This window comes from Muscardinus avellanarius (genome assembly GCF_963383645.1).
Source record: "Muscardinus avellanarius genome assembly, chromosome: 4".
NCBI classification, from domain to species: domain Eukaryota; kingdom Metazoa; phylum Chordata; class Mammalia; order Rodentia; family Gliridae; genus Muscardinus; species Muscardinus avellanarius.
The window spans coordinates 36,729,728-36,873,906 of NC_137789.1; the positions used below are offsets into that span (position 1 = coordinate 36,729,728).

The window sequence follows — 144,179 nt, forward strand, 5'->3', positions numbered from 1 at the left end:
AGAGGTACTAAGTATTTTAGGGGCTTGCCTGCCCACAGCTTACTCTCAAGGCATTCCACTCCTAGTCCAGGCTCTGCCACTGGCCAAGGGCAGACACCTGAAAGCTGTCAATCAGGGACTCTGCAGTGACTGCTGTAAGGACCCTACCCCCAAATGGACGATCACTGCCAAGGAGTTCTTGCCTTGGGAACCAGAGTCGTGAGGAGTCAGGCCAGGGCAGTGGTTCCGGGACAAGGGAGATCTTTCAGAAGAGCAGAAGCCAGCGAAGGGAGCACAGAGCAGACTACAAGAGCCTCACTTCCTCCTTCGTCCAAGGCCCAGCTCAAGCCCTGGATATCTGCTTCAGCTGTACTGGGAAACCTGTCTTGAGGTTTCTGTGATACTCTGTCCTACAAATTTCACTGAACTGCCTTGAAGATATTTTTCCTTGCAACAAAATTATCCCCAGTCTATAACAAAATTAGTTGTGTTTAAATACAATGTATTGTTGGGCATGATAGTGCACAACTATTAGTTCCAGTACTGGGTTCAGGGAGAGCCTCAGCTACTTAGTGAGGCCTTCTACAACTTCATGAGACCCTGTTTCAAAATAAAGAATAAAAAACAGGGCTGGGGGTATAGCTCGAAGATAAAACGCCCATGGGTTTCAACCTCAGTAACACACACACACACAAATCCCAGTAGCCCCCAACACTAACAATATATTAACTCAGCCAACATTTACATTTTTAATTTTCATGTTCAGTCATGATAAAGAGATATTTTATATAGTAGGGGCTGGAGAGAATCATATAATCATTTAGTGTTATTTTTAATGCTGACCCCAAACTGATTTTCTCCTTTGGTTGGGTGAATTATAAAGATTAAAAAAAAGAAGTCTTCCTTTTTTGCTAGCCTCCTTTGCATGTGTGTGCAAGTGCATGGGTGCACACCTGCTGGAAGCCCGCTTCCTGCTGCTGTCTGATCTTTGAGGGCCCAGCCACCAGGGTCTGCAGTGTGACCTGCTGGGGCTCATTCCCACCTTCACTGGACACCTGCCCTTTTTTCTGTCTGTGCCTAAAACCCCTGGATAAATATCTTGTGCTTTCTAGTCCATTAATTTTTACTATCTAATGCAAAACCCATTCCATAACTCCCTTATCTGGGGAAAAAAAAAACAGACCAAACCTGACATATTATTTGATTTTGGGTGGGAAGTTCCAATATAGTATTACCAGAACAGGTTCTCTCATTAGCAGTGATATAGCTGAATAAGAGATCTCAAATTTGTTTTGAAAATAGCCAGACTGCATTTCTACTTACCCCTGCAGTACGTCAGAACCGGCGGACATTTGATAAGCACTCTTCACCTCTGGAGGGCATCCTCCTTCCCCAGCAGGAAGGTTTTTAATGTGCGCCGCTATAGTATCCTGCTAAGACATTATACTACTCTGGAATTACTTGTTTTCATGTTTATCTCCTTTGAGACACAATTCCTTTCAGATTTTCATAAATTGAATACAGAGATTAACTATGGATTATAATAAGGCATTCCTTTTGGGGTTCTTATGGGGATTAAAGGTAAATTAATTTCCATTAAGTACATGTATTTTGCAGTGTTGTGAGTATTCAATAAACATTCGTTGCTACTGTTACCAGTACTAAGAAAACCTGGGTCCTTATACCCAGGTTTGTCTAGTATCTCTGTTGGTGGTGTATATTCGGATATGGAATGCAGAAAATGTATTCAGGGGTTGGAGCAAAACAATGAGTCCATTTCCACATACTGGCTTCATGCTGAGGAAGAGGAGACACTAAGCTGATACTGTCCTTCATTCAAAATAACACACAAACTAGGACTGTATAATACATGTTAACTAAGTAAAAGAATGCTCACTCAGTATAACACTTAACTCAAAAAATTGACTGACTTAATCCTAGCTATTCAATAATTTATTTATTTTTTTTTGGTGCGGGTCTGGGGTTGGAACCCAGGGACATTCAACCTCCGAGCTACACCCCCTGCCTTATTTTTTATACTTTAGTTTGAAACAGGGTCTCACTGAGTTGCAGAGGGTCTCACTAAATAGCTGAGGCTGTCCGCGAACTGCAATACTCCGGTCTCAGCCTCCTGAATGCTGGGATTACAAGCGTGCGCCAACACGCCCGGCTGCTATTCAGTAATTTTAAAGAAAGGGATCAAAGCAATGTTTTTAATGCATGCATGTATAGCACTATTAGGATGTTATAATAGCTCCAAACTGAAAAACACAGATCATGTTCCAAACTCCCCATCATCAAATAAACAAGTACTTATTTCGAACTTTCTCATATAGAGCTTTGAGGTCCAGTATGAATCATCAACATCTACTTGGGTTGCAACCAATTTTGGATTCACTGTTCCAACACTCAAAGCTAACCATGAATATTCTCTAAAGACATCGTGTCTTGATTTCCTGATTCACCTTTCTGGACCATGACACAGTCATTATTCAGGGTTTTCCCTTACTTTTTCTCTAAAAATAAGAAAAATAGGGATTATAAAACAATAGGTTGAAGAACAATCTGCTTCCTCTGTTTCCATCAAAGAAAAGGGTCACAGCAGTGACCAAGTGGCAAGTCTTATCAAGACATTTGATAGACTTTCCTCCTTGACAGGCTACTATAAATCTTTTCTACTGACTTACGTTTCTCTATCTCCTTAAGTCACCCTTTTATACTGTCACCATTTTTATTTCCCTACTCAGGCTCTACCCTAAAATCCCTACTTGTTAAAATGTCAGGTACATTTTATTCAAAAATATTTTGAACTAGTAGTTATATTTCAAAATGGTCAAATCGTGCTCCCATCTCTAGATTAGTAAAATGCTCAAATTATAGGAAATTAATCATGACTTTAACCAATCAGCTTCTGTTGTGTGCAAGGCAGAGACATCACCATGGAAACCACAGGCTGTGGCATAGGCAGTGCCAGTGACTCAGCAGGTGGACTTCTCATCATGGCAGTGATACCTGGTGTCCTGACAAGACGCCAGGCAAACGTCACAACACAGCTGGTTCAATTTTCAGGTGGTACATACACGGACAGCTTGCTGGGTTAAGGCTGATTTTAGATCAGCCAAAACATCAATAGGAAAAACAGAAAGAGGAAGATCAAAGTCGAGTGGTGAGAAAAAGGAAAAACCACATTCATGTTTACTATTAAACTAAAGCCAGTACTTTTATTTACAGAGTTCCTGAATCAAAAGTATCAAATAATTACACATCAGGATCGGTAGGAACACCAAATATTATTTCACAACTGCCACCACGTGTTTCTTCTTCTCTGATACAATTGGCACAGATCCAGGTTTGCTGTGTTTAAGACGATTCAATTCCCTAGAGATAAACAAAGAACAAATATATATATATATGTAAGTTTATGAGAAATCATCTCAAAAACATCATAAAGCACTCTTTCATTAGAAAAGCTACTGAACAAAAATTCACAATGAGAATAGATAAGAGGTACAGATATTAACTAGAAATCAGATACATATTTGTTTCTTCCCCTACTATCTGTGTCTTTTACTAAGTTTAAAACCTGCCACAGTTACTGAAAGGTACAAAAATGATTTGATTTCATCTCAACTTCTACTCAAAGACAGCAAAGTAACATTCATTTGTATAGTCTAATTTTGTGTATGTGTGTGGTGGGGGATACTCAGGGCTGAACTCGGGAATTTGAGCTACACTTCAGCACTTTAAAAAAATTTTTTTTATTTTGAAACAGGGTCTCACTAGGTTGATGAGTCTCACTACTTGCTTGAGGCTGTCCTCAAAAATGCAATTCTCCTGCCTTGGCCTCCCAAGTATTTGGGATTACAAGTGTGTGCCACAACATCTGGCTAGCCTAATTTAAAAAAAAAAAAAAAAAAAAGCTCTTAGAATTTGTGATACTTTACATTAATTCAGGTATTCCAAAGAGAATATTCTACAGGAGAAATGGCACTGGTTGGGGAAAATTCTACTTTAGATCCAAAATGTTAGACTTCAAATCCTATGATTAAATGTGTCAGAATTATTTTTACTTGAGAAACAAGCACTATGTGTAAGTTCTTTGAATTTTCACTTGGAAAATACAAAGTACTGAGGGCCATGGTGGCACACGCCTATAATCCCAGTACTTGGTACTTGGATGAGACAGAGGATCACAGGTTCAAGACCAGCCTCGGCAAACTTGAGGGACTCTCACAGCATAGAATAAGACAGGGCTGGGGTTGCAGTCAGAGGCAGAATGCTCCTGAATTTAATCTCTAGTACTACAAAAAGAGAAAAAAGAAAAAAACAAGGAAAATATACAGTATCTCATCTTACAATATCTCATAATTACATCTACCTTAGAAATAATTTTTAAACATCTCTATTTACAATAGTTTTTAAATATGAGAAGTACATTAATTTTGATAATTTGATTTCATTATATAACTTTAAACCTATTCATTTTTTTTTTTAGTACTGAGGACTCAACCTAAGAGACACTACCTCTGGGCTACAGCCCATCCCTAGCCCTTTTTATTATTTTGAATAATAAAATAAGGATTTTATTAAATTCTTAGGTCTCTCTAACTTGCTGAGGGTTGGCCTCGAACCTGCAATTCTCCTATTCCAGCCTCCCAAGTACTGGGATTACAGGCGTGTGCCACTGTGCCCAGCGTAAACCTACTCTCAAAAAAAGGTAATGGAACTTCTCACATTCTTACATGATCATTATTTCCCTTTTTATTGGGAAAGGAGAAAAAAAAAAAAAAAAAGACATCTTCTCCAGAGAATCTTTGAGGGCATCTCTACAGTTCCAAAGCCTCTTAACCACTCCCTGGGAAGGCAGTTTTTGTTAGATTTGGTGAAATGAGACAGTGAAGTCAGAAAAGGGTAATGGAATGGAGGCAAACATCCCAGCACGTACTTTCGTCGACGAGCTTCCTTCATGATGCGCTGCTCCTGAATCTGGCTGTAGATAGACTTCGGTAGATGTCGATGACGAGATATACGTTTTATGTGAGGATAATATTGAAATTTCTCCTTCAATTTCTGGTTATAATCCTTGGCTGCTTTTTCTCGTGATGTAAGCTTAAAACAAATGCATTTTGGTATTTTTAATAAATAGTGGCTCCTCGCTTTTGTTTCTGTATAAAAAAGTTAGAAGGTACCTTTCTCTCCCCCAAAACTAAACATTTCTGACATGCAACCCAAATTACCAATGTACTAGTGCCCTTTATGAAGTTATGTCTACTCTGCAAACACATTTCCTGAGGCAGCATGCCCACAACGTGGAAAGATGCCAACAGATACAACAGCAGCGCTGAAGAAGGGCTGTGTGCACACTGAGGACCTCCTCTAGGTCAATAAAAGGCACCCACACCAACCAGCCTGCTATTTATTTATATATGTGTAAAGATACGCAAACAGAAAAGAAGTATTTGATTATAGATCTTATTTAACAAATGTTAAGATAGTACAAATTAGGACATTTAATAACGAATAAAACCTAGGCACAGTACAATACTTACTAATCATTAAACTTGCTTTCTAAATTTACTTTTTATTTAAGTTTTTCAGTAGCTTGGATATTAGAAAACCTTACAGAGAGTTGCAGCCTTTGAACTGCTCAATTGCCCTTCTGCTAACAGAAGACAGAGGATTTTCCTAAATTCTAAGCTTTTAATCCCTACATCTTCTCTCTCTACCTCAAAGAAGACACAAAGAAACCCAGAAGATTCAAATACTACCAAACATCTGATTTAACAAAAGAACTCTAAGGGTGCTCGGACATGAAAAAAATATCACTACAGCCATATTTTTTTTGTTTTTTATAGAGGTATCAATTGAATCAAAATAGCTAAAGCATTTCAAATCTCGCAACAATATGATATCCAAAAAAATCAGAACTTAATTTTGACACAGAAAAAAATGGGGTCTCTTACCACACCCAATTTTTCAGAAGCATTAGCTTTCCACAGACGAATGTTCATTTCATCAGATCCGCACATAATATACTTGCTGTCAGAAGTCCACTTCACACAGATAACATGCTGCATTCGTTTTGTGTGATAGACTTCCCTACAAAAGAGGAAGTAGGTTAAAACTCTCAGAATGTTTGTACAAGTTTTCTTTCACCCATGGAATATCAAGTATTGAAAGATTACTTTTGAGTTCTAAAGGAGTTTAAGAAGAAACTTCATAAGTTATTTTCAGGTATTTTATTTTTGATTTTTGCAGAACTGGGGATGGAACTCAGGAGCATTCTCCCTCTGAGCTATGCCCCAAGCCCTACGTTTTTATTTTTTATTTTGAAACAGGGTCTCATTAAATTGCAGAGGGCTTCACTAAGTAGCTATGGATAGCAGTGGTCTGCAATCATCCCAGCTTAGCTTCCCAAGTACTGGGATTACAAGCATGCGCCACCATGCCCAGCTTTTGTATTTTTATTAAACCCAACTAATACAGTTCCTGTTAAGTGCTATGGACTTTTTAAAAAATACTCCCCCAGAGCCGGGCATGGTGGTGCATGCTTGTAATCCCAGTACTTGGGAGGCTAAGATAGGAGGATCGCCCAGGGTTGAAGCCAGCCTCAGCTACTTAGTGAGGCTCCCAGCAACTTAGTGAGACCCTGTTTCCAAATGAAATATAAAATTGGTCTGGGAGGATAGCCTGGAGGTAGAAAGCCCCTGGGCTCCACCCCCAGTACCACAAAAAGCAAAACAAACAAAAAAATATTCTCCTAAGAGAATTTATAATCCAGTAAAAGAAATAAATATAAACAAACTAAGCAAAACCAGCTATATAGAAAACTTTACAAAACAGAAGGCATAAATTATGATTTTAAAGCAAGAGTAACTTCATAACAATAAGAAATGGTCTGCTCTTTAATACTCCCCCAACCACACCCCCAATTTAGTTTAGGTCAACAACTACATTTTTTTCTTCCAAATGGAGAATAAAATACGTCATTCAAAGAACACACCCTGATATACTGAACCTGATGTCTGATTTTTGCTTTTGGCATACTGTTTAAAAGCTTATTTGAAGTGAGAGTTGATTTACATGTGTGAAAAAAAGCTACAGAAGTGTCTTCTAAGTTGAGGTAAGAATCATTTAATAAATGAAGATGTGAAATATACCTATTTGGAAAGGCTGTGAAACATGCTAAGTGGATTCACAGAAGATACTATATTGAGAAGTGTTAGAGCATTAAAAACAAGTAAAAGGTCAGAAAAAAGAAGATAAGACTTCTGAAGAAATAAATTTTCCCAATCTGGACTAAATGATTCAAAATTCAGATTACACATGAGAAAAAAAACAAAAAACATGTTCAATAAATTATGCACAGTAAAAGCAAAGCCATAGAACACAACCCAATAAAATAAAACTTATATAAATTAAAATATTTCTAAAGTATATTCACAAAATTAGTCTATAACATATTGTTTCTAAGAGATATGTTTTAAGCACTTAGATGAATTGTAAGAAATTTATTTTCAAAAAGGGGAGAAAATAAGAAAATAGCCAGCTGGGCGTGGTGGTGCACGCTTGTAATCCCCGTGCTTGGGAGGTGGAGATAGGAGGATTGCTCAGGTTCGAAGCCAGCCATGCTGGCTTAAGAGACCCTGTTTCCAAATTTAAAAAAACAGTATAAAATAGGTCTGGGAGTGTAGCCCGGAGGTAGAAGGGCTGCCAAGAACCCCAGTACCACCACCTAAAAAAAAAAAAAAAGAAAGAAAATAGCCCCATTATATCATATACACATAACCATAACCAGCCACCCCTCATAAAAGACAGGTAATGATAAGGAAGGAAAGGGAAAGAAAAGGCACAAACACACACAGGTGGCTTGTTGGTAATCACATACCTGCTTCGACTCTTGGCCACAGGAAAGATTCGAATAGATTTATCAAAACTGGCGGACACAAACTCTTTCCCCGTGGGGGAATAATCCACGTCAAGCACTGCAGACACGTGATCCATATGGACCATCAAAGGAGTGTCCAGTGAACGCATATCGAAAGTATATAAGCTGTAAAATATTTTTGAATATTTGATGCACATTTCTAAAAATCCTCCATATGCAGTTGTAAAAGACACTAGTGAAAACATTACCGATTAAGCAGGGTGTGGTGGTGCACACTTGTAGTCCCAGCATTTGGGAGGCTGAGACGGGAGGATCACAGTTAAAGGACAGCCTCAGCTACTTAGTGAGGCCCTTTGCAATTCAATGAAACCCTGTTTTGAAATAAAGAATAAAAAATAGGGCTGGGGGTATAGCTTGGAGGTAGAATGACCCTGAGTTCCATCTCCAGTACTGCCAAAAATAAAAGAAAAAAGACTGATTACCGAAATAACGCACATCTAAATAAATAACTCAGTTCTGTACAAAAGCAGGTGTTGAATAGGAAAAAAAAATTAACTTTGGGAGGGGTAATGGAGATTGATTCTGGAACATTCTACCTCTGAGCTAATGCTAGAACTGTTTTAATTTTGAAATGGCCTTGCTAAGGTGTTGAAGGTCTCACTACGTTGCTGACGGTGGGCTTGAACCTGCAATCCTTTTGTTTCAGCCTCCCAAGTGCCACCATACCTGGCTCCAACTATTTTTATTATTCCTTAAGATTATACTTATACACAAAAATACACTTCTCTCTTTAAAAATATAGAAAATATGGAAATTTCAAGAAAAACAATACTAAGAATACAACATTATCATTAATTCTGTCACCCAAAGAAAGTCAGTTTGTACAGTAAAGTGTGTGTGTGTGTTACTGGGGAGTGAACCCAGAGGCATTCTACCTGAGTTACAACCCCAGCTTCGGCAAAATATAATACTTTAAAAATAACATGTAAGCTGGGCGTGTTGGTGCACTCTTGTAATCCCAGCATTTGGGAGGCTGAGACAGAAGGATTGCAGTTCGAGGATGGCCTCAGCTACTTAGTGAGGCCCTTTGCAAGTCAGTGAGACCCTGTTTCAAAATAAAGAATAAAAAATAGGGCTGGCAGTGTAGCTTGGAGGTAGAATGGCCCTAGATTCCATCCCCAGTACTACATAAATAAATAAATATTTAAAAGAACATGTAAATTGGACATTGTGGTACATGTCTATAATCCTAGTACTTGGGAAGCTGAGACCGGAGGATCGTAGGTTCAAAGTCAGCCTCAGCTACGTAGTGAGGCTCTCAGCAACTTAGTGAGACCCTGTTTCGAAATAAAATATAAAAATAGGTCTGGGAGTATAGCTCAGAGGTAGAGAGCCTCTGGGTTATACCTCCAGTACCATCACCCCCCCCCCCTAAAAAAAAAGAAGAATCACAAGTTTAAGGACAGTCTCAGATACTTCATGAGATTCTCAGCAACCTAGTGAGACCCTGTTTGGAAACAGAAAAATAGAAAGGGCTGGGCTGTAGCTCAGAGGTAGAATGCTCCTAAGTTTAATGCCCAGTACTTAGTGAAACAGAGTGATTAGTAAAACATATGCAGTTGTGAGCAATTTCTGATAGAATATTTTTTTGTGTGTGGTACTAGGGATGGAACCCATAGGCATTCTACCTCCAAGCCACACCCCCAGTCCTATTTTTTATTCCTTATTTTGAAACAGGGTTTCACTAAATTGTAGAAGGCCTCACTAAGTAGCTGAGGCTGGCTATGAACCTCATATCCTCCTGTCTCAGCCTCCCAAGTACTGAGATTAAAAGCATGCACCATACCAGGCTTATAATACTTTTTTTTTGGTGGTGGTACTGGGGTTCCTGGAAACCCTTCTATCTCCGGGCTATGCTCCCAGACCTATTTTTTTTTTTTTATTTAGAAACAGGGTCTCTTAAGCCAGCACAGCTGGCTTCAAACCTGCACGATCCTGTCTCCACCTCCCAAGCGCAGGGATTACAAGCATGTGCCACACACCTGGCGCTTATAATACATTTTTAAAAAGAAAAAAAAAAACTTACTTGTAGTCTTCATTTGCTGCAGTAAAAATAAAAGCCTCCATAGGGTTCCAACAGATTGTATTTGTTCTCATATCTAAGATAACCTGAGAAAGAAAAAGCATATTATCTTATTAACATGAAATCAATTATTTTAAAATGAGTGTTAACTACTTCATTCCTTCTTTTTCACAGATTTAAGCAAATATTTAGTAAACACCTGTTATGCACCTAGAACTCAGCTCAAAGTAATGGGAAAAGAAATTAATCAATAACTGTTTTCTGAATACATGGGCAGAGCTGTAAATATGAAAAATAGAAACATGGCCAATACCTGGTGCCTGAACTTCAAATAACTTACAGTTTAGTCAGAAAAATGAACACAGATAAGGAAAGTTAAGGTACAAATAAATAAGAAAAAAAAAAAAACTGAATTATGGGCAAAATTAATGGTGAGCTTAAGGTTAGAAGTATAAAAGAAATATTTTAAAAGTATGATTTGAACTGATCTATGATGATAACAAATTTATTCTAGTGTTCCTCAACAAAATACTATTGATATTTTGGGAAGGTAAACTTTTGTTGTACACGACTGTCCACTGTACCTTCCCAATAACTGCTCCTGTCATATTTCCAAAACTATACCTTATGGGAAAGTATAACCACTGATTGAAACCTACTATAACTGGAAAAGACAGAAAAAATACCAATAGGGGCTGGGATGTGTACATAGCTCAGCGGTAGAGTGCTTGCCTCGCATGCTTGAAGCTCTGGGTTTAATCCCAACACTGGGGTGGGGAGGGAGGAAGACTATGGGTAGTCTAGTAGATAGAACACTACACCGCTAACAACAAATCAAGAACGCATGGAGCCTGAAATATTATTAGTGTTAAACAATGGGATGCAATACCTGTCACTAATAACTTTCAATGCAATAAATACTAACTAGATGCCTAAAATTTATTGGCATCTTGGAAGACAGAAATTTAAGACTGTACAAAGCAACAAGAAGCTGAGAGAATGCCACTATCATCACTCTGGGGCTGGAGAACATCTCTAAGAAAATAAAACAGCTTGAAAACATTTGCTACTTATTTCCAGTCATCTGGCTTGCAGAAGAATGCTCAAAGCAAAGAAAAAACTGATACTCACCTTTTTCAGAGGAGTAGCTTGTCTCATATCATACAGTACTATATTCCTGTCAGAAGCACAACTTCCCAAGATAAATGTCTAAAAAACAATTAGAATTAGAACTGCCAGTTAAAAGTCAGGCTTGGCAGCAGACCATGTCTATTCAGTACCCAAAGAATTTAACACCCTTAATCTTTGTATTAAAACTCCAAGTTTTAACATTACAGCACATTTTATGATGGTACAATAAATCATAATCTCAGCAACCTAGGTTGAATATATTCACTGCTAAATCCCCGTGCGTGTATTTTGGATGCCAGTGGTGGCACTGTATAGATAATATTGTTTTCTAATTTATAAAAAATATTCTTTACTTATCTGTTCTTCAATTTAGACTTACTGTTTCTCACTAGAAATAATGTGTGTGTGTGTGGGGGGGGGGGAGATACACTGAGGATGGAACCCAGGGGCACTCCACCTCTGAGTTATACCCCTAGCCCTATTTTGTTTTTATTTTATTTTTGGTGGTACTGGGGTTCCTGGAAGCCCTGCTACTTCCGGGGTACACTCCCAGACCTATTTTATATTTTCATTTGGAAACAGGGCCTTTTAAACCAGCAAGGCTGGCTTGGAACCGTGATCCTCCTGTCTCCCCATCTCCACCCTCCCAAGCTTGGGGATTACAAACCCTGCCACTATTTTGTTTTTATTTTGAAACAAGGTTGCTAAATTCATGAGAGTCTCACTACCTGCTGAGGCTATTCTTAAATCTGAGATCCTCCTATCTCAGTCTCCCAAGTACTAGGATTACAAGCATGTACCACCATGCCCTGCTTATAAATAATATTTCAACAAGTATTTTCATGCAGTTAAAATTTTTTTGAATTCTCTGGAAAAATTTCAGAAGTGACATTATTGCATCAAAAAGTATTAACAATTTTAAGGCTTTTGGTATTTAGGACTTAGAGCTGTGCCAAAATATACTGTAAAGTGTAAATATGCTAATTTTACTGCAACTGGGTGATATTGGTGGCCCATGCCTGTAATCTCAGTACTTGGGAGCCTGAGACAGTAAGGTCTCAAGTTCAAGGTCATCCTTGGCAACTTAGTGAGATTCTATTTCTAATTAAAAATAAAAATAGGGCTGGGGCATAGAGTTCAAAGGTTCAATCCACAGTACCACAAACACACACACAGACACAGACAGACAGACAGACAGACAGACAGACACACACACAGAGTTTAATATTTATATATTATAATTTCTTCCCTTTTTTGTGGTATTGAACCTAGGGGCTTTCTACCTCTTAGTTTGACCCCAAGTCCTATTTTATTTTTTCCTTTTGAAACAGTGTCTGTCTCAAAAGTTGCACAGAGTCTTGCTAAGCTTCTGAGGGCCTTGAACCTGTGATCCTCCTGTCTCAGCCTTTCAAGTAATGGGACTACAGGCATATGCCACCATGCCCATTTCTATTTATTTATTTATTTATTTATTTAGGTATTGGGGATAGAACTCAGGGACTATCTATCCTTGAGGCATACCCCCAACCCTTTCTAATTTCTATTTTGAGACAGAATCTCACTAAATTACCAAAGCTGGCCTTGTGATCTTCCTGCTTCAGTTTCCTAAGTAGCTGGAATTACAGGTGTACACTACTGTACCTGGCTCTATACAGCAGTATTTTCTTTCCTTTTTGTTTTTGGTGGTACTGGAGATGGAACCCTTCTACCTCCGGGCTACACTCCCAGACCTATTTTTTATTTTTATTTTTATTTTATTATATATATATATATACACACACACACACACACACACACTATATATATATATATATATATATATATATATATATATATTTTTTTTTTTTTTTTTTTTTGGTGGTACTGGGGTTCCTGGAAGCTCTTCTACCTCCTGGCTACACTCCCAGGCCTATTTTATATTTTTATTTAAAAACAGGTCTTTTAAGCCAGCAAGGCTGGTTTCGAACCTGCATGATCCTCCTGTCTCAGCCTCCCAAATGCTGGGGATTACAATACAGCAGTATTTTCTAAATACATAAATCTGCTTTTTCAGAAGTTAAATATTTCCTCATATTTGTTAAATTTCTACATAAATTAGGCCTGTCCTTTATCTAATCAGTTTTAAGATGCTTCAAATATTTAGCTTATTACTAAGTCAGTTTCAAATGTGTAAGACACTTGAGGTAGAAACACTTGGTGTCAAGTGGAAATAAGCCTCTACCATCTAGTGGAGCCCTTTGTGGCACCATTCCTCCTTACTCATGGCTCCCGACACCACAACTCCTAGCTTCTGCCCATTACTACTTCCTATTGCAAGTATCTCAGGAACAAGAACAGTTGTTCAGCAAATAGGTGTACAGCCTGCAACTGTGTGACTAGTTCAAACAGAACACCATAAAGCTATCGTTAGAACCACTCTCTCTTTCCTGTCCTTTCCAAAGCTTCTCATGTCAACAGCTGCCACTCTAGGATCTCCCCTAACGATTCCCCCCAATCTTTCTTGGCTTGTCATTATGTCACCTCAGGGTATAACCAGGTTCCATTCCTAGAACAAAGACTGATCTGAGCAAAGTAAAATATTCTACCTAGAATGACAGTTTTACTGTAGATGTGACAATGCTCAAAATAAACTTAGGGCTTTACCACAATTCTAGGTTTCAATATTTTAACAGAAAATTAATTATTCATGATGAGAAGAGACAAACATACTTCATTTGCTCAGAGCAACATGCCCTTCCATTAGGTTTAATATAGGATAAGTGACATGCAAACCATCTGCTTTTACCAGAGTTCAGAAGGTTAGTAACAAACAAAAACACAGCTGAACAAACAAAGCTGTTATATAGGCGAGTTTGAAGAACATGATTCCTAGGTCATTTCTAATAATGGTGACACAGACAGATGTTCACCAAAAGAGAGAATAAAAAAAATTTGTTTCTTTAAAAAGTAAAAATCACGATCTGTGTTTGTTTATTTTATTTTAATTTTTGTGGTAGTAGGGATTGAACCCAGGGCCTCTTCTATACCCCCAGCCTATTTTATTTTTTTATTTGGAAACAGGGTCTTGCTAAGTTGCTGAGGCTGGTGGCAAACCTGCAGACCTCCTGGCTTAGCCTCCCAAGTACTAGAATTATAAGTGTGCATGACCATACCCAGCTATTGATCTTTATAGTAATAAGATCACCATCCTGAATTTAGGTAGTACTGTTTAAAAATGTTCACATGCATTGTTATAATTTATACCCAACAAATGTATGCAATACTCTAGAAAATAAAAATAATCTCATTTAAAATAAAGAAAAAATAGAAGAACCGTGACTTGGATAAGGTCAATGCAAAAGCACAATGGCAGGAAACAGTTCTGACTCAGCTTCACAAGTAGGATAAAACATTCTTACAAATTGCTTGTGTTTGTAGCTCTGCACTGCAAGGTCAGCTTGACCCACAAGACCACGCTTCACTTCTATAACCAAGGGGTATATGGGAAAGGAAGACAAAGGACAGAGTGAGATACTACAAAAACTCGAGGCAGGGAACAGCAAACATGTTCTGTAAAAGGTCATAGAGTAAACACGTGGTTTCTATGGCAGTTACTCAATTCTGTCGTCATAGTGAAAAAGCAGTTCTAGAGAGTATGTAAGCATGAGGGCCTACCTGTGTTCTAGCAAAACTGCGTAATAATAGCAATGGGCCACATATGGCTCACGCATTACTTTGCCAGCTCCTCCTCTAGACTTGTATCCTCTCCCAGAAATGTGTATGTAGGCATGGGCTGATGATAAGAAGGGTATCCCCTGCTTGCTTGCCTTCTTGGTAGTACCTCAAGGCCAAGATCACATGAACAATTTTTATCCTCTTCTACTCTGACTTAACTTCTCTTCCCTCCTTGTACCAGTTTGGCTGAGTATAAAACTTGCATATCAGGATTTCCTTTTACAAAATCTGTAAGTAGCCTCCCGATGGCTTCTAAAAATCAGCTTATACTTGCAGTAATTTTATTTTCTTTCTGAAGGAAAAAGCATCTTTACTGAGTCTCCTGGACAATGAGTTTACCTACTGTTCCATATTCAGAAAAAGCTCAGGGAAAGGTATGGAGTCTAAAGGCTAGCTTAGGCTTCAGGCCATCCTCCATTCCCAAGTTTACACCTGAATACATAACATGTAATGGCCAATTTCCCAACTTTTCTTTTAGGCTGGGATGGAACTAGGAATCACAATTAAGACTTCTGAGCAAAGAAAAATATAAGCAATTATCATACAATCCAGTAACAATCATGCATGTTACTATGAAGCACTGATACCCTATGATTTATAAATACAGAAAACAATACTCATGCTCTCTATTCTGACCAAGAAGGTTAAGAGAAAAAGAACACTTTCCCTAGAGTATAATCTAGAGAACATGAATACTGAAGATATAAGCAAAACTAAAGTTAAATGGTCTAGTATTTGCTTGGATTCCATCCCCATGAGCACATATACATATCCCTCCTCTAATGATCCTTAACATTGCTATCTTAGACTAAACTTTAGGCAAACATGTTAAGATTTGATATCGCCAAGATACAATCTAGAAAACTGACCAAATGCCCTCCAAATGTTAAATTACAGAAAATTCTTTTTATCATACATTCAGTTTCCTAAACAGCTCAAATTAGTAAATAATAAGGAAATAATAAGAATATATTTTTAAAAAGAACATTACCTCGATTGGGTTAAATTTAACACTATTTATACTGTCAAATCCCCAAGTCATAGAACAAATAGGATTGGTTCTTTCTTCATCCCAAATGTCTACTTGTTGTCCACATGTGGCAAAAACAGGATCTTTCCAATGATGATCAATTCCAGTATACACTGTCTTTAAAAGGAGAGAAGTCAATAAAGATGGGTCTCTTTGCTACTAGGTCAAATCAGCTGATTAAAAATTTAAATATATTTATCTACACACTCTTTTTTGGGGGGAGGTACTGAAGACTGAGCCCAAGGGTGCTCTGCATCTGAGCTACACCTTCAGCCCTTCAGTACTGTGTGTGTGTGTGTGTGTGTGTGTGTGTGTGTGTGTGTGTGTGTGTGTGTAACCCAGGGGCTTTTCTACCTCCGGGCTATACTCCCAGACCTATTTTATATGGAAACGGGGTCTCACTAAGTAGCTGAGGCAGGCTTCGAACCCGTGCATCTTCCTCTCAGCCTCCCAAGTGCATGGATTACAAGGGAGCACCACCATGCCCAGCTTAGCCCTTCTGTATTTCTAAACAAGGTCTAAGTTACAAAAGGCTGGCCTTGAACCTTTGATCCTGTCTCAGTCTCCCAAGTACTGGCATACTTTTTTTTTTTTTTAAAGGAAATTCCTGTTCACAAATAAACTTCTCAGAAGCTCCTCCTTGGAAAGAAGATACTTTCCAAGGGGGGAAGCATCATAAAGAGCTAAGACAGGGCAGGGGGCGAGGGGGGGGGCACGCTTGTCATCCCTGCACTTGGGAGGCTGAGATAGGAGGACTGCACAGGTTCAAAGCCAGCCTCAGCAACTTAGTGAGACCCTGTTTCCAAATAAAATATAAAATAGGTCTGGGAGTATAGCCTGGAGGTAGAAAGCCTCTGGGTTCCACCCAGTACCACCAAAAAAAAAAAAAAAAAGAGCTAAGACGGTTTACAAAATAAAACTAATTTTGTTTTAGAAACTACTTTTATTATATATAAAGTTTCCTAAACAGAGTTCAAATTATTAAACAAAGAAATAATAAAAATGTATTAGGTAAAATTAATTTACCACCTAAGAATCATTTCTATCTCATATTGATACTCTATCCCATGTTCCTTTAAGAACACTTGTAAATCCTTGACACCTGAATCAGAACCTAAATACATACTAACTCGAATACTGATATAAAGTGATTTAAAAAAACATTATATAGCCAGGCGTGGTGGCACACTTGCCTTGGCCCTTGAGAGATGGAGACAGGAGGATTGAGCAGGTTCGAAGCCAGCCACGCTGGCTTAGGAGACCCTGTCTCCAAGTTGAAAAAAAGTATAAAAATAGGTCTGGAAGCCTGGAGGTAGAAAGGTTTCTAGGAACCCCAGTACAACCAAACAAACAAACATTATATATACACAGTCTAAAGATTAAATCAAATTTTAGAATTTTATTTGCTTATATAAAAGTGTATGCTTTATAAAACATGGGTACACCAAATGCTCTGAATTATACTGAAGCTATAACTAACTAAACCATATAATCTCAGATGTGAAACAACTGGGAAGAAGTGTGAACACAATTTTAATAAGAAGCATCCTATCACTATAATCCTTCACTTCCTAAACGATTCTTTGAAGTACAAAGTTCTGAGCGTTGTGTAAGATCAATGAAGATATAAACGTGAGAGCGGAGGCATTGGTTCTCCTAATATCTACCCTGTTCATAGATCCCCAACTTATGGGCTTACTGCCTTCTTTCTGGAGTCAGGGGGCCTTAGCATCCTCCTGGATGCTTCTACTGCCTTCTTGTTTGTATTTAATACCTCTCAACTGCATCTGAGGTATCAATCAGTTACTTTGGAAATCTATGTAAGAAGATTTTCTTCCAGGGCCTTCCTATAAGAAGTACTTCACTGCATCCTCTAGCTAAAAACAGAAATCAACTACTACAATAAACGACAAAGAACTATTCAAACTTGTTGGTTGCAAAAGACCTTACTGCATTAAATGTTGCTTCAAATAGATCAATTATTATAGAACAAAGCCTCTAATTTTTTAAATCTTTTTTCCTATTTGGAAATTATAACTGACATGATCTATAGAAGGATTGTAATAGGCACAGTACAAGCCAGTTTCTCTTTGTACCTTTCCCAGTATTGTATGCAGTGGCTCTTCCTCTTCTCCGTAGCCTGGGCCATCCATTTTCCACTGCTTCACAGTTTTGTCATCACCCACCTAGATATATTTATTTTATTATGATAAAATAAAGCAACAACAGTCACAAATTAGAAGTTGTCAACATATATATCAAATTATGAGTATTTTATTTAAAAAACAATATATTTTTCCATTACCATATTTGATGCATTTATACCCCATATCCCACCTTGTTATGAAAATGACAAATACAAAAAGTATCTAAAATTAAAAATAAAATAGTATGAATAGTGCAAAAGGAAAGAAAAAAATAGAAGGAAAGTGAGGCTATAAATATAGCAAAATCTGTAGTGACAAGGATGGCATTTCAAAGTAGGTAGAAAACTGAATTACAACGAAGTAGTTTGGAATATAGCATTAATCATTTTAAACATTTAAGCCAATCTGACGCCTTATATGATAATAAAGTTCCATATGGTTTCAAATGAAGTAAAAGAAATAAAAGAGAGGAAAATGCTACACACAAGGCATTTTAATAGTCTTGTAGTAAATAAAGCTTTATTTTTTCAGCATGACACAGGACTCTAGAAACTATTAATAGTTTTCAAACTGTGAATTGCAGATCCCTGAAGGACCATGAAAACTTTTCGGAGGGTCCACCAGGTCAAAAGTATTTTATAATGTTAGTAAAGACATACTTTGTCTCTTCACTGTGCTGATAGTGGCAAAGCAATGATAAGAACAACTCAGAGGCCAAATAAGGTGAAGCAACAAACTACAGTAATTTACCCTTGGGTATCTGGCAGACATGTATAAAATGAGGTAAAGCAAGAATGCAAAATAGAACGTATTATGTAGCATGGCCTGTGGTTAAAAACAAAATAATCATATGTGGTACTGCACTACATATACAAATGCGTTGCGTGTCACTTATCCTAAATGTTTGGGTTAAGTATTTCAGATTTGTAATATTTACATATACATAATGATATACCTTGGGGATGGGACCCAAGTCCAAATAGAAAATTCATTTATGCTTCATATACACTAAGGTTACTAAATCCAACCACTACTTTCTGCTGTTTTTCAAGTCCTCAGGGTAGCAGATTATAGCAAAATAAGAATACTCAATGCCACCAAGCTATACACTTCAAAATAGCTAAAATGGCAAAGTTTATGTTATGTATATCTTATCCCCCCACATCCTGCAATGATCTCTTACTACCTGACAGAGGAAGTATAAATTATTAATCTTAGCAGTGAAAATCCTTCAGAGTAAGTCAAATTACCTTTGTAACCTTATCTCCCTTAATCCCACTTCTCAGTGTTCAGTACATTAGTTCAATGATGTAAAGTATTCATGAGATTAAAAACTATTGGGAAGATCACAACTATTACAACTATTGGCTAGATGACATTAAAGCCAGGACTTTTCAAAGTTTAATAAGCTATTTATCCTGTGAAACTACAAAAGGACCTTAGAACAAATAAATGAACTAAAAATATTTTATCCAACTGGATCATTCTTATACATGTTGAAAAGATTTAATGAAATCAATAGTAGTATACTTACAGTAAAAAAAGAAGTCCCACAAAAGCGAGTACATATTCCTCGTACAAAACCTTCATGTGCTTGTATTGTACGGATACATTTTCGTTTAGTCAAGTTCCAAATTCTAACCTATGATGAAATTTATGGGAAACTTCAGTGAATTATAAATGTAAATTGTTCAGGCATAAGAGTATTGCACTTGGAGAAAAAGAAATTCGCCACTGAAAAGGCAATGAATCACTCTAGCAGGCAACTAAAACAAAAATCCTTTGGATTAAATGAAGTTCTGAGTCATTAATAACATCCTCATTGAAAAAGCTCACTTAAATACTTTATCATAAACAGAATTATTTTATTTGCATTAAGGTAAATACTTAAGATTAAATAAAAAACTACTAAATTATTACTTGAAATAGAATTTAGTCTTAAGAATTTAGCTGAAATCAATGTAAAGCCTTCAGTAACTAAAAACTAAAGAAAAAATATCTGTAATATAAAATGTCACTGTTTAAAATAGCAAGGTTTAGGATGACACTTACCTCTCCATCACATGCCCCTGAAAGGACAGTAGCCAGGCTCTCTGGGTGCTTTGCTAGGCAATTGACTCCATCTCGGTGTCCATCCAGGGAAGCAAGGAATGGTTTTGCAAATACACGTTCCAGTTTGGTAGCATTCAAAGCTCTTACATATTCTCGTGGGACTTCAAAAGGATGTAAGGTAGGATCATAGTTTCTTGGAACTGCAATAAAAATAATCCTTCTCAATAAATTAGTTCATATTTAATATTTCCTGTGGAAATCCTCAGCTAATCCTTCAATCTGTTTTCCAATAAACCTTTAATTAAGGCCATTGTTTTATGCCTAGCATTATGAAGAATACAAAAGTAGAAGATTTGTTGTCCACAAACCTTTCTCAAACTACCAGAAAACCACCAGTTGCAAATATACATAAACGGATACACACACCGCCTTTCCTTCTATTTGTTCTAGGACACTCTTTGACTGGTTGCACACTCTCATGGACTGGGCTTCTGACAAGTTATTTTTTTGTACTCATTCCTGGCACAGTGCCCAGCGCAAAGCAAGTGCATGATGAATGTCTGATCTCCTCAACTCAAGTTGCCTGCGAAGCAGAGAACACTATTCATTTCTGGGCGAGTAGCACACAGCCTATATTCTTTCCACAGGGCGCAGAGACAAAGAGGGCACAATAGAAGGCTGTTCAGGATAGGCACAGGCGGAGAACATCCTCTTTTCCCCACACAAGCAATCTCCTGAGCAGAAAAGAAACACTTCCTTTCTTATTGCTTTTCTTTGGATTATATCTTTATGGTTTGAATCTCTCTCCTGTCTCTTTTTCTGGTCTTCCTTTTCTTTTTTCATCTCTCCCTTGTTTCTCCTTTAAATATTCAATCTTAATTTTTTCTTCATTCCTCTTGCCCATTTTTGCTTTTTCATCTTTCACTGAACCTTTTTTCTCATTTTCCACATGACCTTTTTTGTGGTACTGGGGATTGAACCCAGGGGGCATTCTACCTCTAATTTTGAAACAGGGTCTCAATGAGTTGTAGAGGGTCTCATGAAGTTGGTAAGGCTGGTCTCAAACCTGTGATTCTCCTGCTTCAGCTCCCAACACTAGGATTAAAAAAGTACAACACCACAGCCAGCTTCCATTTGCCACCCTTTTATTTTTCTTCTGTTTCTTTCCCTCTTGATGTATTTTAGTATCTTTTGTTAATTCTTATTAATCAGTAATTTTTTAATTCATTATTTTGTCCCCTTTTTCTCTATTGTTATTTGTGAGGTGGTAATAGTTGTTTTTAACTGTCCATAACTGTATTTGTCTCCCTGCTTTGTTTTAATGTAGCAGGTGTTATTGCTATTGTGTGATTTTTTTGTGTGTGCATGTGTGTATGTATGTATGTATGTATGTATGTATGTATGTGTGTGAGTGTGAGAGAGAGAGAGAGAGAGAGAGAGAGAGAGAGAGAGAGAGAGAGAGATAGAGATAGAGAGATAGATGTGCTAGGGATCAAGCCCACTGCTCCAAGCATGCTGAGCCTTAAGCACATTCATGGGGTGTTTTGCTATTAGTTATACCTCCAACTCAGCTGTGAGAATCTACACCTCAATCCATTCATAACTTAGCCCCCCTTGAACTTTGGAGAATATTTCAATTTAAAGGATAAAGTAGGAGTTTGGAGGGGTGGTGTATACTTTAATATCAGTACTTGGTAGAATGAGACAAGAGGATCGCAGGTTTGCAGCCAGCCTCAGCTACTTACTAAGGCCCTCTGCAACTTAGTGAGACCCTGTTTCAATATAAAAAATAAAAAAATAGGGCTGGGCATGTAGCTTGGAGGTAGACTGTCTCTGGGTTCAATCCCTAGTATGACAAAAAACAAACAAACAAACAAAAACCCATGAAACATGGTAGATAAAATCTCCTAGCCTAGCCGATGACCCAGCCTTAAGTCCCATTCCTGGTCAGCAAAAGCAGAGAGAAGTGACACAACTGCTGAGGACATCATTCCGATGAGTGAAGCACAGGTAGCTTCCATACTGCCCATCACTGACAAGTCTGGAGTGTAACTGCAGGACGTGCACCCATATACGGAGCTCTCTACAGCACACTTCTAGAGGGTGCCCACTCATGTGAGACCTACAAAGAAAGTGGGTCACTCAGCTCCAATTCAGGACGCACTGTGTCAAAACCAATTAGAGCCAAAGAAGCCACAGGGACTCTTAAGAACCCCATTTGGAACAAAACTCAACAATCCACATAAACCAGTTTCCATAAACACATCATCACTAAGAAGGCCCTCACAACATGAAAGTGGAAGAAAGTTCCATCTATCCCAGCAGATGTATAAATCCTAACACAGAAACATAAATGTGAAAAAACAAGGCAATATGACTCCTCCAAAAGTAAAAAACTCTTTAGAAAAGGATTCCAAATACATCAAAGCGAACAAAATGGCAGGCAAAGCATTCAAAAGACTGTTAAAACTGCTTAGCAGATTCAAAGATACAAATAAACAGATGAATGAATTAAAGAAAACAAAGTAGAATATTAAAGAATAATTTAGAAGCCGCCCATGCTTGTAATCCCAGGATTTGGGAGGCTGAAACAGGACGATTGCAGATTCATGGCCAGCTTCAACTACTTAGTGAGGCCCTCTGCAACCTATAAGACCTCGTTTCAAAATAAATAATAAAAAAAATAGGGGTGGGAGTGTAGCTTGGAAGTAGAATGCACCTGGGTTCAATCCCCCATTTAGAAAAAGAGGCAAACAAGGCCGGGTGTGGTGGCGCACGCTTGTAATCCCCGCGCTTGGGAGGCAGAGACAGGAAGATCACGCTGGCTTAGGAGACCCTGTTTCCAAATAAAAATGTAAAAATAGGTCTGGGAGTGTAGTCCAGAGGTAGAAGGGCTTCCAGGAACCCCAGTACCACCAAAATTAAAAAAAAAAAAAAAAAAAAAACCAGTTTAAGTAGATTAACCTAGATTATGTAAACTGGGTATGGTGCTGCACACCTATAATCCCAGTATCTGGGAGGCTGAGACAGGAGGATCACAAGTTCAAGGCAAACCTCCAGAACTCAGTGAGGCCCTTAGCAACTCAGCAAACCCTGTTTTCAAAAAAATAAAAATAAAAATAAAAGCTGGGTGTGGTGGTGCACACTTGTAATCCCCGCGCTTGGGAAGCTGAGACAGGAGGACTGCACAGGTTCAAAGCCAGCCTCAGCTACTTAGTGAGGCTCTCTGCAACTTAGTGAGACCCTGTTTCCAAATAAAATATAAAATAGGTCTGGGAGTATAGCCCAGAGGTAAAAAGCCCCTGGGTTCCAACCCCAGTACCACCAAAATAAATAAATAAATAAATAAATAAATAAATAAATAAATAAAATAGGGTTATTGCCTAGAGGTAGAAGGACCCTGAGTGCCACCCTCAGTAACACAAAACAAACTATATTAAGTAGGAAAAAGTAGAATTTGAAGAAAAGGCGAATGAATAATCACACTCAGACAGAATTAAAGAAAAAAATAAGAAACTATAATCAGAACATACAAGTTCTCTAGGACAGCATTAAAGACCACACTTAAGACTGATAGGTTTAGAGGAGGGAGTAGAGAACAAGCTAAAGGCATAGAAAACTTATTCAGTGAAAACAGTTAAAGAAAGCTGGGCATGGTGGTGCTCGCTTGTAATCCCAGTACTGGGAGGCTGGGACAGGAGGATGGCAAGTTTACCGCCAGCCTCGGCTACTTAGTGAGGCCCTCTGCAACTTAGTGAAACTCTATTTCCAGATAAAAAATAATAGGACTGGGGGGTGTAGCTTGGAGGTAGAATGTCTCTGAGTTCAATTCTCATTTCTACGAAAGAAAAAAAGAAAGAAAGAAAAGAAAAGAAAGAAAGGAAAGAAAGAAAACAATCTAAGAGAAAAATTCCCAAATCTTGAGAATGACATGACTACCCAGGCACTAGAGGAATAGAAGAAGGCATGGAAATACACATGATCAGAAAAAACTTCTCTGTGACACACAGCTAAAATGCTAAAAGTACAGAACAGAGAAAGAATATTAAAATCTTCAAAAGAGAAGTACCAAGTCTCCTATAAAGGCAAATCCCTCAGAATAACAGCAGACTTCTCAGAAGAAATTACAAAAGCCAAGAGGGAATGAAATGATGTATTTTAAAGCCTAAAAGAAAATAACTGGCTGGACATGGTGGTACACACTTGTAATCCCAGCATTCAGGAGACTGAGACAGGAAGATCGTGGTTGAGGACAGCCTCAGCTACTTAGTGAGGCCCTCTGCAATTCAGTGAGACCTTGTTTCAAAATAAAGAATAAAAAAATAGGGATGAGGGTGTAGCTTGGAGCTAGAATGCTCCTGGGTTCCATCCCTGTACTAGGAAGAAAGGAAGAAAGAAAGAAAACTGCCAATCTACATGACTATGCCCAACAAAGTTATGTTTCAGAATTGAACAAAAAATAAAGATTTTCCACAGTAAAGATAAAATTAAAAAATTTGTGACCACTAAACCAGCTTTACACTAAATACTCAAAGGAACCGTACACCCAGATAAGGAAATAAGGTAAACATAAGACAAGAACATAAGAAAAAAATAAATCACTCCAGAAGAATAGATAACCAAATGAGAAGTAGAAAAGAATCCAATGTGGTTACTGCAATAAACTATCTGAATTCTAAGATGATGAATAAGAATAAAGAAAAAGCACAAATTATTAAAAAAAAAAACACATGACAGGAACTAGTATCTTTCAATAAGAACTACAAATGAAACCTGATTTCTCCAACTAAAAGATGCACTAGAGTAGCTAATTGGATTAAAAACAAGACACAATTGTTGTCTGTAAGAAAGTCCATTTCATTAGCAAAGATATACATAGAGAGAGATTATATGTAGATAGAGAATGATATTCCAATAAAGTGGCAGCTTAAAAAAAAATCAGGAATCGCTATAGTCATATCCAGAAAAACAGACTTCAAGCCAAAATTGGTCAGAAGAGACCAGGAAGGTCACTACATTATTGTTAAGGGGTACAACCCATCAGGAAGATATAACAGTTCTAAATATATTTGCACCAAAAGTCAGAGCACGACTTTATAAAATGAACACTAAAACAATAGTAGTCAATGACTTCAATATCCCACTCTGACCAGTAGAAAATCAAGGCAAACTTAACATATCTACAGAATATTCCATTGAAAAGCTGAACACACTTTTCCTCCCCAGATGGTACACAGACTCTTCTCCAAAAGAAAACACATTTTAGGTCATAGAGCAAATCTTAACAAATACAAAGAAAAAAATAATTCTTGCATCTTGCCAGAACATAATGGAATAAAATGAGAAATCAACAGCAAGAGAAACTACAGAAATCTTACAAAAACATGGACACTGAACAATAATACACTTCTGAACAAACAGCAGGTCATGAAAACACTGGAGGGGATAAAAATCTATCAGATGAAAATGGGAACACAATCTTAAAAAAATCTAAAAAACCAACAAACTCTTAGCCACACTAACCAAAGAGAAGACCCAAATAAGTAAAATTTGGGTAGCAAAATTTGAAAAATCGGTAGCTGGACATAGTGGCATATGTTTGTAATCCTAGAGAGGGAGGATGGCAGGTTCGAGGACAGCCTCAGCAAGCACTGAGACTCATCAACCAAGTAAGATGCTGTTTCAAACTAAAATAAAATAGGACTGGGAGCATATCTAGGAGGTAGAATAACCCTGGGTTTAATCTCCCAGAGCCAGAGAGAGAGCAAGAGCGAGAGCGAGAAAAAGAGAGAGCGCAAGTGAGAGGAAGGTAGGTTATTACAAAAGATATTACTAAAACAACAGGATCATTACATTTTTTTTTTTTTTTGATGTACTAGGGATTGAACCCAGGGACATTCTACCTCCGAGTACACCCCTAGCCCTTTTTTTAAAAATTCTTTATTTGAAACAGGGTCTCACTAAGTTGCAGAAGGCCTTATTAAGCAGCTGCAAATGGCTGTGAACTTGTGATCCTCCTGTCTCAGCCTCCCAAGTACTTGGATTACAAGCGTGCGTCACAACGTCCAGCTTATATTTTTAAAAAATTATATGTTAATAAATAAAAAAATTTAGAAGAAATGGATAAACTTCTTGACTCAAATAATCTACCAAAATTGAGCCAAGAAGATATAAAAATTCTAAATAGGTCGAAAATTAGCAATAAGAATAAAGCAGTAATAAAACGTTTCCCAACAACAACGCCCCAAGGATAGATGGATTCACTGCTGAAGTTTACCAGACTTTTAGAGAATAGTCCCTCAAACTATTACATAAAAGAGAAAAGGAAGGAACTCTTTCAAACTTTATAAAGCCAGTATTTTCCTGCTACAAAACATGATAGGGCAATAACATCAACAACAACAAACTACAGACCAATCTCCTTAATTTGAAAATAAACACAAAAATCCTTGATAAAGTACTTAAAGCTGGGTGTGGTGGGGCATAATTTATAATCCCAGTACCTGAGAGGCTAAAACAGAAGGATAGCAGATTTGAAGGCAGCCTCAGCAACTATTGAGGTCCTCTGCAATTTAGTGAGTCTGTTTAAAAAATAAAGAATAAAACAGAGCTGAGGGTGTATCTCAGGGGTGGAATGCCCCTGGGTTCCATCCCCAGTACTGCCAAAAAAACAAAAAACAAAAAACCACCAGTGGCTTCTACCCCTGGGATACACCTTCAGTCTTTTTAATTTTGAAATGCGGTCTGTTTATATTAACGCATTGGTCTGGAATTTGCAATCCTCCTGTCTCGGCCTCCAAAGTACCAGGATTACAAGTATGTGCAACTGTGCCAGGCTGAAAAGACGGAACCCAGAGGCACTTTAACTCCAAGCTATACCTTCAGGCCTGTTTGTTTATTTATCTTTTATTTTAAAACAGAATCTTGCTAGGTTGCTGAGAATCTCGTTAAATTGCTGAGGCTGGTCTTGAACCTACAACCCTCCTCCTGCCTCAGCCTCCCAAATATTGGGATTACAGGCATGCACCCACATTCGGTAAAAATAGACTTTTTAATAAATAGTAACGGGACAACTGTACATCCGCCCATAAAAATTTTAAAGTAGATCTTTATCTCTCACCCTATACAAAAATCAACTCAAAATGGATCAAAGACCTTGACTTACGAACTGAAACTTTGAAACTATTAGAGTAAAACACAGAGAAACCCTTCAAGATATTGGTGTAGACGACAATTTCCTGAACGGAACTCCAACTGCTCAGAAATGAATAGCAAGAATTGACTAATGAGATTACACAGAATTAGAAAGCAAAGGAAACAATTCAAAAAGTTAAAAGAGAGCCTGCAGAATGGGAGACAATGTTTTGCCAGCTATTTATCAGACAGAGGACTAATATCCAGAATATATGAAGAATTTTAAAAGTTAGCTGACTGGTGGCGCACGCCTGTAATCCCACAATTTGGGAGGCTGCGACAGGAACATCGCAGCCTTAGCAACTTCTAGAGACTCTCGGCAAAACCTAGTTTGCCTAGTTTTTCAAAACTTTAAAAAAATAGTAAAATAAAGTAAAGCTGGCTGGGGATGTAGGTCGGAGGTAGAATGCCTCTGGGATCTCAACCCTAAATCAATTAATCTCTCACACACACATGCACGCACACACTCGCACACACGTTAACAACAAAAGAAAACCCAATCCATAAGTTGACAAACGAGCTCCCTATTTCCGCAACAGCCCCAAGTGCACCGAGTTTGCCTTGCCCAAAGAGCACCTGGAAAGCACCAAGTCGGAGCGCCAGCCTTGAACGCAATAACAAGGCCTCCCTTGCTGTCAACTCGTCTCACCTCTCTGTAAGTCCAGTTTGGTTTCCCGGACATAGTTGTCCGGGTTCCGACTCAACATCTTCACCTTCATCTTGGCGGTGCTCCCCGGCGGGCTCCACGCGCCTCCTTACCCTGCACTCGGCTCGCCGCGCACTCCACTTCCGGCTCCCCGGGCACTTCCGGTCACGTGTCCCCCGCGTGGCGCCCGCCGCGCTCCGTAGCGGGGCCGGCCCAAAGGGGCCGGGGGTGGTTCTTTGGCGGTCTCTCTGGTACACGTCCTTTGGCTCCAGCCAGCCGCGGCAGTGGGCGAGGCCGGGCGGGCCCTGGGCTGGGCGAGAGGCTGGCCTCTTGCGCGCTCTCCCGTCCTCCACGCCCCTCTTTGGGTTCAGGGTCCGCCCGCGCCCCGGGCCGCCGAGTTTTGTGTCCGGCCCGGAAGTGGGCTCGCGGCCCGCGGCTCCCGCTCCCGGGCAGCGGCCATCGCCACGGTGGCGGCCACCGCATCTCGTCCCGTGTCCGCGGCCCTGGGCGCCGTGGTGCCGACGGGCCCCGAGCCTATGACCGGCCAGGGCCAGCCGGCGTCCGCGTCCTCGTCGGCGTGGAGCGCGGTGTTCCGCCACGTCCGCTACGAGAACCTGGTCGCGGGTGTGAGCGGCGGGGTCCTGTCCAACCTCGCGCTGCACCCGCTGGACCTCGTGAAGATCCGCTTCGCCGGTAAGAGCCCGCCCGGACCCCGGCCGCCCGCCCGCCGTGCGGGGGCCAGACGCCCCGGAGGCCGGGGACCCCGCTTCTCCCCCATACCCGAGCGCGTGTTGAAGATGCTGTCCACCCCGCCTCGACTGTAACTAGATTTGACCAAGGGGGTCGCTGTCACTGTGTTCCCGGCTCCCCCGGACGAAGGGATGGGGAGTGGGAGTGAAGGCTGAGAGAGGGGGGAAAAAAGATCGTCGACACATTTTAGTACGTGGCCCTCGAGTACTCTTGCTTGGAGGTACTTTGAAATCTTAGGGCAGCCACACGTGTTTGGAAGTGTAAGTGAAAGGAAAGTCAAGCGCGTGGGGGTAGAGCTCCGTCCTCCGTGGTTGGTAAGGAGTAGGTCTGGAATAGAATTCTCTTGAGGGTTTCTTTGTTTTTTGGCGTTTTGCAGGCTGGTGCAATGTCTTGTGAAGGAAAAAGTAGCTAGAATCCAGTTACTATTTTGTTCAAGTGAAATAAGTACATTGTAATGAACAGAGCGCTTTAGGAGTTTAGCTCAACATGGTTTCTTCCAAGATGATCTTTGGTAACTTCATTTGGAAACAGTTTTCTGGCATTTCAGTTATTGGTACAAGTTAAATTCTGCCCTGAGAATTAAATCTTGCAGATGTAGTTTATCTTAGACTAATTCTAGGGTATTTTGAGGGAAGGGTTGTTACTGGGGATGGAACCCAGGTGCATTGTACCTCTGGGTTACGCTCTCACCTCCTTTCTTCATTATTATCATTACTACTACTAATAATAGTATTAGTAATAGTATTACTAATACTATTACTATTATTATTATATTTTATTTTAAACAGGGCCTCACCAAGTTGCTGAGGCTTTCCCTGAACCTGGGATTCTCCTGTCTCAGCTTCCCAAGTATTGGGATTACAGGTGTGCACCTCCATGCTTGGCTTAATTCTAGATATCTATTCAATTTGCCTTTTAGATGATTTCATTTTTGCAGACTACTGTCTGGGTTACAGAAGTATCTTATATAACAAAGTCCTTGCCCTAAGTGAACTTATCTGATTGTAGGCTTGAGACTTATAGAAAAGATAAGTCTAGACAACATTAAATTGAAGGCAAAGTAAAATAACAAGAGTACAGTAGACTCTCAAATTATAGCTTGCTAGCTGGGCATGGTGGTGCACACTTGTAATCCCACAGGAGGATCGCAGGTTCGAGGCCAGCCTTAGCTACTTAGGCCCTTTTCAACTTAGATTCTGTTTCAAAATAAAGAATAAAAATAGGGCTGAAGGTGTAGTTCAAAGGTAGAGTGCGCCTAGGATCAATCCCCAGTACCACACACACACAAAAAATTATAGATTGCTGATGGCCATATGTAACTAAAGATTCCATGGAAGATTGGATCTTGAGATTCTCCATGGGAGAATTAAAACTGTGACAGAGAAGGCAAAAAAGCTGTTCTATAAAGGAAAATCAGTGAGAATTATGGAGCGTTAGCCTTAGAAAGGACACCACAAAGAAGTTGTGGTGTCTCCACATCATGGAGTTTATGATTTATGTTCATACAATGATTATTCTTGACAAGTAGCCTTCATTGAACATAGCACTTACCAGGAGCTTGCATTTACTAAGAGATTTCGATGCACTCACCATCCTGTGAGTTTATTATCCCCTTTATACAGATGAGAATACCAGAAATTGGCCTACTTATCCAAGTCACAAGATTGTAAAGTGAGTCTGGGGTTTGAACCAGGCAGTCTAACTCTAGAATTCTCTGGCACTTTACTTAGCATCCCACATCTGAATCCTTGACATATGATGGCGTGAACACAACTGCAGGTGTAGGTATGTATATCTTGGTGTCTCCTAGAATTCTTCAGAAAGTTCCAAGAGTAAATTGAAACTACCAGGTGTCCAGAGTCATAGAAAGCTTGAAGATCATTTCATATGAGAAAATTAAAGGAACTAGTTTAGTTCGGAGGGGAGAAGACCTTAAGATGATTAAAGAACTTCTGTGTGGGAAAGGGAGTTGTCTCATTTTGGGTTAATCCTGAAGTCAGACATGGGTTGAGGGGAAATTACAGGGAAGCAGATTTTGGCCTGCTTTGTCTAGGAGCAGGAAAGGGAGCAATGGAGATGATCATGGAGGGATTGATTGGTTGGCTGGTGAGCTGAAGAGTGCTGTGAAGCAGACTGTGCCTGAGGGAAGGGGATTGGTGTCTGAAAAGATAGTGATCTTGAGAAGTGGGGAGAGTATTGGGAAGTTGGTAGAGCTTAGGTTACAGGGAAAGGGACTGAGGGCGGGTGGAAGGCCCCAACTGGAGATATAGGAGTCAAAACAGGACTTTGTAGTAATAAAGCCCACAGTATGGCGGAGAAAAAGAGGAGAATTTAGGAAGATGACTACCAGAAATAAAGAGTCTAGTCATCATCATCAATGCCGAATGACTGCTGTGGTTTCTGTGCCTTTCTTATAATTAAATCCACTTAATGGAATTAATTTCTATAATGGATTAGTTCTAATGTATGTGCTATTAAACCAAACCCAGAACATTTTTTTTAAATCGGTGCATTGTAGTCGTACATCATAATGGGATAAAAAATTTGTGTAGACATGCACGCACACATCGCCCAGTTAGCCCCCACCCAGTCCCCACCCCCTTCCCTCCCCTTCCCTCCTTCCCATGCTTGGTGTAATGGTTGACATCGTTATGTAAACCTAGAACTTTTCAGTAAGTTCCAAGTGTAAATTGAAACTAAAAAGTGTCCAGAGTCAGAAAGATTGAAAATCATTTCCTATGGGAAAGTTGAAGGAACTAGTTAAATTCAGAGGAGGAAAACCTTAAGATGATTAGAGGACTTCTATGTGGGAAAGGGAGTTGCCTCGTTTGGGTTGATCCTAAGTCAGATATGGATTGAGGGGAAATTACAGGGAAGCAGAGTTTGGCCTGGCCCCACCGTCATTGGGGTCTGAAATGAAATTTGTGCTGACTGAAAATGGTTCAGACAGGTTGGGTGACAGAGATCGCAAGGTAGTCGTGTGTTGGGTGGAAAGGTCGGATTAGGTGATCGTTAAGGCCTATTCTAAATTTGCAATGTAATTTTAAATCTTCAAGAATAAAGAGAGCCCCAACAAAGAATGTGTAAAATAGTGATTTCCTAAAATAACCCCAAAGCCTAATAACCTATAACTTAAAGATAGGTACATTTTTGTGAAGAATGTAGAAAGGAGACTATGACTAAATCTGTAACATTAACCAAGGAACTAGAATGTAGAGCCCAGTAGCAAGACTAGCACACAGTAGAGTTTTGTATGTGGTATATGAGACCCAGGGACACAAACAGATACTTAACTGAGTGCTTGCAGTATTCCAGACAAGAATCTCAGGGCATAAATATTTGGGTTTTTTGCAGTGCTACAGATAGAATGCAGGGCTCTGTGCATAATGGGCAAGTACTCTATGTCTGGACTACATCCCCAGCCCCGTTGTATATGTATTAATACATTTTATCTTTTGTAATTTTCAGAATTAGCTTCTCCTATTTTCCCCATTTTCTGGACAAGAGTAATCAAGCACAGAGTAATCACATGGCTTATTCAGAGTCACATAATAATTGTTAGAATTGGGGTTCAAACCTAGGAAGTCTGATTTCATAGCATTTGATATTAGTCTGAAGCCATGGGTGAGTAGTTTAGATAAGTGGAGAGTTAAATGCTAGCAGTGAAAGTGAAGAAGCTTCCAGGTTGATCTCTTCTGCCCTGTAAGCGCAGTCGCCAGGACTGGACATTAGTAATGAGATCAGAAGCCCAGGGACAGCAGGGAAGCCCCTTAGTGGCTGACAGTGGAAGCCTTCCTAGAGAAAGTAACACTTAAAGAATAGGCAGAGGGAAAGGAGGCTGGGGGGAGTTAGTGGCAGAGAAGGAAAGGCAGGAGAGTGTGGTGTGAGTCAAGTGAAAAGGGAGTGTTTTAGAAGGTAAACATTGTCCGCTGCCCCTAAGGGGCTCCTAGGGCAGAGGGGACTCCTTAACTAGCCCACGGGAGGAGTGGGTGAAGGCCAGAACAGTGCCATGTGGAGAAAGTCAGATTGTTGTCTCCTCTTTTGTAGGTGCTAACCCTTAGGGAGGCACTGGGATCAAAGAGGGGACACTCAGCTGGGCGTGGTGGCGCACACTTGTAATCCCCGTGCTTGGGAGGTGGAGACAGGAGGATCCTGCAGGTTCAAAGCCAGCCGCGCTGGTTTAAGAAACCCTGTTTCCAAATAAAAATATAAAAAATAGGTGTCTGGGAGTGTAACCCGGAGGTAGAAGGGTTTCCATGAACCCCAATACCACCAAAAAAAAGAAGGGATACTCAAAAGAGACTTAAACCTGATTAAATTCTGATGGGAAAGAACTGAAAGCAAGGGCAGATTGAAGGTAGAGGCCAAGAGATGATAGTGAGGTTTCTAAGTGGGGGCTCAGGGGAACAGGATCTAGAGCAACTGCCTCAGATGGTTTTATTCCCTTTCAGTATTGGAGCTCACACGCAGACCTAGTGCATGGGAAACAAGAGATCCACTGAGCTATTTTTCCAGCCCAACATCTCAAACATTTTGACCAAAGCCTGTAGTAGGAAATAGATTTTGCAGGTGCTCCCCCACTGCTAAAATATAAATTTCAATAAACAATACTTGTCCTTGCTGTTTGTAATGTAACTTGCATTTGTTTTCTATTACAGTCTTATTTTTAATTTAAAGAATGATACTATTGCTGTACTTAATTGAGAGAATTTCCAGGAAAACAATTTACCCCATCCTCCACATTTTCTTTCCTTCTATTCCTCAGGTATTTTTAATGTAATTGAGGCTCCTTGGCTAGTTTATTTTTAATAGTATTTTTGAACATATGAATTCTTAATATATAATTTATAACAAAAATAAAACTTAAGTGTTAAAACCTATTTACCCAAGAGGCTTTGGATGACTTAACAGCTAATTGAACACTTCCTAAAATATTACTTTGGTGCTTTGTTTACTTTCAACAAATACTTGGGTGGATTCACTAATGCATTTTAAAATATTAAATAACCTAGGAAGTAGTTTTTCTGCCTAATAAGAGTATTCTTCTGAATAGATCTCCTTTATATGTCTGGTGAATGATATCTAAATTTATATGTGTTTCTGAGCTAGAACTTTGTTCTGACCTCACTTTGTATATCTTTTAATACAGTAAGTGATGGATTGGAACTGAGACCGAAATACAAAGGAATTTTACACTGCTTGACTACTATTTGGAAAGTTGATGGACTACGGGGACTTTATCAAGGAGTCACTCCAAATGTGTGGGGTGCAGGCTTATCTTGGGGACTCTACTTTTTCTTGTGAGTAGATCTGGAAAATTTCACAGTATTAAATAAAAAGGAATTCAATTTTTGGTGATTTTTATATATCAGTTGATGAAAGATGAATCAGTTCTGAATTGGAAGTGTCAGGGAACAAAATGTCTTATTACTTTCCTCCTCTTTCACCTGTTATTATCAGAGGCATTTGGTCTGAAGGAAAGTTTGTAATAGGAAAAAGGTGAAAGTGATGAAATGGAAAAATACTTTTATGGAAGCCGTTTCTATGACTTCAGTAAAGTGAAATATTTAGCTGATTATTTTTGAAACTAGAGCACTCGCTGATTAAAAAAGAGCTTTTTATTTTAAAGCTGCTTGAAAAACAGCTAATTTTAGAAAATTCACAATAAAACTGTAGTTCCTTTTTCAAGCTTCTGAACTATTTAGCCTTTCAATACTCTTGAGCATTTCACCAGCCAAAGTAGACTAGAAAGTTAAATAACCCAATTTGCTGTTTATTAGTAATTTTGTAGTGTTGTAGAGACTGGAAGAACCTGACACTCTTCTAAAATGAATCATATGTTTCATTTCTCATTCGTATTCATTTTTGATAATGGAAGATCACTTAAGTAATTATTTTGCCTATTAGAAAAGATTAGTTCCAGAGTAGAAATTTTCATAAATACTAGGTATGCTTATATAGTAACTTATTTATCCTTAGCCAGACTTCCAAAATATTTGAGATGGCTTACAGAAAGTGAATTGATTTATAATGAAATTTGAAAAGCAGAAGACAGATTAGAATCCTCAGAAGATCCCTATTGGGAACAGAAAGCAAAAGCCAGTGTGTTGCTGAAAGGGTTGAAGCATATTGTTTCATATGCTTTTTGGGGGGCAGAGGGTGAGAGACAGACAGACAGACAGACAGACAGAGACACTGGGGATTGAAACCAGGGCCATTCTACCTCTGAGCTATATTCCCAGCTCTATTTTATTTTTATTTTGAAACAGGGTCTCCCTATGTTGATGAGAGTCTTGACTCTTTGCTGAGGCTGTCCTGGAACCTGTGATCCTCCTATCTGAGCCTCCCAAGTACTGAGATTATGAGCATGCGCTACCACGCACAGCTGAGAAATTCTTATAAACATTTGTTTCATATTAGGATGGTATTGGTAAAGTTTGAAAAGATTAATTCAAGTAAAGTTTTCAATAAAATAGGTCTGATTTGACTCCCTTGCTCAGAAATGTTTAATGGCTGTTTCCTGTGAAATAAAACCCAAATCTCCTCCTGCTATCCAGTTGTGGCTTGATTTTTCCTGTCTTGCTGTTCACCTCTATCTGTCCCTCTCAATGTCCAACACAGCCTTCTTATGATCTTGTAGTTTCTGAAACTCTTATGATACTGTGTTATATTTTATTATGAAATTTGTGTTCCTCTTAGGGCCTTGTTAATTTGCTAGGAAAGATCTATTATATGTTTATCAGAGAGCCAGCGATAGTACCTGAGCATAGGTGCTCCGCTCATAGGCGCCCCTTCTTCACTTTCTTGCCTTTTCTTCCCATTCTCTATTATCACCACTACGTCTTTCCATCTTCCCATTTTTCCCCTCCTTTTGTACTAATTGCTGAGTGTGTAATTAAAATATTTTATGTATGTATTGGGAGCCAGGTACTTTTTTGGGGGAGAGTCTCGTTTTGTGGTTGTGTTATGCATTGCCTTTTGCTTTGGGGATAGTTAATACATACATACACACATTTATCTATCTATTTATTTATTTTTATTATTATTATTATTTTTTTGGTGGTACTGGGGTTCCTGGAAGCCCTTCTACCTCCGGGCTACACTCCCAGACCTATTTTTACATTTTCATTTTGGAAACAGGGTCTCCTAAACCAGCACGCGCGGCTGGCTTCGAACCTGCGCGATCCTCCTGTCTCCGCCTCCCAAGCGCGGGAGTTACAAGCGTGCGCCACCACGCCCGGCTATCTATCTATTTATTTATTTTGTGTTGCTGCAGATTGAACCCGAGACAGTCTGTATCTGAACTGTACCCTCACCCCTATTTTTTTTCTTTTTGTTTTGAAACAGGGTCTAAGTTGCTAAGAGCCTAGCTATATTGCTGAGGCTGGCCTCAAACTTGCCATTCTCCTGTCTTGGCCTCTCAAGTAGGTGTGTACCACCAAGCCTGGCAAGTTATATATTGCTTAAAGCAGACTTTATTAACTGGGTACAGTGGCGTGCACTTATAATCTCAGTACTTGGAAGGCTGAGACAGGAGTATCATAAATTCAAGGCCAGTATGCAGTAACTTAGTGAGACCTTGTTTCAAAATAAAAGGGACTAGGGTGCAACTCAGAGATAGAACCTCACCTGTATTCCATCTCTAATACCACACACACACACAAATCTAGACTATATTGTTTTATGACATCTGTTCTAATTAAACTCACTTTTAATTCTTTTAGTTACAATGCTATCAAATCATATAAAACTGAAGGACGAACTGAACAGTTAGAGGCAACAGAATACCTTGTCTCGGCTGCTGAAGCTGGTAAGGCACTGTGTAAAATATAAAATGTCATCTTCCAAACTTGTTTTTATTTTGAGTTTTTTACTTTTTTCTTTAAACACCAGAGGTTAAGTATGCTTTTCTAACTGTATTAGTTATCTCATGAAATTTTCAGAAAGCAGATTGTTACTATTGTGGATAGATTTCAAAAATTATACTTAGTTCAAAGGATGGGAATTTTAGAAAAGTTGTGAATCCTATTCTATTAAGATGATTGATAGTGTTTCTTTAAATAATTAAAATTTTTATATTCTTCAATTTAGTAGCCTTATTTTACTGCCTTATGTATATATAGTGTCCAGGGAGAACAACAAAATAGACCCATAAATCTTTATAAAACCTACTTTGAAGCACACTTATAATCCCAGCATTTGGGAGGCCGAGACAGGAGGATTGAGGTTCTTAGACAGCCTCAGCTACTTAGACCCTTTGCAACTCAATGAGACCCTGTTTCAAAGTAAAGAATAAAAAATAGGGCGGTGTGGTGTGGGTGTGGCTCAGAAGTAGAATGCCTGTAGGTTCCATCCCCAGTACCGCACACGCACACACAAAAAAACTAAACCTACTTTGTTTTTGTGTGGTATTGGGGGATGGAACCTAGTACCCTTTTACCTCTGGGCTACACCCCCAGGCCCTATTTTATTTTTTATTTGAAAACCGGGCCTTACCAAGTTGCTGAGAGCCTCACTAAGTTGCTGAGGCTGGCTTCAAACCTGCGATCCTTCTGTATCAACCTCTCAGTTACTGGCATTACAGGCATGCACCACCACACTCAGGTTACTAAATGTTTCTTATTTATTTTTTTGCAGGCCTGGGGATGGAACCCAGGGGCGTTCAACCTCCTAGCTACACCCCCAGGCCTATTTTTTATTCTTTATTTTAAAATCAAGTCTCACTGAGTTGCAAAGGACCTCACTAAGTAACCAAGGCTGTCTGCAAACCACAGTCCTTCTCCAGAGTCAGCCTCCCAAATGCTGGGATTACAAGTGTGCACCGCCACGGCCGGCTCACTAATTATTTTTTAAAGCAAGAACTATTTTACTTATTTTTTAATACCTAGCCACTATTAAAGGCCTGAATTGTAATAAGACTCAATATTGTTGAATAATGAACTCCTCAGGAAATTCAGCAAATGAGAAACGTTTTTTTCAAAGTTGTCATTTTCTGGTAAAGAATGTAAAATGTGACGTATTACATTGGATTGTTAATTTGAGGGAGAGTAGCTACTTTGAATGGATTTGAGGAGGATTGTGATAAAGTGGGGGTGGGCATGTGTGCACATGCACAGATGATTGATGGGTTGGATTCCTGGTCCTCTTGCCCCATTGTAAATACTCTGGTTTAGATTGTCTCTGCTCCTAAGAGCTCTGTCTCCTTCCCATCTGTTTTCTGAATCGGGCCACACTGTTTAGAAGTTGGGGCATCTTTGCTATCCCCAGACCTCTAAGAGAAAGTGTTCTACATTTCCATCTCTCTTTTAACTTTCTCTCACTAACCACACAAGGAACTTTTTATGACCATCAAAACTCTGTCTACCTCTTGGCCCTAAACAGACTATATCTCATTGTTTCAGATACAGCCCTGTGCAACCTTATTCTTATATAGTGAATTATTTTTAATTTGGATTAAGTGAGAAAGCACCTGTTTGCTGAGTAATCTTTTTTAAATCTGATTTCAGGAGCCATGACCCTCTGCATTACAAACCCATTATGGGTAACAAAAACTCGCCTTATGTTACAGTATGATGGTGTTAACTCTTCACAGCGAAAATATAATGGAATGTTTGACACACTTGTGAAAATATATAAGTATGAAGGTATACGTGGATTATATAAGGTAATCATTATCAATATATTTTGAAAACTGAAGATTATAATTTATAATGCCTATATTGTTTCACTTCTGAATGAATTATTTTCAGTCCTTAAAAGAAGACAAAATTAGGCAAGACAAAATTTAATGAAAACTGAAATGTAAGCTAAGTATGGTGGCACACGCTTCTAATCCCAGTACTTGGGAGGATGAGACAGGAGGATTGTAGGTTCAAAGCAGCCTTAGCAATTTGGCAAGACCCTATTTCTAAATAAATAAACAGGACTGGAGTATAGTTTAGAGGTAGAATTCCCTGGGTTCAATCCTTAGCACCACCAAACAAACAAACAAACAAACAAAATAACCCTGAAATGTAGTTTATAGTACTTTAAGCTGTTTATTCTCATACAGTCATGACACTGGTAGGTATGAGAGCTGTTTAAAACTTTGTCACATCTTACTAAGTCACACAGAAAAATTCTCTTGGTTACTTGGGATGACATAGTAAAGAGAAGTGATTGGAGAGTCTAATGGGATCTTATTTTACTGAGCCTTACATGAATTAAAAAATAGCAACAAAAAAAAGCTGCCCCTTTCCTATTGTGATATATTTGAAATTTTTTGCTAGTGGCAGTAATATCTGTTTTCTGATTTTATAACTCCTCTTCTCTTCCCACATTTCCAGCTTTTCTAACTTCAGCTCACCTCTTGCTTAGCCCTATAACAGTGTGTGCATATGTGTGTGTGGCATTGAATTCAGGGCCTCACACGTGCTTGGCAAGCACTGTACCACTGAGCTACAATCCCCATCCCTTTTTTAAAACTTTTATTTTGAGACAGGGTCTCACTTAATTGTCCAGACTGGCCTTGAATTTGTAATACTCCTGCCTTGGCCTTCTGAGTAGTTGGACCACCATCCTAGCCCCATTTAAAAAATAATTTTTTAAGGCCAGTCATAGTTTAAAATTAAAATTAGATAAGGCCAGGGAATTACATGCTTGTAATTCCAGTACTTGGGAGGTTGAGACAGGAGCAAATAGTGAGACTCTCATTAGCCTAGTGAGATCCTGTTTCAAAATAAAAACAAACAACTCAGTGGAGCCAGGGCTGTAGCTCAGAGGTAGAATGCCCCTGCGTTCAATCCCTAGTGTCAAAACAAATTAAAGCCAGGCGTGGTGCCGCATGTTTGTAATCCCTACACTTGGGAGGCACGGAGATCGTGCAGGTTCGAAGCCAGCCGTGCTGGCTTAAGAGACCCTGTTTTCAAATAAAAATATAAAGTGGGTCTGGGAGTGTAGCCCGGAGGTAGAAGGGCTTCCAGGAACCCCAGTCAGTACCACCAAAAAAAAAAAAAAAAAAAAAAATTAGATAAATAGAATTTTATTTTGTTTTTCAAGAATTGCATAATAGCTTTTAGAATCAATAACATTATGAGGTTGGTGTTAGAGGTTACTGACCTGTGGACAAAAATTTGTGAAATATATTCTTCAATTCTATGTGTTCTTTCATCACTTTTTGCTTTATTCTTATACTCCTTTGATTTATAAAGTGCTGTACTAATAGGAGTGAGAATATATCTTTATTTGAAGATCACTTAGTTTTGCTCTTTTGTAATTGTTCCCTTTAGGGATTTGTTCCTGGGCTGCTTGGAACATCACATGGTGCCCTTCAGTTTATGGCATATGAATTGCTGAAGGTGAAGTACAACAGGCATATCAATAGGTTACCAGAAGCCCAGTTGGTAAGATGATTCTTCTAAAATTGATAACATTTACTTTTATGGAGGAAGTGAATGCTCCATTCAATAGGTAGAAATTTTGTCATGCATACTTCCATGGTACTGCTGGGTTGAGTATTATCTCTCACTAATGTATATTTAAATATTTTATAAGATAACGACACTTAAGTTTTAAAATCAGAATCCCATAATTACACAGAGGTTGTATTAAAGAGGGGAAACTTTGCATGTAAAGTAAATATTTTTGTCCTATGTAATTTTTTTTTTTTTTTTTTTTTTTTTTTTGCGGCACTGGGATGGAACCCAGGGGCATTCTACCTCCAGGCTACATCCCCAGCCCTATTTTTTATTCTTTATTTTGAAATAGGGTCTCACTGAGTTGCAGAGGGCCTCACTAAGTAGCTGCGGCTGTCCATGAACCCGGGTCCTCTTGTCTCAGCCTCCCAAATGCTGGGATTACAAGCGTGTGCCACAATGCCCACCTTTGTCTTAGGTAATTTTTACTTCTGTATTTTTAAAGAAATTTTGCCTAAAGAAAGCCATGAATGTTTTATGTTGTCATTTTAGAGCACGGCAGAATATATATCTGTTGCAGCACTATCCAAAATATTTGCTGTAGCAGCAACATACCCATATCAAGTCGTGAGAGCTCGTCTTCAGGATCAGCACATGTTTTACAAGGGTGTAATGGACGTAATTGTAAGGACGTGGAGGTAAGAGCATGCCAATATCAGAATTGCTCTGTTGAAGTGTTTTGCATATTTTGCTTGTCTGTTTGATACTAGTTTTTCAGCAAAGGCCAATTTGCTGTGGTAAAAACATAGCTGATAGTCTCTGCTTTGCTATTTACTACTACATATGGGGGCATGGACTTAATCTTTCTCAGGCTTGAATCTTCATTTTAGTCTAAAATTAGACTATTTAGGCTAGTATGATTGTTATAAGATGGAATGAGAGCCAGGTATGGTGGCACAGGCCTGTCGTCCCAGCTACTTGGTAGGTTGAGATGTAAAGATTGTATCTTAAAGGCAGAGATTAGCCTGGACAATTTAGTGACACTTCCCTCCGCCTCACAAAATAAAAAAGAAAGAGAAATAAGGTATATCAAAGTGTTTTTGAACAATAAGACTGAGGTGTTACAAAATATAAGAAGTCATAAATCTAGTGTAATACATTTGAAAAAGCTCTACACCTGCTACTGGCTCCGTAACTTACTCAAATACTTATCTCCCTAGGAGGATTGCAGGTTTGAGGAAAGCCTTAGCAAATAATGAGACTCTCATCAACCTATTGAGACCTTGTTTCAAGATAGAAATAAAATAGGCCTGGGGTTGTAGCTTGGAGGTAGAATGCCCCTGGGTTTGATCCCCAGTGACACACACACACACACACACACACACACACACACACACACACCACACACACACACACACACACACACACAAACATGTCTCCCTATATGAATAGATGCCTTCAGCATGAGAATAGTTAAAGTATTATGGAAAACCTTTTCTTATTTACCTTTAATTCTAAAGGGCCAGAGTGGAATTTTTGAATGTTCAAATTGAAATCATTTCAGGAAATATTGATGTAATGAAGAAACTAAGAAAGGCAGTATTGAATAAAAATCCAAAGACAAGTTCCTAGGCCTTCTCCTATACTCAAGGCTTATTAAAGGAAATAAAGTTTGATTTTTAGCAAGGAGTGGTGTGCACATTTGTAATCCTAGTATTTGGGAGGCTGAGACAGGAGGATCAGAGGTTGGTGGCCAATCTGAGCAACATGGTGAGACTCTCGGCAACTTAGCAAGAGTCTATTTCAAAATAAAAAATGTATAATATAAAAGGGCTAGGGTGGACCACCCCTGGATTTAATCCCCAGTACTACAAAAAAAAAAAAAAGAAAGAAATTGATCTTTGTATGTGCTGTGTTTGGTGTTGTGTAGCATTTATGTAGCAATAGGCTTGTTTGCTAGTTTGTTCTGGGATTGAACCCAGAGGCATTCTACCTTTGAGCTACCCCAAGCCCTTTTTTATTTTGAAACTGAGTCTCACTAAGTTGCTAGAAGTCTAGCTAAATTGTTAAGGCTGGCCTCAAACCTGTTGTTCTCCTGTCTCAGCCTCATAAGCTACGAGATATTTAATGCTTAGATTACATCGGTTAAAACACCTTCATATTCATACATTTAAAAATCATTTGAAAGATGGTTGATTGAAAGCACGTTCCAGTTCAGTTTTGAGGTATCCCTACCTTCTCCCTCAGCCAGTTCATAAATATAAGTGCCTTCAAGTGGCTCATAAGCTACGTTACTTTGGGACATTGGAAACATGAACTTAAATCAGAATGAGATTTGACTGCTTACTCCATGCCCTGTGTCAGTTAACATTTGTGTTTTCAGACTTGCTTTTGAGGAAATTAATCGTGTATCTTTTTTTTCCTCTAAAGGAAAGAAGGCATCGGTGGATTTTACAAAGGAATTGCCCCCAATTTGATTAGAGTGACTCCAGCCTGCTGTATTACTTTTGTGGTATATGAAAATGTCTCACATTTTTTACTTGACCTGAGAGACAAGAAAGGAAGCTAAAAAAAAGATCATCTTAGTATATCTGCCCAAGGCAGCAACAAGCTCCTTTGTACTGGAGACACAAAACTCAGAAGAATGTTACATAGCAACATGGCTCATAATCACAAATTGACTGCAACTGTTAGCTGTTGGAAATCTGCTAAATTTCACAATATTTTCTGCTTTTTGTCTTCTCCATACGTGTGGTACTTGGCTACCTCTGGCTGTGTGACTGCCATCAATATAAATGTTAAAACTGACAACAAATGTAGTTTCACAAATTTCTCCATTTTGTTGTTCAAGTAGCAACTAATTTGCAACATTTGCTAAATGGGTTAGAGTAATATGCTGCTTTTTTTGAACTGTTTTGGCTGGATTGATTGCTAAAATTGACTTTTGTGCAATAGCAAGAAAATGGCTTTTTACAAAGATGTTATTGTTTCAAGAGTAAATTAAACTTTAAGAATGGTCTATATAAATTGTCACCCAAAGCCTGTAATCCTTGACCATTTTGAATGGAGATATTTTACTGAAAAAGTTCACTGTAAATAAACTTTAATTTTAATTCAGTTGGAACACAGTATACTAGGAATTTGAGAAATTATGTACTTCCCTAAGAAATAGCTAACATTTTTTGTCATTCCATTGTGATTTTTTCCAAAGGCTCTTCCATAATTTAAAGCTTAATCCTGAACCCGGTTCTTATATTCCTAATACAGTTTTAGGCAGTGAGTGTACCTGGTACAGTTTAAATTGATAAAGTCTGCACTTGAAGGATCAGGCTGCATCAGCCTTTATTTAGCATGCGCGTGCGGCTGTAAATCACTTATCAGAAATACTAGCTAGATTGCCTTTCAGATGCCACAATGTTTGGCAAGTATTTGTTAATAAACTGAACAGAAATGAGAAACTTAACTTTCTATTTTAGGTTTCATATTTATGGGTCCAGATCCCAAATAAATGATGAATCTACATTGGTTGCTTAAATTCAGGTTGAAATGCAAATTACATTAATGGCCATTATTTGATTTTACTTACATAAGTAAGTCATTGTAGATAACTGTAAGTATGAAGGCCTATCACAAAAGAAAGCCAGAATAATACTATTTTATTATAAATATACATGCTGTTGCCTTACCATCTATTTGTTGTAAATAAAACATTGTGGTTTTCAAAACCCTAATTTAAGTGGTTCTTTGAAAATAGGTCTTTTTTTTATATTTTGAAAATGGCATTGTTTTTAAAATAAAGATAAAGTGATAAGTATGTAATTGTATTTGCTATAATTATCTTGCAATAATATAATATATTCCAGTGCATAGGAATGCTACATAAATTAGGTTTTACATATTTTTTTCACATGAAATACTGATATTAGTGGCTGTATGGAAGGACAATCTACAATTGATATTTGGAATTTTAGAGTCCTACCATCTACCTCAAAATTAATAAAACTTAGTGCTGGTCCTATAAAAGCACACAAGCTTGCATAATAAAATATGCAGTAAATAATTACAGTTCTAGATTAAGACTATTTAAAGGAATTTTTAGCCAGGCGTGGTGGCGCATGCTTATAATCCCAGAGCTTGGGAGGCTGAGACAGGAGGATCACACAGGTTTGAAGCCAGCCTCGGCTACTTAGTGAGGCTCTCAGCAACTTAGTGAGACCCTGTTTCCAAATAAAATATAAAATGTTCCAGATAAGGTTCTAGGCTTTGAGGGTATAACCATAAATAAGCTAGACAATATTTCTGCCCTCGGGCATTTTCATTTTAATGTAAGTGGCAGAAAATAAATATATATGCATTATATAATTTTAGGTATTGAATGTTATAAATAAAAGCAGAATAGAGGATAGTATTGCCATCTTAATTAAGATGGTGGTATCAGGAAGGGTCTTTTTGAGGTAATATTTAAAGCAATTTAAAGAAGTGAGGGAGCAAACCACAATGGATAGGAAAAGCACATTCTAGGCAGAGATAAAATGAATTGCAAGGGCCTTGGGCCAGGAATTAACTTGGCTAGCGGGATGCGTGAAGAGGGGTTGTTGGAGATTAAAAGTGGGATAGGAAAGAGTGTAGATGAGAGTACTAGGCTGGCTTCAAATTTCAGTTTTCTAGTTTTCTTTTTGGCCCAAGGCAGAGAGCATTTCACCTCTTCTCAAGGTTCCTCATCCTTGGATCAGTTGCTCTAGCAATGTCTAAGATGGGGATTCTTGGGCAAGTGTCTGAGGGAGTAGTACCATTGCGGGAAAGTCTTTAACAGTAAAGAAAACAGAATTAGGCATGGGAAGAAGAGCTTCAGGGGGTAGTGGGGGCCTCAGCTTGACCTTGCAGAGCACTGCAGAACGCATTGGACCACACAGGTTGTCCAGCCCAGAGGTAAGGAGGTTCCCACCCATGGGCTGTGGGGAGAAAGGTTGGGAGCCTCTAGGTACTTCTCGACCAAAGGCCTGCCTCCAAATAAGGGTTTAGGAGTGAAGTGTTAGCAGCCAACACCTGCAGCAGTGAGGATATATCACAGCAGCCCTGACACAGGGATCTGGAAGAGTCACTGACATCTGCTGCAAGTAGGGATATTAAAAGTACACAGCCAGCTAGGCGTGGTGGCTCACGCTTATAATCCCAGCATTCGGGAGGCAGAGACAGGAGGATTGCAGTTCATGGACATCCTCGGCTACTTAGTGAGGCCCTTTGCAACTCAGTGAGACCCTGTTTCAAAATAAAGAATAACAAAATAGGGCTCGTGGTATAGCTCGGAAGTAGAATGCCCCTGGCTCCAATCCCAGCAATGCAAAAAAACCCAAAAAACAACAACACACACTACAGAGTTATTGACAAGGTTAGAAGAATTAATCCAAGTTACAAATTTAACACAGCATCTGGGCCAATAAACATTGCAGCAGCCATATCCTGTAGGCCATTTAAGTTTAGATTGAGCCGCGCATGGTAGTGCACGCTTGTAATCCCCGTGCTTGGGAGGCGGAGACTGGAGGATCACGCAGGTTCGAAGCTAGCCGCGCTGGCTTAAGAGACCCTGTTTCCAAATTTAAAAAAATATAAAAATAGGCCTGGGAATGTAGCCCGGAAGTAGAAGGGTTTCCAAGAACCCCAGTACCACCAAAAAAAAAAAAAAAAAAGTTTAGATTGAGATCATTCTGGTGATTGTACGAAGGAATAACTAAGAGACAGCAAGCAGGGCACTAGTTAGGAAGCTTTTACAAGTTTCAAGAGCTGGCGGAGCTTGGGCATAGTTGATGGAGTCAGAAATGATGATTTACATCAGGGTTCGTGAGAGGCAAAACATTTAATCTGAGCCTGGAAGAAAGGTTATGAAAGGAACCTTCAGAGAACCGCAGCAAGCTGAGAGTGAAGATGACCTTTCTTGAGCAGTTAGCTCCCAGTAAGAAAAGGAGCAAGCTGAAAGATTGGGGTCAAAACAGGAGAACTCTCAGAGCCACACTAAACCTGTTGAGTTTTTACTGGGTAAGAGAGAAGTACGTAATCAGAGACATGGCTACATCTTAGGGGTGACAGGAAGCTCAATCAGATAGGAGCAAACTAAAAAATGAGTGTTGCTATCCACCATGTAGATATTTTAGTAGGAGGAAACTTGATTCTGCTGATATCTTTGAGCAAATCCACATTATAGAGGTTAAGGACATACTGTGAGTAACGGGAGGGAGGTGCCGCGCAGGGGTTCATTTTGCTGTGTGTTCTTTCCTGCATTTCAGCAGATAGAGGAAAGGTAAAAAGCTTTAACTTGAAGGAGTGCACTGGAAAGGTTGGCAAAGGAAAACCCAGAACATGAGTGTAGGGGGAACTCCTGAAGATAAAGATGCAGGCCCAAAAATATATAACTTAGAGCTGTGCACCAGAGAGCCAAGACAGTGATCTGTGTTGTTCCTTAGGAAAAGGCTGTTCCATTTCAATATATGTTTTTGTGGTATGACAATATTTATAAATTGATGTTGCTTTTTAAATAGCACACTATAATAGGAATATCAACTAAAAACTGTGTTTAAGTCATCAGAGTTAGGTTTTCTTTTGAATGTGGGTGCTACTGAAAATAAAATCTTCCAGATAAGGTATATCATTGCCACTCTCATATGAAAGATCTCTAGTGCTTATAAAATACGGAAATGTGATACTGTGAAATGATTTTCTTAACCTTTATTCTGTTTTCTTAAAATGTGTTAGGTAACAAGTGGAAAATATGTGGAGTATTGGGTTACTTAAAGTCTTAAATTTCTAAAGGAGGAAATAGGTTTGAAAAGTACCTGTAATGAATCCCAGTAACCGGCTGCCCGCATTCGTTTCTCTTCCTTAGCAAAGTGGCCTGAATTTCTTTGTAGAACCTGCCTCCACCCTCCATTCTCAGTTTTCATAAGATTTATTTGGAATCAGCTCCACCTGCCCCATAGGTAGGCCCTGATTAGCAGAGCCAATCTGAATGCACCGTCTCTGTCCATAATAATGACTGTGTTGGAAGTTGGCGTTGTTACTTAAACTGATCCCATCAGAGTGACTGTTAAATGAGGACTTTTCCCCCCTGAGTACACTGACATAGATTCTTTGTTGTTTCATGAATGAGGATGCATGTAACTCTCTGACTTATTTGAAGCCAAGTTAGGATTATGAATTGGGTGAAGTAAGGTTGTCTAAAATAGATTCAACATCAAGGATCTAACCATATGAAATTGAAAGAAAGAAACTAGGTTCTAAGGCACATATATAGATTCTGCATCAACTTGCCATGTTGTGGTCAACATGTACCTTTGGGATTTTGAGTTGAGTGAACAATAAATTTTCTTTATTTTAAAAATAAGTCTCAATTGGGTTTTCCTATAGCTACAATTAAATACTTCCCAGTATAAACTAAATACTTCCATCCCCTTATAGAGTTGTGGAATATTTTCATCACACCCCAAAAGAAATTCCTTACCTACTGACCAGTCATTTTCTATTCCTTTCCCCTTAGCCCCTAGCAAACATGAATCTTCTACAAGTCTGGCCTTCTGTGTCTGTCTTCTACTTAGTACAGTGTTTCTAGAATCATTCTTGTAAGCATGTATCAGCTCTTCTTTCCTTTTTATACAGGACTAAATATTCAACTATAATTATATAACACATTTTGTATATAGGTTTTATTTTGGTTGACGGACATTTAAGTTGTTTCAACCTTTTGGTTATTGTGAATAGTGCTGCTATAAACATCCATGTTCTCCAAAGCGATTGCACTAATTTGTAGTCCCACCAACAATGTATTAGAGTTCTCACTCCTCCACACCCTCACCAGTATTTGCTGCTTGTGTTATTAGTGATTGCCATTCTAGTTGGAGTTAGGTAAAATCTCAGGGTAGTTTTGATTTGCATTTCCCTGATTGCTAATAATGTTGAACATTTTTCAAACATTTATTGGCCATTTGAATTTCTTTTGTGAAGTGCCTATTTAGTTAACTTGCCTTTTGTGTGTGTGTGTGTGTGTGTGTGTGTGTGGTACTGGGGGTGGAACCCAGGGGCTTTCTACCTCTGGGCTGTACTCCCAGACCTACAGCGTCTCACTAAGTTGCTGAGAGCCTCACTAGCTGAGGCTGGCTTTGAACCTGTGCAATCCTCCTGTCTCAGCCTCCCAAGTGCGGGGATTATAAGCGTGCGCCACCACGCCCAGCCCACTTGCCTATTTTTTGATAGTTATTTGTTTTCTTGGTGGTATATTTTTTGAGTTCTCTGCTTATTCTAGACATTAGTCCTCTCTCAGAGGACTAGTTGGCAAAAATTTTCTCCTATTCCATTGACTCTCTGTTGAGGTTCTTGATAGTTTCCTTTCCTGTACAGAAGCCCTTCAGTTTAATACAATCCCATGTACTGGTCTGCTTTTTAATTTCTCATGCCTTTGGGGTCTTGTTGAGAAAGTTTTTCTTTTTCTTTTGTCTGTGTGTGGGGGGAGGCACTGGAGATGGACCCTAGGGACATTCTACCTCTGAGCTACACCCCAGCCCTATTTTTGTTCTTTATCCTGAAAAAGGGTCTAAGTTGTGGAACTAAGTAGCTGAGGCTGGCTGTGAACCCGCAATCCTCCTGTCTCTGCCTCTCAAGTATTGGGATTACAAGCATTCACCACCACGCCTGGTGAGGAAGTTTTTACCTATGCCTCTATGTTGAAGTGTTGGACCTATGCCCTCTTCAAGGAGCCTCAAGGTCTCTGATCTGATTTCCCAGTCAAACCATTGCAGTTACTGTCTTACTCATGCTTAAACTGTGTCGCCTTTGCCAGTGGGAACCAATTGAAGCTGGTTTTGGGATCCTTTTGATCTCTCCTGTTTGTCTTGTTTCCCAGTGACAAGCTGTTCCAGGTTTATATTGCATATTTTCTGCCTGAGAGCTAAAATTCCCTGTCTTCAAAGATCTATATTTATTTGTTAGTTTGTTTTCGTTTTTATTTTGAAACAGAATCTCACTAAGTTGCTGAGGCTGGCCTCAAGCCTGAGATCCTCCCATCTCAGTCCCCCAAGTACTGGGATTACAGATGTGTGCCACCACGTCTCACATCTCAGTTCCTTTTAGTAGCAAAATAATACGTAGAGATCACAATCTGAGCATTACTGGACTGGTCGTTGTTCCTAGGCCTTTTCAATTCAAAAGGAGATTTTGTCCTTACTGTTCTCTAGTTTTATTTAAGATTCAATACTTCCAATTCAAGCTTAAAATTACTCTCTCAGCCTTACACATAAATTGTCTTCTGGAATTCTTTTGGGTCACCTTGGCCAGAAGTAATCACTCTTTGACCTACACCGTCCTCTTAAATACTTTTTTTTTTTTTTTTTTTTTTTTTTTTTTGTATTTGTCAGGTAGGTTCTTTTTTGGTAAGTAGTTGAGGCCAGAGTCTCAACTAGTCTTTTTGTTAAATAAAAAAAATTTGAAAGTTTTGGTATACACATCAACATCTTTTTCTCTTTGTATCCTTCAGGACAATGGAACCATAGTATACATGTACTTAAAAATGTATATGGTATTAAATGAACAAATACAAAATTTAATTTATACTCCGTTTTTCAGATATAGAGTGTTGGACACTCCAGTTTTACTTGGCAACTAGTTTAAAGATGCTAAAATTGTTTGAAATACATTTTATTTAACAGATATAAAATAATTCTAAACATTTACAACTTGTACAAAAACTGACAACATATTTTTTTAAGGGCTATATATACTAAGAGACTAGGAAAAACTAAAGACTCAATGGCACCTAAACTATAGGTTCAGGGAATGGGAATAGGAAGAAAGTATTCTACTCAAGTAAGAAATCCTAAAAACCATTTTGATTGAAGTAAATTGTATAATACTAGATTTAAAAACAGTGTGAAATCACACTTTGGTCTGTAAACATGTTTAGCTTTGTTTTTCATCCAGATGTATATATAAATGCTTTTCAAATGTCATTTAAACGAACCATTCCAAGGTATGATTAACAAAAGAGGTAGGAAGTAAAAGTTAAGGGGTTTATTTTGGTAGCTCTTCAATAATGATTCGAGACACTGAATTCCATCCAGTAGAAGCATCGCCTTTTGGATAATCTGAACAGGTACCAACCCAGATGGCAACATCCACTAGTCCAGCACCAATCCCTTCACAGAGTCCTTCCACTGCAAAACAGAGATGACAGTCACATCTTTAGAACAAAGAGCTAACACATTCACTTTGTATTTACTTTAGAAAGGCAAATTATAGCCTAGTGTGGGAGTGCTTGCCTGTAATCTCAGTACTTGGGAGGCTGAAGTAAGTTTGGGGACAGCTTCAGCAACCTAAGTGAGACCCTCTGCAACTTAGCGATACTGTTTCAAAACAAAAAAAGGGCTGGAGGTATTGGTCAAGAGATAGAATGCCCTTGAGTACTGTAGAGGGGGGGAGAGAAGAGAGGAGAGAGAGGAAGAAGAAGAAGAAGAAGAAGGAGAAGGAGAAGGAGAAGAAGAAGAAGAAGAAGAGGAGGAGGAGGAGGAGGAGGAGGAGGAGGAGGAGGAGGAGGAGGAGGAGGAGGAGGAGGAGGAGGAGGAGGAGGAGGAGGAGGAGGAGGGAGGAAGCTAGGTTATAATTCTGTTTAATGGAAGCTGATTACAAATTCAACACCTGATAAGGGTTTAAGTTCTCTTTGTATGCATAGCCATTTTATTATCTAAGCTTAACAGCTAGTTTTCTTAGAGGTTTCAACTCTAAAACCAAATTTGTTTAGTTGCAGAGATAGCCTAAAACCAAAAAGCAATTTCTTTGTCTAAACAAAGAAAGCCTACACTTTTAAAAATCAAGACTTCCCAACTCTGGAAGAGCCCTGAACTAAGATAAAGCAAATATTTTTTTTAAAAAAACAAAGCCCTTCCCAAAACTTATCTGTACACTATTCAAGTAGAAAGGACATAACATTAAAAGAAATTATAGCATAATCATTCTGGGGATCACATTTTACATAGAATGCCACCAGTGGTCTTAACAGTAAAAGGATACCTTACTTTGATGCCTGAGAAAGGGGAAAAGGAACTGTAGGTTGGCAGATTCTTTACAAAAATGAATCCTGGTTTGGTTTTGTATTTGATGGAGGTCAGTACATTCATATGACTGGTTAGAATGCCTGTTTGGTTGAGCTTAGCACATTCCAGCAGCTCCAGGCATGTAGGTCTGAAGCAATCTGCTTCTATTAGCTATCGCATCAGTAAATCTAGGGCAGGACATTGGAATCAGGGACCCGGTGCTGGCTCAGGCCTCTTCCAAGGTTGGGAGAACTAAGCGGCGGGTGCACCATCCCCTTCAACCTGGTGTCTGGTTGAAGGCGGAAATGCCCAGCAATATTCCTGCTTTCCCAGGTCCTTGACATCCACAGCCTAGAAACTTGTTTACTTCACCCACAGCCTCAGGAAGTCAGACTAGCATCAGCCCCACTTGGAGAGAGTCAAGTGGCTGCTTTTTATGGAGGTAACCTTCAATTCACATTGTTCCAGAAAGTTATTAATAACCAATTACTTGTGACAGACACTCCACCCAATGGTGCATATCAAATGTGCTTCTACCCTGTGTTTTGGGAATGCTCTGCTAAATAATTTATCTATACATGTAGAGGTCACAGTTCCTGAGCCCGACTAAGGCCTTACATTATAGCAAGATATTAACACACTTTAAAAATAATAAATTGAGTTGTTCGTATGAGCTATTGACTAAACATATTGCTTCCTAATACATTTTATATTTAATAACTAGGTTTTTCTTATTTTAGAGGCTGCTTCTCAGAAGGGAAGCATTTTTTTCTCTCCCGGACTTGTTTCCAAGGGTTTAATGAAGAAGCTTTTTAGTCTGATCATAAATAGGGCTGGGAGATAAGAAGGCCTGGTTTCTGCTCTGTCCTCGTGGGCAAGATGCTGGATCTCCCTGGGCCTTCCTGATATGCAAAGTGAGAGGATTAAAATTATCTTTTTTGTGACTTAATGACACTATAGAGATCTGAGGGAAAATGTGGAAACAATGCCCTTTGATGGGGAATGTGCCCGTATTGGAAAATGGCTTTAGTATTCATTTCAAAATGTAAAAAGTAGTCAGGGCCTGGGTGCTGCACAGAACTCAGGCAGGGAGGGTAGGCAGCTGCTACAATGCAGAGTTCAGTACACAAAAGAGTTGTAGCCCAGGGCCTTCATATTTTAAAGACAAGTTTACATAATAAATGACTTCTGGCAGATAGGCTAAAACTCCCCAAGGAGGCAGGAGGATGGTACAGCCCTTCCTCAAAGATGGTGGATAGCATGTAACCGCTGACCTTGGAAACCAAGGAACACATCTTGGTATTAACAAAGTCTTGCGCCAGAGGGGGAGGCACACCTGCATCAGAGCAGGAGAAAGGTTTTGGTCAAACAGGATGTGAGATAGTAAATCCTCCTAATCATGTTAAAAGGCTTGCACCAGAACTAATGGGTGGGTCCACACCTAATCAGGTCAAGAAGACTATTGGTTAAGCAAGATAAAAGATAATAAATCTTTATAAAAACAGTTCTATATCCAAAAACTTCAGACACCCTACTATGTCCCTCTGATGTAGTACTCTATAATTCTCTGTCCCTTCTATATTTATTTATTTATTTATTTATTCATTTATTTATTTATTTCAGGTCTGGGGATGGAACCCAGAGGCATTTGACCTCTGAGCTACACCCTCTGCCCAATTTTTTATTCTTTATTTTGAAACCGGGTCTCACTGAGTTGCAGAGGGCCTCACTAAGTAGCTGAGGCTGTCCGCGAACCAGGATCCTTGGGTCTCAGCCTCCCAAATGCTGGGATTACAAGCGTGCGCCACCATGCCCGGCTTCTTCTATCTTTATAATAATAAAATTTGCTTATGCTTACAGCAGTATAGTTCTAGGTATTTTTTCTTCTTCTTCTTCTTTTTTTTTTTTTTTGGTGGTACTGGGGTTCTTGGAAGCCCTTCTACCTCCGGTATACACTCCCACGGGCTACACTCCTAGGCCTATTTTTTTAACATTTTTATGTGGAAACAGAGTCTCTAAAGCCAGCAAGGCTGGCTCCAAACCTGCGCGATCCTCCTGTCTCCGCCTCCCAAGCACGGGGATTACAAGCGTGCGCCACCACGCCTGGCTCTAGCTATTTTTTCTAAATTAGCTAAGAACAAGAACCCTCAGCTCTATCTCACACTGTTACAGATTTTGCACCATTATACCCTTCATTTCATGTATGTATGTATGTACTGCAGTACTGGGAATTGAAACAGGGCCATCTTACCTCTCAGCTATACCCCTCAGATCTTTTCTTTCCTTTTTTTTTTTTATTTTTTATTTTGAAACAAAGTCTCACAAGGTCACCCAGGCAGGCCTCAAACCTTTGAGCCTCCTGTCTCAAGCTCCAAATGGGATTACAGGTGTGTGCCACCTGTAATCCCATTTGCAAAGAAATGCAATCCCACCTGCAAAGAAATGCTCCCCATTTCTTAGGAGTAAATATACTATATGGATTTTGGGGTTCTGTGTCTGACTTAAATTCCTAAGAATACTGAAATACTTTTTTTTTCTGGTTAGTATTGGGGGATTTCTTTCTTGCCCTCAGCCATTTTTTTTTTGGGGGGGACTGGATATTGAACTCAGGAGTGTCTAATCTGAGCTATACCTCCAGCCCAATTTTATTTTTTATTTTGAGCTCAGGAGTATTCAATCTGAGCTACACCTTCAGCCCAATTTTATTTATTTATTTTTTTTGAAACAGGGTTTTACTAGGTTGTTGAGGCTGGTCTTAAACCTGTGATCCTCCTGTCTCAGTATTCCAAGTACTGGGATTACAAGTGTGTGCCACCATGCCCAGCTTCCCTTCAGCCATTTTTAAGTGAGAGATCCTTAAAAAAAAGAAAAAAAAGGGAAATGAGCTGAGCGTGGTGGTGCACACCTGTAGTCCCAGTACTTGGGAGGCTGAGACAGGAGGAGTGCAGGTTCAATCCAGCCTCAGCAACTTCATGAGACCCTCCGCAACTTAGTAAAACCATGTTTCAAAATAAAGAATAAAAAGAGCCAGGTGAGGTGGCGCATGCTTGTAATTCCAGTACTTGGGAGGCTGAGACAGGAAGATGGCAGGTTCCCAGCCATCCTCAGCTACTTAGAGAGCCCCTCTGCAACTTGGTGAAACCCTGTTTCAAAATAAAGAATAAAAATAGGGCTGAGGGTGTATCTTGAAGGTACAGTGCCCCTGGGTTCAATCCCCAGTACCACAAAAAAATAAAAATAAAGATAAAAAGGGCAGGAAATGTACCTTGGAGGTAGTACAGCAGTAATCAGTCAATCAATCAGGGAGATGAGGCTAGCATTAGGCTATACTTTCTGATTGTCCCAGGTTTGCTGTCATGGGTTCCCACTCCATATCAACTCATGAAACCAAAATGGCCAATAGTGATGTTCTAGGTAATGAGATCAATGGATAATTTGTTTTTTTGCCCTTCTATATTTTGGTATTTTCTAAACTTTCTTTTAATCTAAAAGCAGAACAAAACTGGATGTGGTGGCGCATGCTTGTAATCCCAGTACCTGAGAGGCTGAGACAGGAGAATCGTGCAGGTTCAAAGCCAGCCTCAGTTACTTAGGCTCTCAGCAATTTAGTGAGACCCTGTTTCCAAACAAAATATAAAATAGGTTTGGGAGTATAGCCCGGAGATAGAAGGCCCCGGGAGTTCCACCCCCAGTACCACAAAAATAAATAAACAAATAAATGTGTAACAAACTAATTCCTTTTTTCCAACAGCCCAAGCAACTACTGACTTGAGTATCTTTTCTCTCATATAGGTAGAAACAAATAGTGAATGCAGAAATAATACAGAAATTCTCTTTTTATAAATTCTGCAGACAATGTCCACCCTTTTAAAAGACAGAGAAATGAGTCTGTCTCCTTATCAACCTAAGCTAGGGCCTGTCAACCTTGACTGAACATTAGCACAACCAGGAGCTTTTGTGAAAGTCCAACTGTCTCAGCTGCATCCACACCCAGTAAGTCTGAACTCGAGAAGGCATGGTACACAAGCACAGGTGTTTTTTTCAAGTTCCCGGGGGGAGCCCAGTGGGCAGCCAAGGTTGGAAATGAGAACCCTTGCTCCATGGCATGTTTTGCCAAAACTGGCTGTTTTGTCGCTGCATAACTCATTAATTTCAAACCTGGCTGCATCAGATCACTAGGAAAGAGGTGCGAAGCTGCAGGTGCTGGGGTCCAACCCCTAGAGATTCTGAGTCCTTGGTTAGAGGTGGGCCCCAGGCATCCACGCATTTTTCAAAAGCTCCATATGTAATCCTGAAGTGCAGCCCACGCAAACTTACTAGAGGTCCATTTGGAGCAGGTTGGTGAGTCAACATGGTGATGAGCTTCAAAACAAATCTTAGATCTGAGGAGCATTCTGCAACATCGCTATTTTACATACCTGAGGAAGTACGATGGATATTAATGGTTGAATTCAGTTCAGGGCTTCCTTGGTCCAAATAAATGATGGCTTCAATGGGAAGAGGTCCTGAACATTCAGCGCCATTGAAAGTGAAATACCAGCGCTGGCAGCACGCGTTCCTGCATTTCAGCCGCAGCGAGCCGCTGAACAGAACTCGCAGAGCGCTGCTGGAGCGCATCTTTGTGAACGTGCACTCCTGCCACGAACAGGAAAGCAGGTCGGTGAACATTGCCCATTTTAATTGAAAAGAGACTTTGAAATTGTGTTGTGAATTTTACTTAACTCTCCTTCTCTCCAAAGTATTTGAAAAGCTTAACATTTACATAGGGAGAGAGATTCCCTACAACATAGATAAGACACTTGGATACAAGAACTCTAGAAAATCAATGATTATGGCTTTCTTTGAATTTTTTTTACTCCATTATGTATGTCTTTGAGTTTTACCAAAAACAGTCTTTAGTACTTTTGACCAACCAATCTATATAATTTTTTTTTTCCTATTTGAAAAGCACGAAGTACCAATTATGTGCTAGATGGTATGGATACAGAAGTTAACAAATTGGAATCCCAGCCTTCATGAAACTTACGTCCTAGACTAGTGCTGTTTGTACATATTTGTTCTTGATCTCTTCGTGTGTGTGTGTGTGTGTGTGTGTGTGTGTGTGTGTGTGTGTTAGTTTCAAGGGATTGAACCTACGGGCATTCTATCTCTGAGCTACACCCCTAGCCCTATTTTATTTCTTACTTTGAAACAGGGCCTCACTAAGTTGCTGAGGGCCTCACCAAGTTGTCGAGGCTGGCCTTGAACCTGCAATTCTCCCATCTCAGCCTCCCAAGTACTGGGATTACAGACATATATCAACACGACTGGCTTCTCTTTCTTTTGGGGCAACTGTGGGTGACCCGAGGAAAGGAAGCATAGGTAGAGTTTTAATCTTTACCTCTATGACAATAATAAGCCTGGGGTTTATTTTTAATTGGTCTTTGTAAAATGTTTCAGTTCATTGGCTTATGGTCCTATTATCTTTACTTGCAGGAGGATCCAGTACCCATTCTGATCATTGCTAAAAAAAAATAAATTCATTAATGATACAGAATTCTTAAGGATAGCTTTTAGAATTCAACAGCTTTTGAGGAATTATAAAGAAGCAAACATTCTATCGATTTCACATATTGATATAGGCAACATTTTATTTTATTTTATTATTTTTTTATTTTTATTTTATTTATTTTATTATTTTTTATTATTATTTTTTATTATTTTTTATTATTTTTATTTTATTTATTTTATTTTATTTTTATTTTATTTTGCAGTATTGGGGATGAAACCCAGGGGCATTCTACCTCTGAGCTACACCCCCAGTCCTATTTTTTATTCTTTATTTTGAAACAAGACTGAGTTGCAAAGGGCCTCGTAAGTAGCTGAGGCTGTCCACAAACTGTGATCCTTCTGTCTCAGCCTCCCAAATACTGGGATTTATAAGTGTGCGCCACCATACCCAGCTTTCATATTATTTTTTTATAGATAAAGGAGCAGGAAGATGGATATGAGGAGCAGGATAATATATATATTGCCTCTTAAAACACTAAAGTTGCTAGGTGTGGTGATGCATGCCTATAATCCTAGTATTTAGGAATCTGAGATAGGAGGCTTGCAGGTTTGAGACCAGCCTCAGCAACTTAATGAGACTATCACAACTTAAAGAGACCTTGTTTTTAGATTTAAAAAATTTTTTTAAAGGGCTGGGAGTGTACCTTGGAGGTAGAATGCCTCTGGGTTCAACCTCCAGTTCCCACCCCCCCAAAAAAAAACCCTAAATTTTTATGAAAATAAAACCTCTTCTGTTTGCCTGGTGGTAGTGGTAGTTAAAATCATGAAGTGCATGATATAGATATGGAGTCATACAAAGTTACAAAAGAAGATGACTTATAAATAGCACCAATTTCTTCAACTCTATCCCGGCCCACTGGGCTTGCCAATTATTCTTGAAGCAAACACTAATTAAGGTGACTGAATCATTCATCAAAATGCATTGCTAGACATGCTATTTTGAGTAATCCCTGTTACACACACACACACACACACACACACACACACACACACACACACTGTGGACTAAGTAAAAATGGTTACTGTGCACCCCATCTGGTCCATTTTCTTTAATTTTAGCAATTTTAGACTGAGCATGCTACAGTGGAATAAGGTCAGATACCCGCGGACTTTGCATTTGCAGATAATTCCTGTCATGTGCTGATTTTTGTAATTTTCTTTCACTTTCAGGTCTGAAGCTACAGCAGAATTTTTTTAGGCTCATTTAAACTTAAATTCACATCAAAATTAGAAAGCCGTATACTATGCAAAATAAACAGCTATGTTTTTCTTTGTTGTTTGAATTAAAACACTAAGAGGAAGTTATTTTAGATATAATAGTTTAATTTAAATGTAATGGTTTAAAAGATTTAAGTGGTTTGTTCTTAGAAATACCTTTATGAGCCGGGCGCGGTGGCGCACGCTTGTAATCCCAGCATTTGGGAGGCTGAGACTGGAGGATTGTGGTTCGTGGACAGCCTCAGCTACTTAGTGAGGCCCTCCGCAACTCAGTGAGACCCTGTTTCAAAATAAAAGAATAAAAGAAAAAAAAATTGGGCAGGAGGTGTAGCTCAGAGGTCAAATGCCTCTGGGTTCCATCCCCAGACCTGCAAAAAGAAAAAAAAAAAAAAAAAAAAAAAAGAAAGAAATACCTTTATGAAGAAATACCTTTATACTTGTGAGGCTGAGACAGGAGGATCGTAAGTTGGAGGACAGCCTCTACAAGTAGCCAGAATCTCAGCAACCTAGGGAGCCCCTGTTTCCTGTTTCAAAGTAAAAAATAAACTGGTCATGGTGGCAGATGGCTGTAATCCCAGTACTTGGGAGGCTGAAATAGGAGAACTGCAGGTTTGAGGACAGCTTCAGCAAGTTAGTGAGACTCTCATCAGCCTAGTGAAACGCTGTTTAAAAAAATGATAGGGCTGGAGGTGTAGTGAGAGAGAGATTTATGAAATTAATTCTGAAATGTTATTGACTTTTTATTTAAAGTTAAAAGTCACAAATACCTATTCCTTGTCTTTTTTTTTTTAAGTCTTTTGGTTAAAAATATTACTTACTAATTAATTCTAAAACATATTTTTAAAAAACCCAAAAGTTTTGTTTCAACTTTAAAATAATTCAGACTTACCGCAATTTTCCCAAGATCTATGCCATAATTCAGTGAACTCCAGGAACACTGCTTGTAGTTAGGGGTCCAGGACTCCTCAAAGCTTTCCCTCAAGCATTCCCCCTTTTCTCCTTTGAATCCATCTCGACCTGGGATCCCTGGAGTACCCGGAATGCCATTGGCCCCGGGGCTCCCGTCGCGACCGGGCACCCCTGCTGGCCCTTGTAAACACATTCCATTGTACTATGGCAAGAAGGAAAGAGAAAGATAACTCATCACTTAAGAATCCAAGACAGTATGGTTAGGCTTCTTGTGAGCCCTTTGAGTCAAGAATCCCTTCAAACTCTGGGGGTTTTTTGGATCCCCTCATAAAAATTTAGGATTTTTGGGGGGAGGAGTGAGAATTGTTCTGTGTTCTAGGTGAGTTACTATGAGTAATTTATTTAAAAATTAAATAGCTCAGGAAATTAAAGCAAGAATAAACAAGTGGGATAGCATCAAACTAAAAAGTTTCTTCTCATCAAAGGATACTATCAATAACCTAAAGAGGAAGCCTACAGAATGGGAAAGGATCTTTACCAGCCACCGCTCTGATAGGGGGCTAATATCCAGAATATACAAAGAGCTCAAAAGACTCTACACTAGCAAAACAAACAACCCAATCAAGAAATGGGCAAATGAACTAAATAGACACTTCACAAAAGAAGAGATACAAAGGGCCAATGGATACATGAAAAGATGTTCTTCATCACTGGCCATCAGGGAGATGCAAATCAAAACTACACTGAGATTCCATCTAACCCCAGTCAGAGTGGCAAGCATAAAGAAATCAAACAACAACAAATGCTGGCGAGGATGTGGGGAAAGAGGAACTCTTTTACACTGTTGGTGGGAATGCAAACTAGTTCAGCCACTATGGAGATCTGTATGGAGATTCCTAAGAAAGGTGGGAATAGATCCACCATATGATCCAGCTATACCACTCCTGGGTATCTTTCCAAAGGGGTTGATTTCAGAGAACTACAGTAACATATGCATACCCATGTTCATAGCAGCACAATTTGTAATAGCCAAAATATGGAACCAACCCAGATCACCATCAACAGATGAATGGATAGCAAAACTGTGGGAAATACACACAATGGAATTCTATTCAGCCATAAAGAAGAGCAAAATTATATCATTTACTAGAAGATGGAAAGCCCTGGAGAGCATTATGTTAAGTGAGATCAGCCAAGCACAGAAGGAGAAGATACATATGTTTCCTCTAATATGCCCAAACTAGGAAACACAGAGGATACCAGTGGGACTCCAGATAATGGAGGGGAAATATCAGCAAAGTTTGAATGGAAAGATAGGAGAGGAGGAAGGCTGATCTTGATTAATGAGGATCTACATCTGAACATGTATAAAATTATGAATATGACATGGTTAACCTGGATAACCATTGGTGGGAGGGGGGAAGGGAAAATGGGGGCGGGGGGAGAGGGCACCAAATATAGTTTAAATGTATACTATTTATGTTCAATTAAAGAATTGTTAAAAGAAAAAAAGTAAAGTACATTTTGGCACTAAAAAAATAAATAAATAAAAATTTAAAAATAAATAAAAATTATTTCTATTAAAATAGTGTGATTTCCTTCATATACATAACATCTAAATATATAAAATATATGATGGATTTCAAATATATAGCATATTTTATATAAAAATAAATATAAAGTTATATATATATATATATATATTTTTTAACAGTACTGAGGATTGAACCCAGAGGCATTTTACCACTAAGCTACATCCCCAAAGATCCTCATGTTTTTCATTACATGAACACACACAAATCAAAAAGGTCTATCTGCTCCTTTCTACTACTCATTAAAAGCATATGTAATATTAAATAGCTATATTTCGCCGGGCGTGGTGGTGCACGCTTGTAATCCCCGCGCTTGGGAGGCGGAGACAGGAGGATCGCGTAGGTTCGAAGCCAACTGTGCTGGCTTAAGAGACCCTGTTTCCAAATAAAAATATAAAATAGGTCTGGGAGTGTAGCCAGAAGGTAGAAGGGCTTCCAGGGCTTCCCGGAACCCTAGTATCACCAAAAAAAAAAAAAAAAAAAAAAAAAAAAAAAAAAAAAAAACTAAACTATATTCCAAGGTAGATATAATTTGATATTCTGCATTTTCCTTCTAATTCTATATCTTATAAAAGGACTTGGATTTCATGACTATGGTCTAATAGTTTCACACAAACAGTGCACCATTTTTGGTTTCTTCATTTATTTCTGTTTTTTTTCCCCCTGTCATTAATATTGCAATGAACATCTTTAACCGCATAGCTGTCTTCTTCTGTTTTCTTTTCCTAAGATGAATTGCTAAGGGTGTAAATACAAAATAAAACCTTAGCAGTCAATGACTATCTTGTACTGGCAGTATCTCTAAGTTGGATATGTCTACCTTCTGCTTCTCTCTGAGGCTTTTATGTGAAGGAAGTGATGCTGGGTAACATTTCTGACCTCTAATCTACACGCCTCCCAAGGAGAGAGTGACCTAGCCCCATGCCACCACCCATACACCCTCAATAGGGAAGCAATGTTCTATTAAACCCTCTATCGATGTTAAGATTATGTTTTGTGGCTGTTGTTTGTGTGTGTGGTGGGGGTAGTATTTTGTAGAATTTATTTTTTGTTTTGTTTTTGTGTTTGTGGTAGTACAGATTGAACCCAGGGTCATTCTACCTCTGAATTGCACCCACAGCCCTATTTTATTTTTTGTTTTGAAACAGGGTCTTGCTAAATTGCCAAGGCTGGCCTCAAACCTGCTATCCTCCTGTCTCAGCTTCTCAAGTACTGGGATTACAGGTGTGTGTCACCATGCTTGGTTTATTAATTTTTGTGTGTGTGTGGTACTGGAGATGGAACCCAGGGGTCTTCTATTTCCAGGTTATACCTCCAGACTTTTTTTTTTTTTTAAACAGGGTCTCACTGAGTTGCTGAAAGCCTCACTAAGCAGCTGAGGCTGGCTTCAAACCTGCACGATCCTCCTATCTCAGCCTCCCAAATACTGGGATTACAAGCATGTGCCATAACACCCGGGGCTGCCTGGTTTATTCTGTACAGTTTAAATGTATGGAATCGAGGTAGAATGTCCAGGGTTCAATCCCCAGTACTGCAAAAAATATAATAATAATAATAATAATAATAATAATAATAATAATAATTCTAGAGCCAGTGTCTTTGGATCTCAAGCCTGTCTCCATCCCTTATTGGCTGAGTGAGATGAGGCCAGTTAACATTTCTGTGTCTGTTTCCCTGTCTGTAAAAGGAGATAATAATAACAATTCTTATTTTGTAGGGTTTGCACGATACTTCAGTGAATAAAATGTTCTTAGAATGCCGGGCGTGGTGGCACACGTTTGTAATCCCCGCGCTTGGGAGGCGGAGACAGGAGGATCGCGCAGGTTCGAAGCCAGCCGTGCTGGCGTAAGAGACCCTGTTTCAAAAATATAAAATAGGTCTGGGAGTGTAGCCCGGAGGAAGAAGGGCTTCCAGGAACCCCAGTACCACCAAAATAAATAAATAAATAAAATAAAATAAAATAAAATAAAATAAAATAAAATAAAATAAAATGTTCTTAGAACAATGCCTGGAATGCAGTAAATACCACGTAGGGTGGCCATTATCCTTCTTCCCCCCCTAAGACCAGAGCAAGGCAGTGACTGTGGGCAGGTGGACCCATCTCCTTCAGTGGACCTTACCAAGGTCCAGATTTAAGGAGAATATTAGCAAACCCACTGATAGCACACATGTCATGCAGCAAAGGCTACACAGGTTAGAGGCCAGCCTCAGCAACCTGGCCGACCCTGTTTCAAATAAAAAGGCTGAGGGCCGAGCATGGTGGTGCATGCCTTATAATCCTAGTATTTGGGAGGCTGATTCAGGAGGATCCCAGGTTCAAAGCCGGCTTCAGTAACTTAGCAAGGCTCTCAACAACTTAGTGAGATCCTATTTCCAAATAAAAAAAAATAGCGTTGGGGGTGTAGCTTGTCCCGGGGTTCAATCCCCAGTAGTACAGAAAAAGAAAAAAAAAAAAAAGAAAAAAAAAAAAAGAGAAAGAAAAAAATGTATTGAAGTTCAATCCTGCCCCCTTTTTTCTCACTGGCCACCAGGGGGCAGAACTTGGTGGACGCTTGAAAGGAGGGCTTTGAAAAATCCTATACAAAGAAGTTGCTTTATAGAATCCGTTGAAACCTTAATGACTGTGTGGATTTTTTCTGTCACCAAAACCAAATCCAATCTACAGGATGCACCTGAACCTGGCTGTACAATAAGCTTTTCCAAGTTAGGCCAGAGTTGTGGAAAACCACAGGTACTGCAAATCCTTACTGGGGGGAAAATTGCTAGCTTTACGGGGAAAGGGGTATTTTTTGTATCATAATTACACATTCACAAAATGCCAACTGCACATGAACCATACTCATTTGATATAGTTTTAACAATTTAGACACTTGAAATAGAACTGTAGCCCCGAGGGCATAGTCTGCTTTTGTGGAGCAAAATTACACTCTATATCACCAAAAAGTGCCGTGTTGAAATGGCAGAACTTTTTCCCCATCACTTTGGAATCCAGCTTAGATGGAGCTGCCAGGAAGCTTATTAGCTCAGTTTAGAATTGCAGCTTAACAAATTCAAAACCCTTTCCCCCCCCCCATCAATAAATGCCCTGTCTTATGTCCTACGACGCCTGTCAACCATATTTTTCTGCAGATGAGACTGGCCTAGGGGCTGAAGTTTATGATGTGCCAAGAACTACAGCTATCTGTGAAGAGCTCACTCCTGCCACAGGACTGAGCAGCTCTTGGCCCTCGGCTGGGTTTGTTGACTTTTAGAGGAAAGAGCTATAGGCAAACAGACCCTCCTACAGATTAGGCCCTGGGAAAGCACTGGGCTGTTTATTTGCTCCCTGGAAACTGCCTTAGCCCCACGGTGATGCTCCTGCCTGGTGGCCACAGGCTGATCCCCACACGCAAACGGGATGGGGCCTTGGAGGGCTCGGGCCCTGTCCCTCGTTTCCCCTTCCCGCCTTAAACCCTCGGAACCATTTCTGGCCCCAGCTGCGGCCATCCAACACAGTAAATTGTAGCCCATACTCCCCAGGAAGATGACCCAACGTGACTCACGGTCTTCAAGTTACAAGAGAGTTGGACGCAGTCTTCGAGGGGGTGGTTTTTCTCTCCTTCGAGCAGACGTGGCCACCAGCTCCAACAATGGACACGTTGCACAGCCCTGGCCCAGGCCCAGGCCCGGGGTCCACAGGTCCAGGGTCTTTCTCAGCCCCTTGCCTACCCCGTGGCCGCCCTAACCCTGTCCACTCCTCCCCAGGTGGCCTCCTCTGAGGACAGAAATTACAGGGCGACTCCAGGGACTTGGGGGCGGGGGTCCACCCAACCCAAGACGCATCTCCACACTACAATGGCCTCTGGTTTTGCTCTGCCCTCGAGTTCCAAGACCTCACTCCACCCCTATCCCGGGGGGGGGGGGGCTTCCTTACACATAGACTCCAAAAAGCGGGACGCACGGCGCACGCCGGTGGTGCAACACACAGCTGTTCGGCCACCCTCCTACCAACAGCTGGACCCTGCTCTGCCGCTCCATCCCGACCAGCTCCTCCGACTCACCAGGTCCACCACCTCCCTCTGCCGGATCAGCGCCTTTTGCTTCCCCTTGGGGGTCTCGGAGGTGCTCGACGGCGCGGGCAGCTGCAGCAGTAGCAGCAGCAGCAGCCACAGGAGGTCGAGTCCCCGCGCAGGGGAGGCGGCGCGGCCCCGCAAGGGCATGGCGCGCACGGCTGGGGAGCGTGGAGCAGAGGCCGAGGGACGGCGGGAGCCCGGCTGCCCGGCGTCTGGCCGCATCAATGCGCCTTTCACCGCGAGCCGCTCTCCCTCCTTTCCCCTCCGCCCCCTGGACACCCGGAGTCTCCATCCCGTAATAGGCCGGAGCCCCCACCCCGAGCCCGCCGCAGGGCGGGACAGAGCCGGGCCCGCCCCTCCTGCCCGCCGCCCCGCCCCCGGGACCCTCGCGGCCCCGCCGACCCGGGGGGTGGGGGGGAGCACGCCCGCACTGTCGGAGCCAGGTCGCTGTGGTTCGAGCAGGCTCAAAGAAGAGAACCAACATTCAGTGGTGGACGTTCTCCTTAGAGTATTCCCTTGGCCTGTGGTTGCTATTAGCCTTTTAATACCCTTTCTGTCCTACGTCCATCTATTCTTTGTCTATTCTGGAAGAAAGCACCCTCAGGGACCAGGTTACCCACCAGGTAGGGTCGGGCTGGAGCAGGGGCCCTTCTCACACCACGTGCAGAACCGACCCTGCGGCATCTGTAGCCGCCCTGGGGGTACCGTTGAATGGTAATGCTGCTGCAGTCCAGCTCAGCACGGCAGGGTTCCCTCTAGAGATCCAGACGGGTGCCCGGAGTTGGAGGGAGCCCAGTTGATGGGCACTAAGGAGAAGGAGCAGCCCGGCAGGGGGGCAGGTCCAGACAGCCTTAGGATGCTCGCTCCCAGGCAGGTACCTAGCTACAGGCAAAACTCGTTCCTGTTTGTCAGAAGAAGCAAAACCCCAAATGAGTTCTAAAGCCAGGACTGGGTACGTAATTGGCCCTGCCCAGTACAAAATGAAAAGGCAGGACTTTTGGTAATATGATTTTTAGTATATAGAAAATTTCAAAATGGTGTCAACAGGGCAATAAACCACATGGGGGTCCTTTTAAGTGCCTGGCTCAGTGTGACTGCCCAGGTCACATGTCCCTGAAACTGGCTCTGTATAAAGCTGAAAGAGGGCCTCACTGATTGCAGCCAAACCCCTGTGGTCACAGCTTCCTCCTCCTCCTCCTCCTCCTCCTCCTCCTCCTCCTCCTCCTCCTCCTCCTCCTCCTGTCATTTGATAACTTCAGATGGTCCTTCTGTGTAAACCTTGGGTCCAGCCGGTGTGGAGGCACACGCTTGAAATCCCAGCATTCGGGAGGCTGAGACGGGAAAATGGGGGCTTGAGGCCAGCCTCAGCTACTTAGTGAGACCCTTTCCAACTCAGTGAGGCTCAGTTTCAAAATAATGAATAAAAAATAGGGGTGAGGGTGTAGCTCGGAGGTAGAATGCCCCAGATGCCATCCCTAGTACCGCAAATTAATTAATTAATTAATAACTCTGGGGTCCAGACAGAGTTTCAGCAGAGCTAACCCTACATTAACATCCAAGCATTTTTAAACTAGGCATTCACAGAATTAATTCAAGCACATTGTAAGATAAGCAAGCTGGATATCATTATCTATATTTAAATATAATAAAGTATGCCGGGCGTGGTGGCGCACGCTTGTAATCCCCGCACTTGGGAGGCAGAGACAGGAGGATCGCGCAGGTTCGAAGCCAGCCGCGGCGCGCTGGCTTAGGAGACCCTGTTTCCAAATAAAAATGTTAAAATAGGTCTGGGAGTGGAGCCCAGAGGTAGAAGGGCTTCTAGGAACCCCAGTACCACACACACACACACACACACACACACACACACACACACACACACATTATATATATATATATATATATATATATATATAAAAGTATAAGTGTTTTATAGCATATAGGGGACTTTCACATACATATCCTATCTCCCAGGTCCCCATGTTAGCCCCCAAATACTACCACTCTGTGCTAGAACTAACTTCACTATCTCCATGCTTACTCTAGGCCTCTGTGGGTTTGCAAAGGCATTTATACTATTATCTCTAGAAGTTACTGTCGCAGTTGAGTTTTTTTTTTTTTTGGTCTAATCCTTGGGCCTGTTCTACCATGAGAGATTTTAGTTTCAGTTACAGATTGTGAGTTAGTTTAGGGTCCTGATGGCTATTTCCCGAGCCTTCCTCAGCCATGGATGAACAAACGACCCTTTTGCAGATTCTAATTTTGAAGCCTAATTTTAGAAATAAGTCTTGTAAAGTTTTGTTAATTTTAAATATGGGACACACTTAAGAAAAAAAAATTTTTTTTCTTTTGGTACTGGGAATCAAACCCATGGTGTTGAGATTGTGAGGCAAGTCCTTTGCCACTGAGCTATATCCCAGTCCTAAGAAAATTTAACATGTTAGATTTGCAACATTAATTTGAAACAAAATGTAATTTAATCAAACTTATAAAGGTTTTGAATGTTTAATAAATCCTGGCAGTTACATTTATAAGCTTGAGTTATTAGATTTAAAAGAAATTGAAGCCAGGTGTGGTGGTGCACATAATCCCAGTATTTGGAAGCCTGAGACAGGAGGATTGCAGATTCACGGCCAGCCTGAGCTACTTAGTGAGGCTCTCAGCAATTTAATGAAACCCTGTTTTAAAATAAAGAATAAAATAGGGCTGGGGATGTAGTTCAAAGGTAGAATGCCCCTGGGTTCAATCCTCAGACACACACACACACACACACACACACACACACACACACACGTGTTGATCTGTAATCTCAGTTCTCAGTACTTGGGGTAAGGTAGGAGGATCATAGTTTTACAGCCAGCCTCAGTAACACGAGGCCCTCCACGGCTTAGTGAGACCCTGTTTAAAAATAAAACAATAAAATAGAAATGTAGCTCAGAGGTAGAATGCCCCTGGGTTAGTCTCCAGTACCACAAAAATAAATAAGTAAATAATAACTAACTAAATAAATAAAGTATCAGAGTACTTTAAAAGGTTCTTTTTACTAAACTTTTAAGCTTTACCCAATAGGAATTTGGAACTTGAGAAAATCACATATATTAAATTTGTAACGTAGTTTCAAATGTACAAAACAATTCATTTGATTCAGTTTAGAAATACAGATAAATTTTAGGAAAATTAAGTTTTTTAAATTTATGAGTCAGCTGAATATAAATATTCTGTTTGGCTTAAACATTTAGGAAACACTTGATTTTCAAATCTAACTATGAAGTAGCTAATGATTAAAATGGAAGTAGCTATAAAAAGCATTTTCCATGCATATATACCATCCATTCTCAAACAAAAGTTTCTTGAAAGAAATTAGGAAGGGAGCATGCTAATATATTTTTTTATTTTTATTCCCACCCCATTCCCTCCCCGTCCCTCCCTCCCTTGCTTGGCTTAGTGATTGACTTCCATATAGCATACTAATATTGTTGGCTGCCGTTTACCTTACTTTGTTCATGCGATGCAAGTTCTAATGTAACATCACTGATTTCTTTGGTAGAGTAGAATTAAGGGCTTTTAGAGTTGGCAAGAATTTTAGAAATCAGTGCACGGAATCCTTGTACTTTATGATCGAGGCACATGATTAAAGGCAACGCAGAGAGCGCAGTGCACTTTCCAAGGTCATAGAGCCACGAAGTGTCAAAGCCACGATGGCCTGAGGTCAGAGAATTCTTGGTTCAGGATTAGAATTTAGTAATATTCTTTTTTGAGCCTCCCTGGTGGAAATTGTGAAACAAATTGAGGCAGAGGTTTAAAAGCAAAGAATTGCCTTTCAAGTCTGGTGTTATAAGGGCAGAAAGTAAGGGGGCCACAAGGGAAGGTAAAAGCAGAGTCAGTAAGTTTGGCCATGAGCTGCCTCGGGAAGGAGTCCAGGCTATGCTTAACCAAGGAAGCTGTTTCCTCAAGCAGCTCTGTGTAGCTTTGGCCCATATATGGTGTGATTCAGTGGATGGTACCTAATCTATACATCAGTTGTATTATTAGAGTCTAACCGAGAAACAGAAACAACTCAGAGTATTTTTTTTTGTGTGTGTGTGTGTGGTACTGGGGTTCCTGGAAGCCCTTCTACCTCCGGGCTACACTCCCAGACCTATTTTTGCATTTTTATTTGGAAACAGGGTCTCCTAAGCCAGCGCGCGGGGCTAGCTTCGAACCTGCGCGATCCTCCTGTCTCTGCCTCCCAAGCGCGGGGATTACAAGCGTGCGCCACCACGCCCGGCACAACTCAGAGTATTTTAACAGAAGGAATTTAATACAAGAAATTAGCCACCCACCAGGCTACCAGCTAAAATTGGCAATAACCGTAGCTACTGCCCTCCCCTAAACTGGGGAGATTTAGAATGTCCCATTAAAGCTAGAACCATGTTGAGCGTGTCCACGGGAAGCTGAGGTCATGAAAGAGATGAAGCCACTGCTGAAAGCCACCTGCCCCAGAGACAGACACGGACAGTGAACACCCCGGTGTCTCTCTTATCCCCACCCTCCAGGCTCTGATCCACCGACTGTGAGTGGAGTCTGAGCAACAGCTTGTTTTGGATTGGTAAAAATGGTTAATGTACTTCTACTTCTTACCCAGTCACAAGTGGTTTGAACTTTTACAATCTTAAGGATGTGCATTGATGGAATATGATAGAACATAAGTCATTGGTGAAAGATGATCCAAAGTCCCTGGCCTGCAATTTATGCCTTTTTAAAAACATTCTGCATATTTTTACAACTGGAAGCTGATATCTGAGGGCAAATGCGGATCTGTTAGGCCTGGAAGAATTACATTGCATTTATTCTGAATCATAGTATGCTACACGCTTTCAACTTGGGTAGTCTTTCACTTCCTGCCAAGTTTTCTTCCTTTTTATTAAGTTACCCGGAGCCGGGCACGTTCTTCCCTTCCTCATTATGCGTTGTGTACAGAGGTTTTTTAATCAGCATCCTCTGAACAGACTCTGCATTGTAAGAATTCCTTGAAAATTGTTCACCCTGGAGATCTGAGTTTGAAAATGGCCAAGATTAAAGGCATTTCTGAGCAGTTCAGATGACTTTTTGCAGTCTGTGTGTCTCTTTTAAGGTACAAAGAACCGCCTGTTTTGGGATAAAAGGAGGCCAAAGTAAGCAGGACTTTTGGAACTACATCCTTAAACATTTAGGTTTACAAAATGCATCCAGTTCTCCAGCCTCTTTCTGCAAATCTCCAGGCCCCTTCGCTGAACCATGGTTTCTGGTTATTCCTCCTCTAGCTCCCCTGAGTGTTACCTATAAGATGGCTTTGTTGAGCCGGGCGTGGTGGCGCACGCTTGTAATCCCAGCATTTGGGAGGCTGAGACCTGGAGGATCACGGTTCTCGGACAGCCTCAGCTACTTAGTGAGGCCCTCTGCAACTTAGTGAGACCCGGTTTCAAAATAAAGAATAAAAAATAGGGAAGGGGGTGTAGCTCAGAGGTCAAATGCCCCTGGGTTCCATCCCCAGACCCGCAAAAAAAAAAAAAAAAAAAAAGATGGCTTTGTTGAAATAAAATCAGGCCACCGTAAAGGAAATTGTAACAAGCCATTTCCCTCACCTCGCAATTGACAGAGACAGAGCCAACTGAATTCAGTTTCGCCTCTCCTAAAACCATCTTAATAGAGGATGCTAAAAAATGACAAAATGGGAATTGACTAGTAACAAAAGGGAGGAAGACTCAGAAGTTTGGGTACAAAATAAGAAATGGGTAACTCTCCTATGAAAACCAAAAAGTAATGATATGATTAACTGTCAATTGTGGCATAGAAGTTTTTATTTTTTTATTTTTTGGTGGTACTGGGGGTGGAACCCAGGGGCTTTTCTACCTCCGGGATATACTCCCAGACCTATTTTATATTTTATTTGGAAACAGGGTCTCACTAAATTGCTGAGAGCCTCACTCAGTAGCTGAGGCTGGTTTCGAACCTGTGCGATCCTCCTGTCTCAGCCTCCCAAGTGCTGGAATTACAAGCGTACACTGCCATGCCTGACTAGGTTTTTTTTGTTTTGTTTTGTTTTTTTTATGGTACTAGGGATGGAACCCTTCTACCTCCAGGCTACACTCCCAGACCTATTTTATATTTTTTATTTGGAAACAGGGTCTCAAGCCAGAGTCTAGCTTCGAACCTGCATAATCCTCCTGTCTCCGCCTCCCAAGCATGGGGATTAAGAGCGCGCCACCCGTCCGGTTTTTTTCTTTTTTCTTTTTTTAATGGTAGGAGTTGCACGCCAGGTGTGGTGGCGAACGCTTGTATTACCCCACCCCCCCCATGCCGGTTTGGGAGGCGGAGACAGGATCTCACAAGTTCGAAGCCAGACTCCTGGTTTAAGAGACCCTGTTTCCAAATTAAAAAAAAAAAAGTATAAAATAGGTTTGGGAGTGTAGCCCGGAGGTAGAAGGGCTTCCAGGAACCCCAGCACCATCACACACACACACACTATATATATATATATATATATATATATATATATATATATATATATATATATATATATATATATATATATATGGAGAGAGAGAGAGAGAGAGGTCGGAGTTGCTAACCACTGCATAGAAAATTGAAACTAAGTCTAGGCAAATTCTCTTCTCTTATTCCTTGCCATGATTTCAAAATAACCCCTTGAATTGGCAGTATTTTCAGAAATATCTTATTTTTTTCCCTAACTCTTGGCTAGATTCCCTATTCCTATTTTTCTGGACACTGTTAATCTCTTATTTATTTATGGATTCTATAGAAAGCATGCTTTGAAATTTATGGATGACCCAGAGAAGAGACAGCCAGTAGGATGCTTAAGCTACTTACACTGGAGCCAGAAAAAGGTAGGTAGGTAAGGGATGAGGAGGGAGAAGCAGGGTGGATATAAAATTAGTCACTTGTTAAATGGAAACCATTTTTGTCAGAATTTTTGTCAGAGGAAAATCACCTAAGATTGAATATGGAGAAGTAATAAGAATTCTCAAGTAGCCATTGAACAGCTATAACTCTCTATGGATCTCAGTAATAAATAGATTTTCTTCTGGATTTGAAATGCACCAGGCTAGAGGATGCTACTAATTGTATGTGGGTTTCATAGTAGGGGTGATAAGTGATGACCCCTTCATGATTTCATTGTGAAGTCTCTTCATTAGGTAACTGGAATCCTTGAGATGTGTCTTAATGTTTAAGGAGCATGTGCTCTCTTGGGCATCACAGGAAATGTGCACTCCTGTCTGGTTCCCTCCTACCCTTTCTTTTAGACACAGTTCTTCCAAATAGCCATCCTCAGCATCTGCTTAATATGTCTCCAAGAACTGCTGCTTCTTGGTAACCCTTTAGTAAGTTTCTGATGACATTTCAAGGTGATGGATGGAATATTACATTCCTGGGCTATCTCTCAGTCACGAGCCCTGCCATCCCATAGACAAAGTCCTGCATTTTCCACTCTGATTATAATCATAATGCTTCATATTCAAATCATGAGCAAGGATGGTATGAGATGGCTACTAAAAACCAAGGAAGAAATGTTAATGGCATTATAACCCCTATAAGAAATAAGTGCATTGACAAACATACTATTCTTCATACTTGTGGATACTGACCAAGTACCGGGTTCTATTCCAGATAGCATTAGAAACACTGCTGAATGCAGCACAGGAATATTTCCAAGTAGAGTGAGCAACCTTCTCCAAAAACAAAGGAAACTGCTTAGGATCAGAGCGCTAACATATAGGCTCTGGAGAAACTTCTTCTATAAGACCCTTAAGGCACAAGAAATTAAGACAAGGATTAATAAGTGGGATTGCATTAAACTAAGAGATTCTGTGCAGCAAAGGAAACCATCAATTACCTTAATAGAGAGGCAACAGAATGGGAAAAGATCTTTGCCAGCTAATCCTCCTAAAGAAGAATAATATTTAGAATACACAAAGAACTTAAGAAATTTACCACTAAAAATAATAAATAACCTAGCCGGGCATGTTGGCACGCACTTGTAATCCCCGTACTTGGGAGGCGGAGACAGGAGGATCACACAGGTTCGAAGCCAGATTCGCTGGCTTAAGAGACCCTGTTTCCAAATAAAATATATAATAGGTCTGGGAGTGTAGCCTGAGGTAGAAGGGTTCCATTCCCAGTACCACACACCAAAATAAATAAATAAATAACCTAAAAATAACAAATAATAAATAAATAACCCATCAAAGTGGGCAAAGGAATGAAATAGACACTTTACAAAAAAAGAAATACAAATAGCCAATAAATATATGAAAAAATGCTCAATAGCATTAGCAATCAGGGAGATGCAAATCAAAACTACAGCGAGATTCCACCTAATCCCAATTAGAATGGCAATCATAAAAAATACAAACAATAATAAATGTTGGAGAGGATGTGGGGAAATAGAAACTCAGATACATTGTTGGTGGGATTGCAAATTAGTTCAGCCACTTTGGAAAGCAACGTGGAGGGTCCTCAGAAGAATTGGAATGAATCTACCATATTATACAGCTATACCAGGCCTGGGTATCTACCCAAAAGAATTAAAACCAGACTATCATAGTAATGCATGCATATCTATGTTTATAGCTGCACAATTCATAATTGCCAAGCTATGGAACCAGCCAAGATGTCAATCAACAGATGAATGGATTACAAAATCATGGGATATACATAATGGAATTCTACTCAGCCATAAAGAAGAACAAAATTATGTCATTTTCAGGAAAATGGATGGAACTAGACTATTATGCTAAGTGAGATTAGTCAGTCACAAAAAATAAAAGGTCTCGGCTGGGCGTGGTGGCGCATGCTTGTAATCCCCGCATTTGGGAGGCGGAGACAGGAGGCGGAGACAGGAGGATCGCGCAGGTTCGAAGTCAGCCGCGCTGGCGTAAGAGACCCTGTTTCAAAAATATAAAATAGGTCTGGGAGTGTAGCCCGGAGGTAGAAGGGCTTCCAGGAATCCCAGTACCACCACCAAAAATAAATAAATAAATAAATAAATAAATAAATAAATAAATATAAATAAAATAAAAGGTCTCATGTTTTCCCTCATATGTGGAAGCTGGGGAGAAAGTGAGATGCAAAAGGGACCCTAGAGAAAGGAGGAGAAATCCAGCAGAGTGATGGAGAAAGAAGAGAATCAAGTGAAACACTGCTGAAGGGAGACAAGATGCAAAAATCTGCAGGGAAGGCTCTCACAAGAGGAAGAGAAACATCTTTGTCTGTAGTACTTCGAAGGGTGGTATAACTGTCCCTGAGGTTCTGTGCTGCGGACCAGGAAGGGATTTGGGCAAAGGTTTGTATCATAGCAACAGTCCCTTTGCCTCGACAGTGAGTGAACTGAAGTGCAGGTGCCTTCTGAATGTCCAGTGTATTGGGGGAAGCTTTCATGGAGCAACTAACTGCAGTTGATCTCAGAAGACATGAATTACATCTTAGAAAGAGGATGTGGATTGGCCAAGTCTGAGCCCCTGAAACTGAGCTTAGTAGGTAGTACCTGTCTCAGGAACTAAAACCAAATGTCTATCCTCTAAACAAACTGGAAGCAGAGCTTCCAGTTTAAGAGGGGCAAGGCTGATAGGGATAAACCAGGCTTTAGTGTGTGTGTGTGTGTGTGTGTGTGTGTGTGTGTGTGTGTGTGAATGGAGATTTTTAACCCAGGGGTAGTCTACCTCTCAGCTACACTCCCAGTCCTATTTTATTATCATCATTATTATTTAAATAAAAACAGTCTCATTAAGTTACTGAGGTGGGCCGTAGACTTGTGATCCTCCTATCTCAGCCTCCTAAGTACTGGGATTACAGGCTGTGCCACCATGCCCAACTGGACTTTAGGCTTTAAAAATCAGGGTTCAGGCATACCATTTTTCTCCAACTTTTTTTTTCTTTTTGTGGTGCTAAGGATTGAACCCAGGGGCATTATACCTTCAGGCTATACCCCCAACCCTGTCTTCTTTCTTCTTCTTCTTCTTCTTCTTCTTCTTCTTCTTCTTCTTCTTATTATTATTATTATTATTATTATTATTATTATTATTATTTTGAAACAGGGTCTCACTAAGTTGCAGAGTCTCACTAAATTTCTGAGGCTAGATTTGAACCCGTGATCCTCCTGTCTCAGCCTCCCAAGTACTAGGAATACAGGCATGAGCCACCACACCCAGCCCTTTCTCCAACTTTTTCTCAGGACTTTTCCTGGAGAGGCTATCATACCCACCTTGCAACAGTGTTAACCACCTCCTGGCACTTTGGATTCTCTCTGAAGTACCTCATTATACATTACACAGATTTTCCCTCTTTCTGAACACCAGCTGTGTAACCGTGACCTGCTTCATCTCGCTCTCCTTCCTTTTTGGTAGAAACAATGTGAAAATTAAATAAACTGCCCTTCATTGCTGGCCTGTCTCCAGCCCTACAGTCATCTCTGCCTCTCCCAGGGCGCCCCTCCCAGGCATCGCTGCACTCACCAACTGCCATCACAAATGACTAACTTTGTCCTATTTTGCAGCTCACCCTGAGCCATGATGCCTGCTTCTTAAACCCCAATGTCAGCCAGTGCTTATGTGGAGAAGCGTAGGTGCTTCAGTTAATCCTTCCTAGTAACATTTTAACAGTCAACTGTCAACCTAAGCCTAAGTGATCTGCAACCAGAGGAGAGAGATTTCTGATCCCGGTATTTCTAGAATCACAGTTTCTCTTGACCATTTTTCAGGATGCTCCTCTATGAGTAGCCAAAGAGAAGATCTTCAGTTAGTGGCCTCTCAGAGCTGACCGGTGTGCCCCCCACCCTGCCTCACATGCAGCCCTCCTCTTGCCATCTAGGCCCTTGGAATGTGACTGGCTGAAGACCTAAAGGGGGAGTGCTCTAAAGAGGTGTTGATATTATAGCTGGGCGTGTGGTGCACAATTGTAATCCCAGCATTCCAAAGGCTGAGACAGGAGGATGGCGGTTCGCGGCCAGCCTCAGCTACTTAGTGTGGCCCTTTGCAACTCAGTGAGACCCGGTTTCAAAATAAAGAATAAAAAATAGGGCTGGGGGGTGTAGCAAGGTGTGGTGGTGAATAGCTAAATCCTAGTATGTGGGAGGCTGAGACTGGAGGATCACAGGTTTGAGGACAGCCTCAGCAAGTAGTGAGACTCATTAACCTAGTAAGAACCTGTTTCAAAACAAAAATAAAATAGCCTGAGGGTGTAGCTCAGAGGTAGAATTCCTTCAAGTTCAATCCCCAGTACCACACACAAAAAGATAAAAATAAGTAAAAGTCAATAAAAAACAATTTGATTAGTTGGGTTAAAAATAGTATTAATTCATTCATTCCAGGTTGGAAATAAATAACATTAAAATTAAAAAATGGGGCCGGGTGTGGTGGCGCACGCTTGCAATCCCAGCATTCGGGAGGCTGAGACCTGGAGGATCGCGGTTCGCGGACAGCCTCAGCTACTTAGTGAGGCCCTCTGCAACTCAGTGAGACCCGGTCTCAAAATAAAGAATAAAAAAAAATAATAGGGCAAGGGGTGTAGCTCGGAGGTAGAATTCCCCTGGTTTCCATCCCCAGACCTGCAAAAAATAAAAAAATAAAAAAATAAAAAATAGTGTTTTCTAAAAACTAATTTTTGAGAAGAGTGGAATTATTTTGCATTTTTCTAAGTCTCTAACATCAGGCTCAATGGAAGATGGTGGGATTCTCACATCTGCTTTTACAATCAACCTGATGCCATATCAGGTGTCGTATAGCCTCTTGGATACTCTACATGTGTGAGGGAATGAGTGTGAAAAAAGCAAATGTTGTCTTAGTGTTATTAATGAAAATGGTCTTAATGTCACATTCTCCCTGAACGAGTCTCTGGAATCCTTAAGGGGCAGAACCTTGGTCTGTAATCAGCCCCCCCCCCCAGGTGGGACTCAGACACCCTCACCCCATAGGTACTCAAAAGAGACACATACCCGGAGAAGGGTGAGGTTAGACCCCTGCAGAGAGCAGGTATCCCTAGCATGAGAAGAGAAGCCTCACCCCACTGAAGGGCTTGTTAGTCTACCAGCTGTTGGACAGCTGACTGTGCCCCTGCCCAGCACTTAGACACTGTATCCTAGCCTCTGAATTCATGGTGACCTCGTGGGCTTTGGGATTAGTGGATTTTCTTGCAACCCTGTTGTCATTCTTCTTCCTCCTTGCCTTTAGCCTTTGTCCGCAGCATCATTTTCTCTTTCCTGATTGTCTCCAAACGTGAAATGACTGTCATGTGGCCCTTTCAAGAGTACAGAGACCTTCCTGCGCCCTCCCTTTTGTCCATGGTCAGCCCACTTACCTGTTGCCTAGAGCGAATCACCTGGTGAAGGGGCTGGAAAGAGACGATGGAAATGGTGACGTCCCTGAAGGACATGGCTTCTTGGAAGACAATGAACATTTGAGTAGTTCTAGAAAGGGAGAAGGGCGAGTCTGGTGGTCGACTGTTGGGTGGACAACTCAGTGTGTTGGCCACAAAACACACAGACTCAGTACTGAGTATATTACCATTTTCCCTTCCTGCCAATCCTAGGAGAGTCTTTGGTTTGTTTCTGTCCTTGTGATATATCTCCCACCATGCATTGCAGTTTGAGGTGTTTTGTGTGTGTGGTGGGGGGTACTTGGGGTGGAACTCAGGAGCTTTTACCTCCAGGCTATATTCCCAGGACTTTTTTATACTATATTTAGAAACAGGGCCTCACTAAGTTGCTGAGAGCCTCACTAAGTAGCTGAGGCTGGTTTCGAACCTGTGCGATCCTCCTGATTCAGCCTCCCAAGCGCTGGGATTACAAGTGCGCCACCACGCCCGGGTTGAATTGTTTTTCTTTTGTTTTTTTTTTTTGTTTTGTTTTTTAATGAGAGACTTCTAGGAGACAGGCTTAGGATAAAGGACTAGGGGAACTAAACTCCTAAATTCAAAGCATATATCACAAAGCTCCATTTGCTGATATTAACTCATGATACCTACTCTTTTCTTGTATCCAGTAGGTTTCCTAGTGCATAAAAGCTAAACAAGAACTGAACTCTGTTTTTGGAGACTTAGACTCCTTTTATTTGTGGTTGTGATGGAATGTTCCAGAGAAAATCCATTATTGTGAATGTTTTATGCAAAGTCCAAAAAGATTGCACACATTTCTTTGCTTGCTGAGTATCTTGTCTGTATGTTTCCCGCCTCCCCAGGGATTCTAGTCTTAATGGAATGTGCTTCTTTTTCTCCTTGGTATGACCATTTGTGGACTTTTACTTCCTGAAAAATCATGGGTAAGTGTATAAACGTCTCGGGCACACTGGATTTTTTTGGTATCACTTTTCCATAAGCAGTTTGTTATCTCTTGATAACTTCTCAGAGAGAACTTAGGCTTTCTCACAGTACACATACTCTTTCCTATACTCATTACGGTCTTCAAGTTCCTGAAGAATTGGCTCACTGGCAGAAACTCAATTATTAGGCATTTTTTTTCCAAATTGCTATTAATGACTGCTACCAAATTTTGATTCCAATAAACATGATTGCATGTTAGCTTAGTGGTTATTTCCACACTGATGCTGATTTCCAGTAATGGGGTTTTTATGTATATACCACAGAAGAAAGTAGGAGTCCTTGTGATAAATCCCTACAGACAGAATTCTCTACCAATTCATCTACTTGGAAATTAAATAAGATTTTTTTGTGTGTGTGGCACTGGGGGTGGAACTCAGAAGCATCTGCTTTCAAGCTACATCCCCAGCCCTATTTTTTAATTCTTTATTTTGAAACAGGGTCTCACTGAGTTGCAAAGGGCCTCAATAAGTAGCTGAGATTACAAGCGTGTGCCACCATGCCTGGCAAGATTATTCTTCCATTCCCTCTTCTAGTTTGTCTGCTGTAGTTCAGCACACCAGTTAAAAATGAAATGAGGCCGGGCATGGTGGTACATTCTTATAATCCCAGTACCTGGGAAGCTGAGACAGAAGGATTGCAGGTTCAAAGCCAGCCTCAGCAACTTAGTGAGGCTCTCAGCAACTGAGAAAGACTCTGTTTCCAAGTAAAAAATAAAATAGGTCTGGGGGTATAGCCTAGAGATAGAAGGCTCCTAGGTTTTATCCCCAGTACCACACACACATACACACAAAATAAAATGAATAAGCAGTTTGTAAGTTTATAGAAGAATAGTTCTCAAGAATGCCTTAGTGGTTCACCCACCTAATTTTTTATCAACTTTCATAAAAATTAATTTTTTGAAACTTTTGTTTTTATGAAAGTTGATAATTTCAACTTTTTGAATATAAAATTATATATATATATATATATATATATATATATATATATATGGAGAGAGAGAGAAAGAACCTGAGTTTTATTAATTAGTTAATTTATTTATTATATTTTTTGCGGTACCAGGGATGGAACCCAGGGGCATTCTACCTCTGAGCTACACCCCAGCCCTATTTCTTATTCTTTATTTTGATAAAGGGTCTCACTGAGTTGCAAAGGGCCTCACTAAGTAGCTGAGGCTGTCCGCAAACTGTTATCATCCTGTCTCAGCCTCCCAAATGCTGGAATTACAAGCATGCGCCACCATGCCCAGCTTTATCTTTTTTTAAAAGAAAATATTTATATTTTATTGAGACAAGGTTAGTCTGAGTTTTAGTTAGGGTTAAGAGTTTTATGGTAAGTACTTGGAGAGGATGCCACAATTTGGTCATTTGGTTTTTATGTCTTTTGGTGTTGTCTGATTTTTTTCATTACCATATTTATTTTCCCCAAAGATTGCCAAGATAGCAGGGACTGACTTATATGGCATGTCTTTGTATGATTCGTAATACTTTATGTTCTGGGTACATTTTTATAAAGGCTAAATAACATATTTCATTGGATTGAAATTTTAGTCGTCTTTATATAAGTATCTATTTAGAACAGGTGGATAGAATTAGGTAGAAGAGATCAATCTCAAATCTGTAATTGAAACGAAGTTAAAAGAAAGTGAAGGATCTGATTAAAAGGTAGGCAAAAGACCAGAACAGCTGCTTCATCAAGGAAGCTACACATATGGCAAATGAGCGTTTGACAAGATGCTCAACCTCATATGGCATTATTTATTTTTTGTGGCACTGGACATTGAACCCAGAGGCATTTTCAGACTGGGTCTCACTAATTTGCTGAGGCTGGCCTTGAACCTGTGATCCTCTTATCTCTGCCTCCCAAATTCTGGGAGTCAGCACACCCAGCTCATCACATGTCATTATGAAATGAAGAAATGAGATGCTGGTACATACTGGTTAGAATGGTCAAAACTCCAAACACGAACCATGTCAAATGGTGGTAAATATGTGGAGCGATGGCAACTCTCATTCAGAGTGAAATGGGAAGGCAAATTGGCACTGCCTCTTTGGAAGAGTTTGGCAGTTTCTTATAAAGCTAAACACACTTTTACCATATGATCCAACAATTGCACTCTTTTATGTTTACCCAAAAAAGTTGAAAAGGCAAATGAAAACCTGCACATGGATGTCTATAGCAGCTTTATTCATGACTGTCTTAGAAGCAACCAGGATGTTCTTCAGTACATAGCTGAATAAATAAATAGAGTGCATCTGGACAATAAAATACTATTTGTGCTAAAAAGAAATGAGCTCTCCAGCAATGAAAGACCTGGAGAAAACTTAAATGCATATTACTAAGAAACCAGTCTGTGCTGGGCATGGTAGCACACACTTATAATCCCAGTACTTGGGAGGCTGAGGCAGGAGGATCTGGGTTTACAGCCAGCCTCGGCTACTTGGTGAGGTCCTCCATGACTTAGTGAGATCCTGTTTTCAAAATAAAGAATAAGAAATTGTGCTAGGGGTGTGGCTCTGAGGTAGAATGCCCCAGGGTTCAATCCCCAACACCACAAAAAAGAAAGAAAAGAAAAGAAAGAAAGAAAGAAAGAAAGAAAGAAAGAAAGAAAGAAAAGAAATAAAGAAAGAGAGAGAGAGAAAGAAAGAAAAAAGAAAGAAACCAGTCTGAAAAGGCTGCAAACTATAGCATGACTCCAACTCTACAGCATTCTGGAAAGGCAAAACCGTGAGGACAAGATTGCTGAAGCAGCTGTGGTCAGAATTAAATCCAGTCCCTTTTAACTCCTGACAAAAGTAAGAACCACAGCAGGATTTCAACGCACCTTCTCACATTCTCAGCAAGATTATGTCTTCCCCTCTTTCCAAAGAGCTAACACAGAAATACAATATTCCATCCCTGTCAATCAGAAAAGATGATTAAGCTGGGCATGGTGGTGCACAGCTGTGATCCCAGTACTCGGGAGGCTGAGACAGGGGGATCGCAGGTTCAGGAACAGCCTTAGCTACTTAATGTAGAATTTTGATAGTGGGAGAAGCTATACCTATTTGAGTGCAGAGGTATGAGAAAGTTCTGCATTGTTTACTTTTAGGTTCTGGGAACCTAAAACTTCTCTAAAAATTAAAGTCTACTTTTAAAATTCTATACGATTAAACGGGCCTGGTGGTGCACACTTGTAATCCCCGTGCTTGGGAGGCGGAGACAGGAGGATCGCGCAGGTTTGAAGCCAGCCGCGCTGGCTTAAGAGAGCCTGTTTCCAAATAAAAAAAGTATAAAATGGGTCTGGGAGTGTAGCCCGGAGGTAGAAGGGCTTCCAGGAACCCCAGTACTACCAAAAATAAATAAATAAATAAATAAATAAATAAATAAATAAATAAATAAATAAAATAAAATTCTATATGATTGAGTGGAATAGCGCAGTGTTAACTCAGGTCCCATGGTTCCATGGCTCTGGGTCATCTTTTAGATGAAGACTTCCTAGAATTGCCATCTGCTTCCATTGCACAAACTACTTTAGTTGTGGCAATATGCAAAGCATCCCCATGTGGAGTGCTATGTCTCTTAGTACCAAAGGGACCAAAGGGTACAGGAACGCAGAGCATAACAGAATTGTCAACTGTGTGAGAGGCTCAGCATCTGTTTGGTTGGTCTTCACCAGATCTCAGACTTATCACTTATCCTGTTCTGCTATTGTTCCCTCATGCTCATCACAAAGAATTTTCAAGGGTTTCACATTTCCCCAGCCAGATGGTTCCTATTGCTTTTCCTTTCTCCTCTCAGTCCTCACTAACCCCAGATGTCCTCATTCCATAGACTTGCTACCATGTTTTCTTACTTTGCTACTCATTTTGCAGCATAAAGAAGTTCAAATTCAGGCTGACTTGGGTGGATAGAATGAGGCCTTTCAGTAGAGGTTATCAGAGGGGCTAATAAATACAGTGTTCTAATATTTCAACAAAAATTGATTAAGTCTTTTTTATGATAGTGGGGATTGAACCTAGGACATTCTCCCTCCAAGCCACATTCCCAGCCCTATTTCATTTTTTATTTTAAAATAGGATCTCACTAAATTGCTGAGGCTCTTGCTAAGTTGTTGAGACTGGCCTTGAATCTATGATCTTCCTGTCTCAGATGAGACCAGGCACCTTCAGGGTGGTATGGTTGTAGATAGTTAAGATGTTTTCAGTAGCAAGCATTAGAAAAATCAACTCATTGTGACTTAATAAGGACATTTATCTTCTCTCTTAACAAGAAATTCAGGAAGGCAGATCCAGGGTTAGTTAATTCAGTGACTCAACCATATCATCAAGGACTCTTTGGCTTAGTGATTGACTTTGATATGTTTTAAATGTACATTATATATATTGGAATTTCCCTCTTCCCCCTCTTATCACCCTCAGTTGGGTTGCCTTATTTACTCATTTGTGGTTTCTCCTTCTTTGTCTAGAGTTTCTCCTATGACCCTTTTTGTCCCTAGAGTCTGCATATTAGGGAAAGCATCTGACTTTTTATTTTTTGTTACTGACTAATCTCACTTAGCATAATGTTCTCCAGTTCCACCCATTTTCCCTCAAATGACTTAATTTTGTTCTTTTTTATGGCTGAGTAAAATTTTATTGTGTACATATCTGGTAGTTTTGTAATCCATTCATCTGTTGATAGACATCTTGGCTGGTTACAGAGTTTGGCAATTGTGATTGTGTGGCTATGGACATAGATATGCATACACTAGTTTGGCAGTTTGTTTTCCATTTTTTTGGGGTAGATACCCAGAAGTGGTATTGCTGGATCATATGGTAGGTTTGTTCCCATTCTTCCGAGAATCCTCCATACTGTTTTCCAAAGTGGTTGCTCTACTTTGTAATCCCACCAAAAATGTATTAGAATTCCCACTTCTCCACATCCTCATCAGCATTTGTTGTTATTTGTGTTTTGAATGATAGCCATTCTAGTTGGAGTTAGGGGAAATCTCAGGGTAGTTTTGATTTGCATCTCTCTGATTCCTAATGATGTTGAACATTTTTCATACATTTATTGGCCATTTAAATTTCTTCTTTAGTGAAATATTTATTTAGTTCACTTGCCTTTTGTGTGTGTGTGTGTGTGTGTGTGTGTGTGTGTGTGTGTGTGTGGTACCAGGGATGGAACTCAGAGTCATTCTACCTCTGAGCTACACCCCCAGTCCTACTTTTTATTCTTTATTTTGAAATAGGATCTCACTGAGTTGCAAAGGGCCTAAGTAGCTGAGACTGTCCACGAACCCGGATTCTCCTGTCTCAGCCTCCCAAATGCTGGGATTACAAGCGTGCACCACCACTCCCGGCATCACTTGCCCATTTTTTGATAGGGTTATTTGTTTTCTTACAGCTGAGTTTCTTGAGTTTTCTGTATATTCTAGATAGGACTCTCTATCAGAGAAATAGTTGGCAAAAATGTTCTCCCTTTCAGTTGGCTCTCTGTTGAGTTCTTGATAATTTCCTTTGCTGTACAGAAGCTCTTCAGTTTAATGAGATCCATGTATTAATCTGCCTTTTAATCTTGTGCCTTTGGGGTCTTGTTGAGAAAGTTTATTTGGTTTTGGTATTACTGTGATTTTGGCTTTGTAGCATGTGTTTGGGAGAGTCACATTTCTATTTTATGGAATAGATTGAGGAGTATTGGGATTAGCTCTTCTACAAAGGTTTTTATAAAATTAACTTGGGAAACCATCAGTTCCTGGGCTTTTGTTTGATGGTAGGCTTTTTATTCCTACTTCAGTCTCTTTCATTGCTATTGGTCAGTTTACATTGTCTATATCTTCTTGATTCAATTTAGAAAGGTTGAATGTTTCTAGAAAATTGTCAGTTTCTTCTAAGTTTTCCATTTTGTCATAGTCTTTCTTTTCTTCTTTCTCTCTCTTTCTTTCTTCCTTCCTTCCTTTCTTTCTTTCTTTCATTCTTTCTTTTGTTCTTCTTTTTTGGTGGTACTAGGGTTTCTGGAAACCCTTCTACCTCTGGGCTACACTCCAAGACCTATTTTTTTTATACTTTTTTATTTGGAAACAGGGTCTCTTAAGCCAGTGTGGCTGGGTCCTGTCTCCGCCTCCCAAGCGTGGGGATTACAAGCATGCCCCACCACGCCTTGCATTGGAGTATAGTTTTTCAAAATAGTTTCTGATACTCTGAGATTTCCATGCTGTTGGTGGTAATATCTCTTTTTTTCATCTCTTATTTTAGCAATTTGGGTTGATTCTTTTTTTTTTTTGTTGGCTAGTGGTTTATCTATCTTGTGTATTTTTTAAGAAACCAGCTTTTGGTTTTGTTTATTTTCTGTATTTTTTAAATTCCCTATTTCATTGATTTCTGCTCTGATTTTAATAATTTCCTGTCTTCTACTGGTTTTGGGGGTAGACTTTTCCTGTTTTTCAGGGGCTTTGAGGTGTGTCATTAGGTTATTTATTTGGTGATTTTTTTGTTCTTCTTATGTGGCACTCAGTGCTATGAATTTTCCTCTTAATACTGCCTTCAAAGTGTTCCAGAGGTTTTGATATGTTGTATCTCCATTTTTATTTGTTTCCAGGAATTTATTGATTCCATCTCTTACTTTTTTTTTATGACCAATTCCTTCAGCAGTGTGGTGTTCAGTCTTCACATATTTATGTGGTTACTCTGGGCCTTCCTATGGTTGATTTCTAGTTTTATTCCATTATGGTCTGAAGAGATGCAGGAGAATATGTTACATTTTTTGAATTTTCTAGTGCTCACTTTGTGGCCCAGGATGTCATCTACTAAGGAGAAGGTTCCATGAGTAGGTGAGAAAAATTTGAACTCTGCTATAGTTAGGTGGAATATTCTGTATGTGTCTAATAGGTACATTTGATTTATGGTGTTTAGGTCTGAAGAATCTTTACTGATTGGTTATCAGATTGGTCTAGTGATGTGAGAGGAGTGTTGAAGTCTCTTAGTATTATTGTATTAAGACTTACGTGTAACTTAAAGTCGCAAGGAGAAATGATGTCAGTTTATAGCCCCACCTTTTGGTCTCCTTAAATGATTGGGACCCTGGCTTGATGTCTCTCTCTGTGCAGGTGCTGAGTGCCACCACCACCTTTCCCACCGCAATTCTGGCTCTTTGAGCTCTTAAAAACGATCCATCTTGCCGGGTGTGGTGGCGCACGCTTGTAATCCCTGCACTTAGGAGGTGGAGACAGGAGGATCATGCAGGTTTGAAGCCAGCCTCACTGGCTTAAGAGACCCTGTTTCCAAATAAAAATTATAAAATAGGTCTGGGAGTGTATCCCAGAGGTAGAGGGTTCCATCCCCAGTAACACACACACACACACACACACACACACACACACACACACACACACAATAGATACATCTCTAAGGCTCTCTCAATCTATTAAAGGTGGCTGGTATCACTGGGGCTGGATCTAGTGTTAAGCACAGGTCTCCATGCTTTCCACCAATGCTGACCCCAAGTCTCTCTCTACCTGTGTAGTTGGTGGGTGCCACTAGAACCAGACCCAGTATATACTTAGGAGTCCATGTTCTCCACAGCTAGGGCTGAGTTGGTCAGCCTTCTCCCTGTCATTATGATTGGGTAGTTTGTGGTGATCTCCAGATGCCCTGCTAGGGATCTGAGCCCTGGGGACTATAGGCCTTTTTACCTGGTGGGCCCCAGGGGCTGTCTGATAATCTGCACCTCAGCTGTGTCCTACAGCAGACCCCACCCCCACTTTCGCCAGGGTGAACTGTAAAGTCTTGATGGGTCCAGCCTGTCAGCGGTGGGGCTGAGAAGGAAGGTTGAGTGCCAACGGCCCCGAACGACAGCAACACACAGAGCCGGGAGCCGAGTCAAGCCAGAGCTTGTTTATTCTTCTTCAAGCGACATGTATATAGCACAAAACCACAGGGGGAATTTCCAATCAGGAAATAGCCTAGCCTATCAGGATAAAGGTCACCAGCATGTAGCTCACAGCCAATCCCAGGCCAGTACACGAGCCATTCATGTGTGCGGAAGCTCCTTTAAAGGTAAAAAGAGAAAAACTGCTCAGTCTCCCCACCCATAACGAATGGTAACTTCCTCTAGGCGCCGTCTTAGCCCCTTTTACTGTGGAAGTTCTTAATCTTTACCTAAGGCTTAGCCTGGAGGCCACTCAGGCAGAGGGAGGCTGCATCTATTTAGGCGCTATATGCACATACCCCAACAAAGTCTCAGACCCTACAAGTCTATTGCTTGCTGTGTGAGTCTCTGTAAGCAGTGCTGGGCGACCTCCGTGGGGATGGCTTGTTCACTTACAGTGTTGTCGAGTGCAGCTGTGAATCTCTGGAGGATGTGATGAACTCAGCCACCACTTCTGGAGTCTGGGCAGAAGGAGCCTGATGCTTACAATTTTTATAAGCTGTATCTGCTTTTTTCATTTTAAGTTTTTGGCTTTTTTTTTGCTGGGGGTCTCTGGAGGTGCAATGCCAACAGTCCTGGCAGGGTGAAGCAAGATGTTGCTGCCATGGCACCCATGGCCACAGCTGTTGCAGGCGGGGAGTACTTTTCTGCTCTCTGATCTGCCTTCTAGCTTTGTTTCTGCCACCTTTCAATTCTAGGGTCTCTGTTCAAATTTATGCTAGTTTCTTTCTTTAGTTAAGATGCTGTTTTCATGGTGATAGAGATTGAATGTCAATAGGATTGATATATGCTTCTTCCCTCAGTCACCATATTCCTGGAAGTCATGCTTTTTTTTTTTTTTTTTTGCAGTATGGAGCATAAAACTCAGGGGCATTCTACCTCTGAGCTATACCTCAGCCCTATTTTTTATTCTTTATTTTGAAACAGGGCTTCACTAAGTTTCAGAAGGCTTCACTAAGTAGCTGCGGTTGCCTAAGAACTTGCAATCCTCCTGTCTCAGCCTCCAAAGTACTGGATTACAAGCAGACACCACCATGCCTGGCTAAGTACTTTGCTTTTATCACTGAGAAAAATTTCATAATTTTTCTGTTTGTTTATCTGAGAAGATCACACCCTGTCAGTGTTTTTAGTTCAAGGTGGACTAAAACTCTTTTTAGTTCAAGGTGGACTAAAAAGGTGTATCAACTCCTTTTCAGAGTGTAGAATTTGGCTATGGGGGTTTAGAGCTCTGGAGTTCTACCACTGAAGATATCTGACCCCCAAGATTAGGAATACACTGAGAGATCTGAGATTACAATGTGCCTGTGGGTAACTGCCTCCTGTTGCTACTGATGGAGGTACAGAGGCAAGCTGGATTGTCTGGGGCCCTTGGGGATTCCCAGGGAAGATTTTCCCTTCCCTACAACTTGTCTACTTTTGTTCTGAGATTCTTGGATTTTGAATCAGAAGCAAGAATCCAAGTCACACCACAGGCTGCTGCAAAGATATTTTACCCTCCTGCCTGACAGAGTCTTGGAAATCAGAAGGAGGGAAATAAGGGAGGCTCCCCTCATGTCTAAGCCCAACAGAGTGCATTATTATCATATTCTTGGCCTTGAAGTTAGGAGTTAGGTCCAGCATATCTAATTCAATCCCAATTTTCTGCTGGAATTATAGTAATCCTAGACCTTAGCGTATCCAGTACTATGAGCTAAACACTTAATTCTTCAGTATATTCAACTCATGTGGTTATGAGTCACTGTTAATATCTTCAACAGATATGCTGGTTTCCAAGCTGAATATCCAAAGTAAGGGTTTTAATTATTTTTCTTAGTGATTTGCTCATGTCTGCATTCCAGCCGTTAGGCTTGGCTGACCAAAGCCATCTTGAAATATTTAACTTAGAATTCAGTATAGGTCTGAGACATAGCAAATATTTCTAAGATCTCTATCCAGAGATGCAGGTCACTCATCAAAGTTAAGTTCTAAACCAAGATGCAGTAGAAGGCAAAAAAAAGCTATGCATTTTATATATTAATATTATATATGAAGTGAATAAAATGTTATATCATGTTCCAGCACTTTTTTTTTTCTGTACTGGGAATGGAACCCAGGGGCATTCTACTTCTGAGTTCTACTCCTAGTCCTATATTTTATTCTCTATTTTGAAACAGAATCTCACTGTGTTGCAAAGGGCCCCACTAAGTAGCTGAGGCTGTCCACAAACCGTGATCCTATCTCAGCCTCTCAAATGCTGGTTTGTGCCACCACATCCAGCTTCTAGTACCTTTTATAACACTGAAAAAAAAGGGGAAGACAAATGTTTATTTGGTGAGCAGTAATTTTGAAACTTTTTGAGTGATATTGAAGATAATGAAATTTATTAAGCAGATTATTTTCATTTATATCTTCATTTACACATTTATGTACACACACACACACACACACACACACACACACACACACATACATTATGCCTTGGTTTACCTGAAGTGTCAAGTTAGTTAAACAAGTCATAGAAGTTTGCAAAACCTCCATATATGTAACCTAGTAAATATAAAGTACCATTCCATGAGTGTTGTTTATGTACATGGTTATTCTACAAGTATAATTTTTGAATTTAGATTTTTTGGCACTTAATCATGCCTTGGGGCTTCCATGTCAGTGCACTTAGATTTCATTTTATTCCTTTTAACTCCTAATTCTTTAGATATCCTCACCCTTGTACAGGTGAATCCAGCCTCTTTCATCACTTTGTACACCTGTTGAGTGGAGACAACTGTTTTTGTATTGTGTTGGTCTTTTTGGAGTGCCTAGGGGAGGACCCTGCCCAGCCTCCAAAGCCCCAGAGGCACCTCACTCCTAGATTGGCATATGTCGTGTTACCCCTTTTGGTTCTTTGCTTGTTCTTCTCTCTCTCTCTCTCTCTCTCTCTCTCTCTCTCTCACACACACACACACACACACACACACACACACACAAAACAACATCAACAACAAAAACACTTTTGGGTCTGGGCATGTAGCTCAGTAGTAGATCCCTGCCTAGCATGCATAAGGTCTAGGTACATCCCCAGCACTGCAAAAAAACAAGCAAACAAAACCCAAACACCACACACACACACACACACACACACACACACACACACACACACCATCTTCAGGCCACTCATTATTTGTGGGGGTAATCCTGGAAAGCCTGCCCAAAATCTGAGGAGCAGAGAGAAAGAGGCAGCAATGGCTGTCAGTCTAGGAAGCACAGCCCTGTTTACTGTCCTGTTTGCCCAGCGCGTGCCAGAGGGGGAGTTCTAGACACACACAGCATGCTGTTATTTTGCACAGGTTGCCTGTGTTGACTGAAGTGGCGGTTAAGAGGTGCAAGATGCCAGCAAGGGTTGTGCCAGTGGTCAAGTTTGTTTATAGGCCTGGAGTTTTCTATTTTATGAATGTTTTCATAGAGGCCACTGAATGGGCCATTAGAAGGATGAAAATCACTTGGGGAGCTCTTCCTTGGCTGGTGACTTTTCTAGAGAAAGTGCTGAGTCTAAGTATGGAGATTTACATATTTCCTAACAGGGAAAAGGATGAGATCCTGGAATAGGCCCCTAACAAAATTAACCCAAATACTAGACAGTTTTATTTTAGATGGTAGTTTAGAAAATGTAGAACCTATTAAGATATTTTCTTTCCTTTGGAGTTTAGGGAGAACTTTCTAAATTTCTATTCATTCTGTGCCTTTCTTCTCAACATAGTAAAAATGTAATAGTATGTAATAATATATTCATAAACACAAGTATTAAATGGTTTATTATAGTCTTTTCATTAGGTATGTTAAAACCCAGTGTGAGTGAAAATAAACAAGTAGGAAACATTTTAAGTTTATTTTAAGTGTTTGGAAAATAATATATTTGAACACCTTTCTCTAGGATGTGTGTGTGTGTGTGTGTGTGTGTGTGTGTGTGTGTGTGTGTATGTGGTACTGAAAATTGAACCCAGGGGCATTCTACCTCTGAGCTCTACCACCAGCCCTATTTTTATTTTTATTTTGAAACAGGGTTACAATAATTTGCTGACGGTCTCACTATATTGTCAAAGCTGGCCTTAAACCTACGATCCTCTTAAGTCAGCCTCCCACGTACTCAGATTACAAGCATGACCTGGTAGAAGCTGTGAATTTCTTTTTTCTTCAAAATTTTTCTCTGAAACTAGTTTTCCTTCTAGGAATGGAAATAAAAATCTCAGTGTTGGCCACTGTATTTACTCTTCCTAGCAATAATTTTCCATTTATCTTTATTTCTGTTTAGTATCACCCTTTTGGTTCTAAGCTTCCAGTAATGCTCATCCTGAATGTCCCTGTGCCAGCCACAGCTGGCAGGCTCTGGGTCATGAGGTTGCTGGCCATTTGGAACTAACCTTTAATCTTTCCTTACTCTCTTTATAGACACATTGCCATTGTGAGTTGATAGAAGTTTGCTTCCCCTGCACATGACAAATCACAGTGGCTGCTGTTAAGGTCTTTACCATCTGGAAGCAAAGACTTAGGCTATGAGCAGTGAGGTATTAAAAATTATGCTTTCCAAGCAGAAGAGTAACGGCAGGGCTTCTTGTGGTTATTACAAATTATATCTTTCATTTCCTGAGAGTGCCAGCGCCTGCCTTGGCAATGCTAAAACTTTCCAGCAGCAGTAACTAGACACACCCACTGGCTATATGCTCCTGTGAAGATGAGGGTAAAGGAAGCAGAGAAGCTGTGATTCTGATGATGGGTAGTGTTATAGTTAGATACAAAATGTTCCCTAAAGAGCTTATTTGTCAATGTTTAGAACTGATGTAATTGAGTCATGAGGGTTGTAATCCCAGCAGTGGATAAATCCAATGGCTTTATCTGGGTGGAGACCCAGGCTGGTAGGCTGTGGCTGGAGGTGGGTCCCTGAGTGGTATGTCAAGGGTTCCTTCTCACCCTGCTCTCTCTTGCATCCGTCCTCCATGGTGTGAGGAGCACAGCACATGTGCTCTCCCTTTCTCTGCCTCCCACGGCCATGCCCTGAAATCTGTGATCCCCAGCCTCACATGGACTGAACCTGAAACTGTGAGAAAATAAATCTTCCCTCTAAATTATGTGATTGTTTTTCCCTACTGAGGATTGAACCCAGGAGCATTCTTCCTCTGAGCTACACTCCCAGCCCTATTTTTTTTATTCTTTATTTTGAAACGGGGTCTCACTAACTTGTGGGTGGCCTCACTAAATAGCTGAGGCTGGCTGCGAACCTGCGATTCTCCTGTCTCAGCCTCTCAAGTTCTGGGATTACAAGCATGTGCCACCACACCTGGCTATGTGGTCAAAGTCTTTAGATTATGGCTATGAGAATGCTGATTGGAACAGGTGGCAACTGCAAGCTGATTTGGACCTAGTTTTAACAGGAATGTTTAGGTGACATGTCTTCAGATCCATGAGTAGCATAATGGTTATGGATCCCAATGGGATTCTGGGTCCTTTTAAAAGGTGACATTTTTCCAGAGATGGTGGCTCATGCCCTATTTCAAATTTAGAAAGAAAGAAAGAAAGAAAGAAAGAAAGAAAGAAAGAAAGAAAGAAAGAAAGAAAGAGGAAAGAAAGAAGAAAGAGTTAGGGGCATAACTCAGTGGTAGAATTTCTATGGGTTCAATCTTCAGTATCTTCCTAAAAATAAAAAGATGCACTTAAAAAGAAAGATGGCATTTAAAAAAATTCTGTTGAGCTTTTGTAGCTGAATTTCAAACTGAAATACTGCTGTATTATATCTGTTGCTGTTTTGTATAGTTGCATGCTGCTCATGTCCACTAAAAGTAAATCTAATAGTATTATGTAATTTAAATTAACTTTCTTGATTGAAAAAGACTAATTCTTTTTTTTTTTTTTTTGAAGTTCTGAAGATGAAACCCAGGGGCATTCTACCTCCCAAGCCCTATTTTTTTTATTCTTCTTCATTTTGAAACAGGGTCTCACCGAGTTGCAAAGGGCCTCACTAAGTAGCTGAGGCTGTCTGCGAACTTCGATCCTCCTGCCTAAGCCTCCCAAATGCTGGGATTACAAGAGTGCACCACCACGCCCAGTTTGTAATTCTTATAAGAATTAATGTCACCTCAGCCTGCTGTGATGATGCTCATCTGTAATCCTAGTACCTGGGAGGCTGAGACAGGATGATTGCCGGTTTGAGGCTAGCTTCAGCAATTTAGGAAGACCCTAAGCAATGTAGTGAGACTGTTTCAAAAATAAAATAAAATAAAATAAAATAAAATAAAATAAAATAAAATAAAATAAAATAAAATGAGCTAGGGGTGTAGCTTGGAGGTAGGATGCCCCTGAGTTCAATATCAAGTACAAAACAAAACAAAACAAAAAGAATTAAATTCTCCTCTTTCTGAGACTATGGGCTCTTTGCATCAAAATCTCTGCTCCCATTAAAGATAATAATTAAAAGAATTAGATATTGCCTAGGCTGGCTTGTAATCCCAGTACTTGGAAGCTGAGACAGAAGGATCATAGGTTTGTGGCCAACCTCAGCAATTTAGTGAGGCCCTCAGCAACTGAGAGAGATCCTCTTTCAAAAAAAAAATTGTGTTGGAGGATGTATTTGAAACGTAAAATGCCAAAGTTTAACCCCCAATAACACCCCCACACCCCACACACACGATATTACTTTTGAAGTTTGCAATTAAAAATTAATATTTAGCCAGGCGTGGTGGCGCACGCTTGTAATCCCCGCGCTTGGGAGGCAGAGACAGGAGGATCGCGCAGGTTCGAAGCCAGCCCCGCGCGCTGGCTTAGGTGACCCTGTTTCCAAATAAAAAAGTATAAAAAATAGGTCTGGGAGTGTGGCCCGGAGGTAGAAGGGCTTCCAGGAACCCCAGTACCACCAAAAAAAAAAAATATTTAAAAATTCAGGCTTGATTACAAGTATTAAGCCCAGGGTAGATAAATTATTTAGATTATAGATGGCTATAGATGCAAACTTACCTAAATAAATCACTAACAACTCAAATTCCAACTCAAATTCAGCAGTATATTAAATTAAGAAATGATTAAAGAACATTATTCAAAGAATTGAAGGATGGCATTATATTAGGAGATTTATTGAACACATTAAAATAGCAGATTAAAATGCTGGCTAATGGTTCATCAAACTTGTTTCATCTCTCCATTAGACACACATCTAGACTATATTTTTCAGCTTCTCTTGTTGTTAGGTGTGAATTTGTGCCAGACTTCTGGTAAATGAATGCAGCTAGAAATGCTTTGTGCCACTTCCAACTCTGGCCTAGGAAACTTGCTAATGTGTGTGTAATCTTTAAGAGAGAGATGGTAGAGCCACAGACTACATGGTGGGTGGTAAGGTTGAATAGTCATTTGGAAGTCCATCTGTCATGTGAATGATAACAGCTTGGTCTCTGTCCATATTCTCACTACTATAATCCAAAACAACAAGCTGGGTGTGGTGGCGCACACTTGTAATCCCAGTATTTGGGAGGCTAAGACAGAAGGATCATGAAATTGCTGACAGCCTTAGCTACTTAGTGAGGTACTCTACAACTTAGGGAAACTTGTTTCAAAAATAAATAGACTTCTAGGAAGATGGTGACTGAGGAAAGAAGCACATACAAGTCCTGCTGACACCTGATCTCCTTTGCCTTAATAACAGTATTCTTACAAAAGCCAGTAAACACCACAACTATAAAAAGAGCATGATAAGTAAAAGGTGGAATGAAAAAAGTGATCAGAGAGCAGAAAAGAGACCTGCCTGCTTCGCAGCCATGGGCGTCACAGCAGCACCATTTTGCTTCACTGAACCCGACTCCAGAGACAAACAGGAAAACAACCAAGGACTTGTAGTAAGGAGCTGCAGATCATCAGAATTATAAGCCATCAGTTTCTTCTGTGCAAGCACTAGCTATAAAATGCAGCAGTGGTGGCTGAGTTCACCACACCCTCCAGAGATCCAGAGCGGTGCTCAACAACACTGTAAGTGAAGTCACCATGCCCATGGGAGAATGCCCAGTGCAGCGTCTCCAGGGACTCATGCAGCCACAAAAATCTCCCTGGGTCTGAGACTTTGCAGTTCAACCTGGAGAAGGTGGGGTTAGAGTCTGCTGTTGGACATAGCAAAGGCTCAAACAGACTCAGGCTCTGCATCAGTGGAAAGTATTGGGGTAGACCTGTGCTTAGCACTAGATCCAACTAGTAGGATCTTTGGGGTTACCACAAAGCACTCAATCATGATGAATGGGGAGAAGTCAGACCAGCCCAGTCCTAGCTATACAGAAAAAACACCCTTACATTGAGATTGGTCTCAGTGGTATCTGCCCCTTAGAAAGGCAAGGAGAGATCAAGACTCAACATCTGTGGAAAGCATGGAGGGTGAGCTATGCTTAATACTAGATCCAACTCCATTTTTACTGGTCATCTGCATAGACTGAGAAAGACAGAGAACCAGGCTTGCAGCAGGAAAGGTTCCAGTGGCACTCAGTGTCTGCACAGAGAGATTGTAGAGGCCCAGTCTGCTGAATATTCATATATTTTTAGGGTTGCATTATTTTGTTTCTGTTTTGTTTGTTTTGTGTGTGTATTTGCTTGTTTTATTGCTCTATTCCCAACCGCTCTCTTAAGCTTCTTCTCTTGTACATACCTACTCTCTTCTCTCCATCCCTTTTATTTTTTTTCTCTCTTCTTCTCTCTTCTTTGTCTTATATTAAATCCACTTCATACCACTATACTAAAAACTCTACACTGGTTACTAGAATCCTACTCCATATTTATTATCTCTAATCTTTACTATTTACTACCTTACCAAACTCATACTCTCATTCTATTTGATCCTATCTGTGGCTTTACCCTATTCTTGCATTTACAACTTTGCTTCCCTCCTCACTCAACCTTCACTGTTGAATATGACACAATTTGCCCTTGGATATATCAGCTGGCACCTACAGACTGAGAGAAATCTACCAAAAGTAACAGATACAAACTTCTGAAATCATGAGGAGGAATAACAAGGAAGCAATGAACTCCCACAATCCCATGTTAATAGAACCTGGCAATAGAGATTTCTGAATCTCATAGATCTCCAGAATGTCAAATCAGGAATATAACTGTAAAATAATACAGGTCTTCCAAAAAGAATTCAGAGAGAGAGTCTGAAAAAAAATAAAAAGCAATCATTGAAGAAAAGGCATCAATTTAAACTATAAACAATTTATTAGACCACATGGAAAATAGAATTTTGCTCCTAGAAGATGATCACTCCAAAAATAAACTCATAGTATATAACTTAGAAAAAAATTTCGACAGCATAAATTAGTCACTGAAGAAATATGGGCCCATTTTACCATTTTAAAAGAGCTAACATAAGAATAATTGGCATAGAAGACAGAATAGAAGGTGAAACCAAAGGAATCAACAATTTTTTCAAAGAAGTAATACCAGAAAAATTTCTAAAAATAGAATAAGAGGTTGATACACAGGTATAGGAAACTTATAGAACTCCCATTAGACACAATCAGAGAAAAGGTCCCCCATGCCACATAATAGTCAAACTGACCAATGTAGAAGCCAAGGGAGAGAATCTTAAAGGGAACAAAAATCAAAGACCAAGTGACATTCAGAGGCAAACCAATTTGAATCACTCCAGACTTCCCAAACCAAGTCATGAAAGCCAGAAAGGCCAGGAGTAATATATTCCAAACTCTGAAAGAAAACAACTTGCAGTCAAAAATTTCCTACTCAGGAAAACTATCTCTCAAATTCAATGGGGAAATAAAAATCTTCCAGGACAAAGAGAAACTAAAAGAATTTATGTCTTCCAAACCAGCACTAAAGAAAATATTCAAATAAATTAACTGCAAAGAAAAAATAAGTATACACGCCAGAATCAGAGAAACAAGAAATTTCACCCAGCAAACAACTAAGCAAAGAAGATCAAATACTACTTAAAACAGAAGTTAAATCTCAATATGTTAGGAATGAAAAACCATCTCTCAGTAATCACACTGAATGTAAATGGCCTCAACTCCTCAATAAAATGACATAAGGTGGCAGAATGGATTAAAAAACAGAAACCATCTATCCGCTGATTACAAGAAACACACCTTCTGAGTAAAGATAGTAACAAACTTAAGGTAAAAGGCTGGATCAAGGTAATCCATGCCAACAGAACTCAAAGACAAGCAGGGTAGTAACTATGATATCAGATAAGTTAGACTTCAAGCCCAAGCTTATTAGAAGAGACAAAGCAGGTAATTTATTTTTTTTTTTATTTTTTATTTTTTTACTAGTAAAAGGAACAGTCTAGCAAGAGGAAATAACAATAGTCAACATTTATGTCCCAAACATAGGTGCAACTCCTTTCATGAAACAAACTCTTTGGGACATTAAGTCACATATAAGTCCCAATACAATAGTCCTGGGAGACTTCAACACTTCTCTCACACTGTTAGATTGATCTTCTAGACAAAATGTCTGTTAAGATGCCTCAGACCTAAAGAACACCATCAAACAAATGAACCTGTTAGACACATATAGAATATTACACCCAACTACAGCAGAGTTCACATTTTTCTCAGTTGCTCACAGAACCTTCCCCCAAATAGATCACATCCTGGGCCACAAAGTAAGCACTAGCAAATTCAAAAAATATGACATACTTCCCTGTGTCTTTTCAGACCATAATGGAATGAAACTAGAAATCAACTATAAGAAGACCCAGAGTAACCACATAAACATGTGGGTTATAGAAGAAATAAGGGGTGAAATAAAGAAATTTCTAGAAGCAAATGAAAGTAGAGATACAACATATTAAAACCTCTGGGACACCATGAATGCATTATTAAGAGGAAATTTAATAGTACTGAGTGCCCACCTAAGAAGAACAGAAAATTATCAAATAAACAACCTAATGACACACCTCAAAGCCCTTGAAAAACAGGAAAAGCCTAACCTCAAAGCCAGTAGAAGACAGGAAATTATTAAAATCAGAGAAGAGCCGGGCATGGTGGCATGCTTGTAATCCCCGCGCTTGGGAGGCAGAGACAGGAGGATCACGCAGGTTCAAAGCCAGCTGAGTGCGCTGGCTTAGGAGACCCTCTTTCCAAATAAAAATGTAAAAATAGGTCTGGGAGTGTAGCTCGGAGGTAGAAGGGCTTCCAGGAACCCCAGTACCACCAAAAAAAAAAAAAAAAAAAAAAAAAAAAAAAAATCACAGCAGAAATCAATACAGAAAGTCAACAAAATCAAAAGCTGGTTTCTTGAAAAAATTAACAAGATAGATAAACCACTAGACAACTTAACCCGAGAGAGAGAGAGAGAGAGAGAGAGAGAGAGAGAGAGAGAGAGAGAGAGAGAGAGAGAGAAAGAGAAAGAATCAACTCAAATTATGAAGATAAGAGATAAAAAGGAGATATTATCACCAACTGTAGAAATCCAGAGGATTATCAGAAACTACTTTGAATAACTATACTCCAACAAAATGGAAAATCTGAAAGAAACTGATAACTTTCTAGATAAATACAACCTACAACCTATCTGAACTGAGTCAAGAAGATATAGAAAATTTAAACCAACCAATAGAAATCAAAGGGATTAAAATAGCAATAAAGAGCTTACCATCAAGAAAAGCCCAGGATCAGATGGTTTTCCAAATGAATTTTATAACACCTTTATAGAAGAGCTAAACCCGTTGCTCCTCAATCTATTTTGTGAAATAGAAAGAAATGGGACTCTCCCAAATACATTCTATAAAGCCAATATCACATTAATACCAACACCAAATAAAGACAACTCAAGGAAAGAAAACTACAGGCTTATATCATTGATGAACTTGTATGCAAAACTGCTAAACAAAATACTACAACATGCATTCAAAACCACATCAAGTCGGGCGTGGTGGCATAAGCTTGTAATCCTCGCGCTTGGGAGGCGGAGACAGGAGGATCACGCAGGTTCGAAGCCAGCTGTGCTGGCTTAAGAGACCCTGTTTCCAAATAAAATATAAAATAGGTCTTGGAGTATAGCCTGGAGGTAGAAGAGCTGCCAGGAACCCCAGTACCACAAAACAAAAACAAAAACAAAAACCACATCAAGAAAATCATACACCATGACCAAGTAGGGTTTATCCCAGGGATGCAAGGCTGGTTCAACATACAAATACAAATCCATATCCATGTAATTCATCACATAAATAGAAGCAAAGACAAAGATCACATGATTATTTCAATTTAGACACTGAAAAAATATTTGACGAAATCCAACATCCATTTATGCTAACAGCACTGCAGAGAATCAGAATAGAAGGAACATACCTCAACATCATAAAGGCAATCTACAATAGGCCCACAGCCATCATCATATTAAATGGTGAGAAACTTTTTAAGAATTCCCCTCTAAAAACAGGAACAAGATAAGGATGTCCATTATCACCACTTCTTTTCAATATAGTACTTGAGGCTCTAGCCAGAGCAATAAGGCAAGAAAAGGAAATTAAAGGAGTACAAACAGGAAAAGAAGAACTCAAACTTTCACTATTTGCAAATTACATGATACTATACTTAGAAGACCCAAAAACTCAACCAAAAGTCTTTTTAAAACTAATCAACATTTCAGCAGTGTCTGGATAGATACAAAATAAATCTTAAAAAAATCAGCTTTTTTCTGATTTTAAATCAAATTTTAAATCCTGACTATAAATCCACTGATTAAGGAATCCAGAAAACACTTCCACTCTGGATATCCACCCTTCCCCACAAAATACTTAGGAATAAATTTAACTCAAATATGTAAAAGACCTCTACAAAGAAAATTATAAAACATTGAAAAAAGAAACTGAAGACCTTAGAAGATGAAAAGATCTTCCATGTTCGTGGGTAGGCAGAATAAATATCATCAAAATAGCCATTCTGCCATAAATATTCTACTCATTAAATTACCAAGGTCATTCCTTACCGACATTTAACAATCAGGGTTCATCCAGGAAGTCCAGTATCTGACTAAAAGGAGTTGCTATGAAAAGAGCAAGAAGGGAGGAAATTATTACATACATAACTAAAGGACTGAAAAGCCCTTTTCTTTTTCTCTTTTGTACTGGGAATTGAGCCCAGGGGCATCCTACCTCTGAGCTACACCCTCAACTCCCCTTATTTTTTTTTTTTTTTTTTAAGTTTTGAAACAGGGTCTTACTAATTTGCTAAGGCTGTCTTCGAACCTGCAACCCTCCTGTCTCAGTCTCTTAAGTACTGAGACTTCAAGCCTGTGTCATCACACCTGGCTCAACAGCCCATTTTTTATTCAGATGTCCTTCGGTTTTGTTTTTTGTTTTTTTTTTTTTTCTTTTCTGGTACTGGGGGTGGAACCCAGGGACATTCTACCTCTGAGCTATACACCCAGCCATATATATATTATTCTTTATTTTGAAACATGGTTTAAGTGTGGAGGGCCTAGCTAAGTAGCTGAGGCTGGCCATGATCCTCTTGTCTCAGCCTCCCAAGTACTGGGATTATGAGCATGTACCACTACACCTGGCCCGATTTCCTTATATTTTATTTAATGAATTATTTCTTTCCCATGGTATCACATCACATTCGGCTGTCACATTCCTTTGGCTCCTCTTGGCTGTGACAGCTTCTCAGACTTCCCTTGTTTCAGTAATCTCAACTTTTTTAAGGCCCACTACTCAAGTTTTTCTAAGAGGTCCATCTTTTGAGATTTCTGTTTTCCTCATGGTTAGACTGAGGTAATGGTTTTTTGGGGGAAAGATCACAGAGGTAAAGTGCCATCTTCATCCCATCATAGGATGTCTCAGCACATGGGTCCTAACATGGCTTTGTCACTGATGATGTTGGACTTGACCATCTGAGTAGTGACGTGCCTGTGGCAGATTGTGTTTGTCAGGTTCCTCTGCTATGAGAGCTACTTTCCCCATACTTCCTTTTTTTTTTAAAAAAAAAAAATTTGTTCAGTGCTGGGAATAAAACCCAGGGCCTTGTACATGCTAGGCAGCTGCTCTACCCAAGCTTTATTGATTTGGAAGTCACTATCTGCTGCTCAGATGTAAGGAGTGGAGAGTGAAGTTCCACATTCAGGGTGGGTTTTCTATATTGATCAACTGGATAAACACTGTGGAGAGTGATTGCTGAGTCAAATGGTTAAGACCATAGTTTGCTGGGTAAGAAACTCCAAACTGTTTTCCAGCAGTGAATGAGTCCTGTTGCTCTACATCCTCACCCAAAATTGCTATTATCAGTTTTTTTTTAAATTTAAGCATTCTAATAGATGTGTAGTATCTTATCTTCTGTGCTGATATTTTTAACTTACATGATGTATGTCTGGTAATTCAGGAGTACCCATAGATCTTTTTATCTGGTGTTTGTATCAATTCCTGTTCATTATTTTTGTGTGTATGTGGTACTGGGGATTGAAACCAGGGGCATTCTTCCTCTGAGTTATATCCCCAGCCTGATTTTTATTTATTTGGAAACAGGGATTATAGGCTTGTGCCCATGTACTGGGGATGGAAGCCAGCGACATTCCACCTCCGAGCTACACCCCCAGTCCTGTTTTTTTATTCTTTATTTTGAAACAGGGTTTGAGTTGCAAAGGGCCTAACTAGTAATTGGGGCTGTCCGCAAACCATGATCCTCCTGTCTCAGTCACCCAAATGTTGAGATCACAAGCCTGAGCCACCATGCCCCGCTTCTTGTTCTCTTTTTGATAAACCAAATAAATTGCTTTTGCAGGCCTGATTGTTTGGTTACAGGGTGGATATGTTAAAAAGTAATTGTAGCCGGGCATGGTGGCGCATGCTTGTAATCCCAGCATTTGGGAGGCTGAGACTGGAGGATTGTGGTTCAAGGACAGCCTCAGCTACTTAGTGAGGCCCGCTGCAACTCAATGAGACCCGGTATCAAAATAAAGAATAAAAAATAGGGCAGGGGATGTAGCTCGGAGGTTCAATGCCCCTGGGTTCCATCCAAAGACCTGCAAAAAAAAAAAAAAAGTAATTGTAGAGTCTAACATTTTCTTCTTCCAGAGACTTTCATTGGCTTCTGCCTGGTGTCAGAAACACCTCAATTTAATATCAGGATTTGAACTTTTCCTAGTCCCCTAAAGCAGGGTTGCTTTATTTATAGCTCACACTTCCTCCTAGGACCCAGCCCTTTGAAGCACAATTCCACACGTAGGAGGGCTGCAGACCTCCCTCCTCGTGTTCTCCAGCCCTCAGCACTCTCAGCAGCACTAACTTCTCAGCTGCATCTTCCACATCAGCAAACGCTAGCTGGACAAGAGGAGCTCTGAATGGTGACCTTGGTAAGGCGAATGTCTCTTCTCCCAGATTTTACTGGCAATTTCTCACTATTTTATTAGTTTTTTAGTGTTTGAGGGATTATATTATTTCATTTCATCCATATATTTTAGCTTTCTTTATTTTTGAATTTTTGTACAAATTATCTAATCTGCTGTTAGGAGCAAAAGTAGGGTTCTGGGTTCATACTCCATGTCTCCCACTGGCTTTATAAAGTTATGCCAAATAATTCACGCTTTGAGGAACAAATTGGGATTAAAAAACCCAAAAGTCATGTCTTTTCTTCCTCAGTTAAAAAGAAGTTTCTGACTTGTTAGTCAAGGTATCACTAATCTGAAAAATCATACTACTTCCTGGGCCAGGGATATAACACCTAACCACAGAATACAATCTCTTATACAAAGAAAATTTTATTAATGAAAAGATCACACAAAAGAAAGTTTTTGTATACATAGTTATCTGTTTACAAATGTGGAAAAGTTATTATTTACACAATGTTCCATACAGTACATGATAATTTTCCTTATATGCTTTAACAGCATGCTAAACAGACTAAAAACATTATAAAATGTTAATAATACTTAATGAGGAACATAAAGAAAAGTCCTTAATTTAAAAATATGTTGTACAAAATACATTTTGTTCCTTAGTACAGTTTTCCCCATTTCATTGACACTAACAATGTTAGCACATTTTTGATTGTTCAGCTATTTAGCTACAGAAATAAATTCTAAGAAAGATATTATACCATACAAAGTTTTTGTAGTATGCTAAATGGTTAAAAAAAAGTAAAAGCAACTGTAAGTGGTTATAATGCAACCTTGGGTGGTCATGAAACATTAAAAGAAGGAAATCAATTGAATTGCACTTGGCTTGGTTTATAAAGGACAAGCATTTCATCTACTGATCCTTCAAGACATTTTATTTTAAAATGCAGAAGGTTCAGGGAGCAGCATAATACAATCAACAGTAGACACAATTTCAGTAAGCACCTTATTTCAGTTTCATGATAGATCTATGAAATTCCTAAAACAATGAAACAATAAAATTCACACGTGTAAGATGGTAAGGTAGAAGTGTTTTTTAAAGTTGAATGCCTACTATTTTCCAAGTTTCTTAGAAATTCAGTGTAAAAGCTACCAAAATAGTTACAAAATACCAGAATAATATAATAAAATATTTAAATTGATTTTTCCAGGATTTCCCAAAAAAGCTCAAATACATAAACTTATTTTCAAATATATATATGGTACAAGGCTAAGTTTTAAATATTTTAGCAGAGAAAAATCTTGACTTTTTATATAAAAATGTAAAATAGCATAATAAGTCTTTAATTTTAAAAATGTAGTTAATTTCTCCCTCCCTCCCTCCCTCCCTCCCTCCCCTTCCTTCTGGAACTCCTTCCTCTTTCTTTCTTTCTTTCTTTCTTTCTTTCTTTCTTTCTTTCTTTCTTTCTTTCTTTCTCTCTGGATCAAACCCAGGGGCATTCTATACCCCTAGTTCCTTTTTATTTTTTGCCTTGAAACAGAATTTTTCTGAGTTTTCCAGGCGTTTTCCTATGTTGCTGAGACTGCCCTCGATCATGTGATCCTCCTCTCAGTCTCCCAAGTACTGGGATTACAGGCATTTGCTACCATATCTGGCTTAAAAATAATTTAAATGAGCAGAATATTCATCAAGAGAAAAGAAATATTCTTCTAAACCTCCTCCCACAAATACTTAAAAATATTACCCAACCTTCACAATTCTGTTTTCAGCTATATTGTTGTCACTATCCTTTGTGGAAATGAATCATATTATTCTTGAAGTCTATTTTTTCCAGTATAACAGTAGATAATGCAGATTTAAGTGCAAAAGAAGAATGTAACAGTGAGTGTGTGTGTGTGTGTGTGTGTGTGTGTGTGTGTGTGTGTGAGCGAGCGCTGCTCAGGATCAAACCCAGGCTATTGTGTATGCCAGTCTCTCTACTACTCTACTACTGAGCGACACCCCCAGCCAGCAGTGACTATCATAAGACAGTGCACTGGTCACCTCTAGTATAATGAGTTTTTAAGTAATAGGATAAAATATTTTTCAAGTATCTGAATGACTGCCAGCACCTTGCTCTTCTCTAACTTTGAAAGCAGAGTGAACAAGCAGAAACGTGGAAGATTTGAGGCTGCTTGGCTCTGAATGCAAATTGTTGCTCTGCACCGGGCCAGTTTCAGTAATATCACTCTTTGGACTTACCCTAGATAAAAAAAAAAGTTGATATATATACATAAATAAGCATAAATACAATGTCAGATATCCTTATAATTAGTACTCATTTTTCATGAGTTTTATCCCCAACCAGTATAGACCTTTATCAGAGGATAAGCCACTAAAACTCTTTTGGTATATTCTAACACTTCAAGTAATTTTTTTTCAAGTTCAGTTCTTAGTGACTTCATAAACTTTACCCACTGCTTACCACCCACATGGTAACTCATAGGCAACACAATTAGCGAGGCCAGAGTCCTGCTCTCAGTTTAGCAAATATGTTGTTGATTTCCTCCCATGAGCACGGTGACATGTAGAGGCTGGGAACACAAAGATGAGTAAGACCTCATCTCTGCCTTTGAAGAATTTTCAAATTATGGAAGATACAACCTCGCGTCTAACTACAATCCAAGTATACAAAAGCTGTCATGGGACCAAGGAAGTGCATTTAGTACCCCCAGTTTGAGGGGGCTAGGCAAGATAATCTTTAGACCTTTAAGCAGTTGCTGTTAGCATTTGGGCCAATTCAATGTTTTCCTGTGTTTTGGTCACCTATGACCCCTTGAAAAAAATGTCAATATCCTTTCTTTTTTAAAATATTTTTTCATGTTCAGAAAACAAAGACATTTTATAATCATCTCTATAAAGTGACACATTTTTTTGGTGGTACTGTGGTAACTGGAAACCCTTCTACCTCCAGGCTATATTCCCAGACCTATTTTTATATTTTATTTGGAAACAGGGTCTCTTAAGCCAGAGAGGCTGGCTTCGAATCTACAGGATCCTCCTGTCTCCACCTCCCAAGCCCAGGGATTACAAGCATGCACCACCACACCAGGCAAAGCGACACATTTCAGATACAATGTAGTATTAAAATTTAGCCTATATTTATTATGAATCATAGACATTTTCCTAATTGTACAAGCAACTCCTAGCAATTACCATAAGAAATAAACATTACTTTCCTTATGAAAAATATATATTAATGTTCTTTTTTTTAAGATTTAAAGAAGTTTATTAGAAAGGTAGAAATACAGAGGATAGGTACAGCTCCATACCAGACTGGCATGGAGGGGTGACTCGAATGAATACACCCTAATGTTCTTCTTAAAGAATTAAACTAGTAAAGAGCATATTTATGGTCAGAACCCAAACTTCCCTGTATTGAAAGCATAGCTGTATCATAAAATGCTTACTTTCCGGACATGTTATGCCTTAATAAAAAATGTATAATGTAGTATTTAAAACTGTTATGGTTTTAGACAGCAAAATCAAGTCTTACCTTCCTGTGCTCCGAGCACTGTCAGACACGCTGCTCTTCTCCTTCACGCTGCCTGCCCGGCTTTTCCTGTCGGCCTCCCCGGAGAGTTTGGAGGAGGATGCTGCTGGGGAGGCTGGCTCACCACGGTCCTGTTCCCGTGGCGAGGGGGAGCTCGCTCTGTCCGCTCTCCCCTCTCTCACTGATGTTTCTGGGGAGGTTGGGATTTCCGTCAAAGTTTCTTGCCCTAAGTAATCATGGTCGGCGATGGCTATCGCAGACGTGCCGTGATTTGTAGCTCCGGTGCTGGTTCCCATTGATTTGGAAATCACTTTCAGCTTATGTGAGCTTGGTTTGTAGTGCTTTTTTTTGTGTTTCACTTTAGAATTATGCTTTAAGAAAAACTCACATGATTCCTGTAGCACTCTTCGACTTTCACTGATTGGACTGTCAAAAAATCCAAGGAGAGAATTTACTTAATACATTGTAAATGTTATGGTAGAAGCTATAAAGATTATCATACATATCCTCAAAATCCTCACTCATTAAAGTTACAGATTCAATATGATTTATATTAGGTAAATAATCTGGGAGTACAAATACTATGGAGTAAGTGGATTCTCATAAAGTGAAATCTTATGAGCACACACTCTTGTTATTGTCAGCAGAAACAATAAACCAACAAAGAAATTAAATATAGCCAAGTGTGGTGTGCATGCTTTTAACCCCAGTTCTTGGGAGGTTGAGACACAGGTTTGAAGCCAGCCTCAGCAACTTAGTGAGGCCCTAGGCAACTTAGTGAAACATTGTTACAAAATAAAAAACAAAATTGGGCTGGTGGGTTGGGGGGTAGCTTGGAGGTAGAATACCTCAGCTCAATTCCCAGTATCAAAAAAAAAAAAAAGGAAAAAAGAAATTAAGTAGGCAAAATCAATGAATGAGAGAAAAGAGATTCAAATCAGGAGAAAGAAAACCAGAAGAAAAAGGACATGGAATATAAGTAACGGCCTTGGCTTAGATTTAATTATTTTCTTTCTAACATTAAATTCGAGAAGTTATAGTGAAGTTAGTGTGGGCATGGGGTAGACATATAATAACTGCAAAAAAAATGAAGTCCAGTTAATGCAATTTTTTTCAGACCTCACAAGCCTATTATTAAGAAGATCTATGGTTCTGAATTTTGTACCAAAAAGAGTTCATTAATCAAAGCAATAGGGAATAGTTAAAACAGTGCTATCGTGCACAGTATACAATGTGCATAAATAATTAAAATGAACTATATGTACATTTTATATATATATATGTAGTTACAGAATAAATTTGAATTTTTACTATCTTAGATAAAAGATATTATTTTGATCTACTTATTTTAAAACAATGTCAGATAATTCAATAGGTTCTTACTCTCTTTTGCGATTTCGTTTAAAAAACCCAGCCCATTCTGTGCATGTTTTTTTGCTTCCAACCCAGAAGACAGCGGAGATACCAACAATTAATGTCATCAGGTATTTTATCATAAATAAAGCCAATTCTGGTCGAGCTTTTGTTTTTGCCTATAAAATCAAAACAAAACAATATGTTTAAAATGCAGAGAAAAATCTATCTATACTGTTAACGTAAAACTTAAAAATTATAAATCTTCAGTCTGTTTTATTACACAAAGTTTGAAATTACATAATATAATAAGCAGTGACTTAATTACCTAAGTTCTGAACAAATAACTTTTTCACATATACCAAAACACATTTCTAAAAAAGGGGGAAAATACTGAAATGGATTTAAGAAAGATTTTCTAAATCATAGGTTCCAAAAGTGGGTAATACCCACCTGGAGGGGGTTGCTAAAACAAAATATAAATGTATAAAAGAATGCAAATTCGTCACTGCATCTTCCTGTTCATTTACTTAAAGAAGGGAGATTTCCAAGGGTTACTGAGTAATTTTTTTTTTTTTCTGAAAAGGGGACAATATGCCAAAAAGGATTTGAGAACCTACATGTTCTAAATCTTGGCATGAGTTTTCTGGCATTTTCCTCTCTTATCAGCAGCCTCTTATCATTGCTAAAATATTTGCCTCTATATATTTACCTATTTTCCTTTTACTATAAGCTATCATAAAATAGTTTATGATAACAACAACTAGTTTATGATAACTAGTTTATTATAAAATAGTTTATGATAACAAAATAAAATAGTTTATTATAACAACTTATATTTTATATTCTTTTATACACATGCTGAATTATAAAAACTCATCTGAAATCTAATTTTATGTCTATGACTAATGCAAGTGTACTTCCAGGAACATTTTCTGCATTAAAGCAAACAGCGACATAATCCAAATGATAGCGCTTACCTGGTAAGGACATGGGATGTGGTACTGGCGACAATGATCAGAGACCCAGGTTATCTCCCAGGTAATCCTGTTCACTTGCTCATAGACATAACACCCAAGAAGTGTCACCAGTGGTACAAGATACAGGCCACTGAAGACTCCAATCCGAATCATAAATTTCTTTAGTTTCTCTTGATTCCGGCCATCATGTTGTATAACTTGTCGAACATGATTTAAAGAAATGATGCCAGCTAAAAGAAGGGACAGCCCAACAAACACACAGAAGCACAGAGGCAAAAGCACAAAGTAGCGGGACGCGTCCAGGTCATAAAGGCCTACGAAGCAAACGCCGCTGATGTTGTCCCCTTCAACCTTGTTCATGGCAAGAAGCATCACAGTCAGAAAACCTGGCACTCCCCATGCAACAGCATGGAACCACACTGCTTTTTGCTCAATGGCTTCACAACTCCATTTTCTTCCTGCAGCTAAGAACCAAGTAATGGTCAGAATCACCCACCACACAGTGCCTGCCATTGTGAAAAAATACAAGAACATAAATAAGACAGTGCAAGCCTTGTTTTGAGAGCCTAGAACAACTGTGTCACCGAGTTCTAGTTTTTCATCTGCCTTATTGCAGGCTGTGCTATTGCCTAGCAAAAACCCAATAAAGTACATAAGAGACACGATGCTGTAGCAGACAGAGTAATATATAATTGGTCGCTCTGGATATCTAAATCTTTTAACGTCAATTAAAAAAGTAAGAAACGTGAATAGAGTTGCACAGAGACAAAATATTGAAACTATCCCAATAAAACTTTTTGCGAACTCTAGCTCATCATTTTTAAAATACATGTTGGGGCACGGAGGTGCACACTGGTCAATTCCCAAAAACTTATAGCCTTGTCCCACAGAAGTCTTAAGATGCCGTGGACACCAAATTCCAATGTCTCTTTGGACTTGTTCTGTTTTCTTCTGAGAATCATGAAACTCTGTGTGTGGGTCAAGAGTTACAGGAACAGTCTCATCACAGTATTGCAATCTGTAAAAATTGTAAAAATTATAAAAATTAAATGTATAAAGTCAACATTTTTACTGATTTATTATTTTGTGCTAGGCTTCCCAACTATAAAATATTAACTTATGCATTAATAATTGATGGGGAAGCCGTGCGTGGTGGCACATGCTTGTAATCCCTGCACTTGGGAGGCTGAGACAGGAGGATCGCACAGGTTCAAAGCCAGCCTCAGCTACTTAGTGAGGCTCTTGGCAACTTAGTGAGACCCTGTTTCCAAATAAAATATAAAAAATAGGTTTGGGAGTATAGCCCAGAGGTAGAAAGCTTATGGTTCCATCCCCAGTACCACCAAAATAAATAAATAAATAATTAATTAATTGAGGGGGAGACATACAAATCTAAATATATCACAGGTTAGGGTCGGCTAGAAAATTTTTAAATTGAGTAAAAACTTGTGGTTGTTTGTAAAGCCCTAACATGCTAATATATACTAAATACAAGGCAGGCAATCATGACAATCCACTTACTTGAAAAACAATTAGTCAAATAATAACTTAAAATAATTTCTTTTAAGGCTAAATATTTAAGAAATTATTTATATGAAACAATTTACAAACAAAAAAAGTACTGTCTGGCTTGTTTATAGCACATGAAATGTAAGTTTGGGCAAATTATGCTTTTCTTTTCATATATATATATATATATATTTTTTCTTTTTTCTTTTCTTTTTTCAGTGCTGAGAATTGGAAAGTACAAAAGTTCCTAGGTAGGGCCTCTAGAACCCTGTGAATGTTAGGCAAGAGCTTTATTTATTTATTTATTATTTTATTGTGGGTCTAGGGATGGAACCTAGGGGCATTTGACATCCGAGCTATACCCCCTGTCCTAATTTTTATTCTTTATTTTGAAACAGGGTCTCACTAAGTTGCGGAGGTCTCACTGAGTAGCTGAGGTTTCTGCGAACCGCAATCCTCCTGTCTCAACCTCCCGAATGCTGGGATTACAAGCCTGCACCACCCCGCCCCGTGAAGAGCTATATTATTGAGTTACATCCCAAGCCCCACTTTTTTGTTTGTTTATTTTGTTTTGGTAATGGAGATTGAACCCCAGTCCTTTTTTGTTTTGTTTTGTTATTATGTTTTGAAACAGGGTCTAGGTTGCTGAGAGTCTAACTACTTGCTGGGGCTGTCTTTGAATCTGAAATTCTCTTGTCTCAGCCTCCCAAGTACTGGGATTATAGGCCTGTGCCACCATACTGGACTCCAGCCCCACTTTTAATTTCTAATGCCCACAGCAAAGTAGACCAGTCCTATGACTAAGATGAGGATGACTAAGAGTACTGCAGTGAGATGTTTCCTGGACTGAAAGGGTAGGGTTCAAGTTTTTAGAGAAGGGTGAGATCCCACCAAAATTGGGGCCAGCCTGACTGATATTACTATTTTGTTTAGGTTTGGCTGTTTGCCTACCTTGTTTATGAATAGACCTGGATGGGGAACTTTATCACTGGGTTAAGTTTGTACTCGTTTTATTTTGGAGACTTTATATAGTTTTAAAAAGTGGGAATTTCCAATAAGAGAGCATTTAAAATATATCTTAGAGAATAATAAAACATATGCTCACCAAATGAATACCCATTTGTCTACCAACTTTATTAAAATGTAAATCATGCCAGTTTTGCTCTTTTCAAATAAAGCACTACAATATTACAGACACAGTTGGTACTTCTCTCGGGTCCTATTTTCTCTCTCTCCTCTGAAATATTTATTATAGGAATTTGATTTTTATTTTTCTCAAGCCTTCCTTTAAAAATATTTTTACCATATTATTTGCTAGCCATAACCTCAGCCAGTGTGGTTTCACAGGTTTCAAATGTCAAATAAATGACATCATGATATATACGGTAACTCCCTTTTTTAAACTCAATACTACATTTTTTAGATTTATCCATGTTGACAGATGTGGGTCAGCTACATATTATCAAGTGTGTGATAATATTCCCGTGTATAAGTACACCACAACTATTCTGTGATTGACTTTTAGATTTTTTCTAGTAAAAAATTAGAAATAATCCTGTAATTGATATTCTTGATGATTTCCTTATTTAAGAATTACTTCTACAGAAATACTCTATGAAAGAGTATTTCCTAGGATGTAGGACATTTACATCTACAACTTTACTATGTATTATTAAATTTTCTAGGAAATGATTATGCATCTGTTAGAATGCATGAAGAATGCAGGAGTCCACAAGGTTCTATAGTCTAGAAATTTAAAAACAAATAAAAAAGCTTTCAGCTTCCTTCCCCAACTTATGACATGAGCTCTCACTATATTTGCAGAATATTTAAAATTTCAAATCTCCAATGTCTGGAGAATAAGAAACAGAGGTAATTAATGAAGACTGATGTGCAAAGGTCAGTTAATTGATAAGGTTAATTCTTGAGTTAACTGTGCTAAAAATCAAGCCAACCAACACTTTTATGTTTATTCACTATCATGGAAAGGTCCAAACTAAGATTTTCTTTTAAGAGAAGATAGATCCTGAGATTTTTATATCTAAAAGAGACAATTTACCTTGCCAAAATATTACACTAACACTGATCTGAAGGTACAGATGACAAGTTTAATTAGCATTTTAACCTTAACAAAGTAGAGTATGTCTCATTATAACATAGCCTGTTCATTAAGCACTTCTGCAGCACTTTCATCTTGAGATGCACTTATTAATTAAAAACTGTGGCAGGGGGTCAGGGATGATGGGTGGAAATGTTTGCTGATAAATCACACCAGGAAAGTATGTTTACATGAAAGCAAGGCAGTAATACATTCTGCAGGGGAAAGTTGGACAATCATCATAAATACAAGAAAATGAGGGAAAGAGAAACAACGTAAAAGAAAATAGTAAGCTTCCAGGATGCTCAGGTGGTATGGGGGACAGGCAGTGTGTGTAGAAAAGAGAAGCAAAGGGAAGGTGCACAATGGGTCAGAAAGAGAAGGACTGATGTGGTGGCAAGTGAGCTGGGCAGGGCAGGGCCAGAGCATAGAGAAAGCCTCCTTTGCCAAGGACCTCCTTGCACGTCCAAGGGTACCTTTGCTCTGACAAGCTGCAGACACAGGCCTCAGAGAATTGATGAGCCTTTTTTTGTTTGTTTTTGGTGGTACTGGGGTTCCTGGAAACCCTTCTCTGGGCTATACTCCCAGACTTATTTTTTATATTTTTTATTTGGAAACAGGGTCTCTTAAACCAGCGGGGGGCTTCAAACCTGCGCAATCCTCCTGTCTCTGCCTCCCAAGCACGGGGATTACAAGCGTGCGCCACCATGCCGGGCTTGATAAGCCTTTTTACCTCCTCCAAGGCAAAGTGGGGGCAAAGGCATCTCGCGGACCCAGAGCCTAATATACATGGCCACATGTCTCACTACTTCTCAAACAGGAGAAGCTGTCTTTATGTTTCAGCCACAAAGCTAACTATTTTTAACCTTTCATTACACTACCTTCCAGCAGGCCAGAATTAGGGTTTTAACCAGAAATTTCCCTCTTCATGTTTTCAAAGTAAGATGCCACAAAAGCCTCAAGGTTTTATTTATAGAAATGAAGGAAGTAAGATTTCTCTAGTGTAGAACACAACAGAATCCTTCTTATGTGTAACTGACCCAATTAACATCTTTTGAAAGGATGTTTATGGGTTTCCTTTGTACCAATGGGCTTGTACATAGTTTAACATAGAGCTTGTACAATTTTTTAAATATGGAGATTCTACTTCCCAATCCAATGTATCACATATTATGAAACATAAAATAAATTTGATTTGATGTAATAATATTGAAAAAGGATCCATTTCTCAACAAAATCAAATGACAAAGATGCAAACTCCAAAAGAGTTGGGAATTACAGCATGGGTATTATTGCTTGTTACAATGTCTCCTGGTTTATTTATTTATTTAATTTTTGGGTGGTACTGAGAATGAAGTCTAGGGGCCTTCTATATACTCCCAGACCTATTTTATATTTTATTTGGAAAAAGGGTCTCACTAAGTTCCCGAGAGCCTCATTAAGTAGCTGAGGCTGGCTTCGAACCTGCTCAATCCTCCTGTCTCGGCCTCCCAAGCGCGGGGATTACAAAACCACGTTTGACTGTCTTCTGCTTTTAAATGGAGTAGGAAATCCCATAAAGAGCAAGTGTTTTCTCAACAGGCTTGAACATTTTTTAATATAAATATAAATAATTTATTTAATTTCCTCCTTTCCCCACTAAGTAGCAGGATCTGAGACAACAGGAAATTCTGCTGCTCTATCTTTAGTGCTTAGAACAGTCTCGGCACATAAGAGTGCAATCAGCCTTTGTTGACACGGTCAGCGGTCCTCTCACCTCTCCTCTTCCTGTCACCATCTTTGTGATTTGACCAACCATGCAGGAACCCACTGCCACTCTGGCTTCTTAGCACCTTAACTTCCTCTTCTTCAATCACTATCCCTAACTCACTTTGGCTATCTGCAATCATGGTGACACAAGGAATCCTGCTATAGCCTGTAAGTGCACTCAATCTCCAAAAATAAGCCCAAGTATCTTGGCTCCTGGTTTGCAGGCTCCTATCTTTATGGCTCATTTATTAAAAATGTCTGAGCCGGGTGTGGTTGCGCACGCTTGTAATGCCAGCATTCGGGAGGCTGAGACAGGAGGATTGCAGTTCATGAACAATCCTCCGCTATTTAGTGAGGCCCTCTGCAACTCAGTGAGACCCAGTTTCAAAATAAAGAATAAAAAATAGGGCAGGGGGTGTAGCTCAGAGGTCAAATGACCCTGGGTTCCATCCCCAGATACACACACACACACACACACACACACACACACACACACACACGTCTACTATGTATTTATTTTTATTTTGGGGGGGATTTGGGGATGAAACCCAGGGGCATTTGACCTCTGAGCTACACCCCCTGCCCTATTTTTTATTCTTTATTTTGAAACCGGGTCTCACTGATTTGCAGAGGGCCTCACTAAGTAGCTGAGGCTGTCCGCAAACTGCGATCCTCCAGTCTCAGCCTCCCGAATGCTGGCATTACAAACGTGCACCACCACGCCTGGTTTGTATTTTTTTTTTTTTTAAAGCCTCACTGAGGACGGGCGTGGTGACGCAGGCTTATAATTCCCGTGCCTGGGAGGCAGAGACAGGAGGATCGCGCAGGTTCGAAGCCAGCCGCGCTGGCTTAAGAGACCCTGTTTCCAAATATAAAAATAGGTCTGGGAGTGTAGCCTGGAGGTAGAAGGGTTTCCAGGAAGCCCAGAACCACCAAAAAATAAAAAATAAAAATAAATAAAAGCCTCACTGAGAGATCCTCTGCTTTGTCTTTCGTTTCTTATTTTCACTCCTTATTCATTTAGATATTCCTGGGTAATCATTTCAGTAACACCCTTCTCATTATCATTCATTTTCCTTTATCACTGTACTGAATCCCTGACAAAACCCCAACCAGAGATAAACCCAATTACCTGCTTCTCTGTACTTAGCCCCGAGCATCTATCACTGCTAGAGAAGGTCCCAACATGTCAGACGAGATCCACTACAAATTCAGGATCACCCGATTTACCTAGTATTATTTTCTTAATTTTTATTTTTTTGGTGGTACTGGGGTTCCTAGAAACCCTCCTACTTCCGGGCTACACTCCCAGACCCATTTTTATACTTTTTTATTTGGAAACAGGGTCTCTTAGGCCAGTGCGGCTGGCTTCGAACCTGCGTGATCCTCCTGTCTCCGCCTCCCAAGCGCGGGGATTACAAGCGTGTGCCACCATGCCCGGCTTACCCAGTGTTATGAAGCCTCTTCAGTCTACTCCCAAACTCACATCCTTCCTCCTTAGACTCCACAGAGGACCCTGACCTCACGACTTCACAATGGAAACAAACCAGCAGGTAAGATTCTTGCAACAAATAAGTTCAGCTCCCTCCTGTCACACAGTCTCCAAGAAGCTCCTCCATGTCCCGGCTGCTCTCCCCAGCTCTCCCTCCCAGTTACCTCAGTCTTACCCTCACGCTTTAACTCAATGGCCATCTCCTTCCCTGTCCCCACTGAGGCCAAAGGAGCCTTGCTATGCTCCTTTGGAACTCTGCACGTCTTCTTGGTTGTATCTATCACAGTCATGATTTTTCACTCATTGGCATGATTATTTGATTACTGTCTGTTCCTCCCACCTCACTGAAAGTTCCCTGAGAGCAAGAACTGAGTCTGTTTCTTCCTAACCATTATGTCTGCAACATTTACCACCATTGTCCCTGGTATATACTAAGTGCGCAATATGGATTTGTTGGATTAAATAATGAAAGCCTGTCACCAACATCCAGAGAGCTAACAACATTAAAGTACTATTAGTAATTTTCAGTGAGAAACATAATTTACCTGTCACATTCAAGTTCCTCAGGCCATCCGATTCCAAAAGTGTCAATTAATGTTTTGCAATCAGAATATACTTTCTCACAAAATTTACGACAAGGTGGAACCACATGAATTTGCTCTGTGCAAGTAGGTACAAAAGCTTTGCAAAGGAAAGTTTCGACATTTGGTGAGCATTCCAGATTTGCAAGAGGAAGAAAATGCTATTAAGAAAAATAGAAAAATAAGATTAGAAAACAGTTTCATCAAAAGTGAATGAAATCAATTCATTTACTGTTTAAAGTATATATTTTCACTTATACTCCAAAAGGATCTCAGAATCAATCTCTCTCTCCGCCCCTGCTCCCTCTCTCCTGGAGACTGAACCCAGGGGCATTCTACCTCTGAGCTACACATTCAGCCCTATTTTTAATTTGAAACAGACTCTCACCAAGTTGCAGAGAGCCTCACTGAGTTACTGATGCTGGCTATGATCCTCCTGTTTTAGCCTCCCAAGTACTGGGATTATGAGCATGCGCCACCACACCTGGCTCAAAAGAATCTTTAAATCTCTGTCTTAATACAATTTCATTTTGGGGGGGCAGGTCTGAGATGGAACCCAGGGGCATTCGATCTCCGAGCTACACCCCCTGCCGTATTTTTTATTCTTTATTTTGAAACAGGTTCTTACTAAGTTGCATAAGGCCTCATTAAATAGTTGAGGTTGTCCATGAACCAGGATCCTCCAGTCTCAGCCTCCTACATACTGGGATTACAAGCATCCCCCACCATGACTGGCATTAAATACAATTACATTTTGAGGTGATAACTTTATTTAGTCTGTTAGACTAATGAACCTGTCATACAAAACAGACTATTATTTTATTTAGTTATGCAATTTTCAAGAAGACACAGATTATTTCAGTGAAACCACTAGTCAGAGTCACCAGTAAACTCCACATTGTCAAGTCCAATGATAAATTCTGAATCTTCATTATACTCAACTCAGCAACGGCCAACACAGTGGATCCTATCTACTTTCTGGGGCACTTTTTCATTCACCTTCTGGAAGACAAATTCTCTTTAACTCTTACCTCTCTTACTGGCTGTTCTTTTTCTTACCCTCAATTTCCTGATTCTAAATACTGAAATGCTCTTGAGCTCAGTCCCTAGACCTCTGGCTCCACTAACACTTCAGAGGAAAGTCACTGCCCGTCTCTGGACTCAAGTGAGCATTTGCTTCCCGGGCACCTTACACTCAACATAACTAAGACACAACTGAATTCCACTGCACCCCTACCCCTCAAACACTCCCTCAGTCGTCCTCATCTCAGTGGATGACACCACTATTCACCAAGTTGCTCAGACCAAGGGTTTTAAGATTCATTCTTCACTTTCCTCTTCTTTCATCCTATATTAATTGATATATGTCAGCAAATCCTGCTGGTTCTCCCTTGAAAATATATTTCAAATCTGACCATTTCTCACGATTCCTGCCCAGTCTAAGCCATTATATATTTTACCTTACTACTGAAAAAAACTCTTCACAGGTCTCATTACTTCCCATTCTTGCTAATCTTACAGTCAATTTTTTCATATTGATCCATATACCCACCAAGGCAATTCCTTAAAATGCAATTTTGAGGGGGGGGAATGGGGAGGAAGCCAGGGGGAGGGCACCAAGTACTTTGTGTGTATGTATATGTGTGTGTATATATATATATATATATATATATATATATATATATATATATATATATATATCTCACTATATATATATATCACTATATATATATCACTGTCAACATGATTTACATTATGATGTGAGACTATAATGCATCAATAAAAGCATATTAAAAATAAAACCTAAGTTTGTCTTTGTCCAAAGACACCAACTATTAGAATATATTCCAAAGTCTTTACCACCAATTCTGAGGTCTAAAATTTCTCAGCCCCTGGTTATGTCTCACTACATTTTTCTACCACACTTTCTCTTAACTGGTCTTTTGCTTCTCCTCAATCCATGGGTAGTTCCGTCTCAGAATCTTTGTTTTGGCTGTTTCCCTCACTTCTTACCCTACCTAGTCACACGGGTTTTATCCTCACTTGAAGAGGCATGATCGGTCCACCTCATCTAAAAATGATCCTGTGATGCTCCATCTTATTACTCTGGTTTGTATTTCTTTTAATCCCTTATCAATATCTAGCATTGCATTTACTCTATTTATTAATTTCTGCCTTTACCACTGGAGTGTAGATTCAATGAGAGGGGAGTTTTGTCTATTCTGTTTAATGCTAAATCTTCAGAGCCTAAAACAGTATTGCTACATAGTGATTTCTCTATAAATACGGAATAAAGGAATGACTCTCCAGAAGGATGAGTGAACAACATAACAAGGCAGGTCAATAAAACAAATTTCAAAGCATTAAGATAAAAAGAGATCATAACTATTTCCAGAGGGAAGGGGGAAGGACATATACAAAGGCGTTAAGTTCTGAATATTTGATAACATCAGATGCCAGAAAACAGGGAAGAAATAACTCTAAAATCATGAAGGAGAGTTACTTTCAATATAGAATTCCATACTCAGTCAAAGATTTAGATGAGAGCAAAATAATGACATTTTTGGCCCTGTAAAGAGCAAAAAATGTTAACTTTCAAGTATCTCTTTTTAGGAAGCAACTGGACAGTGCAGAATTCCTGAAACACAATGAAATAATATATGAATAAACTAAGAAGGAAAAGGATACGAGACCTAGGAATTAGTTGATCTAACACTAGAGAATAGCAAGAGGAATCCTCAGCAGGATAGCCATGAATCTAGTCCAGAAAACAATCAGATTGTATTTGATAGGGGGACAGATGGCTAAAGAAGGATCTCCAGGGGATGGGAGTGAGGGATTAGAACTGAAGATTTTATGGTATTTGGAGCACCTAGGGAAATTGCTTCTAGATGTGTGACAAGTACATTAAGACATCCGAAAAAAAGCGAGCAGTAGGTACATAAAGCAAAGCAAATAGGGAAAAAGGCAAATACTGCATTAACTGTGTGTGTGTGTGCAATAATTTGCAATAACATATTGCTTAACTCAACAATGTACAATATTTGATATTTTTAGTAATTCTAATATTGACTACTGATTTAACTAAAAATTTGTGTTAGGAGGTTGGGAAGAGGAATAAAAAAGGCGGAATAAGAGAAACGAATTACCAACTGCCCATTAGGAAAATACAAACAGCTACAGCTTGAAGGTCTAAATCGATGGGTTGATAAATGATGGAGTAAGACGTACTGGTCTGAATACATGCCAGAAGAACACTTGGAAGTGGCTGCCTCTGGGTAGCAGGACTGGGGTGGAGGTGGAGGAGGGGCAAAGACTTTCTGTTTGAGGGGTTTTTCTAGCTTGACTTGGATATAAAAGATACGTGAAAAACTGAATATGTTTAAAGAGTACAATTTGATAAGTTTTGAAACAATTATCAATGTAATAAATATATCCAATATCACCAAATTTCCTTCTAGTCCACTGGAGTCCTTCCCTCACTCATCCCTCGGTAACCTCCCACCTCTGGCACCCACTGATCTGCTTGTCACTACAGAGTGCTATTTTCTGTAATTCTGTGGGTAAAATCATATAGCATGTTTTCTTTTTGTTGTCTAGCTTCTTTCACCAAGAATCATTATTTTGAGATTCATCCATGTTTTCTGGGTGTCAGTAGTTCATTCTTTTTAATTGCTGAGCAGCGTTTCTCAGTAGGGCTATGCCATCACTTGCTTATCCAGTCAGCCATTAATGGATGGCCAAATGCCCATGGGATACTGAAGGTGGATGGCTACCAGTAGGAAGTTAAAGAAATAGAGCTATGTAGGTAAGAGACTTATATATTAACAATATAGGTTTAAAAGTCATCAGTATAAAATCATAATTGAAAGAACTGACATTATGTAGAGAAACCATGTAGTAAGAGAAGATGAAAATTCTGGTTTTCAAAGGTAACGTGTTAAAATCCATATTTACATAAGAAAAGAAACAGGGAAAGCTTTCATCAGTGAAATAAGTTTTGTGACATTTCTGGAAGATAAAAAGGATGAGGACTTGTACTCTTATTAGGTGTATACTTGCTGAGCACTGTATATACCTGATAAAATGGCCTTAAAAATACATAAAACAGCCAGGCATGGTGGCGCATGCCTGTAATCCCAGTACTTGGGAGGCTGAGAGAGGAGGATAGCAGGTTTGAGGACAGCACCAGCATGTAGTGAGACTCTCATCAACCTAGTGAGACACTGTTTCAAACTAAAAAAAAATTGGGCTGGGGGTATAGCTTGGAGATATAATACTCCTGGACTTAATCCCCAGCACTACACACACACACACACACACACACACACACACACACACACAACCACAGAGTGACAAAACTGCAAGGAGAAACAGACAATTTCATGGCCATAATGAGAAATTTCAACATATTGTAGTAAAAAGATCAAGCAGACAAAAAATTAATACATACCTATGAGATGTGATTAGAGCTCTTCAATTAAGAAGTGTGATTCAAAGGACACATACAGAATCCACACCCAACAATTAGAGGACAAGAACTCTGGAGGATGCTGAACCCATGGAAAGCTCACCGCACTCTCAAGAGGCAAATGACAAGCAAGGGCAAGGGCCGGCACCACTGGTGTTCTGTGGCTGTTATTTGAACAGGGTTGGAGTCCTGAGCCTTCACTGTCTAACAGGAACTTGTTGGAGAGCAAGCTGCATAGTGCTCTTCTCTCTTTCGTCTATCCTGAGAGCTAAGTGCATAGACTGTGTGAGCATTCTCCTCTGGGACTGAGGTGGGGACAGGGGAGGCATGGGCAACTGGTGCGTTGACTTTTTTATTTACTGTGTCTATAAAGTCTGGTTCCTAAATTTTTCAAGTGTCTGGTAATCACATACTTTGGTAGAAAGACTTATAACATACGATATTTAATTCTAACTCAGAAGCCACCATGCAATGTCTATGATAAAGTGATGGTCAGCACTTAAGAACTAATTTTCCAGTTCAAGAATTGGCAAAATGAAAGTACAGGGTTACTTTTGCTCTACTAAAACAGGAAGAACGTGGCAGGTCACTTCCCTTGTTTAATTCTTCTAGAGTACCAACACTGGTTAATCCAATGTTTAGGTTCATGCACTATGTAGAGGATAAATCACATGTTGAAAACTCAAATACCTTTAGAGGCCAGGTAGGTAAATTCAGAGGGGTATAAGACAGTGGGGGTCACTGTGCAGCAGCTGCAAAATCCCAGTAGACTGGTGTTTGGAAAAGTAGAGAAAGAATTATCAGAGAGATCCTTTTCTTCCCCTCCACTAGAAGACAGAACCTGAGTTTTTGTGTGAAATCTCTCAAATCTTGTATTTGGTCACTTTAATTTATACATTTGAAATACTGTGTAGGATAAACAAAACACATCTTTGTGTCAGATCTTGGGCCACTAACACCAAGTCCACTGCAAATTAATCAACTTAAAGAATTTTTGACTCAGAAGGAAGCTGTAAGTCAATTATCTCCAAAGTGTCTGTGCGTGCACCCGTGCACGTGCACATCTTGCCAAGAAACATTTTCTTTAAACAAAAGCTTACAAAGCCTGATATATTAAGTAAATAAAGGTCCAGCTGTTCTGGTTGAGAAGGAAGCCCTCTCTGCCCCTTCACTGCCAATGACCTCCAAGCACCTCCAGAGATCAGACTGAAAACCACTGACTTAATCCAAACCCTCAAATCACAAGTGAGAAAACTGAAGCCAATTTCTTACTGGAAATTATTACTGAAATTCCAAAATCTACTCTGGATTAGAATCCAGATGTTCTTATTTCTTGGCCAGTGCTACTTTTAGCAACACGACAGCTGCTGCTAACAACAGAGCTTTGCTTTATTCATCACTCACCATAAGCTAGGCACTATGCCTTTATATATACCATTTACCTTCAGAGCAAGCCTGTGAGATGGATTCCAGAAACTGACCATTTCCTTGAAGGAGCGTACCTATTATTTCTATGAAGATTAAAACCATAGTTGATGCAAATATTCTACTCCCTATTGAATGGTTGACCTGAGGCTTTGAGAGGCTAAGTAACTTCATATTGTCACAAAAGTAGTAAGCAACATCAGTAGGAGCTAAATCTGATCCATATGACTCTGGAACGTGCCCTACTGATCCTTTATACTATGCTGCACCCAATTCTCCCTGAAAAATACCCTTTCCCAAAGCACAAGACAGGCAAAAATACCAATGGGATGAAGGGGAGAAAAGATATCAAGACTGGAGATCTTTTACATGAAAGAAACTCTCTTGTTTAAAAAAAAATAAGGATTCACAGGCCACATATCAAGGACTAAAAACCTCAAGCTATGTTTATCATTCCAGATGATTCCTGTTCCACCTGAAGCACAGATAATTTTGGAATAATTTAGACACAAACAAGAGCATTTTAGATAACACATCAGCCTACTGAATTCAGTATACCAATCAATTGAAAATGTAAACAGGATGAACACATTTCTCCAATCTTTTGAAGCAAAAATCTTGATAAGAATCATTATTCTTCCACAAAATGCCCTAGGCACCATTCTCAGAATTCAAACCTTTAGAATTCACCTGACTCACTGTGGAATTTCTTATGCCCTTAGTTTTATACTCGGAATTCTATTATATCATTATGCTAGTATTTAACAGGGTTAAAGCTCTGTAACCGCATGAACTGAGCAAATATTCAAACTCTCTAGTTTCTTTGGTCTGTTCCCTTTCTTCCCCTTAGTGGTACGCCTTCCTCATCTCTCTAGTGACCAGTGTCTGAATGATCTCACTTATGAAATGTTCATTTTCAAGGAAACTCATCCAATAACTAACCACAACAAAAGTATCAATAGTGTTTTCAAAAAATTGCATTTAATAACAAATACAATAGTTCTATTTGTTACAGTTAATCCTGAGACAAATAGGTAGGCTCTTTCAAGGAAATAGTCTCTGGCAGAAATTCCTAGCAATCACTGTTATTATGAGCACTGGGAGAGATGAGGAAGAAGAGGCAATTGGAAAGGCAATTCATACCTCTGTTCTGAAAGCCAGTCTAGGTTAAACAGAATGATGAATGGATAATGAGAACCAAAATGCATGGAGTTTGTTTGCTTATTTATTTACCTAAAAGCACTGTGGGTTGCCGGGCATGGTGGCGCATGCTTGTAATCCCCGCGCTCGGGAGGCTGAGACAGGAGCATCGCACGGGTTCGAAGCCAGCCTCAGCTACTTAGTGAGACCCTGTTTCTAATAAAATGTAAAATAAATAGGTCTGGGAGTATAGCCCAGAGGTAGAAAGCCTCTGGGTTCTACCCCCAGTGCCACCAAAAAAAAAAAAAAGCAAAAAGCACTGTGGGTTGAATCCAGGGGTATTCAATCACTGAGCTACATCTCTAGCCCTTTTTATTTCTGAAACAGGTTCTTACTAATTTACAGCTCACTGGCCTTGAACCTGAGATAACTCTGTCTTAGCTTTACAAGTACTAGGATTACAGATATGTGCTACTCTGGCCTACATAAAATATTTCATAGAATACTCTGCTTGAATAATGACAATATTTTAATTTTAACTAAGTTCTAAGTACTCTTTAACTGCCTGTGCCACCACTGGCAGATAACTTTCTATCTCTGAATTTTAGAATATCCACAATGAAGTGAGAGCTATGAACTACTGGATGATGTCTAAGGACACTTAAGGCTAAAGAGTTTATGAAGATGGTAACAAAAGACTTGAGCAGAGCCAGAGATAAACTTCAAAACAACTGTAGGTACTAGGTCGAAAATTTCTTCTTGGTAGTTAACTCTGTTTTGCTTTAAACTCTAGAATAAACGTTTACGGTTTCTATCTATCCAGTAGTCCTATTTTTGGAATTCCAAAGTAGGGGGGATGTTACAGGAGCTAAGGAGAGACTCAAGAATACAACTGAGCAACAAAAACACAGACTTGGTCATTGAGATGCTCCAGGTATTGTAATTCCTGTGGAGAGGGTTGGGCAAAAGATACAATCAGATTATTTGAAGCAGCTGAAGTAGAACAAATAATTGGAACAAATATTTTAATAATCCCTGCAGTGTCCAAATAAGTGTCTAGTAACAATAATTCTTACAGCAAAAAGTGTCCAATGGCATTGGCCCCAGTGACAAACTGATCCTGTAGCATGACCTTGGCTATGTCCTGGTTCCCTCTCTTCATTTATTCTGAATTTGGTTCTCCAGCATCCCCATGGATTCCATAAGATATTCAAAATCCACCAACTTTTTAAATTAAATTATCCAGAATTTGTTTTCATTGTAGTCAAGAAGATCCACTAGTATAAAAACTACAAAGAATGGGTTGTGACATCAACAAAATGGGACAAATTCTAGAACTGAGTTTCCAGGGGGCCAAACCCAGTAAACATCCTATTAATATTTAGCAAAGAAAATCTGGCAAAACATGACATATAGTAATAAAATAGCATATAGAGTTATCCTTGTTACCTCTTAGATTCTCAGTACATTGTAGAAAGAAGTGCCCAGTGAAGGCAACACTATGGGGAGATCAAAATGAGTTGCTTCCATCAGATAAAAGGAAAATAGAATAAAAAGCATGAGTTCTTAACAGACTATGGTGTGAGGGGAGGGATTCTAATAGCATTGTTTGGCTTAAGAACAGAATGACAAATAGGATCTCTGAATTCCTGATTCACTGTGTGCAGTCAAACACAAGTACTAAAAGGACTGAAGGCTTAAGGTGCAAACCAAATGCAGTTTGATTCTGTAGGTTGCCAAATTTTATTACTTTAATGCACTTTTCTTTTTACATAAGAGATATGCCGATGTTGGTGGTTAAGAAGCAGTGGGACTCAGAGTTCTTAAGTGGGTATATGTGACAAAGCTCAGAGCACTCAATTTACACAGTACTCTGAACCAGCAGCCCTCCAGGGAGATCCTCCTCGTTGGAAAGATTTACTCTGTAAGAATAAAATAGTCTCATATTCCATCCTTATCGCTCTTCAGCATCTTAACCTATAAGTAGAGTTCAACCCCATCATGCCTTAGAAGGGTTACATTGAAATAAAATCTGGGGGCAGGGGAAAGGCTTAAATTTAGTTGGAAGACACGAGACTGAGATTGATTCGGAGGGTTCTAGATTAAGAGAGAACACAAAATTAAATGAGGCTAAGATAAACTGATATGAATTTATTTCTCGGAGAGTCCTGATTCAGTGTGCTAGCTTCAGACACTGGGCTTTGGAGGTCATATGATAAATGGGGTTTTTATGGGGGCTCAGTGGGACCCCAAATGCAACCCTCTATAACTTCTCAAGTCCATACATGTGTACCTTCAATAGCTGTATTTAGTGATAGCACAATTACCACACTGGTTCCTTGGATAAACATTATTATTGAAGGAGAGGCCAAAGAAAAACCATTAGCAGTCTTCCTCCCTACCAGGAGAGAAAATCAAAAGCAATACTATAGACCAAGTAAATTTTCTGAGACTAGTGACACCATCAAAAGCATGTTCAAGAATAATAATTGCTATCATCTGCTTATTCTAACATTTTAGTGTAAGAAGATATGTTGTTAATAAATTGTCTGATGCAACTTTAATCAAAAATGGTTAAGGTGCTTTTCCAGTTGTGGTCACTTTACTGTAGTTAAATCAGTACATCCTGGTACCTTTTTATGCAGCTCTAATCTGGCAGGGACATTTTTTTTTTTTTTTTTTTTTTTTGTGGTACTAGGGTTCCTGGAAGCCCTTCTGCCTCCGGGATACACTCCCAGACCTATTTTATACTTTTTAAAAAAATTTGGAAACAGGGTCTCTTAAGCCAGCGCTTCAAACCTGCGCGATTCTCCTGTCTCTGCCTCCCAAGCATGGGGATTACAAGTGTGTGCCACCACGCCCGGCTGGCAGGGACATTCTACCTTCAAGATATACCGCCAGCCCATTTTATATTTATTTTGAAACAGCATCTTGCTAGGTTGCTGAGTCTCACTACTTTCTGAGTCTGTCCTCAAAACTTAAAATACTCCTGTCTCAGTCTCCCAATTACTGAGATTACAGCCATGCACCACCACACCTGGTTAAGATCACCCTTCGCCAGGTGTGGTGGCGCACACTTGTAATCCCCGTGCTTGGGAGGCTGAGACAGAAGGATCGCATGGGTTCGAAGCCAGCCTCAGCTACTTAGTGAGGCTTTCAGCAACTTAGTGAGACCCTGTTTCCAAATAAAATATAAAAAAGGTCTGGGAGTATAACCCGAAGGTAGAAGGCCTCTGGGTTCCACCCCCAGTACCACCAAAAAAAAAAAAAAAAAAAAAAAAGATCGCCCTTCAGATGACTCTAATACACACCAAAATTTGAGAACCAATACCTCAGCTCTTCAGTGCTCGGCCCGAATTTCACTTTCAAAGAGACCCTAAACCACCACAGAACATAATGGTCCATCATATTGAAGACATAAAGTTGATAAGGCCATAGACATGTACCCTAGATGCCATGGTAAGACATAAGTGTAAATGAGATTACCCCTATAAAGTAAAAGGGACTTCACACTTTGGTTCTGTTACTAGTTCCTGATAGAGACTGGATACAATGATAGAATATGTAGAGATCATTAACCTACCTCTCCTACCTCTCCTGAACTGGTATGATCAAACTCACCCACTCATGATGTCAGGGGTACCCAATAGCATTCTATCTTCAAGTGACTAAACAGATCTTAAAGACATGGGAAGGTAACATGAGAATATCGCTCATGTTCTCAGAATATCTACTTCTTCCATATTACCATCTTTTATTTAAAACATACCTATGGCTTCATGAAGAATTCTCTCTGACCTAATGACTCAAGAGGAAATAATTACAGCCTGGTTTGTACAAATTGGTCCCAGCCAAGAGTGATCTGCTATGGGATCATAACTCTACTCAGAGGTGGCCCTCATGGGCAGAATTTCAATCACTGTATCTTGTCTAGGGTCAACAGAATGATGGTCTGAGATAACAAGACACACTGATTCATGAGATATAGGTAATGTTATAATCAGATAGGGACTTCAAAGAGCAAGACTGCAGATCTGGTGACAAGGAGCCTGGAAAAGCAATATATGAATACACTTCTACAAAATGAGCTTATAATATAAAAATATTTTTGTAGCATGTGAATTCAAACCAAAAGGCCCCAGTGAAGAGAATGCTCTTAAGCATACAGATCAAATAATCTACTTGGTGGATGTCAATCAGCCTTTTCTCTAGTTATTACAGGATTTGATTATTAGGCTCCATAACAAGTGTCATGGTGGCAGAAAGGAGTGCCCAATTTAATAGCATGATTTCTCCCTGCAGCTGATTTGGCTACTGCTGAGTAGTCAGGTTGCCAGCAGCAGGGAAGCAACCAACCTTAAGCCCTCAATATGGTACTGCATCCAAAGAGATCACCCAGCTACCTACCTATAGGTTAAGACCCTGGATATCTTCCACCGAAGATTTGTCCTCACTCGAATTCCTTTTCTACAATGCTCCCAAGTAGATGGTTTCTATGTCAGCAGCTTAGTTGTAGTTTGTTTCCTTGGAGCAAGCTTGAGCTGTAATTCTTGTCTAGAGAGTCTATGAGCTGTTCAGTGTTCTTCCAATTATTTCCTTTTCTACCTAACTAGTCCTAGTGCCCCATCTTAGGTGAAAAGGACAAAAAAAAAAAAAAAAAAGAAGAAGAAGGTTAATCAAAACAGAAGGAGGCTCTTTTTTCAAAGTTAAAAGAAGAGCTATAGCCGGGCGTGGTGGCACACGCTTGTAATCCCCACACTTGGGAGGCGGAGACAGGAGGATCATGCTGGTTTGGAGCCAGCCTCTCTGGCTTAAGAGACCCTGTTTCCAAATAAAAAATATAAAATAGGTCTGGGAGTGTAGCCCGGAGATAGAAGGGCTTCCAGGAACCCCAGTACCACCAAAAAAAAAAAAAAAAAAAAAAAAAAAAAAAAAAGCTATATAAAATAAATAAAGGAATGATCAGAGCAAAATATTATTAAAATAGGTCTAAAAACTTTTTTTGGAAATGAATAGACATGGGTAAAAAATAATCCAAGAAAATAAATGTCTGCAAAATATGAGAACTAAAAGTATTATGACAAAAATAGACTGTGTTGGATCTCCCCTACTGGAAAACAAATTCCATGAGGGCACAACAGAAGTCTGTTTGGTTCATTATTGTATGTGTAGTACCTGAATGCTGCCTCAGATATTTGTTGATTTAGGCATTCAAATATCTTTTGAACAAATGAGTATCAACTAGTCTTAATGAGATAGACATATAGGGAAAGGACTAGTTCCCTATGTTATAATGATAATAGGAAAAACCATACTACGGGCCTGGGGTTGGTGGCAGTAAGATCTCTAAGAGACAGTCTACCCTAGAATTTTAACTGAAAGGGATTGATAAAAGACAGTTGTTTGATTTTTCTAAAATATATAAAGCCAAGCCTAAGCAGAGTGGTCCTGCAGTATCTTGGCTATGTCTTGCCCCTGTTAGAGTGAAGACACAGAATATACAAACACTTGTCACTTTTCTGAAGCATGAATCAGAGTCCCATTGATACATGGAAGTGAGTCACCTGATGAAAACCAAGGGACTGTAAAATTACCTGGTTCTCAGCTTAGGATGTATGTTTTCAGTAGTGAGTCACATGCTCACCAATTCACATAAAATAATTAAAAACTTTACTTCTTGCTTTAAAGTGGTACCAAAAAGAGAGCTGACTTCTAATAATGATGATAATTAAGAGTCAAGAAATCTGAAAGGTAACTGGATAAAAGTGATGGACTTTATCAAGATAATAAACTCAGTGAAGTCTAAAGGATCCTGAAATAATTTTAATCACATTTCACAGAGCAAAGTAGTTAAACAAATTTGGAGTAATGCTTTAAGAAAGTCAATGCACTACTGTTTAAAAGAATGGTCCAAAGTTTCTGTAACTTATTTTTATGAATGTGATCAATCCTAGGCAAGTCAGCTTCTTTAAAAAAATTAAAGTAAGCTGGGTGTGGTGGCACACACCTGTAATCCTAGTTATGAGACAGGAGGATTACAGGTTTGAGACCAGCCTCAGCAATTTAATGAAGCTCTCAGCAACTTTAGTGACACTGTTTCAAAATAAATGAAATAGGGACAGGGTGCAGCTCAGAGGTAGAGTGTCCCTGGTCCTAGTACCAAAAAATTAAAGTTAAAAGTGGAGTCTAAGAAAAAGGAAAGCAGAAATTTACAATACTTCCATTATGGAAAATTTGTTTATTTACTATACTAGGTATTGAACCCAGGAGTATACTACCTCTGAACTACACTCCCCAGCCCTATTTTATTTTTTATTTTGAAACAGGGTCTCACTAGGTTGATGAGAGACTGTTTGCTAAGATTGTCCTCAAACCTGCCAAATACTGGAATTACAAGCATGCACCACCAGGGCTTGGCTGAAAACTTTTTTTTTTTAATATCTTGGCAGGGAACATGAGAAATTTTTAATTATTTCTCCAAAAGAACCTTGCTTTGAAAACTATATAAATGTATGTATTTACTAGTTGACACTACAGAGGAATCTGTCCATTGAAGAATCAAATAAGTTTTTAAAACTTATAATTTTACAATCTATAATTCTGTAAAAACTATACATTCAGGGATACAGTGTAGCTAACATTTTGATACACATTTTATAAAACATTAATGAACACATGACAAATATACAAACTAGAGTAACAGCGCATTCTCTATTTATGTGCCACATTCTCAAGAAGAGAAAATCACAACACATCTTCTCAGGATCTGACAAAACCATGCCCTTTGAGGGCAAACTCTCCTGAGGGCATAATAATAACCTAGACAGCCGAACACCTAGCAATAGAGGAGCAGATCTGCTCCCATGAGCAAAGACTCCCAGGAGAAATTTTTTTCTTAATTTTTTATTGGTGCATTATATTCATATATCATATTGGGGTAAAAAACTTGTGTGGACATACATGTACACATCACCTATTTAGCCCCTACCCAATTCCCACCCCATTGCCTCCCCATCCCTCCTTCCCATGCTTGGCTTAGTGGTTGACTTCGGTATGTTTAAGTACATTGTGTGTTTTAGAGAATTTCCTTCTTCCTTCTTCCCATCCCCTCATTTAGGTTGTCTTGTTTGCTCTTCTATAGGATTTCCTTTTTCATCTAGAGTTCCTCCTATGACCCATTTCTCCTTAGCTATCACATATTAGGGAAAGCATCTGATTTCTTATTTTTTGTGACTGACTAATCTCACTTAGCATAATGTCCTCCAGTTCCATCCATTTGCCTGAAAATGATGTTAATTGGGGTTTTTTTTTTTTTTAATGGCTGAGTAAAATTCCATTGTATACATATCCCACAGTTTTGGAATCCATTCATCTGTTGATGGACATCTTGGCTGGTTCCATAGTTTGACTATGGTATATTGTGCAGCTATGAACATAGATACACATGCATTAGTTTGGTAGTTTGGTTTCCCTTCTTTTGGGTAGATATCCCAGGAGAAATATTAACCTTTCTATTTGCACATAGGTCTACCCTTATTCTATTAGCCCAGAATCTCTAACTGGGATATGTCACAAGGTAAGCATGTGGTTCTACAGTTAAAGCACAATAGTATCATTATATACACTACTACTTAGATCACTTCTCAGTATCTATGTCATTTTATATGATTATATCTTACTTTCAGAATAGTTATAGTCATTTTTAGGTAGCATTCCCTAAAAAAAAAACCAGGTTAATCACACTAAACTTTTTCTTTCCTCTGCTTATGTACTGGGGTACAAGGGTGGATAGAGGAAAAGAGAGAAGGTGACAGGTGACAGTGGGACAGGGTCCACTGGATTCTTCTAACAGCAGAAAAAGGAAAATGTTAAAAAGCCACTGGGAAAGAAAAATAGATTTTTTTTTTCTTAGAATTCTGCTGATAGAGTTTCTCTCCATCCCCAAACATTTTCACAGGTGGAAAGGGCTTTGTTTTTTTGGCTTACTTCCCTTTAGACTATTTAGAAGTGGAATGGCCACATGCTGATCCAAACACAATACGTGACTTTGCTTTTGCCTGGACCTCAATGAAGGCAATTCAAAAGGCAACATACAATATTCCTGTTTCCATTTTCCCTAGATTGAGGCTCAGCCTTTTCCGGATGAAATCAGTCTCAAGGGACCGGGACCTCACAATCTGAGAAACAATGCTCCAGATAGGAAACAAAAGGAACATAAAAGAAAACTCGCAGCCACTTGTTTCCCACTTGGGAGAGTGAGACTGTACAACATCCTTTATATTACAAAGCAAGTTACTATTTAGAATTGTAAATTAACTCTTTGTGATACAAAAGATTTTAGGGTCAGATAATAAAATAGAGAAAAAACTGAAGTCCCTTATTTCAAGTACTCTCTGAAACAAAACCAAGAATGGTGATATCGCAGTCAGACCCTTTCGGTTTGTGATAAAGTTGACACAAACTCCTGTAGAAGCCAGATGTGGTGATGCAAGCTTGTAATCCTAGTACTTGGGAGGCTGAGACAGGAGGATCCCAAGTTTGCACCTACCCTCGGCAACTTAGTGAGGCTCTCTTTCAAACTAAAAGATAAAACTGGGTGTATAATTCAGAGGTAGAATGTCTCTAGGTTCAAACCCCAGTACCACACACAAACAAAACAGACCCCAATCTCCAATACCACACACACACACACACACACACACACACACACACACACACACAAAGAAAAAAACCCAACTCATATAGGAAGTAACAACTCTGGAATATACTGAAAAGGATGCACAATAGTGCTTAATTATTACACGAATACTATCCTTAAAACACTTCCAAGTACTTCAGTAAAGTACACCCGTGGCCTCTGTCTGTTTTTATAAATATAGCAAAGTTTTACTGAAACCCAGTCATTCATTTGTTCACATACCGTTTATGACGACTTTTTTTGCTACAATGGCAGAGATGAGTAGTTGTGACCGGGACCGTATGGTTGGTTAGCTAAGTAAAAACTATCTGGCCCTTTACAGAAAAGGTTTACATCTATCTCTGCTCTTAACCAATGGCTCTTTGAACTTTAACATTCAAAACAAACACCTGACAGCTTGTTAAAACACAGTTACCTCAGTTTATTTAAAAGATCAGATTCAGTGGTCAAGGCAAGGACCACAAACTTATATTTCTTTCTTTTTGGGACTGGGGATTGAGCCCAGAGATGTTTTACCTTTGAGCTACAATCACAGCCCTGTTTTTATTCATTTTTAAATTCTAAAATAGGGTCTCACTCAAGCTGGGCATGGTGGCGCACGCTTGTAATCCCAGCCCTTGGGAGGCTGAGACAGGAGGATCGCAGAGGTTCGAAGCCAGCCTCAGCTACTTAGTGAGGCTCTCAGCAACTTAGTGAGACCCTGTTTCCAAAAAAGTATAAAATAAGGTCTGGGAGTATAGCCTGGAGGTAGAAAAGCCTCTGGGTTCCACCCCCAGTACCACGCACATACACACACACACACACACACACACACAAATAAAATAATAATAATAATAATAATAATAATAATAAAAGGGTCTCACTAACTGGTGAGGGTCTTGCTAAGTTGCTGAAGCTAGCCTTAAACCTGGTTCTCAGCCTTTGAAGTACTGGTATTACAGGCGTGTGTAACCAAATCCGGCAGGTATCCTTGAATTTCTAATAAGCTCACAAGCTGCTGATCTAAGAACAAAACTTTGAGAACTATTGCTCTAAACTGTCTCATAGAATCACAGATTAAAAATGACCATAAATACCTAAACTATAAGACAGGCTACCTGTCACTAAATGAAAACTGAGGCATGAAGGAGGAATTAGAGAGATCGCTTATATGAAACCCTTTGTAGCAAAGAGAATAAAAATGGTTGTCATAATCATCAGGCAATTCTACAAACTCTTACTGTAACACTAAATCACTGAAAACTTAAAAGGGACCAGCAGGAATCAAAGGCAGTTGGGTCAGAGTATAAAATCCAATCTATTCTTTAGAGAAGCTATAAAATACATTTTTCATAAAAGTCAAGGTACCTGCCGCTACTTGACTGGAGTATAAATTGAAGTACTCAAGTTAAGTGTTTGGAAAAAAATCTGACACATGGTTTATAATCCAATGGTCCAAACAAAAGATATATTTCTTCGCCGGGTGTGGTGGCACAGGCTTGTAATCCCAGCATTTGAGAGGCGGAGACTGGAGGATGGATGTCAGGTCACGGTCAGCCTCAGCTACTTAGCGAGGCCCTCTGCAACTCAGTGAGACCCTGTTTCAAAAAATAAAAAGACTAAGCCAGGTGTGGTGGTGCATGCTTGTAATCCCAGCATTTGGTAGGCTGAGACTGGAGAATTGTGGTTTGCAGATATCCTCAGCTACTCGGTGAGGCCCCTTGAAACTCAGTGAGACCTTGTTTCAAATATAGAAAAATAAAATATAGGGCTGGGGGTGTAGCTCGGAGGTCGAATACACGGAAACACTAGGTAGGTCCTGTGAAGAATAAAAATAATTTTTAAAAAAGACTAAAAAAATAAGCCTGGAGGTGTAGCTCTGAGGTACAATGTTCCTGGGTTCTATCCCCTGTACGGGGGGCGGGGGGGATTATTTTGCGTGTGTTTGTGGGGAGGAGACACTGGGGATTGAACCCAGAAGCATTTTAATCTCCGAGCTACATCCCCAGCCTTATTTTATTTTTATTTGAAACAGGATCTTGGTAGGTTAATGAGCATCTCACTACTTGCTGAGACAGTCCTTGATCCTGTGATCCTCATGTCTCAGCCTCCCAAGTACTGGGATTACAAGCATGTGCTACCATGCCTGGCCAAAAGATAAATGTCTTTACTTCATATAAATGGTTAAAAACCAAATTCCCTAAACAAATCCTAACACATATACAGAGAGCTAATATGGGAAAGAAAATAGAGGATGTCAACTGATATATTTCATTACAGCAAAGTTCAAACAGAAAAAAAGAGGGTGTTATATGAATCACCTAAAAACATTAGAATGTCTTCCATTTGAACACTGAATAGGATAGAAGTGGAAGGTAAGGATTTGGAGGAAAAATTCTCTTTGCTGACATCTTTTATTGAGCACCTACCATACTCAGTGACACTGCACTAGGCATTAGATAAAGATAAATGAATACTCTCTCTACCTCTAGCAAGTTCACAATCTAGAGGCGCCAAAACAGCTGCAAGATAGAGTAATAAGAACAGTTTGTAAGTATTAAGCACTACAAGAGTGCAAAGAATGTGCTCACTGATGATGTTTGGAAGAAAGGTGAAAGAAGGCCTCACTAAAACAGCCACTGCTTTAACTGAGACCTGACGGAGTTGAGAAGGTAAAGAGAGAACGGGTACAGGACTCAGCAGAGAATGCAAAAAATGTTCAAAGGCACAGAAGCGAGAGTGGTGTGGATTTGAATTCTACAAGTAGATCCATGTACCGTGGGAAGGGACTGGAAAGGAGAATCTGACTGGTAAGCTTGAAGCCAGTCTAGAATCAGGTGTTTATTTTTCTAGCTTTAGAAATATGGTGAAGAATTTCAACTCCAAGACGGACTGTAAGTGCTTGCATTTTAATACAATCACTTTGGCACCACTAGAGAGACGGAAGGGTAGGTCCAAACCCCAGTACTAGAGGAGAGAAGGAAAAAAAGTACATCTAGCACTTCTTTGAAAAAAAATCATTGAAATATTACAATGTAATTTGTAATATCTTTTATAATTATATACTTAGTATTTAAAGGCTTTCCTCTTTTAGACATGAGCCTGTAATGAGGTAGTCGGACAACTATTCAATTGAACAATGGAAGACCTTTAAAGCTACAAAATAAAATACAGTCAGTTTTAAAAATAGTACCCACGGTTAGATTTGTAGAGGTTTTATCTCTTTGAAACAATCGTAGGAAAACAAAACATAATAAAACTATACCACGTTCACACAGTTTTTTCTGGAAAAAGGCTACAAAAACAACACATTTGTCCTCTCCTCCAAGAGACTGTATTTACCTAACAGATCTCTCTGTATGGGAGGGCAGGTTCCTGTCTCCACAGGTAGCTCTTCCCACACCTCCCTAGCAATTTGCATATCTCTAAACCAGAGGCAGGTAACTGAGGCACCTAAGGCAATCTTTAATGTCACTCTGCTCCACACCTGACGTGTGGTTTCGTTTAGCAAGTATCTTATAAAGAACACTTAAGTGCTATATTTAAAACCAGTCACTTTTTAGCAAGACATCGTCTGTAGCCTAAACATATTCCGATATTTTATTTACTTTGGAAAAACGGAGCCAAGTAAGCATTACAACTACTTATACAAACATGTAAGTTTTTCCGCTTGTTAGTCCAGGGAATATTTGGTCAGTGATTAGAAAAAAAATTCAGAATTCACACTTCTAGAGGTGCTACCACACTTAATGTAGAAAAGCCAACTACTGACCAGGTACAGGAATATTTAGAAAGCATTCCTAATCCAACTTCATCATAAACAAACCCTGAAAAAGTTATAAAACGAACCCTAGCTTCAGCAAATTCACTAAGGGAGCAAAATATATACAAGATATGTCATTAAAGGCATTTAATTTTCTAAAGGAGTTTTCCAAATATGACTTGCGCAAAACTTGAATAAATCCTTTGATGTGCTTAAAAATAAAAGCTCTAGTTTATTTTAGAACAAAGCATAAACCACCTTTCAATATAGGCACAAAGAACCACTCACCTCCATTTCCACAGCTGCAATACCCTGGTCATAATGACCCATGAGATTAGGAAAGAACGTCATGTTATAGGCCATTTTCATACACCTGGGGACAGTAATTGGTTCACAGGTGAAGAGACTGTGCCCCCTCACGAGGGGTGGAAGAATACATGTTAACAAAAACGTGAAGCGTTCCATTTTCTTCAAATTCCTGCTTTTACCACATGGCTTGGGTTAATCGCTCTTTTCATTATTAGAAGATTCCCATCCAAAGATAAAATGTTCAAATTCCTCATTTCATTATTTCACCATTTTGAAGGAAGCTGTCTTCCTGGAAATGAGTTCTGGGTCAATTGCTGTAAAAACAACCCAGAGAGTGTTATCATAAAAACATTTGTCATGAAATCAAGTGCAACTCAAAGTGCAGAGTTAAGAATTTAAGTTTAGGTAACTGACAGCGGGGGGGAAAAAAACGATGGAAAATTCCATCGCAGCAAGCTCTCCTTTCATCTGCTCGGGCAGAGAATATATCATTTGCTGAGGAAGTCTCCTCTCCAGGGAGCCCATGATTGGAGGCTTGAGTTGTACGGAACGCAGAGTAAAGGAGGGGGGTGGGCCCGGGGTGAGTGAGTCCCAGAAAGGAATGCTGGTGGCCTCGTCCAAGTTAAAAGCGATGGACAGAATCCTAAAACCTACGGGCCCCTTTTGTAAGTCTTATCCAACTGAGGCCCAGGAGAACGCTTCAGGACCTAAAAAAGTTGTTAAACTTTTAAAAGACTCTGAGAAGCCCGTTCTCGTGGCAGTCTTCTCGGGGTAGACTTTTCCTGCTTTTTCAAAAGGCCAACGAGAGGGAAACCTGCAGGATCCTTCCCGTGGAGGGGCGAGAACCGCGTTTTTCCTGGGCTGGGGGCGTGCGGGCCTCGGTGGGCCCGGGGGGAAGACGCGCCCCGCGGTGCCCGGGGGGGGGCGGCCGGGAGGGGCCCGGGTCCCCTGCGCGGCCCCGAGCCCGAGCCGACCCCGCGCTCGCCCTCCTCCCCCGCCCCGCACACCTTACCCCGCGGCGCGGGGCGGCCGGCCTCCCGGGCAGGGGGCCTCCAGCCCGCACACCTGTCCTGGTCGGGCCTCCTCGCCGCCGCTCCGCGCCCGCCCCGGGACCGAGCGGACCCGAGCGGGACCCGAGCCGGACCGAGCAGCCGCCGGGCGGCGCCGAGCGAGAGCCGCGGGTCCCGCGAGACTGCGCGCGGGCAGGTCGGGGCTCGCCGGCCCGCCCCGGCGCTGCTGCGCTCCCTCGCCCCGGGGCTCGAGGAAGCTCCCCGTCCCTCCCTGTCTCGCTCCCTCTCTCTTTTCTTTTTGAGGCTCCTGGTCACCCCCAGAATCCACGCTCCCTTTAGAACCCACTGCACTTCAGGAAACCCAAAGAATCCTTGACCCGCGACGATTTGCTCTGTCTCCTTAAAAGGCCCAAGTGACCCGAGTTGAAGGGTGGCCAAGTTCCTGAATACCCCCCCCCCCACCTCCTTAAAACAAAATAGAAAACACAGAAACTTTTAAAAAATTCACTCAGGGAGTCTAGTCACCAACTTGAAGTGGAGGTGGCAGTGAGATCCCAGCCCGGGCAGGACACACACACACACACACACACACACACACACACACACACACCCCACACTTTTTTTTTCTTTCTTTCTTTTTTTTTGCAGTACAGGGGATGGAACCCAGGGGCATTCTACCTCCAAGCTACATCCCCAACCCTATTATTATTATTATTATTATTATTATTATTATTAATTATTTATTTTGAAACAGGCTCTCACTGAGTTGCAGAGGGCCTCACTAAGTAGCTGAGGCTGTCTGTGAACCGTGATCCTCCTGTCTCAGCCTCCCAAATGCTGCAATTACAAGCGTATGCCACCACGCCCGGCTTATTCTTTATTTTGAAACCGGGTCTCACTGAGTTGCAGAGGGCCTCACTAGGTAGCTGAGGCTGTCCGTGAACCGGGATCCTCTGGTCTCCACCTCCCGAATGCTGGGATTACAAGCGTGCGCCACCACGCCCGGCTACACTTTTATTGGTGCATTACTGTCTGACTGTAAACCACAGTGATAGTGACGTACATGCCCACAGCATTTGCTAGGCTCCCCCACCACACGCACACTTTTCTAGATGCAAAACCATAATAGAAAGTTAACTGCTCTAAGCCAGGCGTGGGGGCGCTCGCTTGTAATCCCCGCGCTTGGTAGGTGGAGACAGGAGGATCGCGCAGGTTGGAAGCCAGCCTTGCCGGTTTAAGAGACCCTGTTTCCAAATAAAAATATAAAAAAGGTCTGGGAATGTGTCCCGGAAGTAGAAGGGTTTCCAGGAACTCCAGTACAAAAAAAAAAAAAAAAAAGAAGTTAACTACTCTAGAAGTCAACCCCCCTTTTTGGAGGGGGGATTCTTTTGTATCAGCCTTGCCACGTATCATCTCAGGTAAATTATCCAATCTTTCAGGGCTTTGTTTCTTACTATGTCGACATCCTTATGATGATGGCTAAAGTTTTGGGAAGACTAAGCCCAAAGAGCGCCAAGCTCTTTACGTCCATTTACATCTACTCTGTAGAACTCTCCTATTGGCAGACAGGAATGTATGCGCAGCAAATGAGCTTTTGGAAGCTCTCTGGCAAATGCAAAATGGCTATTTATTGATCTATTTTACAGTACTGGGGAATTGAACCCAAGGACATTCTACTTCTGAGCCATACCCCCGGCCCTATTTTTTATTCTTTATTTTGAAATGGAGTCTCAGTAAGTTGCAGAGGGCCTCAGTAAGTAGCTGAGGCTGGCTGGGAAACTGCCATTCTCCTATCTCAGCCTTCCAAGTACTGGGATTATAAGCATGTGCCACCACACCCAGCTCAAGATGGCTTTTAAATGGAGGCGATTATCAGATAATCCTGGTGCAGAAAACAAATGTCACATTTCAGTATCTGGGATAAAAGGCACCATGGAATAAATAGAAGTAAGAGTTTTGAAATCTGAAAAACATCAATATGGGAAAAGGCAGGCAGGGCACATACCCGTATTTCCAGAAACTCAGGAGGCTGAAGCAGGAGGATCACAAATTCAAAGCCAGCCTTCTGCAATTTAGTAAAACCCTGTCTGAAAAGGGACTAGGGATGTAGCTCTGTGGTAGAACACCACTGGTTCACCCCCCCAGGAAAAAAAAAAAAAAAGGTGGTTGGGGGTAGGTTTGCATCTGGAAAAGGGAATTAGGTTTTATCAAGAGCTTAAGACTCATGTTAGGGGAGAGGTAGTGAAAAATAAATATTAAGAGCTGGACAGTTTATGTATTGCAGGATAAGTTTCCACATAGAAAGTTTCTATGTAAGAAGAATATTTCTCACTAAATTTCTGGGTTACTGCCTAGACCATTTCTCCCCAATTCTTACCAACTTAATGAACTTTCTGTGATCAGGCTATAGCAGGCAGTAACATTTTAAATATATATATATTTCAAATAAAAACATGTTATATGATTTGGAGCGGAAAATAAGTTGATTTATACAGAAGTAAAGCCTATTTTATCTTTACTTTTATTTAATTATGTCGCGAGTAGTAATGAACTAGAATGATTTTGGAACATTGTAGGCGGGATTTCAATTTTTATTTTTATTTTTTTTAATTTTTTTAGTGGTCCTGGGGTTCCTGGAAGCCCTTCTAGCTCCGGGCTATACTCCCAGAACTATTTTATACTTTTTTATTTTTGGAAACAGGGTCTCTTAAGCCAGCGAGGCTAGCTTTGAACCTGCATGATCCTCCCATCTCTGCCTCCCAAGCGTGGGGATTACAAGTGTGCGCCACCACGCCCGGCAGATTTAGAAATTTTAAGCAATTATATCATCCTTTACCTCTTGGTATAAAAATTTCATCTCAGTGGCATGAAGTTAAGAGCACAGACTTGGGAGTTCAAACTTCCTAGGCTTTCCTATCTCCAGGGCTTCCTCATTACGTGAACTGGAAGAAAGTACTCAGCCCTTCTTTGACTTAGTTTCATCATGTGTATTATATGGACCTCTCTGATAGTGGATGTTTTACCCACTTTCCTTCTTTTTCTCCTCCTGTTGTTCCTCTGTGCTGATGCTAGGGCTTAGATAATTGTGATCAACAGAAGGATCAGGCTTTTATTTTTGAAGAATAATTTTCTTTTTTTTTTTTGGTGGTACTGGGGTACCTGGAAGCCCTTCTACCTCCGGGCTACACTCCCAGACCTATTTTTACATTTTTATTTGGAAACAGGGTCTCCTAAGCCAGCACCCGCGGCTGGCTTCGAACCTGCGCGATCCTCCTGTCTCCGCCTCCCAAGCGCGGGGACTACAAGCGTGCGCCACCCGGCTTGAAGAATAATTTTGCCAGATGCAGAATTCTTGATTCATAGTTGCTTTCTCCTCTTCCCCCACACTTTAAAACATTTCACTCTACTCGATTCTTCTTTGCAGGGTTTCTGAGAAGTAAGCTGTAATTTTATCTTTGTTCCTCTTTAGGTCTGGGTTTTCACGTTTAAATAAGATGTTGACTGTAGGCTCATTATAGATGTTCTTTACCAAGTTGAGGAAGTTTCCCTCTATTCCTAGTTTTCTGAGAGTTTTTATTCTGAATGTTATATTTTTAAATTTATTATTATTATTATTATTATTATTATTATTATTATTATTATTGAAGTACTGGTGATGGAACCCAGGGGCATTGCACCTCTAAGCTACAACCACAGTCCTATTTTTTAGTCCTTTTTTTTTTTTGGTGGTCCTGGGATTCCTGGAAGCCCTTCTGCCTCCGGGCTAAACTCCCAGACCTATTTTATACTTTTTATTTTTGGATTACAAGCTTGCACCACCAGGCCCGGCGCTCCAAGTTGTTTTAGAATGCCAAGAGCTGGAGCTAAGGGTGTAGATCAGTGTTAAGAGTGCTTGCCTAGCATGTGTGAGTCCCTGGATTTAATCTCCAACACCACAAGAAAAAAAATAAAATAATAAAAATGAGTGATAGGGATGTAGTTCAGTAGCAGAGCACTTCCCTAGCATGTAAAAGGCCCTGACTTCAATCCTCAGTACCGCAAAAAATAAATAAATAAATAAATAAATAAGTAAAATAAAAATTAAAATACCAAGAGCTTTAGTAACTCAGAAAAGTTATTTAATTTGGCATTGTTATTAATTGAATAGTGTTTATATAAAAATTTTGATTGTAATAATAGATATAATTTTGGCTTAATAAAGGTTATAAATTATATAAAGTGAATATATAATCTGAAAATTATAGAAACTTTCATTTTATTATTTATTTCAATATCTCCAACCCATCACCAGGGTAATACAGAAACATGGAAATAATTAAGCGTATTCATCTTTAATATTTTGCCTACTCTTATTAAAAACCTTCGGATATTTACAATTTTTACATATTTAAATTTTTTATCTTTGTAATGGTACGTTTTTTTCAAGGTAGAAAGATAGAACATAACTTTCTGTAACAGTTTCCTAGTTTGACATATGACTTTGAGCTACATAGACATATCCTGTATTGTGCCCTTGCCCCGGTCCTCCATACATATGTTGGCGGGCCTGCCCGTGACCACTGACCTGTTCCTGGCCTCTTGGGGAACAGACTAGGGGCACCCCTGCTGGAGGAGGCTGGACTTTGCAGAGGCATAGCAAAGGACGGTAGGGAAAAGAGAACCTTGGGGGGAAAGCAGTTGAAGCATTGGGCTTCCGCCATCCTGAGCTGCTCTCTCAGTCACTTCTTTGCCTAGGCCTTGATGCCCTACCCGGGGCTCCAGTCCCTCCAAGTGATATTTGTAAATTTAATCATGGATTGACTCAACTTACGGGAGTCTATTTACAGGACACAGAGGATAGTTTTTATTTTAGAACTGCCTTTCACATGAAGTACCTTACCTGCTCCTTGCTCTGAAAGCTAATTGCTGCAGCGTCTGTGCATAGCAATTAACCTTTGGGTTGTGTCCATTATGGTTGGCCAAAAATAATATGGCTTCTAATTACTACCCCTAGTATTAATGGAAGAATAAATTTTTTTAGTGTAGGAGTAACATGACACTGCAAGAACGAGCCACGTCTTTTCATGGCAGAGTGATGTATGAGACAGCCTCTTTGGCGCTCTGGTATTGTCATTTGTAATTAGAGATTCATAATGCTAAAGAAAAGCAGCTTCGGCCCTATTAATGCTTTGAGTTACATTCTGTGTCGGTGAGCTTATCCTGCTGGGTTTTGTTTTTAGTGGCTTAAATACCTACCATCTGGTCATCTTTAATATTTAATATCTCATCTTTTTTTTTTCCTAGCAAAGCAGCAGTGTTAAGTATTAGAAATAGTATTTTCCCTAAAGCTACCAGCATTTACAGAAGGGCCTATTGCCTCAAATTTAGTAATTTGGATAATAAATTTTCTTCCATGGGCAAATCACATTATATATCTAGTTGTACATCCTGATCTGCTAATGAGAATATACGATTTTTTAAAAACTACCTTAAAGGTAAATGAGATAGATTGACTAGAAGAATTAATCCTATTAAAACATCTATACTGTCAAAGTGATTTAGATTCACTGCTATGTTATTATCAAAATTCTAATTTTTTTTTAGAAATAGAAAAATCAATCCTAAAATGTGTATGGAAGCATACAAAACCCTAAATAATTAAAGCAATTTTGAGAGAAACAAAACTGAAAACATTTTCTGATTTTAAACTGAATTGCAAAGTTATAGTAATCTAAACAGCATATTACTGGCATAAAAACAGACATAGATGAGCAACTAAGGTGACCTAACTGAGGGGGATGGGAGAGGAGAATAGAGAAATTCCCTAATGTACATGATGTACATTCACAAATGTATCAAAGTCAATCACCAAGCCAAACATGAGAAGGAAGGAGAGGGAGGAAATGGGTTGGGAATTGGTTAAGGGCTAACTGGGTGATGTGTGCATGTGTGCCTCTACTGTCTTGTACTCCACTAAGATGTATGATACAATGCAATAAAAATATACCCATATATGTAGACCAGTGGAGCAGGATAGAGAGCCCAGAAGTATCTATGCATATAAAATCAACTACAGTTTGACAAGGGCACCAAGAATATACAACAAGGGAAGAATAGTCTTCTAATAAATGGTGGGGAAATTAGATACCCACATGCAAAACAGTGAAATTGGACTTTATCTTACACCATATACACAAAGGAATGAGAAATGGATTGCACTTAATTATAAATCTGGAAACAGTAAAACTCTTAGAAGAAAAGCTAGGAGAAACCCCTCCTTTAAGGCGGTCTTGGCAATGACTTTTAGATATATCACTAAAAGCACAGACAACCAAAATAAACAAGTGGGACTACATCAAACTAAAATAACATAATACAGCAGAGACCAGGGAAATGGAATGATTCAGGTTAATTTTTAGCCAATTAACAACATCTAGAAGTGTTGTACTGATTTCTCCTAAAAAGGGAGGGTGGTAGAAGAGGAAGTAGCTGATCTTTTTCTTAAAAAAATCATTAATAATACCAAACTTTGTAGAATTAGTGACTTTTTGTATGCATCACTTTGACAAAACCTAAAACTGCTTATTTGATGGAACACTGGGAAAACCATGTATATGCAAGTTCTCTATCAGGGAGTCTTTAAGCCAAAGTAAATCATACCTCCCTTTATCCCTTCACTCCTTCCTCCAATCTGGAGACCCTCGTTGCCAAAGGAAGATGATGGAAAAAGTAAATTCTTTGCCTTGCTTGTCCTGACCCTTCACTTCCCGTTGCTGATGAGAACTTCTTTCCTCCATCCATCTTCTCCTGTGGATTGGATTTTTTGCCCCACACCACCATATTTATAAGTAAAATTGAGGTGGTTTCAATCTCCAATCTACTAAGAAACAACTAAAGCCACAATAAAAAACTTGGGTCTATTTCTTTCTTTTAAAATATAGTTTGAGATGAACACTTCCATTTTAAGATATGGCTCTTACTTAAATGATTATACTTCTGCTTAAATCGAACACATTGCAATCTTATCTTAAAAATAGCATCTTATTAAAAAAGAGAGATGACTTAAGCAGGGATCTTATGAATAAAATTTTTATTTTAGTAAAAACTCCAGATAGACTAAATGTCGTATTTTAATTTGAGTCACAAATCCATATGGCAAAATGGCCATAAGAAGACTACCTGGGCAGCCTAACAAATAGAGACGTTGAGATGTAAGTCATCCTGTAGGATTACCATGACGGTAAGACGGATATGAGAGTCATTAGATGTTTTTCTAAATAAAAATTTAATTGGTTTGTGGAAAAATAGCAACTATCAGGTCTCTAGGCTTAAAGACCAGGATAGAGACCAAGATATGGTGGAAACGATGAAGATAGAGATAGAGATAAAAAACTCCAAGGAAATGTAAGAAACTGTGGACACTGGGTCCCTTATGGCAGATAAGAAGCAGTAGAGTCTAGGTGTGAGAAGATACTCTTTCGTTTTCCTTTTTTTTCTTCTTTCTTCTTTTCCTTATTTCCTTCTTTTAAAATATAGTTTGAGATGATTACTTTCATTTTGAGATATGGCTCTTACTTAAATGATTATGCTTCTGCTTAAATTCCTTTTTTTTCTTCTTCCTTTTTAAACCAAGCATACATTGCTTTTAAAAATACTTTGAAGGAAGCTGGGTATGGTGGTGCACACCTGTAATTCCAGTACTTGGGAAGCTGAAACAGGAAAATCACAGGTTCAAACCGAGTCTCAACAACTTCATGAGATTCTGTTTCCAGATAAAATATAAAGTAGGGCTGGAGGTGTGGCTGAGAGGTAGAATGACTCTAGATTCTATCCTTAGCACACTGCACACATACACACACACACACACACACACACACACACACACACACACACACACACCTTTGCAGAAAAATAGAAAAACCTCTTAATACACATACAAAAGCAAAGGGCAAAAATGAAACCAAAACACAAAAGTAAAAATAAGGCCTATTAGAGCCAGGTGTGGTGGGGCACGCTTGTAATCGCTGCATTTGGGAGGCTGAGACAGGAAGATCGTGGTTTGAGAACAGCCTCAGCTACTACTTAGTAGGCTCTTTGCAACTCAGTGAGACCCTATTTCAAAATAAGGGGTAAAATATAGGACTGGGGGTGTAGCCCGAAAGTAGAATGCCCTTGGGTTCCATCCCCAGTACTGCAAAGAAATAAAAAATAAAGTCTATTAGGAAGGTCAATATCCAAAATACCGAATGCTGGCAGAGATGTATAGGAAGACAAGTTGGCAATTTCTTATAAAATTAAATATAAGCCGGGCGTGGTGGTGCACGCTTGTAATCCCCGCGCTTGGGAGGCGGAGACAGGAGGATCCAGGTTCGAAGCCAGCCTTGCGCGCTGGCTTAGGAGACCCTGTTTCCAAATAAAAATGTAAAAATAGGTCTGGGAGTGTAGCCCAGAGGTAGAAGGGCTTTCAGGAACCCCAGTACCACGAAAAAAAAAAATTAAATATATTCTTACCATCTAATTTAGTAATTGTGTTCCTAGAAGGAGTTGAAAACATTGTCCACACAAAACCTGCACATGGATGTTTATAGCAGCTTTATTCATAATTGCCAACCCTTGGAAGCAAACAAAATGTCTGTTGAGTGGAATGAACAAGCTGTGGCATATTCAGGAGATGAAATATTACTTTCAGTGTATTGCAATGGACTCCATTAGATAGTATTTTATTATAAAAGAGACATTGTGTTAGATGAATTTGCTCAAAGTTAGAATAATATGAGAGTAAAGTAATCTAGGCTCAGCTCTGATGTTCCTTGGGTTATTAAATACAATTGTCACTTATGTCTTCACTTACTGTGGATTATCAGAATAAAACCACAGCAGAAGTTGAGAAGAATCTGCATTTATGGAGAACAGTACTTAATACATTTTAGGAAATTCTTGAATATTTAAATGGCAAGAAAAGCAAACACAGGTCCAGAAGACTAGAGTCAGACTCATGATCACAGCAAGGCCAAACATTTTGCAGAGACATGTCAAAAGAATCTAGATGTGATGGCACACACCTGTAATCACAGTACTTGGGAGGCTGAGACAGGAGGATCACAGGTTTTACACAAGCCCCAGCAACTTATTGAGGCTCTTGGCAACCTAGTGAGACCGTGTTTTGAAACAAAAAATAAAAAGGTCTGGGA

At 39.7% G+C, this 144,179-nt stretch overlaps 4 protein-coding genes across 5 annotated transcripts; 1 reads left to right on the top strand and 3 right to left on the bottom strand.

Moving 5' to 3' along the window:
- Positions 1–3,269: 3,269 nt before the first annotated feature.
- Positions 3,270–27,937, bottom strand: DCAF13 (DDB1 and CUL4 associated factor 13; the record flags this gene model as incomplete). Of its 2 annotated transcripts, XM_080693521.1 has the most annotated exons (11): positions 3,270–3,357; positions 4,925–5,088; positions 5,943–6,078; positions 7,868–8,032; positions 9,954–10,036; positions 11,082–11,159; positions 15,787–15,942; positions 17,922–18,011; positions 19,507–19,614; positions 20,025–20,224; positions 27,868–27,937. In XM_080693521.1, the coding sequence occupies 11 exons, from the start codon at positions 27,935–27,937 to the stop codon at positions 3,270–3,272; spliced, it is 1,338 nt and encodes a 445-aa protein (XP_080549647.1). The 2 variants fall into 2 exon arrangements, with proteins under 2 accessions (XP_080549647.1, XP_080549648.1); XM_080693522.1 differs by lacking the exons at positions 19,507–19,614; positions 20,025–20,224 and having other exon boundaries at positions 27,868–27,900.
- A 463-nt stretch (positions 27,938–28,400) lies between these two features.
- SLC25A32 (solute carrier family 25 member 32) lies at positions 28,401–42,576 on the top strand (the record flags this gene model as incomplete). The annotated part of the gene is made up of 7 exons (XM_080695136.1): positions 28,401–28,557; positions 33,764–33,914; positions 36,339–36,424; positions 38,121–38,278; positions 39,882–39,995; positions 40,560–40,705; positions 42,438–42,576. 7 exons carry the CDS (start codon positions 28,401–28,403, stop codon positions 42,574–42,576), a joined length of 951 nt encoding a protein of 316 aa, XP_080551262.1.
- Positions 42,577–50,057: 7,481 nt separating this feature from the next.
- On the bottom strand, positions 50,058–64,544 carry CTHRC1 (collagen triple helix repeat containing 1; the record flags this gene model as incomplete). Its single annotated transcript, XM_080693649.1, has 4 exons — positions 50,058–50,200; positions 55,495–55,711; positions 58,734–58,955; positions 64,386–64,544. The coding sequence occupies 4 exons, from the start codon at positions 64,542–64,544 to the stop codon at positions 50,058–50,060; spliced, it is 741 nt and encodes a 246-aa protein (XP_080549775.1).
- A 38,461-nt stretch (positions 64,545–103,005) lies between these two features.
- On the bottom strand, positions 103,006–134,155 carry FZD6 (frizzled class receptor 6; the record flags this gene model as incomplete). The annotated part of the gene is made up of 6 exons (XM_080695241.1): positions 103,006–103,162; positions 104,456–104,878; positions 105,836–105,984; positions 106,786–107,803; positions 114,179–114,375; positions 133,979–134,155. The coding sequence occupies 6 exons, from the start codon at positions 134,153–134,155 to the stop codon at positions 103,006–103,008; spliced, it is 2,121 nt and encodes a 706-aa protein (XP_080551367.1).
- Between the last annotated feature and the right edge of the window lie 10,024 nt (positions 134,156–144,179).